At 37.2% G+C, this 144,179-nt stretch overlaps 2 protein-coding genes and 1 long non-coding RNA gene across 8 annotated transcripts; 2 read left to right on the top strand and 1 right to left on the bottom strand.

Annotated features, from left to right (window-relative positions):
• Positions 1 to 25,945: 25,945 nt before the first annotated feature.
• Positions 25,946 to 56,133, top strand: CFAP36 (cilia and flagella associated protein 36). Of its 2 annotated transcripts, none has more exons than XM_025932283.2 (10): positions 25,946 to 26,287; positions 29,360 to 29,424; positions 30,174 to 30,275; positions 43,553 to 43,667; positions 47,120 to 47,207; positions 48,937 to 48,988; positions 51,245 to 51,344; positions 54,937 to 55,076; positions 55,271 to 55,417; positions 55,967 to 56,133. In XM_025932283.2, exons 1-10 carry the CDS (start codon positions 26,173 to 26,175, stop codon positions 56,066 to 56,068), a joined length of 1,026 nt encoding a protein of 341 aa, XP_025788068.1. In that variant the 5' UTR covers positions 25,946 to 26,172; the 3' UTR covers positions 56,069 to 56,133. The 2 variants fall into 2 exon arrangements, with proteins under 2 accessions (XP_025788068.1, XP_086557201.1); XM_086701075.1 differs by having other exon boundaries at positions 25,947 to 26,287; positions 54,979 to 55,076.
• Positions 56,134 to 58,258: 2,125 nt separating this feature from the next.
• PPP4R3B (protein phosphatase 4 regulatory subunit 3B) lies at positions 58,259 to 122,391 on the bottom strand. 5 transcript variants are annotated; one of them, XM_086701071.1, is made up of 16 exons: positions 121,809 to 122,391; positions 120,407 to 120,462; positions 110,151 to 110,249; positions 101,395 to 102,018; positions 95,041 to 95,118; positions 93,638 to 93,754; positions 92,113 to 92,229; positions 81,217 to 81,348; positions 80,044 to 80,146; positions 76,593 to 76,634; positions 74,389 to 74,547; positions 71,040 to 71,209; positions 68,631 to 68,770; positions 68,046 to 68,209; positions 66,005 to 66,207; positions 58,259 to 59,917 (listed from the first exon to the last, which is right to left on the bottom strand). In XM_086701071.1, exons 1-16 carry the CDS (start codon positions 121,948 to 121,950, stop codon positions 59,822 to 59,824), a joined length of 2,442 nt encoding a protein of 813 aa, XP_086557197.1. In that variant the 5' UTR covers positions 121,951 to 122,391; the 3' UTR covers positions 58,259 to 59,821. The 5 variants fall into 5 exon arrangements, with proteins under 5 accessions (XP_086557197.1, XP_025787766.1, XP_086557198.1 ...); XM_025931981.2 differs by having other exon boundaries at positions 68,046 to 68,230; positions 121,809 to 122,387; XM_086701072.1 differs by lacking the exon at positions 92,113 to 92,229 and having other exon boundaries at positions 68,046 to 68,230; positions 121,809 to 122,390.
• On the top strand, positions 84,657 to 87,815 carry LOC147582519 (uncharacterized). The gene is made up of 2 exons (XR_015249222.1): positions 84,657 to 87,237; positions 87,508 to 87,815. It is a non-coding gene; the product is annotated as an uncharacterized LOC147582519 (long non-coding RNA).
• Positions 122,392 to 144,179: the final 21,788 nt, after the last annotated feature.

Here is a 144,179-nt window from a genome sequence, read left to right as displayed (position 1 = left end):
GTGATCCACAATCAAACCGTTTGACAGAAGAAAGCCAGGATGGCTTTTAAAATTAGTAACAACATGGAATTCCGTATGCAAATAATCCTTTCTTTGGTTCCCTTACAGATGAGAACAAGATAATCATACTCTGCTTTGGGACGAAGGTGTTTGGTGTTTAAGGATATAAACCTAGGTAAATGCATTCACCAGTTATTTGTTCCCAGTTTCCAGTAAGCATTTGGAAGGCCTTTTGATTGCATTTATCAAGTCTGTGTGTGGGTGTGTGTGGAAGGGGGTTGGAAGCTGGGGGGAGGAAGTGCAATCATAAATGATCTCTCTTGATCATGGGGAGCTTTGATTTTATCTCTTCTTAGCATCAGATAATCAGTATTTAAATTTCACAGGGTAGGATAAAAACGTAAAAAACAGTTTCAGAAGAGCGGGTGTAAACGGATGAAGGTGAATCTAATTAATTTAGTATAGTATAACTATCATACTAGTTATACTCTAATATAACTACCAGTTTGTAGAAAGCATCAGAAATAAAAATACACACAGGGACACAGTCAGCCAAATCCAGAATATGGAAAATTCTACAGAACAAACGGCTTTTTTAACAAACAAAAATTGTATAATTATGTTGTAAATGTCACAATTACTGGAAGATAGGACCACCTCTGTTGGAATATTGTTTTACAGTGAGTTCCCTACTTGTAAATTCCCAGGTGTCATGTTGCATGCAGAAGCTTATTGGAGAGATACCTCTGAGGAAGTGAGGGAGATAAGACTAGACAGTGGAGAAGCTGAGCCTAGTGAAGTTTCAGCTGGGGCCTCGGTCATCCTGTGGGGAGTTCTGGAGGGGGGTGACTCTTCAGAGTTGTCCCAAATTGAGACAAGGGGGCCAGGCTTTGTATTCCTGCCTCAGCCAGGCCAGTCATTTGATGGGCTGCCTCTTAATAGGGGCTACAACTTCCGGAGAGGTAGTTTCGTGCAGCCAAGAGAGTGTTCCTAGTGAGGGATGTGGCTGTGAGGTAACAGCAGCTGATATTCCCAGCAGCTGGTCCATGGGAGTGTTGGGCCTGAAGAAGCACTCTTGAGGGAGCACAACAGTATTCACTATAATAATGTAAAGTGGAGGCACTGGCTGGAAGAGACATGGAGTCAGTAGAGGATTTTTTTTCCAAGTGGGAGATGTTACAGAATGTTTGCTCCCAAAGGGAATTATTCAGTAGGGAGAAAACGTCATCGATGAGGCCAGAGAAGGAAAGAACAATTGCTGGAGAGAGAACCTTGAGTGGCTGGAAGGCAATGCACAACTGCAGGGGCTGACTTGAGAAGGGAGAACCCGTGTTATATTCGTAGTTACAAGAAAGAAAGTAGAATATGTGGGTGCCGATGCTGGTAGGCCAGTAGCTGTGGTTGGTAGCTGTGCAAATTCTCTTCTCAGTGAGGTAGAAAGCAAAATCATCAACAGAGGGATCAGGAGATGTTGGAGAGTTGAAGGGAGAGAAAAGAAATGAAACAGCCCTCTAGGAAAGATGGAGAGGTTAGAGAATGTACTGGGAGTTTATTAAAGGCCCATTTGAAGATGAGACCATGAATTTATAGTGAGCACCTTCTTGTGTGGTTGTTTTTCTCCAGTCACTTTTGGCTGCTGGGTGTGACACAGGAAGAGAGTTGCTTTTAACTGGGTAGGAGTTTGGCCATAAAGTACAGTAAATGTAGAGAGGAGTAAGGGAATGGAGAGAGTATGCAAAAGAGTAGTTATAGTGACGGGGCATGGAATATAAACTGGGGAAGGAGAAAAGAGAGGTGAAAAGGTGATTATGGTCTGTAGGTTTCAGGAGCAGAATTGTGGTACTCAAGGTATAGTGAGAGTGAGCTGGAAAAATAGGAGGTGGTGGCACATATAAAGCAAAAATATAGAGTCAAAAAATAAGGGAATTGGAAAAATAGGCAGTCTTATGCACTGATAGTGGGAATGTAGATGAGTATCCCTTCTCTGGGTGGCAGGGGGGTGGGTGGGTAACATTGCAATATCTGTCAAAATATTAAATACCTTTTTCCTAGCAATTTTTCTTCCTGGAATTCATCTAACAATTATAGTTGCACATTTGCATTAAGATACCAGGGTGTTCTTTGCAGCATTGTTTGTAAAAGCAAAATACTGCAAACAACCTAAATATTCATCAATAGGGGACCTAATAAATAAATGATGATACAACCCTAAAGACTTGGTATACTTTGCAGTCATTACAAAAAATACTATGGAAAATCATCATTTTAAAAACTTGGTGTAACTGATTCAGGCAAGGGTCGTCAGTGGATGCTAAAACTATTGAATCAAGGGTGACTGGGGAACAGGATATTTACCTGGTCTTGAAGAATCACCCCACAGACTATTTGTGAATTACAAAGATGAGGGGTATCTTTGCACTGGAGAAATCTAGCTGATTCCATCTGAAGAAGATGATCATTAGCATCATCACCAATGAGATAAACTGGTGTTATGTGTCTAGATCTGATGTGATGCAGTGGGAAGTGCATTCTTCTACTATGATATTCTTACAAAAAATGTTTAATCTTAAGAATCTAATCATGATAAAGCAATTAGATAAATCCAGAACATAGGGCATTCTTTTACAAAGCAATTGCCTGGACTCTGCAAAACTGTCAAATGTCCTAAAAAGACAAAAAAAAAAAAAAAAAAAAAGGCAAGGGACAACAAAGGAGACTAAAGAGATATTTCCCTTATATGTAACGAGTGAGCCTTGGTTAAATTCTGCATAGAAAAAAAGCTATAAAGGACATTTTGGAGGCTAAATGGGGAAATTTGGATATGGGTCATGCCACAGTATGTCAATACTAAATTCCTTGGGTCTGATAATGGAATTGTGGTTTTATAAGAAAGTGTCCTTGTTGTAGGAGAGACAGGCAAGTGGTGAATTGTCATGCTGTCTGCAATGTGCTTCCAAATGACTCAACAAAAACAAAAGAGAAATAAAGCAAATGTGGCAAAAATTTTAACCATTTATGAATCCAGATAAAAGATATGCAGACATTTATCATACTATTTTTTTTTCAGCTTTTTCTGTAGGTTTGACATTTTTGAAAATAAAACTTTTGGGGAAAAGAGAGTAACATAGAGCTCTAAGTACTGATTGTTATGTTATTATCATTGGAACGAAGATTTTCAGCATAAGTGAAAAGACATGGAAATATAAAATCAAACCAGCCAAGTAAAACTCAAATCTTAAATTTAAACAGTCTTTTACATGATCTGTAACGGCCCCTGTGGAGAGGAAAATGAAATCTTAGTATCTAATACTCCTGTCAACAATATTTACATAATTACAATATTTACATAGTTATGGTATGTTATTATTGTTAGGAGTTTTCAATTTTTAGAAGCAACCTATGAACTAAACATGGAAAATTTAAATATGGTACTAGAGAAAATATAAACGCCAACCTTTATAGGGAACTAATTTTTTCACCTAATGCTGTGATTTACCAGTAAATCAAGAAATAGCAGTAAAGGCCCCTTGTATATTAAAAAAAAAAAAAAAAAAAAGAACTAGGGAGGGGCTCCTGGGTGGCTCACTGAGTTAAGCATCTGGCTTGGGCTCAGGTCACGATCTCGCAGTGTTTGAGTTCGAGCCTCCTTTTGGGCTCTGTGCTAACAGCTCAGAGCCTGGAGTCTGCTTCAGATTCTGCATCTCCCTATCTCTCTACCCCTCCCCTGCTCACTCACCATCTCTCTCTCTATCTCAAAAATAAATAAACATGAAACATTAAAAAAAAAAAAAAGAACTAGGGAAGCAGCCACCAAAAAGTCTTGAAACAGAAACAATTAGAAGTGGTTCCTATTGGGAAATCGAATTAGGGGTGGGAGAGGATGGAGCAGTAGACAATGGTTTTCATTATAAGCCCTATTATATTATTGTTTTTTTTTTTCCCATGTGTGTGATTATTGAGATAAAATGTTTAAAATAAGAAAAATTTTAATAAACCATGGGGAATGGCTTACAATCCATAGTGTCTGTACAGGCATAATAAAAACATGATGTTTAAATTTTATCAGTTTCATAAATTCCAGGGTGGAGTTGGTTATTAGAGGCTATATAAGCCTCAACAGCAGAGGAGCATCCCTTAGAGGAGGAGGGGAGAGGGGCTGGGGGAGAAGGGAAAGAGACAGGGGAGGGAGAGGGAAAGGGAGGTGAGGGGGGAGGGAGAGAGAAGCTTATTGAAATATAAGATTTGACTCTCAGAGTAATTTTGAGTATGGTACAGTGTATTAATCATATTATTCTCTATCTAATGGTGTCCCAGCAACTGGAAACTTGAGCTAAAGCTCTGGGGAAAGATGGCTATTAATTAAAAATTTTTTCAATGTTTTTTTATTTTTGAGAGAGAGAGACAGAGAAAGAGAGAGAGAGAGCACAAGCGCATGCACATGAGTTGGGGGAGGGGTAAAAAGAGACACACAGAATCCTAAGTGGGCTCTGGGAGAACTGTCAGCACAGAGCCCAATGGGGGGCTGGAAGCCATGAACAGCAAGATCATGACCTGAGACAAAGTCGGACACTTAACTGACTGAGCCACCCAGGTGCCCCAAGATACCTATTAATTTAGAAAAGGGTGAAATCTCTGGAGTCTCTGATGGTGTGAGATGTGCAAAACAGTGCTGTTGTATAGACATGTGGAGGTAGCAGGGAACACTGTTCTCTTCTCAGCAGGGTAGAAGCCCAGGCTGCATGCGTACCAAGAAGGATCCTCCCGGGCACCCCTGGACTCCTTGCAGAAGCACGTGCAGTGCCTGTTGAGGTCTGAGAAAGAAATGAAGTCTTGCATTGCTGTGAGTGTAGGCCAAGCTAGAAAAACACTGTTTTCTTAATGTTGTCATAAGCCATGGTAGCCATGGCCATGTGTGGCCTATAAAAACATGTTCAGCACAACTGATTTTATGGCAAAAAGCATTAAGGGAGACAAACAGCATTATAGTGTGATTAAAGATACATTAAAAAAGGAAGCATAAATGTTATCATGGTAAATCTCAGATATAATCCAACAATAAAATAGAGTTTTGAATGGACAGAGAGGCAAGGAAAAGCCCTTCTGGTTGCAGCATTATGGGGGAGCACACAGGGGGTAGATTGTACCATTGTTCCCTATTATTTGTTGCTCTGCATATGAAAGGGTTATGTTCACCACTGCATTGCCGTCAAGTTTAGCCTTATGACTTGCTTTGGTCTATGGGACATATGCAGAAGTGATGTATGCCCCACATCTGAGCAGAAGCTTTAAGAAGCATCCTGTGGTTTAGCCAGGAGCCAGTATGTCTCACATAGAGGTTGCTCCTTCAGTCCAGATCCTGGAATGAAGATCGTGGAACAGAGCTGTAGGCAATATGTGCAGTGATTGAGTAATAAACCTTTATTGTCATAAGCTACTGGGAGTTGGGTGGTTGTTTGTTCATAACCTAGTGAAAGCTAACTAATATATAACAATCTCCAAACCCTTTTGCTACCAACACCTAGAAAAGCTAGTCGAATTGTAACAGACATAATTTTAAATGCATGTATAAACTCCTCCAGGACCTCTAAATAAAGGGATACTAAAACAAACTATAAGCATTTGAAATAATGCTGCAGCTATAAATAGCAATAAAAAAAAAAGGAGAGAAATGCAACAAATTAACCTAAAAAGTCTAGGAAAGGACATGGCTAATAAAGCAAGCAAGAAAAAGGGAAATATTAAAATTAAAAGCAGAAATGAACAAGTTGAGTGTAGAAAAGCAGAACACTAAATACATGTACCCAATGACTGTATTTATTCATTTAAAGCATTTTTAATTTCTTTTTTAATATTTATTTACTTTTGAGAGACAGAGACAGAGAGTGAGTGGGGGAGGGGCAGAGAGAGAGGGAGGCACAGAATCTGAAGCAGGCTCCAGGCTCTGAGCTGTCAGCACAGAGCCCAATGTGGAGCTCGAACTTGCAAACTATGAGATCATGACCTGAGCCGAAGTCAGACACTTAAGCAACTGAGCCACCCAGGCACCCTGTATTTATTTATTCATTAAAAAATTGTTTCTAGAATGTACCCCCTCCCTATTGTGGTCCTTCTCTCTTACTATTAGGCTTGATTACAAACTATCATGGGCTTAATGTTCACTTTGAGAAAACTAGTAAATTTTGGTACATTAATAAATAACATTTAATAACAATAAATTAAGGTTACATATAGAAACAATTTAAATTCTGAACAAATATTTATGCTTCTTTTAAAATTAAACAGAATGCATTCTCCAGCAAAAATTCTACATCTTGGCCATAGAATTGTTATGATCTAGGTCAGTGTTTTTCAGTTGAGGGTTGCAACCTAATGAATCGTGAAATTAGTTTAGTGGGTTGCAATTTACATTAAAAAATGGAAGGGAATAGAACTGAAAATATCAGAGTGCAATGCATGTAGTAAAGATAAGCACTGCTTCAGAAAACATTGGTTTGAGTTATATGTGCGTGTGGGAGTTGTGCATGTCCCAGGTTGAAATCAAAATTTCAGGCGGGTTGGAGTCAAAACAGTCAGCAAAGTTTGAAAGCCACTGATTTAGGCCCCAGGAATCAAAAGTCATGGTAAAAATATTTCACAAGTGATAAAGCTTGGGCACAGCCCAGTCAGAATTAAAAGCTGGCTGCAGTGTCCAAACAAGGCTCCAGGGAACACTAGTAAGTCAGGCTTTCCCCTTTTGTTCCTGGATTGAGAGTCGCAAGGGAAGGGTCAGAATGGCCAAGGCAGCAGTGGGCTTAGGGCAGTGGCTTTATGGGTAATTAGTTTTCTATTGCAATAACAAATAACCACAAACCTAGTGGCTTAAAATAACACAAATTTAGGGGCACCTGCGTGGTTCAGTCTGGTAAGCATCCAAATCTTGAATTCCACTTAGGCCATGATCTCCAGGTTTGCAAGATCGAGCCCTACGTCAGGCTCCATGCTGACAGCACAGAGCCTGCTTAAGATTCTCTCTCCTCTTGGGGTGCCTGGGTGGCTCAGCTGGTTGAGTGTCTGACTTCGGCTCAGGTCATGATCTCGTGGTCTGTGAGTTCAAGCCCCGCGTCGGGCTGGAGCCTGCTTTGGATTCTATGCCTCCCTCTCTCTCAGCCCCTCCCCCACTCATGCTCTGTCTCTCTCTCTCTCTCTGTCAAAAATAAATATACACTATGTGGCGCCTGGGTGGCTCAGTGGGTTGAGCGTCTGACTTCGGCTCAGGTCATGATCTCACAGCTTGTGAGTTCGAGCCCCGTAGGGCTCTGTGCTGACAGCTCAGAGTGGAGCCTGCTTCTGCTTCTGTGTCTCCCTCTCTCTCTGCCCCTAACCCACTCACATTCTGTCTCTGTCTCTCTCAAAAATAAATAAACATTAAAAAAAATTTTTTTTAAATAAACGCTACAAAAAAAAAAAAAAAAGATTTCTCTCTCCTTTCTCCCCCGACCCCAACCCCCCACTCTCTATCTCAAAATAAATGAATAAACACTTAAAAAACAAAACACAAATTTGCCTGTAGGTCAGCAATCAGGCTCAAGTCTCACTGACCTGAAATCAAGGCATCAATCAATAGAGCCATATCCCGTTCTAGAGGCTCTAAGGGAGATTGTTTCCTTGCCTTTTTCATCTTCTAGAGGCTGCCCACATTTCTTGACTTGTAGCCTTCTTCCTCTATCTCCAAAACCATCAACATTGCATCTCTCTCTCACCCTTCTTCCATAGTCTCATCTTTCTCTGATAACAACTGGGAAAAAGTCCGATTTTAAAGATCCATATTATTAGATTGAGCTCACTGGATAATCTAGAATAATCCCCTTATTTCAAGACTTTTAATCACATTTGCAAAGTCCTTCTTGCCGTGTTAGGTGACACTTTCACAGTTTCTGGAGGTGGAGGGAGTGGACATCTTTGGGGAGCAGTATTCTGCCTACCACAATGGGTATGGATATGCTTCATCATTTGAACAAACAGCAGAGCCACACCTGTGCAGTTTGCCTGAATGGAAGTGAGTACAGGTGGTCTGTGAAATGACCCCTTTGGATCTCTATGCAGTACTCCACGAGTGTGTTTTGAATGTTCACCCTACTACTTCAAAGAGGAGAGAGGAGGAAGTTTAAATTACACAAACCAATATAACTCAACTCACAGCTTTCACCTCTCCAGTACTTTCCTAGGAGGATTAACTGTCAAATGGGTTAACTCCTTCAGATCCATAAGAACTGAGAGAGAATTGTGCATAAACCTAAGAAAGATACCTGACCAAATACTCTTCCTTTGATCACATGTGGAAAATTTAAATGCACATATACATAAACTTACTTTATTATTTTTATAGTAATGCTCATTGGTTATATAGTATGTATTTCATATGACAGCAAGTGGCAGCTAAAAAAAATAAAGTAGTTCTAGAAATCCATTCCAATTTCTGTAATTCTAAAACATTGCATAATTCTGAAAGAAGTCTCTAGGACAACATTTCAGATTGGTTTTCCACAAAATATAGTCATTAGCTTAAGATGTCTATACTCATATTTATTTACCCTGGCAAGGAGTAAAGTTCATTTTAAAAGCTAATGTTTTAAGTTCCTAAGATTTTAAAAATTTAAATGCACTTTACTAAAAGTAGGATTTTCAAAACAATCTTTGAAATGATCTATACATAATTACTCATAGAATATCATCCTGCTCAGCATTGCTCATTGAATGTTTACGCCAACTAACAAAATAGGAATGAACTCACTTTTGAGTCAGATAAGCCACAATATTCCAATGAACTCTAACAAAGCATTTTGTGAATCAGAGTGAGGGTGAAGGAAATGTAAAGAAGTTTAAAAAATTCCACATCAGGTATCAACCGATGGCGATGGGAGCCTTTTACAAATGGACATGCCTGGGTGGAATATGAAAGGAAGTTAATTTTGGGACATAACTCTATTATGCTGTTTCACTTAGTTATCTAAAAACATGGAAGGATGCTAATTTATGTAGCTTTTATATTTTTGGTGACTCATTTTTCTTCTAGTATAAAGGAGACTTTACACATATTTAGTAAGTTAGATTTTTCTTCCTTCTTATGAAGCTCATTGGCTCTTGCTACTCAGACAAAAGAAAAGGTTTTCATTGTTCTTCTACCTCAACCCTCAACTTCAGAGGCAAAATGTTTTCTAACTGGAAAGATGGAGTCTTTTTCAAAATGCATGTTGGCCTCTCAAGTTAATAGCCAGACATCTGCCCTTGGACCTGTTCTGTCCTGTCCATTCTTTCCTTTCTCAACCATCCTTGGCTCCCTATCTGTCTTGTGCTACTGCCACCTTAATAAGCCTCAAGAGCAAGATTTCTCAGGAAACAATCAGAAAGTCATTAGTCCCATACACCTGTCCAATCCTTTCAGAAGTAATTTTCTACCAAATGTAAAAGATTACAAATGATTAGCATATACCTAACTGATGTTATTGTGCCAGTTATCTTTCTTTTTTTAATGGTTTTAAAATTTATTTTGAGAGAGTGTGGGCAAGTGGGGGAGGGGCAGAGAGTGAGGGAGAGAGAATCCCAAGCAGGCTCCACACTATCAGCGCAAAGCCTGCTCAATGCAGGGCTGGAACTCACAAACCGTGAGATCACAACCTGAGCCAAAATCAAGAGCCAGATGCTTACCCTACTGAGCCACCCAGGCACCCCATGTGCTATTATATTTCTGTTGGCACAATGCCACAATCTCCCTCCTGTAATCTATAATTGCAGGGGCTGGACGCCTATAACTCCATTCCCCAAATCCTTCACCAACTGGCTTCCAGTCAGGTTTGGACCATGGCAGTTACTGATGGGAGAAAAGAATAAGCCATTCTTGTCTGGTACTAGTGGTAGAAGTATCTCATTGGTCAAGTGGTGCCCCTTCCGTGAAGGGTGGAATTCTGCACTGGCCATATGGTAACCTTCCAACAGCAAATGCAGCTGGAGGACTCCAGCCTGAGTAGTAGTAGCAACTTTCTCGTCTCTGGCCTTCTTTTCTCTCCCTCTCTCCTCTAGCCCTTCCAGCACCTTTGTAACCATTTGCCAGAATTAAATTCCTTTTTGTTTGAACTATGTACAGTGGTTTCTGCTTTTCTGACTGGACTGATTATATACCAAACTATTACCTAAACTACCAGAGCTTTGGGAAATCAAGATGTTTGTTTCTAAGTGAAAATAGTGTAACATTTCCCTGGAAACCACTCCTGTCCACAAACTGTTATCAGGTAAGTTTCATGCACTTCTTAGTTCTAAGCACCATGAAGCTCTACCCAAAAGCAATGGCTCATGGAGTTTGATGGAGTCTTGTTTTAACGGTACAGGTGAGATACCCAGTGTGTGGTTTGGACACTCTGAATGGTGGCTATGGACAAGTGAAAGTCCTTGGCCAATGGGAATAGTTGATCTGCTGTTCAGAGATACTACAGACTGAGGTTTCAGGCTCTGGTAGTTCCTTGAAAATTCACTGAGAGTATTTCATGATTTGCAAATGGGGAGTGGAGAACAAAGTTGGTCAGGCAATAGAAAGGTTAGGTGTCTAACTGAAGTGGGAGTGGTGGTATAGGGGCTGTCCTACCTAGTTTTTCATCTGTTTGACAAATGTGTCCAGTAGGACCCTCTCAAAGTCTATTTCTAGACTTTGTTTCACAAATCAGGAATTTCGGATGAGAAACCCTAAAGGGATTAACCCTAAAAGTGTTAATAGGGTTAGATTTTTTCTGTGGTGGTTAAGGTCACATTGAAGGGGGTTCCTGTGGCTGCTCCAATTTCTGGACTCCCCAGATTCTCCACTTCAAGACCAGGTGATGCATTTATCTGGGTGAGTCTTTATTTAATTTTATTTAATGCCGCATCTTCCCATAAGATCTATTTTTGCTCATCACTATATCCTCAGGGCATAACAAAGTGCTACATACATTCATTCATTCAGTCCTTCATTCATTCAGTTAATATTAAATGCCTATTTTATTGCCAACACATCGACATAACAGTAACCTCTTCAAAAGCTTCAGAAGTTTATGGCAACAAATTTTGAACACTCTCAGGGTGATTTATTCTCTACAAAATCTCCCCTATGTATCCTTGAATGTCTAAACAGAAATTGCTGTTTCTATTTTTTTTAATGTTTATTTTTGAGAGAGAGTGAGAGAGAGAGCGAGAGAAAACGAGTGGGGGGAGGGACAGAGAGAGGGACACACAGAATCCAAAGCAGGCTCCAGGCTCTGAGCTGCCAGCATAGAGCCCACGAGGGGCTTGAACTCATGAACCGCAAGGTAGTGACCTGAGCCAAAATTGGACGATTAAGTGACTGAACCACCCAGGCACCCCCAGAAATTGCTGTTTCTAAATTGACTTATAGATATTCTGGAGTGTGATTTGCCTTTGTTATCCTAAATCTGCTGGCATGAGTCTTCTGTCTATATGCGATAGACCAGTGCTCCCAACCCCAATAAGTCTCAAACTTTAATAAACATGACATGTATGAAATGAGTAGGTGCTACTTTTGATAAGAAAATAGACAACAGGGACACCTGAGTGCCTCAGTCGGTTAAGTGACTGACTCTTGGTTTCAGCTCAGGTCATGATCTCATGATTTGTGAGTTTGAGCCCCGTGTGGGTCTCTACACTGACAGTGCGGAGCCTGCCTGGGGTTCTCCCTCTCTTCCTCTCTCTTTGCCCCTCCCCTATATGCTCTCTCTCTCTCTCTCTTAAAATAAATAAATAAACATTAAAAAAAAAAGAAAACAGACAACAAAAGAAGCTTCCATTTTGGTGAGAGGAATATAGAATACTTTATAAGTTTGGTAAAATGCTTGAAATAAGGTAAATATATAAAATTGAAATAACATTCATATGTACCAACAATACTCAGTTTAAAATATATAGTTAAAAAGGAATCCTGATTTACAATAGCAGCTGACATGAATTAATGAACTTTAATGAAAATTATATCACTGATATGAAAAAAACTAGAAGATTTTCCTGAAAGATATTAAATACAGGAAAAGTGTTACTATATTTTAGAAGACTAATATTTTAATACTGTCACTTTTCCTACCAGTTAAATAATATACTTTAAATTATTAGGCAAAATCCCAATAAAAATATTTCTGGAAGAAATTGACAAAATAATTCTGAAAAAATCTTTTTTAATTTTCTAATTTTTTTTTGGAGAGAGAGAGAGAGCACAAATGCATGAGCAGGGAGAGACCAGAGTGGGAGAGAGAGGGAATCTTAAGCTGAGCATGGAGCCCGATATGTGGCTCGATCCCATAACCCTGGGATTATGACCTGAGCTGAAATCAAGAGTCAGGCGCTCAACTGACTGAGTCACCCAGGCGCCCCAATATAATTCTGAAATTTACCTGAAAGAAGAAGCAGGCAAAATAGCTAGTATTGTTAGCCATAATAAAAAAATGATTTTATACTACATTCATCTTTAAAATCAAGTAAGCATGCAAAAACAGATAAAAAGAATTGTATCATGTTTTATATTATTTCCTGTGTTCACATTATTATTTCGTTAACAAAATTTTTCCTAAGAAACAATGCAAACTTAAATTTTATATCATAAATTGTGAGTTGGTGAGGATCAAGGAAGTAAGAGTATATTTTATCAAAATGTTAGTCTAAACTCAGTTATTGCTCTGAGTGAGGTGTAGCATCTCATTTCTGCTCCTTCCTGAAGAGTTTGTTACCTCTCTCATCTTTCTTAGAGGTAGCCTCCACCATCAGTCTCAACATCTTTATAGAAACTTGGGTCCTTAAGGAACCATGCAGTCCAATATTTCAATGCTTTCAATATCTGGATTCCAAGGGTGCCTGGGTGGCTCAGTCACTTAAGCGTCCAACTTTGGCTCAGGTCATGATCTCACCATTCGTTAGTTGCAGCCCTGGGTCGGGCTCTGTGTGAACAGCTCAGAGCCTGGAGCCTGCTTCAGATTCTGTGTCTCCCTCTCTCTGTCTGTGCCCTTCCCCTGCTCATGCTCTCTCTCTCTCTCAAAAATAAATAAACATTTAAACAAATTAAAAAATATATCTGGATTCCAGTTACAGATAATTTCATTTAAAATTAGCTTTTGGTTTTTTATATTTAGGCAGCTACCATTATTCTCAACTGCTGAAGATTATGACTTGAATGATGAATTAATTTATTAAATGATGAAGCTTTAGCTTCAAATGAATGGTTGTTCCAACCTCTCTAAAAATAGTACTTTGCAATCTGTTAATTAAAAGATAATTCACTGAAATAATCCCTTGATCCTATTAGGTCATTTGAAACCATAACACTTTTCAAATATACGTTCAAATTACTCCTACAGAAATACAAAAAGCAACACAAGGCAGTACTGCTACAATAACGAAATCACCAAATCTTAAAATTTTAATAACAATGGAGCTAGATGTGGAGACTGCCCGTAAAACTGGTGTATACCGGTGCACATTTTTAGCAAGTTTAAAGTGTAATTACGGTAATGGATTCAGTAAAATGGTTTCATCTTTGAAAAGGAATTCAATGATATGGCTGCAATTTCCATACTAAAGTGCCAATTCTATTCTTAAGTTCTCATTAAATTTTTTTTTTGCCAACTCTTCTTGATTATTTTTTTACCCATGTCCAGTTTATTGATATAATTATCCATCATTATATATGTCATATCCTTGTTCATGTCAGTATTTGAACCAAATCGCTTTATTTAAAGAAACTAACAAAAATTCACAAGGTTTGGATGTGAAATTACAAAGACACCTAATGGCAGAGCTAAAAGCATGTAGACAAAAGACAGCAACAATAGCAAAATGCGAGTGAAAGGAAAAACAGATACTTCTCAGAATGGCAAAGATGTCTCAGACAGGAGAAAAGTATTAAAGTAAGTTTTTAAAATGCAAGCATAAATGCAGAGACTGATATTGATTTTGAGTTGTCAAAATATTGGCAAGTGAAATTTATTTATGCGTAATAAGGAAATGTGGTGAAAACATTTTGGGTTCTTAATGTATCCATACTGATTACATTTCATATTTTGAAGCGGCATTGTCCATTATGGTAGCCACTAGCCACATGTGGCTACTTCAATTTAAATTAATTACAATTAAATAAAAATAAAAATTCAGTTTCTCATCAGCACTGGCCACATTTCAAGTCCTCAGAGCCACAGTGGACACATAGCTACATTGCACACACAGAAATAGAACACTTCCATCATGCCAGAAAGTTCTGTCAAACAATGTTGTGATCCATGATGAGAAGAGTCGTAATGAAGCTTTATCAATATTACTCATCTGGAAGTTTACCACAACTACTTTTTTATTATCCAAGCCGTGACTTACTTACAGAGACAGGTTATACAACCAGATAAAATTTGAGTCAAATTCTTTATTGCTTTCCACCCTCAACCAAGAAAGACTTCCTTGGAATATTATTATTACCTACCAGAACCTAAGAAATGCAATAGCTTCTTGTGAAAACTATATAGGCAGCAACTTTTGACTTGGTATAACATTTCAGATGCTGAATCACTAGGTATAATTTTATTCTTTCCATGACTGTGCAGAACAGCTGAGAAAAATAAAGGATTTTGTCTGCTTTATGTAATAGTGTAACCCATAGCACACTCAGACAGAGATAATCTTTTATAATGGGTTTGGCAGGCATTTCCTTAACATGCTGGGGTGGGAAAAATAACCTTTATTATAGCTCTTTCAGGTTCTCAGTTGTAAAAGTGTCTCTACTGTAATATAAGCATTTCTTTATTTTCATTTTTAAAATTTAAAAATAGCTTTGTTTCCAGAACTGCCTTAGGAAAATAGTAATAATAAAACAGATAAATATCATTATATATTTATTCTGTAACATAAAACACAGAAAATGATTGGATGTTATCCCATTCTTTTATGAGCTAAATATAGGTCTAACACTACAATCCAATAAAGGTATGACACACCAAACATTTACAGACAAAACCTACTTATGAATATTAGACGTAAAAAACTGACAATATAAGGAAACATTAATAAAATAACTACATAAATTGATTCAATAAAAGAAACCATATGATCCTCTCAGTAGATGCTGAAAAGCCACTGGATGAAATCAACACCCATTTATAGTCTTCTATTATTATTATTATTATTATTAATTCTATTTTTGAGAGAGAAAAAGCATGAGTGGGAGAAAGGGCAGAGGAAGAGGGAGAGAGAGGATCTTAAGTAGGCTTCACACCCAGTGTGGAGCCCAATGCGGGGCTCAATCTCACAAACGTGAGATCATAACTTGAGCCGAAATCAGGCACTCCAACACTCATTTATACTCTTAATAAAAATACATTATTGTATAAAATTAAAATAAACACAAGTATCTATTCCGAATAAAAACTCAATTACACATAGTAAAGCTATATTATCATTACTATTACATTTTTTATATTTTTATGTCATTTTCAGCCAATATAATAAGCATGAAATAGAAATAACAGAAATAAATGGTGGAAAGGAAAATACAAGAATTTTATGATATTTTTCAGGTTACATAATTGTATAGCAAGAAAATTAGGAATAACTAACTCATAGCTATTTTTAATAAAAAAATACAGAAATTAAATAATCTGCAAAAATCAGTATATTTCTGTAAAATCACCAAAATCCAGTTAGAATATATATAAAATATCTCCCCAAGTAAAATTCTGAATGAGTGATATGCATGATCTTTATAAGGAAAACTGCAATCCTTACTAAGATATATAAATGGAGACCTCAATAGTGACAAAAACACATTCTTTCATGAGAAAAATAAGTATCATAAAGATCTTGATTTTTTTTCCAAATTAACTTATAGGTTTGATGCAATTCCAATTATGACATTATTCTTGGAGGCCTTAAGAATGAGAATAACATTTACAGAGAAAAAAAGAAAACAAAAGATGTTTTGTCTGATAATAAAATGCATCACATAATAAACCATGTTACTATCAGATAATTAAGTACATTACTATAGTTTAAAACAATGCCTCTGAGTAATCTTCCCTGACCCCTGACCTCCTCAATACTAATAGGAAACCAAGTTTTCTAAGATCTCTGGGTCATCCTGGAGCTGGGTCTTGGTAGGTGACATTTCTTCCTCTCCTTTTTCCTTTTCCTGTGGTCTGCCATCTGGTGGTCTGAATCAGTAACTTAGTTTCCACTGCTGCAGGACATCTAGGGTTGGCTCTTGCTGCTCCTTTCGTTTACACATTTTCTGCTTAGCCACGGAATTAGAGGTGAGTGCCTGGGTCAAAGGGCACTAAATGACATCTTCCAGTGTTATTTAAAAGCATTCCTATGTGAAATGACATGGTGTCTGAGTTTGCTAAGAATGTTAATTACTATTGAAGCATGGTGCTCCTTTTGTGTGTATTCGCAAATTTGTACAATAAAAAGTTAAAACTAGAAACCAAACAAAGAACCACTGCTCTCACAAATATAAATGGCTGGTTAATATATAAAAGAATCCTCAATCTCATTAACAATAAAACGGGCAGGGGTGCCTGGGTGGCTCAGTTGCGGTTGAGCCTCTGGCTCGTGATTTTGGCTCAGTCGTGATCTCAAGGTTCATGGGATTGAGCCCCACGTCGAGCTCTGTGCTGACAGCATTGAGACTGCTTGGAATTTCTCTCTCTCCCTCTCTCTCTTCCCTTTCCCTGCTCATGCTCTCTATTTCTCTCTCAAAATAATAAAGAAACATTTTTTAAAATTAGGCAAATCAAAACAAGTAAATACTTTTTAGCTTTCAGATTAAAAACACTAAAACACTAATAGTTTTTAACGTGGAAAAATAAATACATAATCTTTTGGTGACAGTATCAGTTGATACTGTCTTTTGCAGGGCAATTTGGTAGTACTGATGGAAAATTTTAATGTTCCAAAAATGTTTCATACCATTACACCTGGAATTCCACTCCTCTTTTATGAAACTACTCTGGCATTCTTATGCAGAAATAATGTACACTAATGTTCATTGTAGCATTGTTTATAAGAGTAAAATATTGGACATGAGCATAAACAAGATACTCATTAAATAGAGGCATATCTATATAATGGAATACTATGCATCCACTTAAAAGAACAATCTATTGTACTAATATTGAAAGATATCCTTGGAAAATGAAGTAAAAGATGCTGTGTAAATGGGAATGGTCTCATTTTGGTTGAACAAGATAATAATATGTGTTAAAATGTGCATTTAAAAAATCTGGGGGTGCCTGGGTGGCTCAGTCGGTTAAGTGTCTGGCTTTGGCTCAGGTCATGATCTTGTGGTTCGTGGGTTCCATCCCCATGTTAGGCTCTGTGCTGACAGCTCAGAGCCCAGAGCCTGCTTTGGATTCTGTGTCTCCCTCTCTCTCTGACCCTTCTCCGTTTGCACTCTGTCTCTCTCTCTCTCTCAAAAACGAATGAACATTTAAAAAAAACCTTTTTTTAATCTGGAGACCAATGACCACACAATTACAGTGGTTTTCTTTAGGTGGTAGGAAAAATAGGAGACTTTCACTTTCTTCATTGTATAGTTCTATAATGTTTGAGCCTTTTTCAGGGCACATATATTACTTTTCCAACAGAAAAAGCAACAGACAAATTATTAAATAAGTAAAAGAGTGTTTACCTGCCAAACTTCAGGAATGTTCCATTATTATGCCCAATTCTCTACTGCCTCCCACATCAGCAAGGTTCCCAGATAGGATGGTTTTACTTATTCTGAAGATGGAAGAGGCTTTTATTACTCTTTTTTGTTTGAGAGTCTTGATCTCAATGTCCTTGGCTGCAAATAGGACTCTCAAAATTGTCTTTACTGTTCCTCCCAGAATATTCTAAAAGGTAATAGAGAGTAAACAGGATGCTCAGTGCCTTCCTTAAAGTGAGAAAAGACCAAACTATCAAGTTTATAAAACTCAAACTAGAGGTTTCCACAGTGAGTGCACAAGATGGTCCACTGGCACCCAGGAGAAAATATTAGAATTCATCCTATATATTTTTATCTCACCCTTTGTTTATTTCAATTTTTTTCAAGTTTTGTTTTTTAAATTATATATTATATAATTGTTCATACTCATATATGTATATGTACATGTATGTAGTTCATTAGTAAATATATATTTATATATTAAGGGGGCATATTTAGACATTTTTTACTGATGTACTATCTGGTCAAAAAAATTTAGAAGCCATTCACCTAGGCTGCAGCTGCTTTTAAGAGAATGAAAAACAGATATAAGTCACATAAAAACATGTTCTATGGAATTAGTCATCCTCCGCAAAGCCAGTAAAAGTTAGAAGAAACCAAAACAGAAAAATGGATGAGAAAACACATGGAAGACAAATGCAAGGGTCAGCTTAGTAGGTAATAAAAGGTAGAAGGAAAGAGAAGAAGGAAAAACACATAGGAAAATTATCTACACACATACAAATGAAACAGTGAAAAAAAAAACCCATAATGAATAAAGAAAGGGAGGTGAAATAAAAAGAAAAGCCACAAAAAGACCCTGAACATTTAGAGATAAAATGAAAAGAAGCGAACTATCATGCCCTTAGAATGTACCACATCCATAGTTCTTTATTCTCAGTGTCGAGCACAGGGGTTGGTACATAGTATGCACTCAATAAATAAATAAAGGATTTGAATCTATGCCATTTTATACCAAATGAACGTTTTTAGCCATGATTTGAAAACAAGTCCTTGTATTTTTGTTATTTATTTGCTGCTTTTTTAAAAGTAGGCTTCGTGCCCAGTGTAGAACCCAATGTGGGGCTGGAACTCATGACCATGAGATCAAGACCTGAGCTGAGATCAAGAGTTGGACACTCAACCAACTGAGACATCCAGGACTCCCTCTTTGCTATTTTAAATCAGGATGCTGAATATTTTATAGATTATAAGGAATAGAAAACAAATGACATTGGAAAGAGAATGAAAAATCTGTGATGCTACACCTGCAAATATAATAAAAATCTAAGGATTCATTGGAGAATTTGAAGATATGGTGGGTAATTATTTATTTGCCAAACCATGGAAACTTCCTCCATCCCTTTGCTGTTACATAGACCAAATAATCAAGAAAAGATTTTGCAAAGAACCTATAATTTAGAACTTCTAAAAAGTCTTTCTATAGCCAGGATAAAAGCAATTTGTAGGATTAAAGCAGTGACCTTTTTTCCCCCTCTCTTTACTTGAAAGCTGAAATAGTACCATTTGGAGTAGCAATTAGGTAGTTCATTAGTGATGTTTTAGATGTTCGATAAATTATATGTGAAGATGACACTTCTATTGCATCGATACTTTTATGCCTATTGCTAATAATAACTTAAAACTACTTGATCTGCATTGCAAACATGTTTTGTTAATATTTTTTTTAAAAACCTGCAAAACCCTGCTCTGCCAGTAGTCATACCTATACTCTTACTCTCAGGGGCAGAAAAAAAAACATGGATTACTCTTAGGCAAATATGAGGCACTATGTATGCAGATTATCATTCACATATTCATCTAATATTCACTGTGGGTCTTTTACTGCCAAGCATTGTGTTGGTGTGGGAGATGCATTTGTGAGATTAAAGAGTCTGCTTCCTCCAGAATTCACAATCATTTCTCTGGTCATAGTCTGATTGGATTAGCTATCACCAATGTATCTGAGATATATTTTTGCATGTGTGTGGATATGTGGACTCAAGGATGTAAAACAATAATAAAAAGGGTAAGAATTACTTAGCATTTAACCATGATTATTGCAGAATTCACAATACTTTCTCTTTAAAAAAAACCTTCATAGGTATAGATGTCTTTAAAAACTGCATACTGTGTGATTTAGCAATTCTTCTTGTAGAAATTCATCTTCACAAAATGATAAAGATTAGGTGCAAAGCCTTAGTTACAAGAATGCTCACTGGGGAATTAATTTTTAGTGTAAGAAACAGCCTAGATCAATATGGGATTGTTGAAATAAATTGTGTTATGTTTACACAGTGGGAAAGCAATAAATATCAACTGAATTGTTTGTGACTCATATGTTGATATCCTAACCCCTAAGGTGATGTATTAGGAGGTGGGACCTTTGGCAGGTGATTAGGTCATGTGGGTGGAGCCCTCATGAATGGGATTAGTTCTCTTATAAAAGGGATCCAAAGAGAGCTCCCTTTTTTCCACCTGTGAGGGCCCATCACGAAGACAAGTTATCTATATAAAACAAGAAGTGGGCTTTCACCAAACACACCAAATCTGCTGACTCTTTGATTTTGGATTTCCCAGCCTCAGGACCTGTGAAAAATAAATTTCTGTTGTTTATAAGCTACCTAATCTTTGGTGTTCTGTGATAGCCCAAGCTAAGACACTAGATAACATTAAAAAGAATCATGTAGAAATATTTTCATTGGTATGGGAAAATTTCTGTGATATATTATAATGTGAAAGTTGGAAGGTACCTTGTAGCTTAAGTATCAAGTACAGGGAAGTGTAAGCCCTGACTTTGCTCCAACTCTGGGCAAGAAATTTGACCTCCAAAAGTATCAGTTTTCCCACCTGTTTGTTGTGGGTCGAATTGTGTCTTTCCCAAATTCCTATCTCCTAACCCCCTACCTAAGAATTTGACTGTATTTGGAGACAGGACCTTTAAATGGGTTAATTTAAAATGAGGTCACTGGCAGGGGGCCCTAATCCAGTATGATTACAGAGGGAAAGAAAAACCTTTTCCTCTACCCTCTTTGGTTTAGTAGCTGAGCAAATTAAATTGACAAAATAACAGGAGAGGAGGCATCCAATTTTATCAATACTTAACTTTTAAGTATGTGCATTGTATGTGCATGGTGGCTTCACAAAAAAGAAGTGAAAAAAGCCAAAGAGGCAACAGACGTGGAGTCTTATATACCTTTTTAACAAAAGGTGATAAATTGTGGAGAAGTGACTAGACAAAGGAAAGAGGGTTGGGGCTTCTAGAATGCATTACTTGTGCAAAAGTGACTGGGAAATATGTGCGGGGGATGAAGATTTCTTAATGTAAGACAAGGGTTATTTTAGTAAAGTCTGTTTGTGCAAAGTCATCTCAGAGTTGACTCCTCATCTCTAGCGACAAGAATCCTCTCCTCACCTCTCTTACTGGTATGGGGAGAGTACCTTTCTCAGGGCAAATTTATGCCCTGCTTTGCAGATGGTGAGAGAGCAGAGAGTTCTCACTTGCCTTTAGCTCAAAATAATCAGTATCCTGAAAGTGCCATATTTTGGGATACTATATTCAGGCTCCCCTTCAACTGATGCCCTTATAAGAAAAGGAAAGTTTGGTACAGACAGTAAAGAGGGAAGACCATGTGGACACAACAAGAAGGTAGCATCTAGGACACAACGCGAGAGGACTTAGAAGAAAGCAACCCTGCTGACACCTTGATCTCAGACTTCCAGTCTCCAGAACTGCAAGAAAATAAAATTCTGTCATCTAAGCCACCTAGTCTGTGGCACTTTGTTGCAGCAATCCTAGCAGTCCTACAAGATGGGGAAAATCTTAGTAACATCTTTACTTACCTTTCAAGGTTGCACTGAGTCAAATAGATGTAAATCCCTTTGTAAACTACAAAGCACTACACAAATGTTACTAGTTGTTACATCGTCCCTGAAAAACCTGGGGGAACGCAGTCATGTTAAGACTGTACTTTTTAACTACTTTGTAAGGCAGAGGCTCAGTTCCCATAGAGGATGGAAAGAAGCAGATTTCAGCAGAACTGTAGCGAAGAACACAAATGACTTGGCAGTGAAAGGAGAAAGGCAAAATAAAGAGAATTGTTTCTCACCCGCCCCCCACCCCCGTTGCAACTGGTTAAAAAAAGAAAAAGACTATACATAACGAGAATAGCTAATATGTACAGAGAATTTACTAACTACCAAGCATCCCAAGGTCCCAAGGGCTTTTTATTGTTATTTTTTAGAGAAAGGGAGAGAGCACAAGCAGGGGAGAGGTGCAGAGGGAGAAGGAGATAGAATCCCAAGCAGGCTCCACACTCAGCATGGAGCACAATGCAGGGCTTGATCCCAACTCTGGGATCGTGACTTGAGCCAAAATCAAGAGTTGGACACTCAACCAACTGAGCCACCCAGGCGTCCCCCAAGTGCTTTTTATATGTGTTCCACAATTAAACCCCTATCACCCCTCGGGTACAAGTACTGTAGATGTATGTATATATGTGTATGTTTATTGTGGGGGAGGTTGTATACATATGTCTGTGTGTGTGTGAGGAGTGTACATATATATTTATGTGTGTATGTGTTATCTATTTTGGTCTCTTTTCCTACAAAACATGTCTTCAGTATGAAAATCTGTTCATATGTAGTAGATAAAAAATAATAAAACTGCCAAAATAAAAAGTTGTGATTTTTCAAGAGATGACTATGCTTTGCACTACTATGAAGCATGAAAAACACTACCTGACTGAACACAGTGACCTATGGTAAAATGCACAACACATAACAAATATCCACATTGTTTTCTTCTTTTTTAAAAGTGTTTTATTTATTTGTTTGTTTATTTAGAGAGTGAGTGAGCAGGGGAGGGGCAGAGCAATAGGGAGAGAGAGAATCCCAAGCAGGCTCTGCACTGTCAATGCAGAGTCCAATGCGGGGCTAAAACTCACAAATCGTGAATCATGGCCTGAGCCGAAATCAAGAGTTGGAGGCTTAACTGAGCCACCCAGGCTCCCCACCCTCCCTCCGCCCCGCCCCCACCACATCATCTTCTAATTCATGCTCCAGTGCATCCACATGGGTTGCCCTGAGTATGTGCACTGTTCTTTTGAGTTTGTGTTATTTCACGATGAACATATTGAACATATTTTGTTAAACTGTATAAGCATACTGGCTTTAAGAATCCCAACTAGTGAATGAAATGAAAAGCCTTACGTTATGAAGTGAAAGTTGAAATAATAAAATGTTTTGAAATAAATGAGAGAAACTGAAGGCCTGAAGAAATCCAGCCCACCCACCTTCAGGAATAATGCTAAGAAAATAAACGAAAGGAGAGCTTGTGCATCCCAGTTATTGTCTGCTTCTAGTGAAATGGGAGAGCACTGGGAAGAAACTGAAGATGAAGACTCTAATGCTAAGTAATGCCAAGTGCAATTGAATAGCACTCTGTGGCCTCTAGGCTCATTAGAAACCATACAAGCAGCTTCTTTATGAAAAGAGAGAATTGGCAGAACAAAAGTGGGATTTCTATTTTAAGCTGGTTTAGAAAACAGAAAAAGAGAATAATAAACACCACAGAAATCCTTGTCTGGTGTCACAATGGGTTAGCCTAAGAATGATGATATCCCCCTTTCCTTTTTCCTCTACTTAGTTAAAAAAACAACACTCTATCACACCCATTTTCAGCAAGTGGTGTTTGGAACATGGCTATCCACTTAGGAAAATAATTAACTTATAACCTCCCATTTAAAGTCTACAAGGAAAATACAAAACTTCTATACAGCAAAACACACAATGAACTAAATGAAAAGACAAATGACAAACATGTCATTGCAACATGTGTCAAAGGGTATAAAAAGCTCTTATAGATCAATAATAGATAAAAAAGAAATCCCAATAAGAAATGGTCAAAGGATATGGAAAGATAACCCAGGAACAAATGCAAAGGCTAATCAATGTCAAACAATGCTCAATTTCAAATTTAAAAATGGAAATTAAAATTATGTTTTGTTTTTAACCTAGTAGATTGGCAAAGACATTTTTCAAAAAGATTAAAAAAAATTTTTTTTTAAATGTTTATTTCTTTTTGAGAGAGAGCGAGAGTGCATGAGCAGGGGAGGGACAGAGAGAGAGGGAGACACAGAATCCAAAGCAGGCTCCAGGCTCTGAGCTGTCAGCACAGAGCCCGATGTGAGGCTCGAACTCACAAACAGTGAGATTGTGACCTGGGCCGAAGTCGGACGCTTAACCGACTGAGCCACCCAGGCGCCCCTTTCAAAAAGATTTTATTTTATTTATTTTTTTTTTCAACTTTTTTTTATTTATTTATTTTTGGGACAGAGAGAGACAGAGCATGAACGGGGGAGGGGCAGAGAGAGAGGGAGACACAGAATCGGAAACAGGCTCCAGGCTCCGAGCCATCAGCCCAGAGCCTGACGCGGGGCTCGAACTCACGGACCGCGAGATCGTGACCCGGCTGAAGTCGGACGCTTAACCGACTGCGCCACCCAGGCGCCCCTCAAAAAGATTTTAAAAAGAAGTTCAGTAATTTTCCATTTGGGAATTTACTCAAAGGAAATAAAGAGACTTGGGCTCAAAAATTGATGTTCATTACAGACTGTTTCTGAATTTAAAAAATTGAAGTAATTTAATCTAGCAATTGAAGATTAGTCAAATAAATCAAGACATATATACTTTCATTTAGCAATTCTTCTGGAATTTATTCCTTAGAATAGTCAATAAAATCAACCATTCTTAGTGACACAAATATATTTATTTCAGCAGTTTGTAAGGAAAAAATGGTAGAGTACACCCAATCAGGGAGGGAAAAAAAGAAAAAGACTGCAGAGTAATCATCATATCTCTCCATTCACTAAGATATTGTGTGTGTATATATACACAAGCTAAAAATAATGAAATGGTAGTTTATAGAATACTTTGCAGCTGCAAAGAAAGGAGTTCTGTATTTTTATATGAAAAGTGACCTCATAGTGAAAAAAAGTTCCATGACTGTACATATAATATAATCCCTTTTATGTAAATATATTGTTAAAAAGAAAGCCACAGGCCCCAAATGGTGTCACTTAGGTTAAGTCCCAAGTCAGTAAACCAAGACTTAAACTGTAGTTTCAGCTCCCTAGAAATGTAACCTCTAACTAGTTAACATGGGAATTTCTTGGTCAGCATTAGGAAATTTACTGATACATCTTTTCCGTTCCACTTAGGAGGGTGACCTTGCCTCAAACAATGGATTCTTTGCTAACAATTTCCATTTTTCCACTCTCTACCTTAAAAATCTTTAATTTCCTGTAGACCTTTGGAGCTCTCTTCTACTTGACATATAGGATGCTGCCTGATTCATGAACTGATATAGCTAATTAGATCTTGAAATTTTACTGCAACAATATATAAGGCTGTCTGAAGATATTTTGGGACGCCAAGCACTTTGGCAATGATCTTTTAAGACCCATTCCATAATGGAGCCCAATTTAAAATTTGAGTTGGTGTTATCTGACAAAAAATTTTGTTATGCAGGACACCTGGGTGGCTCAGTCATTAAGCGTGGGATTTCAGCTCAGCTCATGATCTCAGGGTTCCTGAATTCCGCCCCATCTCGCTCTCTGCTGGGAGCACAGAGCCACTTGAAATCCTCTGTCCCTCTCCCTCTGCCCCTCCCCTGCTCACACTCTCTCTCAATAATGAGAAAACATTTTTTAAAAAAATGGTTATGTAAACATTTATTTAAATATTAACTTCCATTTTGCCCTTGAAAATCTCCCAATTCTAGTGTTTTCTATGTACGCATGAAAGGTTAAAGACCCACTTGGAGCCCTGAGCTCCAGATAGAGCCAGAGCTACATTGCTTATCTTTGTATTTTCAAACCCTTTAATTACAAACACTTCTGGCCCAGTGGGTTTGAATATCGTTGGCACTGAGGTGCTAAGTATACAACGGCGAACCGAAGCCTTTGAAGGCCTTACCGAGAGAAGACTAGCCACTGCGCGTACGCCACTGCACCATTTCTAAGCGTGAGCCCCCACGCACTTCTAGGAAAAGAGAATGTAGAGATTCCTGCTATGGCCTCCAGCCAATGGCTACACTTTTGCTCTCAGCCCTAGCAACTCCGGGCCAATAGGCGGAAGGCTATCTTTTGATCCAGTACTGTCCTTTCCCAGCCAATCGAAAACGTTGTTCAAATGGCCCTTTCCGAGAGGAGCAGGCTACAGGGAAGCTGGCTTCACTTCCGGGAGGCAGTCTGGGGCGGCTGCGCGTGTTGCCATAGCGACCATTTTACGTTAACTGGTTTGTGGGTTTCGTCCAGGTAGCGGAGCGATTGCGGGAACAACTCTTTCTTCTCCCATTCTGTCTCGGCCCGCTGCGGCCCTAGGGCCTTAGCAGGCTCCGGCGGTCTGGCCTAGGGTTCCACGGCGTCCCACGAAGCGGGATGGCTGCGGAAGAAGAGGATGAGGTGGAATGGGTGGTGGAGAGCATCGCTGGGTTCCTGCGAGGCCCGGACTGGTCCATCCCCATCTTGGACTTTGTGGAGCAGAAATGTGAAGGTAAAACCCAGATCCCGAACCGACAGCCCTTTCTTGTGTCTCTCTCCTCAGCATCGGCCGGAAGGTGGTCACCACGAACCACCTCTCATCTCTTAGGTTTTTACCTTTGTCGGCGAGGTTTAGAGCTGGTTTGTAGGAGGTATTGCTGGCACCGCGCCAGTCTTCCTTCACGGAACTGAAGATGGGGACTCCCCCTTCCCTGAGCCCGAGCACATCCGAAAATCATCAGACTTTAATCCTGTGTTGTTGGGTCTTACACCCGATACTGCACGTTTCTTCTTTGGGCGGGTGGACTGTTTGGGTGGGCTTCAACAACTTCCCCAGTGACTTGGGAGGAGAGATGTCAGTTTGCCTATGTTCCTTATTATTTAAGCAGTTGATCGCAAAGGGAGGGCATGCTATTACTCCAGCAGGCCCAGAGCTGGCGACCCAGTGGCCTGTATTGCCTTTACTGAACACTCAGACTCTCTGCTGTACAAAAATTTGGGGTGGGGGCGGGGAGAGTATTTTCTAACAAATGAACTATATACATGTGGCATAATATTCCCTGTAAGGGAAAAGGACCTCCAGGTCCTTATCATTCACGCTTTGAGTTCTGCATTCAGTTTTCGGAGACAAATTGGAGCTCATTTACGGAGAAGGAAGTAGAAACCATGTCATATGAATGAATGTCTAACTGTTATGGTGGTTGTTTAGCTAGGCAGGACTTTTAAGGTAGTAATATCCATCAATCATTTGAATGTCTGCCTTATGTTGGATGAATTAGACTTGTTTTGTAAGGTTCAGTGGGATATAGCTAAGGTCAGTGGGTACTAGCTACAGACAAATTTCTATGAAGTGCTCCCTAACAGAATGTATTCCAGTTAAGTTAGCCTACCTTAGGAGGTAATGAGTTTCCCAGGAGCTAGCAGTGTTTAAGTGGATTTGACAGCAACTTAATGGAGATGTTATAGAGGGGAATTCAATTATAATTAGTTATCCTGAGTGACCTTTTAAAAGTCCTTTCAACCCTGAGATTCCATGATTCTGGTAAAGATAAAATTTAGTTTGACCATTGGATCTTTTCATTACTGTAATAGAAATTACACCATAATCAAAATTCAGATAATATTTAAGTCTTGTTTTTATGGGTCATTTCTAAAGAAGTTCAAAATTATTTTTATTTGTGATCTTTTTAAGAATTTAAAATTCTGAGACCGATGAAGCATGTGGAATTCTGACCTCTCCTTTAGGAGAATAAAGAATTATTTCACCTTTTGATTCTATTTATGCCTCTGAGACTAAATGCTGAAATGAAAAAAAAAAATTAAAGCATCGTTCTTTTTATCCCCAAACATCAAAAGTGGTGTATCTCGGTAATAATACATCTGATTGTGTAATTTTACAGGGAAGCAGTAATCCTCAGCCTTATACACATGTAAGGTAGTAATTTGGTTTACAATTAACTGGAAACAGTTTAAGTAGCTATTATATTGTGTGTATGCCCTGTGTTACGTAGAGCAGATGGCAGAAGTGGAAGTAACATCCCAGCGTCAGTTGCAATAACAGTGTTAATACTTGAGTGACTTTCAGTGTGCTGTTCTTCACCTTGATAATTTAATGTTTATTTATTTATTTTTTGAGAGAGAGAAGGACAGAACGTGAGTGGGGGAGGGGCAGAGAAAGAGGGAGACACTGAATCCAAAGCAGGCTCCAGGCTCTGAGCTGTCAGCACAGAGCCCGACATGGGCTCAAACTCACGGAGGGGGAGACCATGACCTGAGCCGATGTCCGAAGCTTAACCGACTGAGCCACCCAGGCGCCCCACTACCTCAGATAATTTAAAGATTAGTTTTGTACTGCCTGTGATATCAGCATTTATTTCAATTTATTGAGGTTACTTATTTAGTGTCTGTGGGCCAGAAGCTGGGGATAGAAAGATGAATGAAACAAAAGCCTTGTGCTTGAGAAGTTTATGATTTAGCGGGGAAGACAGGAAGGTCAATGGAAATTTAAATCTAAAGTGGCAGGTGTCATAATAAAGGAAGGCATGTAGTGCAGTTTTTAAGGGTTCAGAGGGAGGGATCTAACCAGCCTAGAATTTGGGATTGGGTGGCAGGTCTGGGAGAATGTGCCATTTGCAATGTCTTTAAGAACAGTTGGGAGAAGAGGACTGGGTAAAGGCCAAGAGATCTAGGAACACTTGGGCAAATATACAGGAGTTTGAAGCACCACTTGTTGTTGTTATGTTGGGTGGTATTCCAAGTAATTGTATATGTTGAGAGTGGAAAGTTTGGGTTTTGGAGTGGTGGGAGGTGAGACTTGGGATCTAATCTTGGACGTTTTGTCTGGCCTTCTAAGGATTTTGCATTTATTATCTAGGCAAAGAACAGTCATTGAAGACCTTCAGATAGAAAATTAAAGGAGTTAGTTTTGCATTTTAGATCGCTTAGGGGGAATTAAAAAAGTTTCTTGTTGACAATTCATGAATTTGTCCTGTTTCTCTAATTAGATTGTAGCTTCTTGGAATATATAACTTTCTAATACACATTGTTTCACATATATGATCATTGAGCAAACATTTGTTTTGGTTTTATTTATTTTAATTTCATTACTGATTTATATGTAGCAAAAGTGGCCTAGCTAGTCACTTTCAGTAAAATTTGCATTTGCAAAGTTTGAGTATGATAATATAATCTGGAGCCTGTTGTAAAAGGAATTAATATTTTAAAACTATTAACAATAATATTCCATTAAAAGTTTATAAAGAAACTGCTGCCTTTTATTATTCAAAGTAGAAAATTAGCATTTGTCTTATCCATGAAGTAGGTCTTAAGTTGGAAAAAACTTGTTTCCAATTATCACTGTTATATGTTATATATATACAACATATATTACTACTAATATACGTATATGTGTGTGTAAACACACACACACACACAGTTTCTTTTTAAATTCAAGAATTCAAAGCCTAAAAGCTAAGTTATAAGAACGAGAGTTCAATGTAAGATGTAAGGAGTGGAATTTTATATTTGCATTAATCAAATGATTTGTTCTTTTTTACACTATACAATATTTTTCTTTTAAATTTAGTTTTTGATGATGAAGAAGAAAGCAAATTGACCTATACAGAGATTCATCAGGAATACAAAGAACTAGTGAGTATTTTTTTCCACTGATTTTAAAAGGTAATTAGAATAATGTTAATTTTAGCTTTTCTAAATTAAACACATGGATTTTTCCATCTTAAAATTCTTTAATTAAAAAAAAATACCACCTTGAGGCACCTGGCTGGGTCAGTCATACGGCATGAGTTAATCTTGGGGTCATGAGTTCGAGCCCAACATTAGGCATAGAGCCTACCTAAAAATTTTTGTTTTTTAAAACATACAATCTATCCTAATAGTACTACCAGTTCCATCAGGCTGCAAGGCTTCTCTGAGTATTTCATCCTTTTGACTTCTTATCTCTTCTACTGTAGAATCTAAAGAATGGATTTAGGGTAGCTATTTTAAGAGATCTTGCCTCTAATCTTTAAATTTTATTCTTATTCTTCTGATTAATCCAGAGAAGTGTTAATTATTAATTTGACATGATTGTCTTGTGATTTTAAAAACTGGCTCTGAGTAGCAGAAGAGTTGTACCACATTGAACATCATAACCTTGACTTCCATTATTTCAAGCAGAGGAAATAAAATTTCATTTGATTTTCTGCAAAAATTTTAACTTTTTGTTGTTTGTTTTTTTGGTGAAAGACATTGTCATTGCCATATAATAAAATTTGCTATAAATTAATAATTGCAAGCAAGAATTTGATTATCCTTTTCTAAACTCAATACTTAACATGAAAACTGTCTTTTGGAATTTTTCTATGTAAATTATAAAAGTTAAACTTTCCCTTTTTTAGGTTGAAAAGCTGTTGGAAAGTTACCTCAAAGAGATGGGAATTAATGAAGATCAATTTCAAGAAGCATGCACTTCTCCTCTTGCAAAGACACGTACATCACAGGTTTTGCTTTTGTGTTATTCTACTGACATAGAATTTTAACAAAAATGTCTAGGGTTTCGCTTGCATTTGGCTATGTTTGATTGTCAAAGTATACTATTTTAGTGTAAGAGTGAAAAGCTAATTCATCATATATGGGTTCTTTTTTATAATTACCTCAAGAAATGATCAGTTGAGGTATTAATGAGTTAATGCAGTTAAAAAGGAACTTTCTGAATGCAGAACTATAATCACAGGGTTTGTCCAAACTACTGTTTTATTTATATAAATCTTGGATAGGTTTTCAGTTGCTCCTTTTTTTATCTCAGCAGTTTCATAGTAAACACTTCCTTGGAATTCCTTCCCTTGGAACTACTTTTATTGTCTCATTAGTTCTGCAGTACTGGTTTGAACTCAGTATTATGTGTTTTTATAATTAATATATACTGAGGGCTCATGCTAGCTGCTGTTTTAGGCACTTGACATATATTCTAGCATTTAATCTTCCTGATGCCTCTTAAGAATTTGGCACTATTGAGTGCCTGGGTTAGTTGGTAAAGTGTCCGACTCTTGATTTCAACTCAGGTCATGATCTCCTGGTTTGTGGGTTCAAGCCCCACATCAGGTTCTGCACTGACATTTCAGTGCCTGCTTGGGATTCTTTCTCTCCCTGTCTCTCTGGCCCTCCCCTGCTCTCTCTCAAAAATAAATAAATAAACTTAAAAAATTTTTTTTAATTAAAAAAAAATTGGCACTATTTTATTTCCACGTAGAAATGAAAGAACTAATGCACATATATATTAAGCAGTGCAAAGTCCACTGCTAAGTAAGTAGTGCTAGGATGCCTTTCCAGGCACTCCAACTGTGAGCTGTTGCTCAGAGGTTCAAGATGGGGATATGTTGCTACTGACCAAATAGCCTTCTTCACAAGTTGTTTTAGCTTCCCATTTTCCACCAAATAAACTATAATTCCTTAGCCAGATGATAGTGAGGATTGTCTATGATGTGACCCTAAATTATATGTTCATTCTTCTGCTATAGTTCTCTAATATATTATGTACTATAGTCATTACAGGCCACTTGTTCTTGTAAACATCCATGCGTCTGGCTTTGTTCATGCCATTCTGTAACCCTGGAAAGTTTGGCCCTCACCTTCCCACCGCTTTATCTTTCCCTTACCCAGAGAATCCCTCTTACATAAGGGCCTTGCTGAAATGTTACTTTTTGTAGCAGTGTTCCTGATCCCTCTTATGCTAGGGTAGACTAGCACTCATTCTACCTCACTGGACACTTGTACATTTTTGGTAGAATTACAGTTTCTTAAAAGTCTGTTTGCCTTTCTAGATTGTAAGTCCTTTGAGCTGTTTTGAGTATCTTTGCATTCCCAGTGTCTAGCACAGAGATGAGAACTTAGTTCCTAGCAGGAGGTTCTTAATAAATGTTTGTTAACTTAAATTATCTTCTTATCAGGGCCTAGAAGAGGTTGCTTTGACTACTGTTTAACCCAGCACTTCCTACTATAGTTCTCTTTTGCACAAGTTTTGCTTATTTAATGATCATCTCTAATTCTAGAGATAGAACATCTTTAATATAACATGACATTTTGAAAAATATATTTAACTATTATTGGTATGCTGCACTAATGTAAATAAACATTTGGTTTTAGTTAATAATGGTGTAAAGCAAAAGTTGTTCACCAATAGATTTTATTCTATATGTACCATAAGTTTAGTTTAAAGTGTAATAATAGGCAATATTTTCTTTTCCTTTTTAGTTGAACAGGAATAATTTGAAAATTATTAACTAGTATTTAGGTTTCTTTTCAGACATTGATATTTGTTTTAATTTTCCTTGTTTTTCAGGAATATTTTCTATTTTGGTTAATATTTGTCAACCTCTTAATTAAGCCATTGTAAATTAGCCTGAATTACTTTGTGAATAAAGATATTCATGCTAATGGCAGACTCATCCATCTTTTGTTTTCACTATTAGGATAACTTTAAATTATTTGTGAATGAAGATGTTCAGAATTTTAAGATACTGTTTTTAGTTCAAGAGTAATGCATCTTTCTCTTTTGTTCTGTCATATAAGACCTTTTGATTTATTTGGAGTTGATTAGTAATACAGTCTTGTTATGTAGTAGGAGACAAGCGTTTTGATACAGACAGACCTAGATTTGAGTCCTAGATGTTTCATTTGCTAGCTACAAGACCATGGAGACTGTTGTACTGTTTTCCTTTCTTATCCATTCTGATTCTCAGTTTCCATATCTGTAAAATATGGGTAGTATCTACTTTGGAAGGTTTTTGCAAAATTTAAGAGATAATATTCATAAAGCATTTAGCACAATACCTGACATTTATAAAGTGATCTATAAATGGAAGCACCTCCCAATTAATACTAGCTATTTTGGTGGTTGATTAGCAGTGTGCTAATTAGGCCAGGGTCACTGGTTCAATCCCCACGTGGACTAGTTAGCTGTATTCTCTTATGGAGCAAACACTTAGCATCAGATACTGAATAGCAGTAACCTGATTCAGTCAGCACAAGGCCATCACCATTACCAGAAGAACAGCTCAAAACTATGTTATTTACTGCTTTGCAGCAATAATCTAATCTTTACACAGAAAGATCAGAATGCTGATTACATATGCCAGTATAGGGTGCCTAAGAATTAACTCAAGAAACCAGTTGCTTGCCCTGGGTTACTTAGGAGGTAATTTTTATTTTGGTTTGGTTTGCTTGGTTTGGTTTCAGTTGTTTTAACCAGCTCCCACTGAATTTGACTGCTAAAGCCCACTTAACAAAATTCTTTTCATCGGGTTTTGTCATCGTTATGCCTAGACCACTGCTTCTGCCATACTCTATTTATTGATGTCAGCAGGAATAGCAAGGAATGCATCAGATGAAGAACTCTAGTTTAAAACAACAACAACAAAAAATCTGTGAGGACATGTTTTTCTGTTATATATGTGATTCTTAAAAAATTCTCATGAATTAACCTCAGAAAATATGATAATATAGTAACTACTGAGATACTTATTATCTCAGTCATCTTCAGTTGAATTTTGTAATTTTGTGGTATTTTACAACTGAAGGAGGCAAAAATGACTTCCTTCATTGTGACTTCCTTGTGATTTTTTGTTGAGGATAAAGTACATCATTGATTTCTATGTACCATATTGCAGAAGACTTCTATATGGCAAGAGACAACAGTATTTTTTACTTTTGTTTTTTACTTGATTTGCTTTGACTTTTATAATATAAACATTAATACTTTCGTATTATGATAGTAATTTGGCAAAATTATGCTGTTTTTCCAATAACTTGTATCATTGAAGAGATTACATATGTAGTGTAACTTTCATTTTCTAAAATACACACAGGATAATAAACAATATTTTGTATGAGTGCTAGTAAGATTTTTAAATATTAATACTTTATTTTTTAGAGCAGTTTTAGGTTTACAGAAAATTGAGCAGATAATACCATGTCCCTTGTTTAAAAATTTTTTTTTAATGTTTATTTATTTTTTGAGAGAGGGAGAGAGAGAGAGAGTGACAGAGTGCCAGTGGGAGAGGGGTAGAGAGAGAGGGAGACAGAATCTGAAGCAGGTTCCAGGCTCTGAGTTGTCAGCACAGAGCCCAACATGGGGCTTGAACTCACAGACTGTGAGATCATGACCTGAGCCAAAGTCAGATGCTTAACTCACTGAGCCACCCAGCTGCCTTATACAGTGTCCCTTATTAACATCTTTCATTAGTGTGGTATATTTGTTAAAATTGGTAAGTCAGCATTGATACATTATTATTGACTAATGTCCACAGTTTATATTAAGGTTTACTTTCTGTGTTGTCCAGTTCTATGGGTTTTGCCAAATACTTTATGTCATATATCCACCATTACAGTATGTTACAAAATAGTTTTATTGCCTTAAAATTCCCGCTGTGTCCTACATATTTATCTTTTCCATCCTTGCCCCTGGCAACCACTGCATTTTACTGTCTCTCTAGTTTTGCCTTTTCCAGAATGTCATATAATTGGGATTATATAGTATATACCTTTTCATACTGGCTTCTTTCATTACGCAATATGCATTTAAGGTTCTTTCATGTTTTTTTTTTGTTGTTGTTGTTTGATAGTTCATTTCTTTTTATTGTCATGTAATATTCCATTATGTAGATGTACCACAGTTTATCACTTTACCTTTTGAAGGACATTTTGGTAGCTTAAATACTAATATTCAGGGTTTTGTGTGGACATAAAAGTTTTCAACTTATTTGGGCAAATACCTAGAGCAAGACATTTGGGTCATATGGTAAGATTAAGTTTAGCTTTGTAAGAAATTGCCAAACTCTCTTCTAAAGTAGTTGTACCATTTTTAATTTTCACCAGCAATTAATGGGAGTTCCTGTTGCTCCACATCTCTGGCAGCACTTGGTATTGTCAGTTTTTTGCATTTTAGCCATTCTAATATGTGTGTAGTGGTTTATTTTTGCCCATTTTAAAATTGAGTTGTTTGTTTTCTAGTACTTGAATTATAAGGCTTTTTTATATACAATTTTGATACAAGTCTTTTTTATCAGATATGGGTTTTGCAAATATTTCACAAAATTTTCTTCTGTGGCTTATCTTTTCCTTCTCTAACAAAGTCTTTCACAGAGCAGAAATTTTTTTGTTTTGTTTTGTTTTGTTTTATTTCAGTGAAGTCCACGATTTAATCGATTTTCTTTCATGGATTATGCTTTTGGTGTTGTATCTTTGGAAGTCATTGCCAAACCCATGGTTATCCAGATTTTCTCTACACTATCTTCTAGAAGTGTTATGGTTTTGTTTTTTACATTTAAATCTGTGTTCCATTTTGGGTTAATTTTTGTAAAAGGTGTAAGTTTAATGTTTAGATTCATTTTTTTGCATGACCCATCATTGTAGCACCGTTTGCTGGAAAGATGATTTTTTCTCCATTGGATTTCCTTTGTTTCTTTGTCAAAGGTCAGTTGACTATGTTTGTGTCGGTCTGTTTTCGGTTTCTTTCTGTTCTATTAATCTATTTGTATGTTCTTTCACCAATACCATACGTCTTGATTATTGTAGTTTATTTTTTTAAGTTTATATATTTATTTTGAAAGAAAGAGAGTGAACGAACAGGGAAGGGGCAGAGAGAGAGAGAGAGAAAGAGAGAGAGAGAGCTGTGCTATTAGCTCAGAGCCTGACATGGGGCTCGATCTCATGAATCATGAGATCATAACCTGAGCCAATATCAAGAGTTGGACACTTAAGTGACTGAGCCACCCAGGTGCCCCTTGATTATTGTTGTTTGTAATAAGTCTTGAAGTTAGTGTCTGTGCTCTGACTTCCTTTTTTAATATTGTGTGGCTATTCGGAGTCTTTTGACTTTTCATGTATATTTAAAAACTGGTTTGTTGATATCTACAAAATAACTTGCTGGATTCTGTTTGGGGTTGCATAAATCTACAGAGCAAATTAGGAAGAATTGACATGTTAGCAATATTGAGTCTTTTTATCTATGAACGTGGAATATCTCTCCATTTATTTAGATTATCTTTGATTTCTTTCATCAGAGTTTTTTTAGTTTTCCTACTATAGATCTTCTGTGTATTTTGTTAGATTTATTCCTAAGTACTTATTTTATTGTAGAAATAATGTAAATGTGTCTTTTTGTTTCATATTCCCATTATTCATTGCTGGTATAAAGGAAAGCAATTGATTTTTGTACAGTAACCTATCCTGCAGCTTTGCTATAATTAATTGTTAGTTCCAGGAGGGTTTTTTTTTTTTAATACTTATTTATTTATTTTGAGAGAGAGAGAGAGCATGAGCAGGGGAGGGGTAGGGAGAGAGGGAGAGACAGAATCCCAAGCAAACTCCGCACCATTTGCACAGAGCCCGATGCAGGGCTTGAACTCAGAAACTGCAAGATCGTGACCTGAGCTGAAACCAAGAGTCGGATGCTTAACCAACTGAGCCACCCAGGCGCCCTCCAGAAGTTTCTCTAAATTGATTCTTTGGAATAATCTACAGTCAATCCTGTCATTTGTGAACAAAAACAGTTTTATTTCTTCCTTCCTAATCTTTGTACCTTTAATTTCCTTTTCTTAATGCATTAGCTAGGACTTCCACTATTATGGGAATGGGATGGGAGTGGGAAGAGGGGACTTGTTTCTGATCTTAACGGGAAAGCATCTAGTTTCTCACCATTAAGTATGGTGTTCACTGTCAGGTTTTTTTTTTTTAAATGTTTTTTGCTTTTTTTTAAAAAAATGTTTATGTTTGAGAGAGAGAGAGAGAGAGAAAGTGAGTGAGGGAGGGGCAGAGAGAGCGGGGGATAGAGGATCTGAATTGGGCTCTGTGCTGACAGCCCTGATGTGGGGCTCAAACTCATGAGATGTGAGATCATAACCTGAGCCAAAGTCAGTTGCCTAACCTAGTGAGTCACCCAGGCGCCCCAGCTGTCAATATTTTGTAGATGTTCTTTATCAGGTTAAGGAAAGTCCTCTCTATTCCTCATCTGCTGAGAGTTTTTATCATGAATGGATGTTGGATTTTGTCAAATGCTTTTTCTGCATCTGTTGATATTATCATATGATTTTTTTCTTTTTTAGTCTCTTGATGTGATGGATTACATTAATTAATTCCAGGCTGTTGAATCAGCCTTGCATAACTAGAATAAATCCCACTTGGTCATGGTATATAATTCTTTTTATGCACTGTTGGATTCAACTTGCTGATATTTTGTTGGATATTTTGGTATCTCTGTTCATGAGAGATACTGTTCTGTGCTTTTCTTTCTTGTAGTGTCGTTGTCTAGTTTTGGTATTAGTATAATGCTAGCTACATAAAATAGCTTAGGAAGTACTCCTTCTGCTTCTATTTTCTGGAAGAGATTGTAAAGAATTGGTATAATTCCTTTTTTTTCCCTGTTTTTGAAGATTCTTATCTGAGGGCAGCATATGCATGTTCAATTACATGTAAAATCCTAATCTGAATCATGCAAGGAGGGGTGGTAGGAAAATAGCATACACACTGAGTAAGTTTTATATGGAAGAGATAGGGAATTTCAAAGTCATACTTTTTTTTCTCAATAATTTGAATCAGTAGAACATCTTTTACATCATTTTATAGGCTATGCTATTTAACTTCTGCAAATATTTAATCATTATTTTTTTGAGAAATAATATGAATCTGTAACTTTTCTTCTATGTTATCTTTTTTTTGTAGAGAAATTTTATAATTTCTTCATTAAATTTTTGGTAGAAATTACCAGTGGACCCAGCTAGGCCTGGTGCTTTCTGTTTTGGAAGGTTATTAATTATTGATTCCTTCTCTTTAATAGATATAGACAAATTCCAATTGTCTGTTTATTCTTGTGTGAGTTTGACAGATTGTGTTTTTCAAGGAATTGGTCCACTTCATCTAGGTTATCAAATTTGTGGACATGGAATTGTCAGTAATATTTATTATCCTTTTAATGTCCCTGGGATCTGTAGTGATGTATCCTCTTTCATTCCTGATTTTAGTAATTTATGTCTTTTCTTTTTTTTTTTTCATAGTTAACCTGGCTAGAGGTTTATCACTTTTGTTGATAGTTTTGAAGAATCAACTTTTAGTTTTGTTGATTTTCTCTAGTGATTTTCTATTTTAAATTTAGTTGATTTCTTCTCTAATTTCTACTATTTTTTTCCTATGCTTATTTTGGATTTAATTTGCTCTTTGTAGTTCCTAAGGTAAAAGCTTAGATTATTGATGTTAGGGGGCGCCTGGGTGGCGCAGTCGGTTAAGCGTCCGACTTCAGCCAGGTCACAATCTCGCGGTCTGTGAGTTCGAGCCCCGCATCAGGCTCTGGGCTGATGGCTCAGAGCCTGGAGCCTGTTTCCGATTCTGTGTCTCCCTCTCTCTCTGCCCCTCCCCTGTTCATGCTCTGTGTCTCTCTGTCCCAAAAATAAATAAAAACGTTGAAAAAAAAATTATAAAAAAAAAAAGATTATTGATGTTAGGTAATTTTCTTTTTCAATATATGCATTTAATGCTATAAATTTCCCCTGAGCACTACTTTTACTGTACTCCCCAAATTTTGATAAGTTGTATATTCTTTTAGCTAGAAATATTTTAGGGGCACCTGGCTGGCTCAGTTGTTTGAGTGTCCAACTCTTGATTTTGGCTCAGGTTATAATCCCAGGGTCATGGGATCAAACCCCATGTTGGGCTCTGCACTAAGTGTGGAGTCTGCTTAAGGTTCTCTCTCTTTCTTTCTCTGCCCCTCCCCCCACTTTCTCCACCACTCGTGTGCTCTCTTTCTCTAAAAAAAAATTTTTTTTAAATTTCTTTTAACAAGAAATTTCCCTTAAGACTACAGTTAACCTTCGAACAACACAGGTTTGAACTGTGTGGGTCCTCTTCTACACAGATTTAAAAAAAAATTTTTTTTTATGTTTATTCATTTTTGAGAGCGCGAGAGAGAGACAGATCACAAGTGGAGCAGGGGCAGAGAGAGAGGGAGATACAGAATCTGAAGGCTCTGAGCTGTCAGCACAGAACTTGACTCAGGGCTTGAACCCACGAACTGCAAGATCATGACCTAAGCTGAAGTTGGATGCTTAACCAACTGAGCCACCCAAGTGCCCATTCTTTTTGTTTTTTTTAATTTTAATTTTAATTTTAATTCTAGTATAGTTAACATACAGTGTTATATTAGTTTCAGGTGTACAATATAGTGATTCAGCAAGTTTATACATTACTCAATGCTCATCATGATAAGTTTACTCTTAATCCCCTTCATCTATTTCACCTAAACCCCCACCCACCTCCCTTCTGGTAGCAATCACTTTATTGTCTATAGTTAAAGAGTGTGGTTTTGGTTTGTCTCTTTTTCTCTTTGTTCATCTGTTTTGCTTCTTAAATTCCACATATGAATGAGATTAAATGGTATTCGTCTTTCTCTCTAGATCCATCCATGTTGCTGCAGATGGCAAGATTTCATTATTTTTTGTGGCTGAATAATTAATATTCCAGCATGTGTGTGTGTGTGTGCGTGTGTGCATGTTTATACACACATACCAGCTCTTTTTTTTTTTTTAAGTTTATTTATTTGAGAGTGACAGAGCTAGGGAGAGGCAGAGAGAGAAGGAGAGAGAGAATCTCAAGCAGGCTCTGCACTGTCAGCATGGAGCCTAATGTGGGGCTCAAACCCACAAACTGCAAGATCATCTGAGCTGAAATTAAGAATTGGACACTTAACCAATGAACTACCGAGGCAACCCACACCTCTTCTTTATTCATCTATCACTGGATACTTGGGCTGCTTCTATAATTTGGCTATTGTAAATATTGTAAATAATGCTGCAGTAAACATAGGGGTACATATATCTTTTTCAATTAGTGTTTTCATTTCTTTGAATAAATAGTCAGTAGTGGAATTACTGGATCCTATCCTATTTTTAATTTTTTGAGGAAGCTCCATACTATTTTTCCACAGTGGCTACACCAGTTTACATTCCCACCAGTAGTGCATGAGGGTTCCTTTTTTTCTACATCCTTGTTGTTTCTTTTGTTTTTCGTGTTTTACTTTTTTTGTGTTAGCACTTCTTGTTTCTTGTGTTTGATTTTAGCCATTCTGACAAGTGTTAGGTGATACATCATTGTGGTTTCGCTTTGCATTTTCCTGATGATGAGTGAGGTTGAGCATCTATTCATGTCTTCTTTGGAGAAATGTCTGTTCATGTCTTCTGTCCATTTTTGATTGGATTATGTGGTTTTTTGGTGTTGAGTTGTGTAAATTTTTAATATATTTTGGATACTAACCTTTTATTGGATGTGTCCTTTGCAAATATCTTCCCCCATTCAGTAGGTTGCCTTTTAATTTCCTTATGATTTTCATAATAACATTTTCTCTTCTGTAGCTTATTGTGAGAATGCAGGATATAATACATATAGCATATACAATATGTGTTAATTGGTGCAATATATAATTGCTAAGGCTTCTGGTCATCAGTAGGCTATTAGTGGTTAAGCTCGGGGGAGTCAGGAGTCATATGCAGATTTCTGACTGCACAGGGGTCAGTGCCCCAAGCCTAATGTTGTTCAACTGTACTTCTTCTTTTTCTTTTTTTTAAATGTTTGTTTATTTTTGAGAGAGAGAGAGACAGAGTGTAAGCAGGGGAGGGGCAGAGAGAGAGGGAGACAGAATCTGAAGCAGGCTGCCGACTCTGAACTGTCAGCACAGAGACCGACGTGGTCATTGAACCCATATGGTGAGATCATGACCCGAGCCGAAGTCGGACTCTTAACCGACTGAGCCACCCAGAAGCCCCTGTACTTCTTGTATCCATGTGTTATTTAGAAGTGTATTGCTTAATCTACAAGAATTTTAGTTTTTTCCATCTATCATTCAGTTACTGATTTCTAGTTTAATTCTGTTGTGGTCTAAGAGGATATTTTGTATGATTCCTATTCTTTTAAATTTATTAAGATGTGTTTTATGCCCCAGAATGTTGTCTATTTGGGTGAATTTTTCATGTGTGCTTGAGAAAAATGTGTATTTTTCTGTTGGAGAAATATCAATTTGATCCAGTTGACTGAGGTACTGTTCAGTTCAACTATGTCCTTACTGATTTTCTGCCTGCTGGATCTATTGTTGATAGAGGGTATTGAAGTCTCCAAATGTAATCGTGAATTCATCTGTTTCTCCTTGTAGTTCTATTAATGGAGCAGTCTGAGAACATGAAATCACCTGTACCTTTCAAAATATGGCATGGTGAACTCTAAGCAGAGATAACCATAGGGTAATCTTAGGCTAAGTATGAATATATTTGAACGTCTTGTAAACTCATTTAAGTTAGATTCTCAAATACTCAGTGTTCATTTTTTTGTTAATGTGCTTTTCTCAAACAAATAACATCACATATACTTGATCTCACAGTCTTCTGTCAAAATACTTTGACATTTCAGATAATTTAGTGGCTACTTGGGGGATTGTTGTTTTTAAACTGGTTTTTTTGGAGTTAACTCTTGTATTTAGTTCCTCCAACTGCCTTTGTTGGAAGTTCACATCCATTTCCTTGAACCAGAAGAACCCCATTGCTGTAAAGTTGTTAGGTTTAGTGCACCATTTTGATACTTAACCAGCATCAATAGGACGAGGACAATTACTTTTATGGGTACTTTTCAGTTTAAAAAGTGCTTTCTCATTTTACTTAATTCCAACACCCAACCAGAAAGTTATTATTATTGTTTTTTTAATGTTTATTTATTTTTGAGAGAGAGACAACAGACAGAGCATGAGCAGGGGAGGGGCAGAGAGAGAGGGAGACACAGAATGAGAAGCAGGCTCCAGGCTCTGAGCTGTCAGCACAGAGCCTGATGTGGGGCGTGAGATCATGACCTGAGCCGAAGTTGGATGCTTAACTGACTGAGCCACCCAGTCACCCCAGAAAGTTATTATTAAATTTATTTCATGCTAAAGTGAAAATTTTTCCTGGTGTAATATCTCTGAAATGAGAATGCATTTTATAATGAATGACATAATGTAATTGGAAGGTTCTTTTTTCTTTTCTTGTTGGTACATGAAGTAATGATTTATTTTACTCATCTATGGAATCTTAGATTCAACAAAATACTGTATTACTATTATTACTAGAGTACTAATTTGCAGAGGAAGAAACTGAAGCTCAAAAGACTAAATGATATGTCCAGAGTCACACAGCTAGTACATGGTCAAGCAGGAAGTGGGCTTGTGATATTAAGGGCTCATTTTTTCCAATGTTTCAGTAGTTCTCAAGCTTTAATGTTGTAAGAATTATCTGTGGAGATACATGGACACCCATCCTCTAGAAATTTAGATTCATTATGTCTATGGTAGGGTTTAGGAATATGCATTTCTTAGATGCATCAAGGAACATACTTAAGTATCATCTCAAACTCTGACTTGCTGATAGAAGCCCCAGTTGATACATTGCTGTTCAGTAGCATTGCCCTTTAAGAGTTTATTAGTGATGAGGATAAGGTCCTTGATATCACTAATAAGAAGTCTAGGAAGCCCCAGAACAATGTTTTGTGGGGGCATAATCATAGAAAGATGTCTTGGCAAACATCACTAATCTATTTACAGAGACTGTCCACAAGTGTTTTCAATACTGAGCTTTCGGCTGAAACTTTCAGTCAAGCCTATCTGCTATGCCCTGCTGTGGGCCTTTTGAACAGTGTGTATGAATTTAATGGGAAAGAATTTCCATCATTTTTTTCTTCAGTTGACTCTATAAATGTCACAGAGAGCTGCTTTTGCATTTTGTTTTGTTTTCCTATATACTGTGGTTGTTTAGGGTGGGAGCTGGTTGCTGGGAGAAGGGCTCCTTCTCTGCTTAGAGCTCTTGGATGGAGGTTTTGTTGAGATGTCTGACATTATTGCTGCTGCCCACCTGGTAAACAATAGCACACCCTTGGTTGCCTCTGCATGATTTTGTGTGTTCAGTTTTTCCATCAATAGCGTGTAAAGCTTGAAATAAGATTTTAGTAAGTGCATAAAATTTGAGTGTTTTGGGTTTTCACACATTTCAAATCTTATTTTACTTATTGTTGATTAGCTTGGGAATTGGTTTGCTCTTTAATATAGCAATAGTTCCCTGTAGTTAAAAAAGTGTTAATTTGGGTACTCCAGGTAGACACCTTAGTTTTTCCCCTAATTTATCATATTTTTTTAATCCAGAAAATTATTTCACATTACAATTTCTAATTACCTCTTATATGAAGCCTTCTACATACAGGAGAACTATAATTGTGTTTTCATATTACTAATACCTCATTACACTTAATATCCAGACTCCATTTTTTTGCATTTACTTTTATTTAACTTGGTACTTTTATTAATTAAGGGATAATTTTGTAACTACTGATTTATTAACTATAAATTTCAAGTGACAGAATAAAAACCAAATAGGTATCTTTATTTCGGCTGAAAAACAAATCCAGATACTGAAGTTGTAACTTTAAAAAATTAAGTCCAATTTCTGTGCTGTTTTTCAGAGTTACTCAGCACTGGCTCATTTGGAAAATGTATCATCGCCATCAGCCTTAGCTTCTTGGAGGCATGGGGGTTGGGAGAGTTAGCCTCTTGAGAGCCTACATTAAAGGTTTTTAGAATCTTAAAATTTTCCTTTTGAGTCATCTGACCATAAATACTAATACAGCATTCCTGAGTTGATAGAAATGATTTGCCATAGAAATGATCTGTGTGGAAAATAGTTTTAAAACTTGAATCTTCATTTAACTTCCAGACTTCTTTCCATAGGCCATTTTGCAACCTGTGTTGGCAGCAGAAGATTTTACTATCTTTAAGGCAATGATGGTCCAGAAAAACATTGAAATGCAGCTGCAAGCCATTCGAATAATTCAAGAGAGAAATGGTAAAGTGTTGAATTTAGAAATTGAATTGCTAAATGCATTTTGTTTTTTCAGTTTTGATTATTCTGATTCTATTATGGTCTTTAAGTGTAGCTGCTTTGTATAAATTTATTTCAAGTTTGAAAATCTGTGGCTGACTTAAGAGACTCAAGATAATCTTCCTGATCCGTGTGTGTTTGCCATCTCAAAGAAAGCAGACTAGAATCTAATTTAATGATGATTTAGGTCTCAGAGAGCTTGATTTTTCCTCCTAGCCATTTTGTTTATGAAATTCAGTATTTTTGAGTGGTCACAGTTATAGTTACTGTTGAGAGAAGGGGACTTCTCTTTTCCTTCTGGCTTATGGACCTTTGTGAGAGATGGTGGCTCTCCAGAGTTAGTGAGCTTTGGAAGTATTTGGAGGGTTGTTGAAACCATATGGCTGTCTCCCATTTCTGATTCAGTAGGTCTGGGGTGGGATTGAATACTTTGCATTTTTAACAAGTTTCCAGGTGATGCTAAAACTTTTGGTCTTGGGACCAAACTGAGAACTGTTCCAGGGAAATGGGCAGGTATGATTGCACTACCATCAGGTGGAAAGGAATACAGAATTCAAAGCCCCAGTAACCCTCTTTTAGTTTTATCTGTTCTCTGACTCTCTTGCCTAATCTCAGTTTCTCTCTAGCTTTTCCTGCTTTTATTCCCTTTTTTGTGTATTTGAATTACATTTGACATTTTGACCTAAAACATCTGAATTTCTAACCATACTTATTATTGTACTATGTCCTTTTCAATCCAGACTCTTATCTCCTTTCAGATTTCTGGCTCTAATAACCTGACCTTGATACCTATATGTTCCTTTGTTCAATGGACCACACTGATATTCTTGACCATGCCTATATATTCTTCTTTGGCAGCAGGACCTTTTTGTAAAAATGGTTTCTTGAACATGTGAGAGCTATAGTTCTGTTGTACTATTTGCTTTTAAAGATCTGGAACATGCAACAAGAGGTTTCTGTTGTTGCAGGGCAAACATTGGAGTGTTGCAGGGCCCCTTGTGGATTGCCCTCTTGTTAGTCTGATGTGAGTAGAGACTATCTCTTAGAGTCAACCACCACCATAACTATTCTGTAAGATCCTAGGATGCTTTTCACAGCGGTGAAAGAGGTGATGTCTGTGGGTAGGAGATAACACCACCCTAACCCTGAACTACACATGACATTGTGCTGTGACTTTGATGTAAAGAAACTTGGAAAACAGTCTCTTTCTTTGTCTTTGTACCATGGTTTTCTTTATAAAATCCTTTTCTCTGAATGTTCCTGAAAGTATGCTTTATTCTGACCTATTGGATAGAGAATGTGAATAATTATTTTATGTTAGTTAAAATTGTTTTGGGGGGGCTCAATTTTGATAAAAGAGATAGTGAACTTGATATTGGCACTCTGTAGTTTCCAGTTTGAATTTAACTGGAAACTCATTTAGATTTAATACAAAGAAAGGGAACAAGTACATTGGCTGGATGCCTCAGGCTGCCATTAGCAGGAAGCCTCAGTGAAAATGTCTTAATCAATAAGAAATTATCATCTCACAGAACAAGAAGTCCAGAAAAAGGAGGAAAGGAAGATGGTCCATGTTGGCTAAGTTAAGGACTCAGTGATATTATCAAGAATGCTGACGCTTTCCATCTTTATACTCTGCTATTCTCAGGATCTTCTCTCATAATTGTACTCTGACTGCATTGAATAAGACTCAGCAACATCTCATGAAGAAAAGGGGTGTTTCTTCCTGTGCATCTCTTTTTGTTAGCAAGACAACACTTGCATAGAAGCCTCCTAGGAATTTTCCCCTCAGGTCCTATTGGTCAGGATTTGGGTCACATGCCTTTCTTAAACCGTCTAGCAGGGGAAATGAGACTGTTATGATTGGCTTAAGTCACTCATGAATCACTCTGCTGTGGTGGGGTAGGGCTCAGCCTCTAAGTACTTGGCTACCTGCTAATTAAGCAAATCTGGCTTATGTTAGCAAGAGAGGATGAGACAATGATGCAGACTAATGCTGGTGTCAAACTACAGAGTGGGACTGTTTGCTTACTTTTAGGTAAAAACTAAGACTTAGTTTCTGCCATAGTATTTTTAATACTTGGATTTAAGAATGTTGCTTAGCTTAGATCTGGTAGATAGTACCTTAGAGCAATGTTGATTGTACTAAAAACTGCAGATCATTTGAAAATTGTGGTAAGAAACATTCAAAGGCTCTTTGGATTCTTAGTTGTATTTTATCAAAGAATTTTTGGAGAAATGTAAATCAGAGCATTATTTTGATGGCTTTGAAGTATTGCATACTATTGCATTATTCTTTCCTTAGTTCTTTTAATTTTCCTTAGAAATATTATTAGAGAATACTAATTGTATATCTTTTGACTGAGCAAAAATGCATCGATGTGTTTTATCAACGTCAGCTTTCTGGTTGTGACACTATACCATATTTTGCAAGATGTTACCATTGGGGGAAAACTGAAAAAAGGTGCATGCATAGCATTTCTCTGTATTATTTCTTAAAACTGTATGTGAATCTGCAATTATCTCAAAATAAAAAGTTTAATTAAAAATGTATTTAAACACCAAGGGGATTAGAATCATATAGCTACTTTAATTTAGAGCGGATCCAAAATCCCATAGTCATTTGTGAATAGAGAAAATGGAAGGTAAAAATTAAGAGACATGCTGCTGATGTTGCGGGAATATACTAATCATAGATATGAACACAACACTGATTACCAGTCTACCTGCTTATCAGGAAGATAAAGGTAATAAAGCAAATTCAACCAATTCTTAAAATTACTTGCCATGAGTTATTATTTGCTTGGGCCAAAGTTGGTATTGCCCTAGTTTATAGTTATTGGCCCAATATCTAGATAGAGGCTCTGAGGGCAGAGATTGTTTTATTCATCTTTATATTGTCCCTGAGTGCTTAGCACTGTGCTTTTTCCCATGTAGTAAGCAGGGCTCTTTTCAGTAGCATTTGCTATAGTATGAATGAAGAGTATTAACATACTGTTTCAATTAAAGTATTTTATATTTTGTTTTGTAAACTCTTTTCACACTTAAGGGATACTTTTAAGAGCATAGTTTTATTATTAGGAGCTTAATGATTTCAGTGGTATATACTCAGTATGTGATTAGGGGTGGTGATAGTTTATATTTACTAATTTTAATTGCTATATTATGGTTATTTTTAATAGGTAATACAAATAATTACTAAGAGAATTCTAGGTAAAATTGTGGGTTTTTTGGTGGGGCTGATTTTCTAAAACAAGAAAAAGTTAAAAAGACCATAATTAGATAATAGCTGAGAACATTTTTAAAACGAAAGATATGAATAAACTGATTTGTACTTCTTGGTGAGTTAGAGTAGTGAGAAATAAATGTTTTCAGTTGAGTTTATATTCTTTTGTGTGGTCTTTGGTTTTGAACAGGTGTATTACCTGACTGCTTAACAGATGGTTCTGATGTGGTCAGTGATCTTGAACAGGAAGAGATGAAAATCCTGAGGGAAGTTCTTAGGTATCCTTCTTTAATTATTTTTTGAATGAATCATTAGTAATATTGTGATATGATCTGTGTATATGTTTTCTATCTCCAAAATATTATGAACTAGTAAAAAATATCTATATTCTCTACTGAAAACCATAAAAATGATTTATCATTGTACTTGTTTATAACTATGTATAACTTTTTTTTAATTGACAGAAAAAATGATTTTCACATGCCTCATACTATATCAGGCCAAATGGGAGGGTCTTTTTCTCCTCTCATCATGGGAACAGGAAACTAGCCACCAGTGGGAAAAGTTGCAGTAGACCCATCCTGATGCCTGGAAAGGGGCGTAGTGGCCTGAGCAAGCAAGACATTCCATGGCTTCTGGACCTTGGTATTTGAGATGGCTCGTTCTAGGTGTCTAACAGTAGGAAGCTGGACATTCAGACTCCACAGGCCGAATAGCTGACTGGGCAGGTACCCTGCAAGGGAAAAGTAGACAGTGGGAAGTGCTCATCCCAGATGACTGTCTTGTGGGTCTCTTCCTTGCTCCAGTTACATGATTCTCTGCCAAATGCCTGGCATGGAGTGGGCAGCACACTAAAAGAGTAGTTCTTTTTCTCTTGGGTCTATTGTCTCTTGACCCCTCTGGGAGATTTGGAAGGGAGTGGCAATTGAAGTACCTAATTTTTAAATCTCCTTTGAGAATGTATAGGCTTAGGGCAAAAGGATACTTGTGGCCAATGTGTCCCCTACAGAATGGGGCCTTGTCCTTTGGGGGCCCTTCCTTTCTCTTCAGCCCTAACCACACACATGACTGTCTTCTAACATCCTGTAGTTCCAGCCCTGCCCCCCTCGTTTCAACTTCAAAGCAGAAGGGAGGACAGGCAGGATGGTCAGTAGGAGGATGGGTCTAGTGAGGAACTATGGAAGGACCTCCATGACTTAGTGCTTATTTCCAGGGGATTTGAGTGGTTGTAGGGAGGGAGGCAGGCATGCAGGTGAACCCAACCTCTTCTGGCCAGGTCGTACTTCCCACAGCAGGGGCAGATGGGAGCCTGAGAAAATACAGGATGCTTTGAGTTTATAGGTTTGAAGAGCTAAGGATATTGGTAATAGGTTTAGAGGACTGGTAGTTTGACTTGTACTGGTTGCTTCTGTTGGTTGATTCGTGGTCTGAAAATTGATCATTGTACTTTTAGATTTTATTTTCTAAAAAGCCCTTAGGTTTTTGAGGGAGATGTACTACTGTAGAGTAGTAGAGCTTAGTTATGAACACGTACGAGAGTTGACTTGGTTATTTCTCTAAATCAGAGGGCCTCAGTGAGCATTTTACAAAAGCTGATAGGGCTTTGGCATAATGATATCAGGAGAGCTTTGTGGTAACTCCCATGCCACTGGAAAAACTAGAATGGGGGGAGAGATGGATCTCATAATTTTAAAGTGAGAGATCAGATTTGCCATTCAAATTTGGGTTTGGGATTTCAAATCTGTAGATCTTTGTTCAGTTTGGGGCATTCACATTTCCAGAAGAAATGAGTAAACCCATATTTTATGTTACCATTTTATGCTGTGTATATCTATATGTCTTTCTCAGTTGACTAAGCTGCTTTGAGAAAAGCCTGATTATTTCCACCTTGGTTTCCAAGATTCCTTAAACACATTGTGAGCTTAGTTTAGAATGTTGTTTGTTGAATATTTGTTCTTTGACCAAAAAAGAAAATTTACTTTTCTACCTTATTTTTGTGTATTTCAGAAAATCAAAAGAGGAATATGACCAGGAAGAAGAAAGGAAGAGAAAAAAGCAGGTGCCCACAGAGCATATTAGTATAGTAGAAGTATTTCATTGCTGTTATCTCTCTCTCTCTCTCTTTTTTTTTTTTTTTTTTAAAGTAAACTCACCCAACATGGGGCTTGAACACTTTACCTCATGCTCAAGAGTCTCATGTTCTACCTACTGAGCCAGCCAGGTTTCTCTCATTGCTGTTATCTCTTAGGTTTGTATGGCAAGGTTTTGCTGCTTATGTGGAACCACACAGTTCCTCAGAGTATCGTATTCTCTTGGCAATTCTAAGCATTTATATGTAACTTTATAACCATATTCACTTTATAACCCATCCAGCAACCTACCTTTTAAATACCCAGTAAACATTGAGATTATTAACTCCCCAAAACTGTAATATCATTCATATTTTGAGAGACTCCTTTAAAAATTTCCCTTAATTTTATGAATGGAGACAATTAAGAAAAATATTTTACTTTCCCACTCTCTTTGATTCCTTTACTGTTTTCAAACAGCAGCTATAGTTACTCCTGAGGGTCTCCTGAAGATTTTAACATTATCAGCCTGCCGCAGAATGGTTTCGTTATTATATTTCCTGGCATACTGTTCTTCCATTAAGAACTATTTCCGGGGCGCCTGGGTGGCGCAGTCGGTTAAGCCTCCGATTTCAGCCAGGTCACGATCTCGCGGTCCGTGAGTTCGAGCCCTGCGTCAGGCTCTGGGCTGATGGCTCAGAGCCTAGAGCCTGTTTCTGATTCTGTGTCTCCCTCTCTCTCTCTGCCCCTCCCCCGTTCATCCTCTGTCTCTCTCTGTCCCAAAAATAAATAAACTTAAAAAAAAAAAAAAAAGAACTATTTCCATAGGGGCGCCTGGGTGGCGCAGTAGGTTAAGCGACCGACTTCAGCCAGGTCATGATCTCGCGGTCCGTGAGTTCGAGCCCCGCGTCAGGCTCTGGGCTGATGGCTCAGAGCCTGGAGCCTGTTTCCGATTCTGTGTCTCCCTCTCTCTCTGCCCTTCCCCCATTCATGCTCTGTCTCTCTCTGTCCCAAAAATAAATAAATGTTGAAAAAAAAATTAAAAAAAAAAAAGAACTATTTCCATAAAGTACCTAATCTTTCCTAAGGATAAATTAAACATGTATCTGGCTAAGGTGAAGGAAGCTAATATTTATTCTTTCCTCTTCCTTCTTCTAGCTGCTTCTCTTTCTACACTTGCCCAAATCTCTCTGAAGGGAAGGGGAAACCGAATATAAACTCTCTCTCGATCATTCAAAAGTCATTTTCCTTTTTTTCCTTCAATCACTATGACACATGCTTATTTATCATGCATTGTCTTTGAAAAACCTTATTTCACTCCCAAGGTACCCAGTGAAGAGCAGGAGAAATAGAGATGTTTTAGGATTAAGAGGGATTTATTTATCTTTAAGTAAATCTCCGTTTAGTGAATGAACGTGCAATTCTTAGATATTAATATTTTTAATGTAAGAGTATAGAACAGAAATCAGTTCAAAACTGCTATTAGAAGACATTAGTATGAACACTTTGGTTTATAAGGAAACTATATTTGGCTTCTTGAATAATACTATGTTTTAGGTGTACATGTTTGGGTTTTTTAAAAACTTTTCTTACGTTTTTATATGGAAATTTGAAACACACAAAAGTGGAGCTGATAGTATGATAATGAATCTTCCTGTGTTCATTACCAGCATGTAGGGGCTTCTGTCATGAGCTTCCTAACAAGCTACATGTGATTAGATTTTACTGTTTTTAAGAAAAACAAATTATCAGTTTACTAAGTTCTTTCTAAGATTTAAATGATTTATTTGGTTTAAATATACTCTCCCATTTTAGAAATGGAAATAAACCAGTCTGTGGTTTCTTCAGGCATAACATGGTAGTGCTATATAGATTATTTTAAGTGGAAAAGCACCTTATAATTTAGTGAATTTATTTCTCTTAGAGTACTATTGGTGTCCTCATCAATGACATCAATGACTACTCAGGTCACATGAGTAGTAAGGGGTGAAGCCTGGATTTGAACCTAACTTCTTGCTAGGTCTGAAGTACAAAGCATACTGGTTGGTTACTCTTAGCACTTCATGATTTGAAATGAGAATGTTTACCTCAAAAAGTAAAAGATGTAAAGTGCTGAAAACTTTGGAAAATTTCTTGTTCATTATCGATTTAGTAGACAATATTTAATGACATCTTTGGATAACTTAAGTAGTGAATTAGTCAAAATTAATCTAAAAATTTTTCGATTGTGTTATGAATTCCTGAAGTTATCAGAGACTAAAACAGAAGAGCCTCCAGTGCATGCAAGTGAAACTGCAAAAATGAACTCCCAAGGGGATGGTGAACATTTTGCACACCCACCTGCAGGTAAGGTTGAAGTGTACTGAACTTTCTTTAATAATATGAATACAGAAACATTATAAAGAGTGTGTTACTTTCTCATGCATACTTAACCTTCAAAATGACTGAATGGCCATTGGTATTTACAATTCTCTTTTAATTTAGCTATAGAAGTTGCAGGTGGGAAACACTCAGCTGACAGAGTGTAGTCCCCAGATTTCTAAGTGAAGCCTGGCACCCAGGGGAGTGAGTCCAATTCCTTGAGGGAGACACCAGCCTTTGTGCCATGGCTACAGGATCCAACATGTGTTCACATCACATCTGTTGTTTTCCTTGACCACGGTTATATAGTGTCTGTGAATTAGAAGTTGAACTTGGAAAGGTAATACTATTTTACTAATGAATTCAAGCATAACTAGAAAACAAGAAGTAGCCAGTTGATGCAGATGTTTAGTCAGGAAATATCATTGAAACTAAAATTGATGAGAATCCTTGTGGGAAATGTTAGTGGATGAACTTGTTCACTGTACAGCAAATCTATTTTCACTATATTCTGATTTCTTTTATAAGAAAACAAGTAATTCTGAAACAGAATTGGAGCCAAGAGCATGAATTCAGTTCATTTTATCTTACATTTCTATGGTTTTAAATAAATGTCCTTTTCTTATTTAAAAAAACCCACACAACTGTCGGGTAGATATTGCAATCCTTATTTTTCTGTCTTATTATTACTGTGTTATAAGAAATTCAGGGAAATTGAGTGACTTGTCCAAAATCACTGAGCACTTAAATGGTAAAACCGTAACTTACTTTGGTCTTCTGCCTCCAAATCTTGTGTTTATAATTGGGGTGCCTGGGTGGCTCAGTTGGTTAAGCATCGACTCTGGATTTCGGTTCAGGTCATGATCTCACTGTTTGTGGGTTCGAGCCCCAGTCAGGCCACATGCTGTCAGCGCAGAGCCTGCTTGGGATTCTCTCTTTCTCTTTCTCTTCCCCTTCCCCTGCTTGCACCTGCATGCACTCTCTCGTGCTGTCTCTCTCTCTCTCAAAATAAATAAACTTAAAAAAAAAGAAGAACTTTTATAATTGAGATAGGATAGGTTTGATGTTTACTCATTGATTGATTTTACGGTACTCTTAGTTGATAAAACAATGAGGTATAGGAAACAGAAGCAAGTTTATGAAATTGCCTTGCTTCTTTATTCCTAGCAAATGGAATCATTTTTCTTTTTTCATATTCAGATTCTAGGTAGAAAAACTTCATTTGATTATATTTATGAAAGTACCTGCTTTAGATTTGTCTGAGTTCTTTTTTAATTTGTTGGCCTAAATTTAACTTTCTGTTTTATACAGACCTAAGTGCACACTGCTTCAGTCTTGTGTTTGACATAATTTGAATAAATTTGCTTTGTCTAGTTTTTTTGTTTTTAAAATTTTTTAATGTTTATTTTTGAGAGAGAGAGAGAGAGAGGGAGAGCGCGCACAAGCGGGGGAAGGGCAGAGAGAGAGAGAGGGAGACAGAATCTGAAGCAGATTCCAGGCTCTGAGCTGTCAGTACAGAGCCCAATGAGGGGCTCGAACTCACAAACTGTGAAATCACAACCTGAGCCAAGTTCCTATGCTTAACTGACTGAGCCACCCAGATGCCCCTCTAGTTCTTTATCTGTTAAAGTGAAGTTATAGAAAACTTAATCTCAAACTACATATAACTCAAGTATGCACATAAGTGCACAGAAAAAATGGCAGATAATTTCTAAAGTAATGATTTTAGTTTTGAAAAACTATTCTATTTTTAAAAAATGAGTATATCTGATATTCTGGGAAATCATTTTATGCAAAGTGATGGAAATCCATTTTGAAGACCTAATTTGGGAAGAATCAAAAAGCAGTTTGACTTCCTTTTTAATCCTTTTGTTCATGTGTTTCCTTGGTTCTTGCTAGAAATGGATAAGCATCTGTTCTCAGATAGATGCAAAGAGTTGCCAGAGATAAGATGATCTTTTAGCTTCTTGGTTTTCTGATAGTCTATTCCTAGAAATAGAGAAGCTAAGTATTTTGGTTTCAAGTACTTTCCTCTCTAGGTCTGAGTTAGAATATACAAGATGTTCATAACAAAGTCAAGGAAAGAACTATCCAGAGCAAGTACATGAGTTGAATATAAATGCTTATGTGCATGGGCGCTTGGATGGCTCAATCCATTAAGAGTCTGACTTTGGCTCGGGTCATTATCTTGTGGTTCCATGAGTTTGAGCCCCATATTGGGCTCTGTCAGCATGGAGCCCGCTTTGGATCTTCTGTCTCCCTCTCTCTGCCCTTCCCCTGCTCACGTGTGTGCGCTCTCTCAAAAATAAGTAAACATTAAAAAAATAAAAAATAGATACTTATGTGCCTGGGATTCCCCCCTCCTCAGAGTGAGTGGAATTGTCCTTCTTCAGCTCTCTGCTTCCATATCTGGGGGCCAAGCGTACCTCCGTGTAAAGTCACTATTAGTAAGAATGGCATGTTTAACTCCTGTGAGCAAATCACGACTAATTTGTTGAAGTTGGTCTTTATTTCTAAGTTAGTTTTGTAGCTCCTGGTCTAGGTTGGTTGGAATGTTAGCTCCAGGCTCATCTCTTCTTTGGAGGCTTCCCTTATGTCCAAGAGCCTGAAGAGCTTTTCTTCTTCCAGCCTCCCTGGCCCTGCCAGCATTCCACTCGCTCCATGCTAAAGCAGTGGTCCTTTGGCAAGTTTTTTGTTCATACAGAGACTTATTTCTGGTTTTACTGTGCTGCCATGATTTTCAAGCATTTTGAGACACATAGATCATGTTGTCCCATCTTGTTTTCAGTTCTTGGTATCATCTTTATCTGAGTCTTTTCTTCTCTCACTCTGCTGTCTTTCATGGTTCACATACTTACCCTGAAAATGTTTTATCTTAAAAATCACCTTATCTTATAGTAACAAATTGCTCAGAAAAGCAATTAGCATTTTAATCGTCTTACTCTTAGCAGTCACCAAATAATTGGAAAATATTGAGTGCTCTCTTATCTCTCTTCTGAGTTCTACCTTAACTCTAAAATCTTTACATTTTATTAAAGAATTGGCAGGTTTGTAGTTCTCTTCAGTATGTATTACAAACAAAAAATGATGTTACTGGCATGCATTCTGCCAATACAAAAAGTTATAGCTTTAAGTTCGTTGTTCTGAAAATAAAGGTTCACTTAACAGTTTTTACCTACAAGCAAAAGTTTGACAACCAATTACATTACCAGGAAGGGATTTTAGTGTACTATTTATTTAGCTTATGTGTCAGCCTTGTATTACATTATAGTGGTAATTCTAATCTTTAGACAAGAATTATACTTCTTGTAGCTGTAGTACCAAACAGCAGGAGCTTGGTATTTGTTGAAATGTCATCATTCATGAGAAAGAGTAGTTCTAGCTCCTTGAGGGCAGAAACCATGTTTATTACTGTCACCAGGTATATGACACAATATAGGCACTGAATCAGTGTGTGTTGATTGGAAAATAAGAAAAAAGTCAGTGAGAAAAAAACACTAGCTCATTTTGGTGAACCTAGTCTCATACTGAATATTTCTTACAGTATTCTAATTGGTCTCTATCTAATTACTGCCAGAAGTTAAAATGCATTTTGCTAATCAGTCAGTACAACCTTTAGCAAGAAAGCCGGAAATGCTGCCTGAAACTTCCTCCTTCCCACAAAAAGGCCTGAAGATTCCTGGCTTAGAACATGCAAGCATTGAAGGACCAATAGCAGTAAGTAAAAAGCACCACTTTTTAAGAACTATGAGCAAAATGGCAAAGTACTAAGAACAAACAATGTAAACAGCCATACACTTGGCTTTTGTTATGATCTTGAACTCAATTTTGAGTTCAATAAGCCAGTGGCTATCTGTGCCACTTATTGTGTGGATTTGAATTTAAATGGCTCCTTCTCTTTTTTGACCCAGAATTTATCAACACTTGGAACGGAAGAGCTCAGGCAACGAGAGCGCTATCTCAAGCAGAAGCGAGATCAGTTGATGTCCATGAGAAAGGATATGAAGACTAAGCAGATACAAAATTCTGAGAAGGGAAAACCTGCTGGGGAAGCAGAGGTATGGATGGCTTTACTGTGTCAAAATTTGCAAATCTAGAGGTGGAATTCTCAAAATCAGAGTGTGTGCAAGACAGTCCTGATAATGAATGTTGCTTGTAGTCCATCCATTCCTATTAACCTCCCTGCAAGTGTAGCACCTGCCAACTTTTTTTCTACAGTGAAATGGCCATGATACGAACATTTTGTGAGGTTGAGGTGACAGCAATTTCATTATAAACATTTTTTTGTGTTTCTTTACTTGCCCTGCTGAGTGCTTAAATTTCAGCAGTCTGTTTCACCTAAGCCTTTGGAAATACTTTAATCACAAAGCAACAATACAGTGGCCACAAACTCCAAGAGATTTTCTTTTCTAAGAAGAGATTTTTGCCAAGAAGAGATTTAGGGAACCCAGTCCACATGTGGCTTTTTAAATTTCTACTTACTGAAAGTGCTCTTTGAGGCAGTATGTTGGGAATTCTAGACTAATGAACCCATCTTATACTATAGCCAATTTTTTCCTTTTATTTTCTTTTGTTTTTTTTTTGTTTTTTGTTTTTTGTTTTTTAAGGAAATGACAGAGAAACCAGAAATGACAGCAGAGGAGAAGCAAACATTACTAAAGAGGAGATTGCTTGCAGAGAAACTTAAAGAAGAAGTTATTAATAAGTAATTTTAAAAGCAATTTAGCAAAAGTTCAAATTTTCTTAAAAATAAATTATTTAATCCTTAAACTGAGCCTGTTAGTTTCAAATATTTGTTTGTAAATGCAAATATAAGCTCATTATTACTACTTTATTAAACTTTTGAGGTACAGGGTGGTGGGGAGGGCAGCTACTTGAGCTGAGAGGGTATAGAAACTCAATTGCTAGCACATTTATTTACTCAAACTTGGCTACCTATTTGTGCTAAGCACTGTGCTGAGTGCCAGGGATACAGCAGTCAACTAGATTGTCAAGGCCCCTGCCTTCATGGGGCTAGCGAAGAAGGCCCAAAGAGCAAAGTGTTTAAAGGGAAAGGTGGTGTTCTAAGCAGGGCTGGCCAAGCCTCCTTGAGAAGGCAATGAATATTCAAGCTGATAGTAAGGCTGATTATGGGGAGAAATGCGAAGAAACAACTCAGGTCCTGCCACCGGGAAAAGAATAAAGCACCTTGTGAGGAGCGGGCAGTATGGTGAGTCTACAAAGAATGAAGGGAGAGGGTTAGTGTGTGAAATTGGAGGTAGGTGGGGTACTGACTTGCATGGCCTTGTAGGGAATGTGAGAATTTTCGATTTTGTAATGGCAGTGGGAAATCACTGAAAAGTTTTAAAGCAGGCAAGTTACATCATCAAACTGTTCAGTTTTAAAAAAAAAGTGTGGCTGCTGTACGGAGATTACTCGGTGAGTTAAGAGTAGTTGTGGGTATACCAGGTATAAGGAAATCCAATCAAAAGACTAATTATCATGGGCAGTGTTAAGATAGATTTTGGCATTTACATGTGAGGCAGGAGCAAATGGGACTTGGAAAATGGATGTGGGGGATGTTAAAAATACTCAATTACTCTTTCTAGGAAGCCTACCATTAAAAAAGATAAAGGGAATAATTGATTGAGCCTCCAGGGGGGAATGTGGCCCTGGGTATAGGTCTTTTGTGTGAAGTGGCCCTCGGTGGTCTTCTGTAGTTGTTCACAGATAACCAGAATAGCAGAAGACCTTTCTTTCAGAAACTTCCTGTATTGTGTCATCCAACAGGCACCCCCTTTTCTAGTTACTCCTGAGACTGAATTTATAATTCCAATTTATCTCTTTAAATCTACAATTATAAACTTTTAAAAAGGGATACCAAAATTCGCTTAGCTCCAGTCTTCAACCTGCAGAGAAAAACCAGCATTACTTTACATTTGTTACATTTTCATCACTTAGATGGACAAGAGGAAAAACTAGTGATTAAAACACAGAAATGTTTCATGTAACTTTTTATTAAAAATAGTTTTTATACTGGATACATGTTTACAGATATAATTTTAAGAGAACCTCAGGCATACAAATGTGGGCTCTGGCTTGCTTCAAGGAGTGAAGATAAAGATATAAAAATCCTGATCTGCCTGAGTGAGGGTAGTCATTAAGACAGTAGCTAACATGTGGAAACTTAATATTCTTTCAAAGGATACTTTAAGCCCTCTTTTCATATCATTGTGGGTGAGCCTAGGTACCATGAAGACTATTATCCTGTAAGTCAACAAAACATTCACATTTCTGCTATAAGAATGGTTCCTATCTATGATGATGAGGATTTAAATGTTTGACTCGTGGCAATTCTTCAGAAAGGAAAATTAAAGAAACTCTCCATAAGGTATGGAGATAATATTTCCTACTGGAACTTTAAAATTACTTAATCAGTAAGAGTCAAGAGTAAATAGGGAAATGCTTTAGACCTGGGCTTCTTAGATGACAAGAGGAAATTTATTAAGAGCTAAGAGGAGTGAAAGGGGCTTCACAGAACTTTCTTGAAAGAAAATGTATTCAGATGGTGATTTTACTGATATTAGTTTAAATTATCCTGAGTCACTTGCCTCTTAAAGTGGAAGGTCTCTTTCATTATATGAACCTTTAATCAAAGAGATAAGACTAGCCCCATGCTGTGATGTTTTGGTGCTGGGACTTTATTTGCCCAAGGCACACCTTCTGTAAGTAGAATCAGTAATACTTAAAGTGCAGTCAACCTTTGTTAGAATTATTTCATTCAGATTGGTGTATGACTTAGTGGTTTATAATAAATATCTATGGATAATTTATTGACTTTTAAAAGATACTATAAAATGGACATATCTCAAAATGGAGTTAACTTATATTTACAACAAACCAAACAAAAGCAACAATCATAGAATTACAGGGTCACATTTTAATTCCTGAATTTTACAGGTCAGCATTAATATCACCACATGTATACAAATGGTGTAAAACAAGTACAGTGGTATTTTTTAATACAAAATAAACATCTGTTTTATGGAAAAACTATACTTCATATCTACACAGACAGCCCATCTTTTCCAAACAATAGCCAAAATTAAAATTAACTACAAAATCTCCAAAACAGGGGAAACTGCTTCAGTTTAAGCTATTCCAGGAAAAATGGACCCATAACACATTACAAGGGTGATCTGAAGATTGTAGCTGGAATTACTATTTTTCACTTTTCTTCCCAATGCATTAAATTGTAGTTTGGGGGACGTTTTTCTCACTTCAGCATGATCTCAGATCATAGATGAGCAAAACTAACATTAAAATATTTACAGTTAACTTGCTGTTCTAAAAATAAAACTTCTTAACTGTTTGCCTCAACTTACTATTTTAAGTTCATTTACGTACATGGAATGTGCTTTTATTCTTTAAAAAAAAAAAGCAGCTTTCATATTACACCCCTGTTTATGGAAAAACTTCATGTGCTGCATACTGACTTTGATACTGAAGTAACTTCTTGGATCAAAATGGCCTCTAGATATGCCACTTAATTCAGCACTATTCTTGGTATGGAAGTCTTTATAAATTACACTTTAAAACTAGCTTGCAGCTCTGGACAGAGACAACTTAACCAACAAAACAGAAAGTGACTTCAAAGTATCCTCCACCAAAGAGTGACTGGGAGGGAGACAGTTGGAAACATTCTGTTCAACCCACTCCCAAGTTTCTAGAAAAAATCATTTCGAAATACTACTGTACTGATACTTGGCATCAGTTATCTCTAAAAGTGCTGATTTTAAAGTTCTACTGACAAAACTCTCCATTTTGAATCCAGCTTGTTTTCATCAAAATACATACTGAAAATTCATGGTGTAGAAAACTCAACATGTACTGTAACACAGAGTGTACTTCCCTCCAACTACCTATAAGGCTGAATTTGTTAAAACTTCAAAAAATGGTCCCAACAGCATAACTTCACTTTTATGATAGTTGAATTTGTTTTCCATAAAAAATTTTTTAAAAAGAGGCAACTGATTAAAAGAACAACATGGCCAGCACCATTATACAAGTAATGTTATTGGGTTTGTAACTAAAGTTCTGCAATTGTTTCTAGATCGGATACCCCCCCTGGAGCAACCCTGCATTTAATATTTTATCAACCTTGTCCCTCCCCAAGCCATTCCCAAACCTGAGAGTTTCCTCACTGAGAGGCTATCTCCCAGGTTCAGGTCACTAACCTTTTTTTGACAGCCTGAAAGGCAAACCCCTTAATTACTAGCAAGCAATCAAGTTCCTGGGAAGCCTTTTTTTTGTTTTTCTTTTTACAGAACTAAACTCTCCTAGCTGATATACTGAGTGTCTTTTGCTACTCCTTGTATATTTATAAGTTCAAGTGAGAAAGCTTTCTGATTCAGATTTTCAGCTCATTGAACAGATGCAGCATTTTAGTAAGACCACACATTTGAGGGTCCCCAGTAAGTATTTTAGGAGCCAAGACGAGGTCTTTTCCTGGGAGATGTTTCTTCTTCTTCATCTTCCTCTTCATCATCTGGATAATCCACTAAACCAACCAAACTGCCCTATTGAAGAATAAAAAAACTTTTTTTAAAATACATAACTTAAGGGAAAAAAAGCTTATTAGTGCAGTTGCTTTTAAAGACATCACAACTTTTCTAATCATATATATCTCAAACATAAATTTGATACAGTAACTGCTTGAAAATTATGAACACTTGGTACTAGTTGGTGGCACTCTTAAGTTATTACCCTCAACTTTTTTATTCAGCCCTTGGATTTTTAATGACACCTCACAATTCAATTCAGCAAAATTTCACTGTGGAAAAGTATTATCTCCAAAAAGTAGGACTCACAAATCATCAGGATACTGGAAGGAGTGAGCTGGAAGGACCTTGGAGATGAACTAGTTCATCTCTATGTTTAAACTATAAAATAGTGACAAGTAGCCTCCTTTTCGCCTCTGTTCTTCATGTATTTCATCACTATGTGCACACCACTGTTTTCATTCTGCTTTTGATGATAAAGAACACATGAAGTGGGTCATACAACTAATAACTAAAAAATTTAGGGCTACCTTTCTCTAACCAAAAGAAAAGATGAGGTAATTCAGGTGTTTGGTCTTTTATGCGTAATGGATCCCTTTGAAAATTGTATTAAAGCTCTACACATTCTACCCAGAAAATTACATGTTCTCAGGTCTGTGTTCATTTTGAACCGACACCATGAAGTTAGTATGTATGTCCCACAGGTTAAAAGGCTGCTGTAAACAATGAATTTAGTTTAAACCCTTCAGACCTCAAATACAATAGAAATAACTCCTACTTCACAGCTACGTAGCTTCATGTCTAAAGAACCCAGACATCTGGCAGTAACACTTTGCCAAAATATAACTGAACCACTGTAATGTTAATCAACAAAGGTCTCTGAGCAGCTAGAAAGAGTTATCAGAAAGTCTGGGAATTAAATCAAACTTCTTTGTAACATATATTTACGTGAGCATCTTTCTGCTGTCTTCTCAGCTTAATAACACACAAGTCTGAAGTTTGATAAGCAAGAGGTAATATGGCTAAATTGTTAAGAATGTATTTGATTGTAGTCTGCCTGACTTCAAATTCCAAGGCCACCATTTTTTAGGTACATGACTGTGGGCAAGTGATTTAGTATCTCTATGCCTCATTTTCATTATCTGTAAAATTGGTATTAATAGTACTTACACCTCACTGAACTATTTTGAAAATTAAATTGAAAATAAAACATAAAAAGCACTGGGCACAGTGGTTAGTATGTAGTTAGTGTTCAGTAACTGCTATTAGCTGCTATTACTAATATCATTCTTATTTATTTGGTTTCAAGCCAAACACGTTAGATGAGACAGAAGACATTATTACCTTATAAAAAGACACCAGTCTGATATTCACAAAGATAACAAGTTATCGAGGAAAGTTTTCATTATGCTTAGGGATTACAGATTATATATCATAATGTACAAACATTTCAGTTCCCAATGGGTAACATTTAAAATGACTTTTTAAGAAATAGTCTATCTGAAACACCTCCATAATTTCAATTTTATCTCTATATCTATACCATAAACAAACTCCTATATAGTAAAAAAAAATCATGTTTACTGAAAAGAATAAAAATATAAAATGTGAAATATTGGAAGTAAAAAGACCTGTAATCCAGAGGTGCACCCTGTAAACAATTTGACAGATTCTGGACTTAAACTATTAATATAATTCATCATGTTAAAAAATTCTAAGGGGAGAGAATTCAAGAATTATCCTCTATGCAAAAAACAAAGGACAGATCTTCCATAAACATGATTAATAAAATTTTTAAAAATCATCAGCAGGAGTGATAGCTTTTACATCTTTTAATTTTTATAGCTTCAATTTCTTTATCTCACCTAACTGGATTGGCTAATACCCAGGAACAATGGTTAAATTACAGCAATCATAGTGGTATCCTACCTTGTCCCCAACTCTGGTAGGAACACTGCTAATATTTTCTTAAGTATAAAGCTAGCTTTTGGTATCAGCCATACATACCATGTTAAGAACCTACCTACTTATTTGCATTTTACTGAGTAAATTTGATAAACTGTAAATGTACATTCTATACAGAAATACGTATAAGGGGGTGCCTGGGTGGCTTAGTCAGTTAAGTGTCTGACTTTGGCTCAAGTCATGATCTCCTGGTTCATGGTTTCGAGCCCTGCTTCAGGCTCTGTGCTGACAGCTCAGAGCCTGGAGCCTGCCTCAGATTCTATGTCTCCCTCTCTCTCTCTGCCCCTCTCCTACTTGCGCTTTCTCTCAAAACTAAATAAACTAAAAAAAAAAAAAAAAATACACATGTATATGAAATATTTTGTGTAGAAAGTCACATACAATTGTTTTAACTGCAAAAGGCTGGAAACAAGTTTAAAATGCATCAATGTGGGGCGGGGGGCGCCTGGGTGGCTCAGTCCATTAAGCCTCCGACTTCGGCTCAGGTCATGATCTTGTGGTTTGTGAGTTCAAGCCTCGTGTGGGGCTCTGTGCTGACAGCTGAGAGCCTGGAGCCTGCTTCGGATTCCCTCTTTCTCCCTCCCTCCCAAATTAATAAACATTAAAATTTTTTTAAATGCGTCAATAGGGTTAGTTATAAATTGAAGTGTATCATACGCTGGAATTCTATGGAGGAAGTTCTTTTATATCCTGATATGGAAAGCTCACCCAGATAAGTCTGTTATGTGTTATGTGAAAAAAGCAAGAGCAGTGTTCTCTTTTGTTAATCTGGGGCAAAAGAAATGTTTGTTTTGGCCGCCTACTAATAGTTTCCCATTCTGATTTCATTTTTTTTTTTTTTTTGTAACTGTTTTTCTTCAAGGAAAACGTGCATGTTTTATAGCTCTACAGCTAAAAAAAAACTTTGTAATTTCATTAGTAGCTAATGTCTTACCAACCTTGAAAACTATCAAGTTTTCAAAGAATGCAATTTTTTAAAAAATGTCTTTTATTTCTGAGAGAGGGAGAGAGAGAGAACATGAGAGGGGAGGGGCAGAGATAGGGAGACAAAGGATCCAAAGCAGGCTGTGTCCTGACTGCAGAAAGTCCAATGTGGGGCCCGAACTCATGGAACTGTGAGATCATGACTTGAGTTGAAGGTGGACGTTTAACCCACTGAGACTGAGTCACCCAGGCACCCCTCAAAGAATGCAATTTTAAAAAATATATTAGAACTTTAGGATGCCTTGCAAAGGAGAATTAGAAAAGTTCACATCTGATCTATTTAAGAACCAATCAATTTGATTACAGCAATAAACAGACAGTGAAAATGGTTAAACAGGGCACTGCTGATAAAGAACCTGCCACCACTTAGAAATGTGGCTACACTTTGTTGAAAAAGGCTGAGAGCCAATTTAACTAGTTTCACTTCCGTAAACTCCTATCTTGCTTAATTTCAAACTTTTGTCATAGTCTAGAGTGACTGAACAATTTATTTTCCAAGAACAATCACTGTTTTCTCCTTGTCCCCTCAAAAGATGTAGACAGATACGGCAATCTGCTGTTAGTGTCGAAAGGGTAAAAAATGTGTTAGTGCTTGCATTTCATTTTGCTCGGTCATAAGTAAAAAATTATCTGGAAGGATAATAAATTAAGAACTCTAAGAAATAACCCAGAAAGTAGAACAAGAAGATTTAAAAAATGAGTAATAAGTGAGGAAAATTATGAAAATTGTAAGCTAAACCTAGAAGGCCCAACATCCAAGTTAATAGTGAAATAGCACAAAATGTCCTCAAATTGAAGGACATGACTGTTTGGCTGCTTCCAAGAAGAAAATAAAATAGCACACACAAAGGATCATAAATAAGAATGTCTTCAGATTACTTGATAGCAGTAACTTCAAATTTTTAAAAGAAAATTATTTCCAACCTGGTTCTATATTCAGTTAAACTGTCAGTCAAGTATGAAGACAGAATCAACGTATCTTCATACATGAAGGTCTCAAATTTTACCTCTCATGGCATTTTTTTTTTTTTAGAAAACAATTATTAGAGGATATGTTCCACCAAAATGGGAGGGAAAATCAAGAAAGAGTCCAGAGACATGAGATGCAGGAAACAATCCAAGAAAAAGAGAGGCAAAAGAAGTACTAGGATGATGGCTGAGGCAGCCATAAGACAAAAGCTGTGCAGCAAATCTAGACAGCAACCGATCTAAGCTGGAACTGGAAGGGAGGCTTCAAGACAGAGGTCTCCACAGGGGATAGATACTATGTGGAAACTAACCTGAGAGGTAGTGAAAGAATTAGTGACAGGCACCTAACTACTGCAACAAATGAAAAAATGGTGGCCATTATTTACTCTAGAAAGAGAAAAGTTACCAAGAAAAATACAGTATAGGAAAAAAGACCAGGAAAAAATTCACAAAGAACATTTATATTGTCATCACAGCAATAAAATTATCAATTATTTAACCAAAAATTGTGAGAGAAGAAATAAGGGTGAGGGTGTGGTAAGGACTGTTCACATGCTAAATTCTTACCTACCATAACAAGAATAAATTAGGTCTAAACTTGGCAAAACAACACAGAAGTATTAACATATTACTTAGAAATAGAAGGTACAAGAGTTTTAAGCTATCTCTGTGGAAAGGAAAAAGGACTGATTTTTTCCCTCAACATTTTAATACTACTTTGACTTTTGACAGTAAGTGCATGTATTGCTTTGATTTAAAAAAAAAAAAAAAAGTCTATATTGAGAGGGTGCAAATAGTGTTCTAAGCTCTTTACACTTATTAAAAAATTTAATATTTACAACATGCCTTTAGAGTAGGTGCTCTTTTATCCTTGTTTATAATGAAAAAAACTAAGGTTGTGAGAGATTTAATAATTTACTCAAGGTCAAACAGCCTAGAAAGAGGCAAAGCCAAGATTTGAACCCAAACAATTGAACTCCACAGCAAATATTCTTACTATAGTATCACAAATATTACATTAAATTGTCCTATCAAGAAGGGAAAATTAATTTTAAAACTTCTAGTTAAAAAACATAAAATGTTTCAAAAGCAGTAGAATCTCACTGACAATGCTACTTCTGTGATCTTTAGTCAAGAGCCTACCTCAATGCAATACTGACTAGACTCCACATTTTTGTAAAACAATAAATTCAAATTGTATTTTGTGTTCAAAACTAGATGCATCACTTAAGATTAGGTTTTCTACTACTATAACATTTCCCTCCTCTTGTCCTTCTACTCTTCTCCTAACAGTTGTCTTATATTTATGCCTTTTTATTTTATGCCACTCCTTTTTGGGGAAAAGGATGGTTGCGTATAATAACAATATAAATGAAAGAAGAGAGTTTTATATAAAATTTAAACTTGTTTATATAAAACAGTAACCAATGGGAAATACATATGCTATGCAAGTAACAAAAAGGCTAATATCCTTATAACTGAAGATTCATTCATATTAAGAAAAACATAAGCCAATTTTAAAAAGACAAGACTATGAAAAGACAACTTGCAGAAGAGCAAATTCAAAAGGCTAATAATCAACGTTGCTACTAACACAAAACACACAATTGGGAAAGAGATCTATTCTGTTTATGCAACCTAATGGGCAAAGATTAAAAATAAATTTAACAACACTGGCAAAGCTGCAGTGAGCCAAGCACACTCATACAATGCTTATAGTAACATAAACTGGTATAGACATTCTGGATGTATCTGATAATATGTATGAAAACATTCCTTTATGCATCTATCCAAGAAAATAGCTTAAAATGCAACAATACCAGCAGTCCCATCAATGAAATAGCAGAATCAACTTATGTGCTCCAAAATATTACTGGATGTGTTGCTTACAAATATTATGATACAGATAAATAAAATGAAATTCTGTAGTCATCAACAGTATTTAAGTAACAAAGAAAAATTCTTTTAATAAATAAATAAAAGCAAGATACAAAACTGTTTAATTACATGTCTGATAAACCCATATACCTAAAGAAGAATCAAATATTAGCAGTCATGTTCTCTGATGACAGCGAGCAAAACTTTCTTCTTTGAAATTATTTTTATTATCCAAATTTCCTTCAGTAAACATGAAATAATTTTAAAGATGGAAAAAGCAAAGTTTGTGTATAGAATAGTTTCACATACCTTGGTGGCTGTTACTGATGTGGCCAAGTTTGTAGTTTTGGAAGAGGATCCATTAGAACTTGCTGGTGGTGTCTGAGCCACTACAGATTTACTGTTTGTACTGTTTGTTCCATTAGCAGCACTGGCAGAGTGGGAGAAAGTAAATTTGAAGCCACTAGATGATGTCCTTTTGGGAAGGTTTTCTTTGTCTTCACTTTCTTTTGCTAAAGCAAAATTTTAAATCTTTTTTAGTAAAGATTCCTAAGCAAAGCATCTGAAAAGCACAGTAACTTTAAAACTTATAAATCATTAATGTGGATGGAACTGGAGAGTGTATGCTAAGTGAAATAAGCCATACAGAGAAAGACAGATACCATATGTTTTCACTCTTATGTGGATCCTGAGAAACTTAACAGAAACCCATGGGGGAGGGGAAGGAAAAAAAAAAAAGAGGTTAGAGTGGGAGAGAGCCAAAGCATAAGAGACTCTTAAAAACTGAGAACAAACTGAGGGTTGATGTGGGGTGGGAGGGAGGGGAGGGTGGGTGATGGGTATTGAGGAGGGCACCTTTTGGGATGAGCACTGGGTGTTGTATGGAAACCAATTTGACAATAAATTTCATATATTGGGAAAAAAATATAAATTCAAAAAAAAATAAAACTTATAAATCATTGCCTCTGCTTTGTAAGAGTACAGCATGATGTGTACAGTGGTAAGTCTTTAATTAGCTGGAATCTTAGAAATCTCAGGATTAGAAAGGATCTTAAGAATTATATACCAGAATCTGTCATCCTATGCTAGAATTCTACACTACTGTATCTAGAACACATCAAGGATTCATTACCTGCCTGACTTCCTTTTAGTGTCTCTTTGCAGCTTCTACTCACTGCACTGATCCTATACTCCTATAGTCCTTGTGAAAACCTGACAATCCCTCCCACAAGTCAGTATTTTAAATGCTTAAAGACGATATGATCATATCTATCAGTCTCTTATTTCCTGAATATTCCAGGTTCCTTTATCTGTTTCTCTTATGACATAGGTATCTACTATCCTTTCATATCTGGTTGCTGTTTTTGTGTATGATTCTTGAGTGGATGTGGTGCTTCAAGCACGGCCTCACTGCCCCTTTCCACGGCAGTCAGGGTAGTGCCTGCAATGAGTAAAGGTAGAAGAATTAGGTCACCAAAATTACCACCTATTCCTTAGGACATTTTAATGGGCTATTTGCTCCCCCAGGCTGAAGTAAACAGAACTAAGAGCATTAACGAGTACATGATGAATGATGCTGGGAACAACGGTTTCAGGAAAAATGTAATAAATCAATAAAACACTATCTAAGGAGAATTGCCTTTAGAATACCTCACATTCAAAATCACAAACTTTATATGAAGTCCAGGAAATGCTTTGCTTTTCAAAATGTAAATTTGTATTAAACATTTATATGATATATGGAGGGCAGTACTCCAATAATGGTAATTTTTTAGGCCATAGAATTAAAGTGATTCGTTCTTTTGAAAGCTAAGTAAGATCTCAGTTTTCAAAACATGTTAAACTATTTGAAAGATGGGAAATTTTACTTTCATTTCTCTTCCCCTGATAGCGTATCTTTATTAAATTTTTATAATGATTTTAAAATTTCAAAGAGCAAAGTTACTTCTCCGAGCTTAGTTTCCTCAGCTGTAAAAGGCAGAGTGCTCTGGAAAGTTTCTATGGATCTATATGGTCTCTATTATTATTGAGGATTTCAGTACAGAAATAAATCCAAGATTATTCACAGAAGACAATGTATTAAGTAGAAAATATAATAATTTCAGAAAATATAATAATTTCTAAATAGTAAATGAAGGGCATCACAAAATGACAAGTTTCAAGAAAAACATTTTAAACATGAAAATAAGTCCCAGCTTTGGAAAAAGATGTGGAAATTTTAAAAGGTCACATTTCACTATAAAATTCTTATCTTTCATACTTTATATACTATGGCCAAATCTTCACAGACAACTCAATAATTTCTGTATTTAAAAATGATGCACTATTCAAAAACTTAAAATTTTAATACCTTTTTTGGTCTCCATAAATTTTTCATAAGTATCTGGAAAATCATCTTCTGGCTTAGATTTTTCTACTGGTGCCACAACTGCTTTTCCTTCCTCCTCTTCATCTTCATTAAACCACATTTCTTCATCCTCTTCCAAGGCTTTTGCATCTCTGCGAAATCTGTTACTACGCAATATAGATGGTACACTGTAAGAAACATACCACAAATACTAATGACTTAAAGTTTGTAACCAGATTAAATTTGAGAATAAATATGTATGACCAAGAGGAGCTAAAGTAATTTTAACTGAGTATAATTTATATCATAACCACCTCAACTGTGATACAAGATGTAACCAGAAAATATCCCAAAATATTTAAGGATATTGCAAACTAAACTAAAAATTTACCTTGAGTTATGATACAAAGCAGTCATTTTTCACATAAAAGATTCTGGTAAGGAGAATATCCTACCCTTCTATAAGACTCTGTACTATCTAATGATGGAAAGAATGCTCCTGGGTAAATTTATTATGTCAGATCCAAACAAAAGGTGATTTTGGATATAATTACATAAACTATAGATGCAATATACTTAAAACAATACCTGTTCAGTTTCTGATTTTGTCTGTCTTTTTCTTGCTCATATTTAGTCTTCAATCCTTTGAATGTCTGAACATATTCAATTGATTCAAGTGCTTTATAAAAGTTTTCAACTATATGTGCAGTAAGAGACTTGATATCTTCCTGTATAAGGACAAAATTTACAATTCAAATATAATTCAATGACTGTTAGGAGAAAAACTTAAAGAAACTTTTTTACAGTTCCAAAGCTGACCAAAAAAGATTTTTCAAAATCACATTCCAAAAATAAGTGTCCTAGTTTCTTTATACATGAGCCAGGCCTCCTCAGAAAACTTGGAATAAAAAAGAAGCCTTTTTGGGGGGCTACTAAACATCTGAAAGTAAACAGATTTAGTTTATATCTTGTTTATTTTTTCCATTTATGTAGCACTTCACAATTTAAAAAGCACTTTAACATATACTTTCACTTGATCCCCCTAACAATTCTATGAAATAGGATTCATTACTCCCATTTTACAGAGAAGGAAAATTGAAGTTCTCAGAGGTTAGATGGCCTGATCCAGAGCACACAGCCAGTTAGAAAATCATATTCTTTTTTTTTTAAATTATATTTTCAACAAAATGTTAGGTGTTACTTAATGACTCCTTCTTTAACTGGTAAGAAGCCTTACCTAAATAATAAACACAGACTCCTTTGACTATATTACATGTACAGATATGATCAACTGTTAACTTGAATTCCACCTATTTCCAGTCTTCCAATGGTATAATTTTTGTGAAATAAACTGAAAGCAATAACTTCTAAATTCTATATGAACCATTCTAAATAATCATTCCAAATACCTGAGTGTGAAGCAGGCTCATTAAAAAAAAAGTTTATTTATTTGTAATTTTGAGAAAGAGTGTGTGCCCAAGTGGGGAAAGGGCAGAAAGAGAGAGAAACAGAGACAGAATCTCAAGCAGGTGCCTGAATAATATTTTTATTATTAATAATAGAAGTCGTCATTCAGGAATTTAATATTAGTAAAAAATATACATGCCACTTCTTTAAAAGATACACCATAATAGGGACACCTGGGTGACTCAGTCAGTTAAGTGCCCAACTCTTGATTCTCATGGTTCCTGAGATCAAGCCCCAAGTCAGGATCCATCCTGACAGCACAGAGCCTGTTTGGGAGTCTCTCTCTCCTCCCCTCCCCCACTCAGGCGTGCACACGTGGGCACTCTCTCTCTCTCTCGCTTTCAAATAAGCTTTAAAAAAAAAAAAAGATATACCACAAACTGTTTCTTTTAAGGATTTTAAGTCTTTATATTCTCCTGTAAATCTCAATTAAGAAATATTAGAAACCCAGGTAAAATGGTTCTATACTATACCCTGAACAAAAAGATGAGTCAAGTTTTGGGATTCAATGTACATTTATCAACTACCCAAAATTATTTTCTGAAAAACAAATTCAATCATAGGAATAGGGATGGGGTTTTTACCCTACAACTCATTTTATCAGTATCTCACCAAAAATTTTAAGGAAAAAAATACAAAAGTCAATCTCTATTCATTAGAACAGTGCACTGTGAACTGGGGTTCAGATACTTGGTGAGCTAGTTAACTATGTTCCCTCTTTTCTAAGGCTAAAGAGTACTTCTATCCTCTTCATCCTTTTGAAAACCATACTCTTAGCAAGTGACTATTATTAGAAAAATAATCAAGTCAGCCAAATCATCTTTATCTGAGAATAGCATATCATGAGCAGAAATGTGATTTGTAACACACACAACTAGAGAATGAATTTCTAGCTCTGATTTTCTTTTTTTCAAATTCTTTCTAACCATGTGGCCATTTGCCCTGGTGGAATGATTTCATTGTGTGGGAGAGGGTAAATTTATTGTACTGGTTCTACAGTTACCTGTCTTATCCCTGTTGCTCACATACAGTTCTCTCCAGATCTTTTTATGACAAATCTTATGTTGCCCCAAAGCGAGCTGTGACCTATCTTCAAGTTCTGACTGTGCTCCTAACCAAATGGATGCTCTTGAATCAATCACTCAAATCAGTTTGGATGACTCAAGTACCTCATCTATAAAATAAGGCAGTTGGAGTGGTCTGCCTACTTCCTGGTCTCTTCAACTTAAAATTCCATGATAAAAGCCTACCTTTTATACATCTTCCATCAAAGTTTACCAAAGTAATTATTTTCAACCTTTCTATATTTATCACTACCCCTACAACAGATCAGAGAGATCACATCATTGAATGGCATGCTTGACTGAAAAGTCTACATACATATGCCAAATATAATCCTAAAACATTTGGACAATAAAAATAATACACAGTAAACATGGGTTAAAATACTATGCTCAATTTCACAATTTAGAATATTAACGTTGCTAAACATATAATTATTTTGTTAAGAAGCCTTTACTATAAACTTACCACTCTTATAAATTCAAATAACTCAATGACAGCTGAATTCAACAGATTGTACCGAGTTCCGTTATCCAGGAGAGCATTTATAACTGGCTCAAAAAGATTTCCCTTCGTGATGTAACGATTATAAAATTCATCTTTAAGGCCAATTATCCGCCTCATAAAACGAAGAGCACCTAATTAAAAATAATACAGGGAACAAATTGATAATTTATTAATAATTATTGGGAAGTATAAAGCATGTATACTTCTAAAATAAAAAGTAAACACTGTGAACTAAAAATAATTGGGTTTTGAAGGAAAAAATAAGTTAGGGAGAGACCACTTAAACTTGTATAAACTTCTCTGGTAGCTAGCAAAAAGTCCCATAATTGGTATTTAGGAGATAAATAAACTATTCAGGCAGGTAGCTCCAAGATATAGAGATTAAAAAAACATATACAAAGCACAGGCTGCCGATGCTGGCAGTACTGGGAGCAGTACTGGTGGACATGAAGACAGTACAGTGACAGCAGCTCAGGACCAGCGCAGGGCTGTCCGTCACGAAGGTGGGCGGAGCACCGGTGTAGCCTGTCAAGGCCTTGCCTCTCTGCAGGAGGGAGCTCTGAAGGTAGGTACTTCTTTGTGATTTCCTGAAAATGAAGCCAAAGGGGTTCTTGCTGCCAGCTTAAGAGGAGGGCTGAAGGTCTTTTACTTTTCTGATGAAAGCTACAGTTCCACTCCCACCATTTCAGTTCTCTTTGCCTTGGAAAAAGCATCTGTGAACTGACGCTACCTATACATTATAATGTCATTTCCTTGTTTACCAACTGCTTATGAGCTGTTTTGCCATAGCAGATCAGGCTGTACTTATAAAAGAACAACAGAGTAACAAATAAGCAGGATCATCTGGCTTTTCACATTTTAGAATACTGAAATGTTCAGTCTCTCATTTCAACCCACTGTTCACAGATGGAAGTCATTAAAAGAAGTTGTGTCTGTCAAAAGAGGTTCCTAATATCTGAGAATAAAACAGAAACAGGCCATGTAAGGTCTAAATGTAGGATGACTGTAACACTAAACAAGTGTGAAGAGAAGTGCTAGACTTCTAACAACACCTAGTCTTTGTAGCAGAACAAGAAGTACTTACTTAAGATTAAAAAGACTGAAGCACCGGTAAAGACGTGAGCACTCTCATATACTGCTGGTGAATAGTAGGATATAGTAACAACTACACTGCTAATTATAATGGAAATCTTGAAGCAATGTAAACATGTAAATACTGGAGATTTGTTCAATTATGGCACATCCACATAAAGAAATGACTCTGCAGTCATCCCTAAGCACTGGCTACAGAAAGCCACATAAGAACTCCTATCATGAGAACATCCATCTTCCGAAAATTAATATAAAAATTTAATGTAAATGTGATCAGGATGAAATAGATAAAATTATTTTTAAGTTACTGTGGAAGAACAAGTGTCCACGAACCAAGAAAATTATGAAAACGAAAAGTGAGGAGGGACTTAGCAGATAATTAACTTTACAACAAAGATGCCATAGTGGACTAAGAATAAACTTTCCCATTTATTTCGTCTAGTAAAGTAACAGATTTAAAAATATTAGTCCAGAAGTAAGACAAAAGATATATGTGGTAACTTACTGGATAACAAAAGAGAAACTTTCATTCAGTAAGAAAAATAGTTTATTTAATAAGAGGATGGGCACAATTGGCTATCCATCTAGAAGAAAACAAAGGAAGACCCTCCAAACCATATACAAAAACAAACCTCAAATGTATTACATATATAAGTAAAAAATGAAATAATAAAAATATCAGAAGTAAAATGAGGAGGATATTTTATTTGTATAATCTTAGGACACAGATGTTCCTAAGCAAGACAAAATCCTCAAAACTCATAAAAAGAAGACATATTTTTCATCAGGGAGAATTTTAAATTGTTATGTCAAAAAATAAAATAAAGGTAAATGTGAAAGACAAATGAGACTGGGACATTTTCCCCCCCAAACATGATATATTATTGGTATTTCTAATATAAAATGAGCTCTAAGAAAAAGGTAACAGACAATCCACAACAGATAAAATTCAAAAACACTAAAACATGAAAGTATGTTGCCAAAGAAAACATAAATTAAAACACAAGTGGAATACCACATTTCCCATCATCTGCCTCCTAACATTTTAGGAGCCAGTAAAACTGAATGCTGCCAGAGTGTCAAGTGCTTCAATCTTTTGGGAAAGTTATCTGGAGGCTGTATGTTAAACTCAAATTTAAAAGGATACATTAAAACTATATAAACATTCTTTACTGGCAATAGAATTATTGGGAATCTACACTATGGAAATAAACCAATACTTAAAAGATTCATATACTAGACTATTTACTACAATGTTGTTTGGAGTGGCAAAATACCAAAACAATCCCATAATCTGTACACTGCAGAATGGCAGAATAAATTGTGGAAGAGCCACTCCATCAAATGTTACTCAGCTACATTTAGGAAAACAACTTAGTTGAGACTATATTCAATCACCTAGAGTAAGACTAAGGGACTGAGAAGTATGTTAATATGATCCTTTTTTGGATAAAAATAAAAAATACCTATAACTGTGTAAATATGTTTATATAAATTTTTACGGATACAGAAAAAAATTGTGCAGGCTGTTAATGGTGGCTACTTTTAAGGTCTTAAAAATAATGGTTGGGGGATTAATATTTTCTCTATATATTAAATGTTTACATTTTATCTATGAGTTTTATGCTCAGAAAAAACACACAAAGCTCTTTTTATTTGGAGAGAGGAAGTTTTAGTTTATCTCTATTTGCAGGTAAAATTGTGAAGAGGAAAGGAAAGTTAAAAGTTTGGCAACAATCAACTGAAGCAAATACTGGCATTTAAGTTTGATTATTACCGGTTCAATTGGTCTACTGAGGGGGACTACTCCTAAATTATTTTTACAAGTTCAATAAATAACCCGAGTTACACAAAAATATTTCAAGGCTATATCTCAAAAGTATAAAAAAAAGTCACCAATGAATGACAGTGTAATGAAGCAGATGTAAAAGACAGTAGGACTTGTTCTATTAGTGAAACGCTGTTGTTGTACATACTATTGTGTCACGACTTAAGCCAATTCAATCCAAATGTGAGTAATATGTGGGTGGGAAGCACCATGACCTATTCCTCCTGTCCTTTAAATAAAAGATTAGTACTTCTCATAAAATCATCTTTTTAATAGCATATATACTGCTAAAAAAAATAAAGTCCAATGGGTAACTTCAGGGTTTATCTCTATTAAAAATGCTGTTCCTTAAGATATTTTACAAGAACATTCGTTTAAAGTGTTACTTACACAAGGCCAGGAAAGTGTGCTTTGAATTCATCAAGACCAAGACTCTTCTTAGCAAGTCCTTGTTCATAATATAGTTTTTTATGTGGTATGTGTGATGTTCCACGCAAAATGTGAGTAGTTCTAAAATTAAGGCAAGCAGCTGTGCTGTTTGATAATTATCTACAAAGAAAGTCATCATATGAAAATAAAATAAATATCGCAATTCATCTAAATAGAATAAAGCTTATGTCCTAGATTTTAGAGCAACAGTAAAATTCTATTTGCTCCTCATTTTTATATCAATTAAAGAAGCTACGGATTTTTACTTTTTCATTAGCAGACTCCCCAAAAGTATTATCAGTTTTACTGACTAAATGGATACTTTCTAAGGCTCTTGTATAAAATATTTATGAATATTAAGAGGAAAGAAAGTCTAAATAAAAATCTACAAACATGATAAGAAAACCGTCATTGCACTGAGATCTTCTTAGTAGTGTTTCCTTAATATGTGCTATTACTATTAATTAACCGATAAAGAGAGTCCACAGTAAATAGCTCAAACTTTTTGCCCATCACATGGTGCAATATAAATTTCCCCAGTAAAATAAGTATGTTTTAAAAATTCATTTTTGAGAGAAAGAGAGCGAGTGTGCGTTCATGAGTGGGGGAGGGGCACAGGGGGGACAGAGGATCGGAAGCAGACTCTGTGTTGACAGGAGCAAGCCAGACGCGGGGCTCAAACTCACGAACCATGAGATCATGACCTGAGCCGAAGTAGGGCACTCGACCAACTGAGCCACCCAGGCGCCCAATATGCTTTCTTTAAAGACACCTTTAAGGAAAGGACATTTTTGGCTATTTGAACATCAAGTGAAAAATATTACATCAATATTTATTTTTAACAATAATCATTTTAACATCAAATCATGATATCCATGAAATGCCTACTGAAATAAAGTACACTGTTTTTTTTTCCCTCAAGAGGCTTTGGTGTATACATTCATGAGATTTCAAATTGTTTCCTGAACATCAAAATTGAATGTATGTCAAAGGCTCATGTCAACCATTACCCACACCTATTACAAATGTTTTAGGCAAGAAATATTAAGCCGTGAGGAAATTTTGTAATTACAGCTTTACAGACTAAATCTAGTCCAACTATTGTATTTTTGAAGAAGATTACAATTATAAATAAATATTTTATGCAACTATGATCCTATCAGGAATAAATCAGCATTCGTTTGATAACAGAATAGCCATTAAAAACTGGGTCACCTGTTCAGTTTTTAAGTGGCTGGTTCAGTTGGTTAAGTGGCTGATTCTTGATTTTGGCTCAGGTCATGATCTCATGGTTTGTGTGATCAAGTCCTGTGTTGGATCTGTGCTGAGAGTGCAGAGCCTGCTTGGCATTCTCTCTTTCCCTTTCTCTGCCCCTCCCCCACCCTCAAAATAAATAAATAAACTAAAACAGAAATACAAAATACAGTTCTGGTATTTCAAAGATCCTTCCTACTTTAAATGCAAGTAAAGAGTTTTACTTGCTTCAGAGCAATCTGTGTAACCAGCACCACAACCAATATATGAACTAGTCCCTCACCATTAAAAAAACAAACTCTCTTAAACTCTCAATTCCCAAATTTTATTTACAAAGATTTTGTAACAATGATCTGCAGTGTTAATAAATGTCTTGTTTTCACATTCTCAAATTAGGACATGAAATTACTCATGATATCTTGAATCCAATCTCTCCTAGACCTTTGATGAGCCTGGCAGAAAAGATAGGATGCTAGGTGCACACAGCAGATTTTCCATACTCCCAGCCCCACACCTGCTATGCATGTTCCAAGCAGAAGCAACAGTGTTTACACTCACATTCATAAACAATACCTAAGCATAATGTTGTCATCAATACTAGTTCCTAACTGGCCTTAGGATTTCAAAGATAAGAATGAACTAAAATCCTCAATTTTCAGATATCTTCTCAAAAAAAATATCAGAAAATAAGCTCTAAATTTACAAAAACAAAAAATTCCAACTGGTTTTCTATCTTTTATATTGGAGAAAGTGGACCCTTTTCTTTATTATAAAGAAGAAAGGAAATATATTTTTTTAATTTCATTTGTTTGAGAATATGCCTTTCCTAGCCTTGTATAAATAAATGCATTATACTGAGGAAAAAAAGCTTTCACTTTGTATTAGTTCATAAAATAAGAATTTATACTTACCAGGGCAAATCGTGCTGTTCTTGTTAGATCCAACTATATTATCTAATAAAAAAAGTTAAAGTCAGTTCAGTAATAATTAGATCACATTTTCCTAGTACTTTACAACATACAAAGCATGTCTTTGATCATAATCTCATTTTACCTGGATAATAACCATTAAGAATTAGTTGTGAGGAAAGGGTAAGGGGGTGGGCAAAATGAGTAAAGGGAGATAAGGTTCCAGTTATGGAATGTATGTCACAGGGATAAAAGGTACAGCACAGGAAACATAGTTAATGGTACTGTAACAGCACTGTGTGGTGACAGATGGTAACTACAACTTGTGGGGAGCACAGCTTAATGTATAGACTCTTCAACGTAGCACTGTGTATCAATTATATTTCAATTTAAAAAATTTAGTTGCTTCAAATATACCTGTATCTGCAATTGTTTACAGAATTGGGTGCAGATGAGGAATTATTAAAAGACAATATCACAAATATTCTGATAAAAGAAGGTGAGGTTACAACCAGAGAAAAGAATGATACTTCTTTTACTTCTCTTAGCCATCCTCCAACAATTAGGACAGGTCTCTCTACGGAGGAGTTTCTTCAACTCCAGAATAACACATATGTTAACAATTAGTCATTTATGCTTTGAAATTTGAGAAAATAAGTAAGACATTATAAGTTCTGATTTCTAGGCACATGGCTTACAGTACATTTGTGTAGAAAAAAATAAGACTATCGCACAGCATTGTGTATGATAAAAAATCTGGAAACAAATGTACATTAGAGGCAGAAAGGTTAAATTACAACATACTCATATGAGAATATTATGTAGGGATTAAAAATAAGAACTCTAGCTATCAATATGGACAGATTTCTAAAAAGCACTGAGTAAAAGAAAAAAATTGCAGAATATGAAAAACAGAAATCAATTCTTATCAAGTTTGAAAACATGAAAAATAATACATTATACATGTCATAATAATATAAACAGACATGGGGTGATAAACTTCAAATTTAGCATTTCTTGAGGGATGGGGGAGAAATCAGAATGTGGGGAGAACAGGAAACTCCAACAAATCTGTAATTTATTTTCTTTTCGAAAATATTTGGAAAAATATGTCAAGTTAGTTTTGATAAAGCCAACAGGAAATATATGGGGGTCTGTTATACAATTATCTAATATTTTTGCATGGCTGGAAGTATTTTAAAATAAAGATTAAAAATTTATTTTAATTTATACATATGAAACCATTCTGCATGAAAATGTTCTGCAACATGTTTTAACCAACTATATATTTTTGGGAACTAGTCAGATGATAGATCAAAATTCAATTATTTTAATTGCTATATAGTATTCCATTATATGAATATACCATACATTCTTCATTTTCCTACCATGAGCAAGGCACCAACATGTACCTGTCATGCACATGCATAAATGTTCCCTAGGGAAATACAAATCAAAGCCACAATGAGATACTACCTCGCTCATGTCAGAATGGCTTACATTAACACCACAAGAAACAGGTGCTGGCAAGCATGAGAAAGGGGAACCTCCTGCACTGTTGGTGGGAGTGCAAATTGGTACAGCCATTCTGGAGAGCAGTATACAAGTTCCTCAAAAAACTAAATATAGAACTACCCTAGGATCCAGTAATTGCACTTCTAGGTATTTACCCAAAGGATACAGAACTATAGATTCAAAGGGGTACATGCACTCTAATGATTATAGCAGCATTATTAACATTACTAAATGTCCACGGACTGATGAATGGATAAAGAAGATGTGGTGTGTGTGTGTGCATGTGTGTATCTGTGTCTATATATCTGTATCAATTATCTACATGATAGAACATTACTCAGCCATCAAAAAGAATGAAATCTTACCATTTGTAATGACCTGGATGGAGCCAGAATTAGAATGTATTATGCTAAGTGAAATAAGTCAATCAGAGAAAAATACCATATGATTTCACTGATACGTGGAATTTAAGAGACAAAACAGATGGCTATATGAGAAGGGGGAAAAAAAGAGGAGGGGGGAAACAAACCACAAGAGATTCTTAACAATGAAGAATGGAGGGTTGATGGAGGGAGGAAGGTCGGGGATGGGCTAGATGGGTGATGGGCATTAAGGAGGGCACTTGTGATAAGCACTGGGTATTGTATATGATGAATCACTGAATTCTACTCCTGAAACCACAACTGCACTGTATATTATCTAACTCAAATTTAAATAAAAACAAATAAATAAGTGTTCCCTAGGATAGACACTCAGAAATTGAATTGATGGTATTATGTAAGGTGTGCCCAGTTCACAATTTTATTACTTAACACTCTCTTTCACTTACTTCTTAACTGACTCATTGAATGTGTCCCCCCTATTTCTCATTTCACCAGATGAGTTGTATGCTTATCAAAAAGTCCTTTGTTTATGCTAGTTATTTTTGGCAGTATGAATACATAATTTAAATACTGCAGACTGATGTAATAGCATAAAAATGTAGTATCTATGGCTAAGCTGAATACAGTAGAAGTAGAAAAACCAGAAGTTGTAGCTGATGAATCACAGGTGTAGTTTATGTGTGATAGAGGACATGGAAATATGTTAAAAAGTACATTAAAAAAAAGGCTTGCCCCTCTACAAAATATCAGCAAATGAGTCAGAATTTAGAATAAATATTTACAAGGGTGCATGGGTGGCTCAGCTGGTTAAGCCTCCAACTCTTAATTTTGGCTCGGGTCATGATCTTGTGGTTCATGAGATCAAGTCCCACGCTGGGCTCTGCGCTGACAATGCAGAGCCTGCTTGGGATTTTCCCCCTTGGTATTCCCGCTGTCTTTCTCTCTGTGTCTCAAAATAAAAATAAACATTAAAAAAGAATAAATGTTGACTGAGTTTTTTTTTTAACTTTATTTTTTTTTAATGTTAATTAATTATTTTGAGAGACAGAGAGTGAGAGAGAGAGAACCCCAAGCAGGCTCTGTTCTGTCTGCACGGAGCCCAATGCAGGGCTCGATCTCACAAAACATGAGATCATGACCTGAGCCAAAATCAAAAGTAGGACGCTTTCCAGACTGGGTCACCCTGGTGCCACATACATAGTTAATTTATTTAAACCGTTCTCTGCTTTAATCAACCTTGGATTTTCTAATATAGGTAATATACTGTCTACTCTTATTCTCGATACTAACTCTAACAACTCTGGGAACAATCTCCTTTTGCTAGGTGTTTATAAATCTCTTCCTCAAGGTGCAATGCTTTTTGCCACATTTTCTGTATCATTCTCTAACACAGACACTCTGAAACAAGGGAAATCATGATTTTATACTGCAGTTAAAATTTTTCAGTATTAATTTCCCTGACATATAAAACACTGAGGGGACATCTTGTTGTAGATTTAATACTTATTGTAGTCTTCAAAAACAGAAACCATAAGCAGGTAAGTAAGAGACCGTACCCTTTTCACACTTGTCTTCTGAAGTATTGGTCAAAAGTGGTGCTGTGAGAACATGCATACAATGGTTGTAGAAGAAATTTAGAAATTCACTTTTTTCAGTTTTCTGAAATATACAGAATTAAAAAAAATACTTTATTATCTTTTAATTAATAAAATGTCTCTAAGAATTAATGCAGGTCATACACAAATAACAGATACTTTAAGATACCCCAAAAGCAGCAAAAAACTAGTTTTATGTTCAACTTGATATTGTGCAGTACTAAAAAATCAAATCTATTTCATATTACTTATTAAATTAAAATGAAAGCCAAGAAAATGATGATAAAAAGTTTATCTGAGGAAAATTATTCAGAAGAATTTTTCTTCAAATACGCTTGTGATCTGCAATGCAATGAAGAATATCTATCAAGCAATGTGGGAGGAGCAACTTAACTGCTTAAACTTTGAAATTCCAGATTTCATAGCATATCCAAATATGAAAAAACACCAAATTGATTTATCAAGCCATCTGAAACAGGGCAGAATTTAGACCTATTTTTTTTAATTAAATTTATTATTTGGAAAATAATGCTTTTGATTTTGGCCACTATTTTTTACACAAATGGTCTCATAAATAAGTCATGATTTAAATACAACATACGTATTCTCTAAATATGAGGGAACTTTATAAAGAAAAAACATCCCAACATTTTGAGACAACTACTAGTATTTTGGAATATTTCTGTAAGTCTTTTTTTAATGACTTCTCTCTTACTACGCGGTTGAGACCATTCAGTACATATTAATTTTTAATATGATTAAATAACACATAACATAAAACTTATCATTTTCGCCAATTTTACTGTTTACAGTTCAGCAGTGCTACATATATACACACTGTTGTATGCTAACTTTGAAGAACTTAAGAGAGGCCAAGGGCCATAAATAGAAAGGCTAAAGTTTTACTAAGGTTTTAGCAGATTACAATCTTGTATTTTGCCAAAAATAAACTGCTACAGGACCGTCACTGCTACTTGAATGCCAAGTGTACAAATACTTGTTTTTCAAAATTGTACAAATTTTAAAATATTTTATATTTACATATAATTTATATGTTTATACATAATTTATTATACATAAAATCATTTAAAACTGACTAGACTAAAACATTTTTATCTCAGAATAATTTCTTACATTAGTTGTAGCCAGCATGTTCTCTGGATCAATTAGAGTACGAAGAAGTCCCATTAACTGAACAGCACCTCCTAGCTCAGGATCAGTATCACAGATCATTTGTTCAATTACTACATTAATGAGAAGGATATCCTGAAAGAAAACATATTTCCATTAGACCTGGTTTGGAGATAAGACAAATATACCAACTGAAAGAATAAAATCAGAATTATACAGAAAAAAACAAAGAATAAACAAACTTTTTAAAGCTTTTACATTCCTAATATTTTGCAAAACATATTTAAACTTTTAGGCACCTAGTATCTTTCAACATTCTATAAACACATGAGTGAAAAAACCTAGTAAAAAAAGCAGAGCACACTACAGCTTATGATAACCTCAGTATAGGGGAAGTGGGAAACAAAACAATTTACCAGTGATTCTTGTTCACTGGAAATTCTAACAGATGCTCATTTTAGGTTTCAGCCTCAGTTATGAGTTTAGAAGTTTAGTAAGACAACATATCTTGTGACCCTAAAACACAGATTGTCTCAGCTTTTTTTTTTTAATTCTTTAACGTTCATTTTTATTTTTGAGGCAGAGAGAGCATCAGTGGAAGAGGGGCAGAGAAAGGGAGACACAATTAGAAGCAAGCTCCAGGCTCTGAGCTGTCAGCACAGAGCCCAATGCAGAGCTTGAAGCCATTAACTGTGAGATCATGACCTGAGCTGAAGTCAGACGCTTAATTGACTGAGCCACCCAGGTGCCCTGATTGTCTCAGCTTCTAACGAGAAAATCCTTTCTGGCAAAAAAAGGGGAAAACAGTACAACTCTCCACAAGAAGCAAGTGGGTGTGCACTGTTACATAATAATCTAAAGCTACACAGATTTGTTGTTACATTAGTTGCATGCTTTGGCATCTAGATTATGAAACTACAAAGCAGCCTGCAGATACAAAATCTGCTTTTGGCATGTATTTTTAAGAAATCTTGGGAATTAAAATACAATACAAAGCGACTGTTCATGTCAAAGAAAAAAGTTTTCACATCAACTCAGTGGATCTGAGAATATGTTTATAACTGGGGGAAGAAAGGTAGTAACTAAAGGAGATGAACTAGGGAACTGCGTGGAATGAAGATGAACTTAAACTGGGAGAATTCTGTAAATAATAAAAAGAAATCTTCAGTATAAAGCACTTTTTGTTATTATTTTGTTTTGCTAGCCCCTCTCAAACTTAATATATTGTGATTTCCAAAAATATTTCCCTGTAAAGTTCCTTAAAATTCCTTAAATTCAGCGAAGAACCAACAAAACCATGTCACAGCAACTGAACTGCTAAAAATTAGAACCCTACCCCTACCATGTTTCAAAATTTGAACACCAATAAATCAATTGTCATGGCATTAGGAACAGAATAAAATCTCTTCAGAGAGTTATTATGAAATAAAATTCACACACCTACATTAATAAATTCAGATCCAAGCCTCATTTCAATTAGAAGGAAAGATTACACATTAATCTGCTGCTCTTATTCTGATATGATCGGCAAAGCATAACTCATGTAAAATATCAAGATACTACAAAAAGGTGTCAGCTAATAAACTTTCTTCAGAACAATGCTATGGTATTTACTTACTTTAAATCTGTCAATATGTACAAATTGGATTCTACCAGTTAATTAGGGCCTCAGATAATTTGCTCAATTATATACAATCTTCTTTCATAAATTCATTCATTTAAAACTTGACACACACAAAAATCATAAATGATGAATTTAAGTTACATCTAAATGAAACCACAGTGGCAAGAAAGACTTCTTATGGTATAGTTCATACACTGAAATGTCATTTTAAAATAGTCTTCAAACTTTCTGCTCTTCTCTCTTACATGCAATGTCTCACAAATCCTGCTTCCATCAATATCAATGCCAAACTCTGAGTCACATAATTTAGTGACTTGTGGAGGTGAAAAAAGCCAATTTATATATTTCATAGAGAAACAGATGGCTATAGAGAACTATAGCCCTTTTAGGAGATAAGAAAAGAACTGCCTTTCTCAAAGGCCTATAAGACCTCCCTGCTAGAGACAGGTATATGCACCACTGAATGCTATCTTCAGAATGTTTTAAGATACTGAAACTTCACCTAGGAAGGGCACAGAGGTCAGTAGATAAATTGCAATCTCTAGGTTTAAAGATTATGCTTGGTGTAAGATCTTCAGAATCCATAAGAAGCAAATAGTTTGGAAGCCTACTAAATAGTTGAGGAAGCTTAACTGTCAAGAAAGCTTTAAAATAAAGAACAGTCCATGACTGTTCAATCTCTTAAGACCACCACTGGGCCAGAGAATTCATACCAACAGAAAGTAAGCTATGAAGATTATACAGATGCTTGGAAGAAAGGCATCCTCTACTGCCCATCCCAGATGTAGCCACAGCTGATCATGTCCTGAGAGAAGAAAGGCTTTGGAAGAAAACAGGCAAGGGAGATTTTTCAGAGACAGCTGGTTTGGTTAAGAAGTCTGAGCTATTGCTATTCTTATTCAACAAATAACTGATGGACCAATGCATCACAGTTGTGAATGAACGACTGCTGTATGTATGTTCTCCCTTTTCCAAACAAAAGCAGTTTAGTTTTGATGTTGGGGGCGATAAATTATCTTTTTGTTTATAGGTCATTGAAACACTAGGAGCCTTATCTGGACCTGAAGGACTATGTAATACCCAAATACTCTGGATGTGGCACTGGACACAAAAGTGAATGGAAACTTGATTTGTCTCCCTTGAGGGAAGGGTGGATGAGGAAAGAAAAATGTATATAAATGTTAGGTAGGTATAGAGGTAGACTGCAGTTGATACTAGGAGATGCCAACTTAGTCTCTACTCTTTGTTTTGTTAGCAGAGCCCAAATTTTGTTCAGAGAGGCAATGTACTTAGCTAAATAAAACACTATTTCCCAGCATCCTTCATTGCCAAGGAAAATTCACTTTTGGCCAAAGAAATCCAAGTAGAATTGCTAACTGGAACCTCCAGGAAAGTGCTTTAAAATGAAACACAAAAGCTATCTAGCCTTCTCCATTACTCTGCCCTCTGCTTTCATATTCTTCTTGCCTGGAGGTGCAATAGTAATCTTACAACCTCAAAGTAACAGACATTAAAACCAGAAAATGAGAATGACCGGCTCAGAAGATGAAAGTGATTGGGCATAACGAGATGGGGATCTAAGGGCATCTTGGAGTTGCTTCTCAACTTATTGTGACATTAACAAAATAAAACCTTTATTAAGTAAAACTATTTTAAGTTGGGTTTTCTTTTTTTGTATGATGAAAACACAACATTTAACATAATATCTACTCTCTTGGCAAAATTTTAAGTATATAATATTCTTTTTTTTTTCAACGTTTTTTTTTTTTTAAATTTTTTATTTTTGGGACAGAGAGAGACAGAGCATGAACGGGGGAGGGGCAGAGAGAGAGGGAGACACAGAATCGGAAGCAGGCTCCAGGCTCTGAGCCATCAGCCCAGAGCCCGATGCGGGGCTCGAACTCACGGACCGCGAGATCGTGACCTGGCTGAAGTCGGAAGCTTAACCGACTGCGCCACCCAGGCGCCCCAAAGTATATAATATTCTTAATTATAGGTACTATGCTGTGCAGTAGGTCTCTGGGACTTACTCATCCTGTATAAATTCTATTCCCTTTGATTAATACCTTCCACATCCACTGGCAAGCACCATTTATAGTCTCTGATTCAAGTTTATTTTTTATTCCTCATACAAGGTGTATCATGTATTTTTCCTTCTGTGTCTGGCTTATTTCACTTGGCAAAGTGTTCACTGGGGTTCATCCAAGTTGTCAAAAATGGCAGGATTTCTTGTTTTTGTTAAAACTGAATAATGTTCAACTGTACATGTATAACAAGTTTTCTTTATCCATTCATCTGCAGATGGACACTTAGGTTGCTTACATATCTTGATTATTGTGAATAGTGCTGCACTGAACATGGGAGTGCAGGTATCTCTTCAAGATCTTTTGGATTTATATACAGAAGCAAGATTGCTCGATCATATAGTAGTCTACTTTGATTTTTAGAGGAACTTCCATACTGTTTTCTGATGGCAGCACCAATATATCCTCATCATCAGTATACAAGAGGGTCCTTTCTCCATATCCTTGTGAAGACTTTTTATCTTTTTATTTTTTGGTAACAGCCATTCTAAAAGATGTATGTGTACTTTGGAGAAATACCTATTCAGCTCTTTTGCCTGTTTTCAAACTGGGTTGATTTTTTCCCTACTGAATTGCTGGAATTCCTTATTCTGAATATTAACATCTCACCAGCAATTGCAAACAAATTCTACACTTTTACTCCCAATCCACATACTATGAAATTGACATCAGAATCTATTTTTTCCATATTGTGTAGCTATTAAAAATAGATATAAACTATAAACTATAAATACAGTTATTCTTAATATTTTGTCTTTTACCTTTTATACTAGGGTTAAAACTGATTTATAGAACACCAATAGAGTATTATTCTGTATTTATCTACATTATTTACCTTCACCAGTGATATTTACACTTTCATATGCTTTCTTGTAGTTGTTTAGTGTTCTTTCTTTCATTTCAACTCCTTTTAGGGGCATCTGGGTGGCTCAATCAGTTAACCATTCAACTCTTGATTTCGGCTCAGGTCACGATCTCACAGTTTGTGAGATCAAGACCCATGTCAAGCTTTGACCTGATAGCACGGACCCTGCTTGGGATTCTCTTCTCTCTCCATCTCTCCCCGCCCCCCACTGGTTGTGTGCATGTGCACTCTCTCTCTCAAATAAACAAAAACTGGGGGAAAAAAAAAGAACTCTCTGTAGCATGTCTTGTAAGGCAGGTCTAGTAATGCCAGGTAAAGTATTCTCAGCAGTTTTTTCTTTCAGCACTTTGAATATATCACCTTACTTTCTCCTGACTTCCATGGTTTTTGCTGAGAAATTTGCTGAGACTTAGGGAGTTTCCTCGAAGTATGTGATTAGAGGTGTTTTTTTGTCTTGCTGCTCCATCACTTTTGACAGTTCTATAGTAACGTGCCTTCGTGAAGACTTCTTTGGGTTGAATCTATTTGAGGACATATAAACTTCATGCACCTGGATGACCGTATCTCTCTCCTGACTTGATGGTATTAGCCATTATTTCTTTAAATATGCTTTCTGCCTTTCTTTTCTCCTTTGAGGTTCCCGTAATGTGTATGCTGTTTTTCTCTATAGTGTCCCACAATTGATACAAGTTTCCTCCACTATTTTTCATTCTTTTTTCTTTTGGTTCTGACTGGATAATTTAAAATGGCTTATCTTTGAGTTGTATGATTTTTGTTATCTGCTTGAGTTGGCTGCTGAAGCTGTTTATTACTTTTTTTCAGTTTAGTCAATGTATTATTCTTCAGCTGTACAATTTCTTTTGCTTTTTTTATAGTTTCTGTCTTTGCTAAACTCTCATTTTGTTCATGTACTGTCTTCCTGATTTCATTTAGTTTTCTGTGTACTCTTACAGCTCACCGAGCTTCTTTATGACAATTATTTTGAATTATTTGTCAGGCAGTTCACAGTTTTCCATTATTCATAACTTTTTTTTGTTTCTTTGGTGGTATCAAGTTTCCCTAATCGCTGTAATCTTGCACTAATGTCTGCCCATCTAAAGAAGTAGTTATTTCTTTCAGTCTTTGCAGACTGGCTTTGGCAGGGAAAGTTCTTCACTAGTCAGCCTAGCCAGAGATTTTGGCTGGGTCAGCTGATGGAGTTCATTACTCGGGTAATGGACCAGTTACTGACATCTGTATGGTAATGTTGAGAGCCCCTGCTCCTTTTCTTTGTTCTTAGCTATTGTGGGGTGATTCTTCAGTAATCTGGGTAGGACATGAAAGAAATGACCTTCATGGGTAATGTTCTGAAAGGCTGGGGATGTCAGACTCTCACTCACTTTGCTCTCCCTTTCCCCAGAGAGGCCCAGAGGATCTCTTCTGGTGCTGTGCTATGTTGAGAAGTGACAATGGTAAAGTGAAACAGTTCTTACTCTTTCCAATGCATCTTTTCTAATTTCCGTGCTCCACTAAAATGCTACAACCTTTAACTTGGACTCTGGAAGTCTCATGGAGGCATTCTTATCTGTTAATGGTTGTTAAACTGGTTTCTGTTGTGGGGATGAGACCTGGAACTTCCTATTCTGTCATCTTGCTGATGCCATTCCTGGTTTTTCTGATATATGAAGCCAAAGCCATTTTTAAGTAATACATTAACTCCTTATCCTCCTCTTCTGTCACAGGTCTCAACATTTCCATCATCACAGAAACTAGAGAGTACTCTTTAAAATGATTATTACAGTTTCATTGTTAAAGAAAAGGAAAAAAACAATCACACTTAGACAAAAAAACAAAAGATGCAGGGGAGAAAATGGCAAAATATGGGAATTTCTTACAATCAAGAATACTAACTGCCACATACAATGAAAAGTCTTAAAACAAGTTGGCTTCTGAATCCTTGTGTCAGATGTGTTTATTTTTTAATGCTACCATGTGTCACTTTAATGAAACAAAAATAATTTATTAAAGAAAACACAGAAGAGACATGAATCCACAAACTTTCCAATTCTGTGATAAGGGCCAGACTTTTGCACTAAAGTTTGCTCTGAAAATAAAAACAAAACCAGACTTCTGCTTTTGGTCAAGATGGAGTGATAGGAACTAAATTTTTGTCTTTTACCTGGAACAACAACAAAAAGCTGGACAAAATATATGAAGCTACAAGTGGTAATAGATCAGGCAGTGAAAGACACTGAGAGGCAGGGGAAAAAAAGCCTTATGATACAGGTTAGGTTCTATTATTATTATTTTATTATATTACGGGATTCTGCCAAACTAAGTAAAAATCAATTTCTATAGTATTAGAATTAACCACAGATTTAGAGATTCTGTCTCACAGAGCAGTATACAACAGCTAGACAGTCTTATTCCAGAGGTATACCCATCTCTGTAAACAATTAAAATTAGTCTACTGCAGTGCATGACTGTATCCACTCAAAAGTAACAGTATCTTTCAGAAACAATGAACAAATAGCTCCTAGGCAAAAGAATGAATGGTTGAACATTCATCAATTAACTAAAAGTATTACCAACATTGTAAGTTGTCTGTAAGGCATGTTTCATTTCTTAATACAATAGAGCAAGCCCTGGTGAACAGAAGGAATAGCTGAATCAAAGGACCCAGTCTCTCTAACTGGGGTATAGCCAATAAGTAGCTATCTAAGTGACCTTATTAACTCTCCCTTATTAACTTTCCCACCAAGGCCCATTATTTCTCCAAAGGCAGAACAAAGGGAACAGAAAATCACTGTAAGCTGGATGACTCTTTCAAAATTCAAGACAGCTAGAGTTGAATTGTCTAGTTTCTGTTTGCTAGAGTTCTTTACTGGCATTAAAATACTGTGAGTACAAATCCATTTTTCCTAAATCTGCTTCTCCAACAATGGCATTTATTAGGCTAGGAAAAAACAAAAAACAAAAAACTCATGCTCAAACAAGTGCAGCAAAATAATGAAGATGTAAAACAAAACAAAAACAAAAACAAAAACAAAAAAAACTACTGGAAAATTCCTTCTTCAAAATCTAAATGATGACCTGATGCACAAATAAACCATTATATAGTAACTCCAGTGAATATGTATCAATCTTGGAGCACCAAAATCTATTCAAGAGAACACCGTCTTAAATTTATAGATACACATTTTTTTTAAATCTGCTCCCCCTTAAACTTACAGTTTTAATTAAGAGGGCCCAGTGACTCCCTCCCATTAAAACCTGCTTATTCCTATGGTCTTTTTTCTTTTCTTTTCTTTTTTATTTTTACTTCTTTTTTTTTTTTTTTTTTTTTTAAATTTTTTTTTTTTTCAACATTTATTTATTTTTGGGACAGAGAGAGACAGAGCATGAACGGGGGAGGGGCAGAGAGAGAGGGAGACACAGAATCGGAAACAGGCTCCAGGCTCCGAGCCATCAGCCCAGAGCCTGACGCGGGGCTCAAACTCACGGACCGCGAGATCGTGACCTGGCTGAAGTCGGACGCTTAACCGACTGCGCCACCCAGGCGCCCCTATTTTTACTTCTTTTTACACTGCCATAGAAGCTTCTGCATTTGTAACCTTCAATTCAGAGTCAGCCTTTAAATGCCACCATCACTGACCTACAATATTCGAAGAAAGGGGTGTAAGTCAGGGGTTGGCAAACTACAAAACTACTTTGCTCGTTGCCTACTTTGAAAATAAATTTTTACAGTAAAACATTTACTAGAATACAGCTATACTATTCGTTTTCAAACCATCTACAGACAGTTCATACTACAACGGCAAGGCTGAGTCTGCAACAGAGCCCATAAGGCCCACCAAGTCATATTTATGTTTTGGCCTTTTAAGAAAATTTTGCTATCCTTCACCTAAAGACCAACATTGAAGTGAATTTAACCAAGGTTTCAGGGAGACTTTTTCAAGGTTTTAATAATTTCTAAATCAAAGTTTTAGAGAAATGATATCCTCATTGGTTTCATTACCACACTTCAACCTCACACTATTCTTAGAAGCACATACTGGTTTTTAAAGTATGATATTGAAATACATTTTATAATCCACGGTATTAGACAGTCACTATCAGCCAAGTAGCAACCATGACAAAGTCAAATAAATATTTTCCACTAGCACTCTCTGGTAAGATAAAAAAATATTAGCATCCATGTATCTTAGATTCCATGAATATAGTAAACAAGAAAAAAAGAATGACAGGAGTGGGAACATTATTCTGAAGTAGAATAAAAATAACTGATGGATATTGTGGAAACATTTTTTTTTTAATGTGAATGTAAGAATTATTAGAAAAAAATGCATGTGAAATTTGTTCTGCAACTTGAAGGCCTGCATGTATTAGAGAAATAATACTTCTTTTAATCCATTCTGACATGTTAGAAGAATGCAAAAATAGCTCTTCATTAAAAAAAAAATATATTGAACAGTTAATTCTAAGACATTAGCTTATGTATTTTTAACTTTATTAAGGCAAATTATATCTCCCAGAATTATTTTAAAGTAAATTCCTCATATATAATTAAGTATTTCAGTATAAATCTTTACAAGATAAGGACTCTTGAGAAGAAAAAAAAAAACTCAATGCTATTATCATACCTAAAAAAATTAACAATATGAATATACTCCTAAGTGAGAAATACAATGCAAATACCTGCCAAAATAAGTGGTTGAATAATAGCTGGATTACTTACCCAGTCATATCCTAAAATAAGTTTTACTAAATGTTTCGGAGGGCATTAACATAAAAATATGTGAAATCTGTGGCAGAATAAAAAGACAGCAATTATCACTAAATCTATCCTTCTAGCTTAGAAATAATGACTATGGTAAAAAATGTTAATTTTCCTGTGTCTCAACACATATTTTAATATGTAATCCAAGTTCTAAAACGAAATCTGCTCCATAATACTGGAAAGAAAAGTTTGAATGCTGTGCATTTATTTTAAAAGGCCATCAAAATATCAACTGCCCACCAAATACACAGTTTAAGTCTTCTCTTTTTAAAGGTTACCAGGAACCCAATGTAGAATTGTAGAATCCTCAATTTTGAAGGAAAAAAAAAAAAGAGAGAAATCTATTCTCTTTTGTGGGCTAACTAAACTATTTGAAGGCAACACATTTTTAAACTGTTAAACTGCTAGATCTCAGAAAATTTGGAGAAATGAAAGACCTTAAAGATTAGGATTCTATCAACATGAAAAACTGAGAAAGGGACTTTTCATAGTTAAAAATCAGTAAGTGCTTCTCTAAGTCTCATCCATCAATTAAATGTAAACAAGGAAGAATTTCTAAAGAAAACAAAAACTTTCAGGGTAAAGAATCCTAAAAATTAGTTTATTATTCTCTTCGTCTGAAGAGATTTTATGATGGATGTCCTTAATCAATGCATATCACTGAGGATGCAGCAATTAAGAGTGTTAATTTCAGAGTTACTTTCTGTAAAGCTGGCACTAAGATACACATACCAATAGTGAGATTATAAACTAATAAACTAGGTATCTGACTTTCTTTAAAGTCAGATTTAACACCTTTTGGGTTTAATAAAAAAAAACCTTAAAATATACTTAAAGATTTTTTCCTCTTTCTTCTACTGCCTAAAACTGTAGCATTAGCTCAAACTGATTCTAAAATAAAATGACTTTAAAAAGAAATACCCTGGAAATATCTAACAAAGAATGTAAAAATCTAAGGAGAAATTAAAAGATTAAACACAAAACAGCAACTGTATTTTAATTCAAAAGTAACTCATGCAATGAGAAATCATACAATGGGAATCAAAATCTTCTTTAAGAAGGAACATAATTATATTCATTTTCTTCTTAATACTAAAACATATTTGATATGAGAAAGACTACTTTAAATTATAGTTCTATGTTCATTTCGTTCTTAAACAGTTTAAAGGGAAAGTTTAAGTATTTCCATAGTGGGAAAACACATTGGTCTCATTAAACATTCATTCACATGGAAAAAAAAAAAGACACATTTAAACAAGGGAAAACAATTTGCTAGTTTTACCATGTAAGTGTCTGAGCTAAAGGTTTGAAATTATACCTCATTAGCACTTGAACTTTTTTAAATAATTCGATTCTGTTGTAATATATTTATCTCAATACGAGTTTGAATACAGTTTGTAAAATAAATCAAATGCCACATATTCTGGGCTTGCTAATGTCACAAATGATCAGAAATCTACTATTTTGCTTCACTGAAGATTAAGACTGTAGTTAAACCTTTTCTCTCAATAGTATGCCAACACTACTCTACAGGTAATTCACATATAATCACAGCATTATTACTTACATCATCACTCTGCTGGGCTTCTTGCATTACAAATTCTCGGACCATAGATGGACTAAACTCTACTAGATAAGAAAATATATCTGTAGCTGCTGATCTAACTTGCAAATCATCCATGCCCTAATAAAAGGAAAATTAGGTTACTTAGAGACTGTTAACAAAAACTGTGCTGTGTTCCTTTTCTTTCCCAAATCTATACACACCAACTTTTTGGAATTAGACATTGGACTGGATTCAAAATGTATAATCTCTCCATCCTATACTTCCTTTTATTTTACAAATATAAAAAACTTTTAAGCAGCTCAATGATTAGTTTGTGCCAGTTTTTACCACCACGAAGATAAATATTCAGGGAATTTAAATGTAAGAATCAACATGGGATTATAAAGAAATACTTTATAAATACTGTACAGACATTTTTTTTGATTTAAATATATGCAAAATGTGAATGATGTTACCTGGTTAAGACTCTATAACTTTCCAGAATCCATCTTTGGTCCTGGATTTATTTGCCAGTTACTCCTTAGTAACTGATTCTTTTATGACTCTCCTAATAGAGGATGCTTTTGAAAATACTGGGTATTTTCACTCTTTTTCCACAACTTAGTTTTCTAAGGTACTGATCCATAACATGAAGGATATATGACTCGTAAGTTACAAAATCTTCCAAGTGATTCTGAACATATTCCCTAACTCAGCAGTTCTCCAAGTGCTGTCCAGGGAATCCTGGTGAGGTGTCCAACACCCTTTTCAGGAACCACATGAAATTAAAAACTATTTTCATAATAAATAATCCTAGGGCATTATCAGCCCTTTTCACTCTCAGCATAACACAAGTATAGTGGGGTTTTCCAGAGGCTATAAGACATATGATATCACAACAAATTAAATGCAGAAGTTGCTATGAGAATCTCGCTGTCTTCTATTAAACCAAATGTTAAAGAGATTGCCAAAAAAAAAAAAAAAAAAAAAAAAAAAAAAAAATGAAATGCCACTCTTCCACTAAAATTTTTTGTTCTAAAAAATTATTTTTATAAGTTATATTATTTATGTTTATCATTTTAAAATGAAATAATAAATATTTTTAATTTTTCATACACTACCAATGGATAAAAATCATAAACAGATATATATGAGAACCACTGCCCTAACCCATATTGCAGAATGAGCTGCCTTGGTCCAGTCTGCCCTTACTCTACTCTCACTGGTCTAAAAAGGAAAGACATTTTAAAAATTTCTATAAAACATACTTAATATTGCTACAGAAGAGAATAGTCTTGAAAACACACGTGGGATTTTAATTCACTTGAAGCCATATTATATCCAAGTGCTTACATATTAATATTACAAATTCAAGTTAATAAAAATCTGAAGATGGAACACATTTGTAGTAATTCACTATCAAGTGAATCATAACCTAAACTATACAATTCAATATGCATTAGTATAATAAATACTTTCACATATGTAATATAAAGGTATGAGAAATTCACAACTTCAAAAACATGAAAAGAAGTTGGATAATTACCATTACAATTTCAAGAGCAGGCAGAATCCCCAATTTTGCCAAAGTTTTGAAAAATGCATCCCTGTTTTGAGGTTGTAATGTCTGAGAAAATGCACAAAATTCCTTGAAAAAATTAACCTGCAACGTTAGAAAGTATAGTGAGAAGTTGACACACATAACAGCAAACTTGGGCTCACTTTAATGTGATATACCATAGCATGATATGCCCTTCTGAAGGACCTTGCCTCTTCAGGGTATCTTGGCCCCTCAAAACCTGTAAAGAACATCTTAAAAACTAGCATCCCACTAAAACTAAACTTCGCATTATTTCCACAAAATGAACGATGAACTCTCCCAAGGCATACAGTGTACATGTTGTATGTGGAGTCTCAGAGTGAATATACATATAGTATTTTCAATTCATGATTCAGTTGTAAAAATGTCATGTAAGGTATGTATTTTGAATTAGAGCATGTATTTTTGTAGAAACATGCTATATAAAATAAATGGTAGCTGGGTTCTCAGACAGCTCTCAAAAGTACAATTTCATTTATAAGAACTGGAAAGGACATTAAAAGATTCCCGAGTTTAAAGGCCTAATTTTATAAATGAGAAAACTGAGTAGGCTATTACCTACACCAAGATGACTTGGCTAATTTAAACCTGTAATCTCTCATTACTTTTTAAAACCCAAGTACCTGATTATAATGTTTAAAGAAAATGACAAACTGCTGGTAAGTAGCAATCATTATTCTCTTCCTCCAAAGCATGGTTCGTATCTCAGAAAATACATACATTCAAAAGAAAAAAACATTTCCAAGAACCAAATTACTTATCATTCATGTATTCAAGAAGTACTGTCCTTACCTTTTGTTTTTTGAAAAGAGCCGTTCTATAATGTATCTACAACCATAAAAATGTATGAGTTTGTAGTTGTGTCCTAACATAAACCCCATATCTAATTTGGGGATTTTTAAGCACATGAATTCCCTCACTGGAGGAAAAAAACACACATCAAAATACTTTAGGAAACTGGCAAATATACAAAACAATAAGTTTGAGAAACTTTGAGAGTAATCATTTTATAGAATAAATGTGTACTTTTCATCTTAATTATAAAAAATTCTCTCTTAACAAATTCAATATTAAAAGTTGTATTAGCCAAGAGTAAGTGCACTTCAAAGGTTTGAATTTAGGGGCGCCTGGGTGGCTCAGTTGGTTTAAGTGTCCAACTTTGGCTCAGGTCATGATCTAATCGTTCACAAGTTGGAGCCCTGCATCAAGCTCTGTGTTGATAGCACAGTGCCTGCTTAGGATTCTTACTCTCTCCCTCTCTGCCCCTCCCCCACTCACACTTTCTCTCTCAAAATAAATAAACTTAAAAAAAAAAATAAAGGTTTGAATTTCAAGAATAAATAACTTACCAATTCACGCCGTTTATCATCATCTGTAGCCTCATCCGTTAATTGTGCAAAAACTTCCGACAGAAACTTCTCATCTTCCTACACAAGAAGAAATAATTACTATGAAAGTCTAACAAAAGTATAAAGTTATACTCACTTACATGATTTACACAAATTATAATAAAAGTAGCTGAAAACCTAATAGTTTCATCATAAACCTTAAAATTCCAGGGCATATTCATGTTATAGTTTTCAACCCTGATTATACCATTTATTATTAGTTATACATACACTAATACCTCATTTAACCAGAAACCTCAGCTATGAAGAATCCTTTGGAGACCAAAAATAACCAGTTGTTCTAGGTAATGCATGAAAACTCACTTTTTTAGTTTAGTTTAGTTTTTTAAAATATTTATTTATCTTTGAGAGACTGAGCATGAACGGGGGAGGGATAGAGAAAGAGGGGGGATAGAACCCCATGTGGAGCTCAAACTCATTAACCATTAGATCATGATGTGAGGCAAAGTTGGATACTTAACCGACTGAGCCACCCAGGTGCCCCAAAACTCATGCATTTTAACTGAGAGAAACTGTAGGTCCTTCTCAGGGTCTATCTATTTATTTATTCTTAATTTAAATGTAATTCAAACACGTTTGAAGAGTTCATTGTCGGTCCACTGCAGATTAGAAAAATGAATTACAAATACGGCACAGGGACAACAGTAAAGAGACAGAATTCTGGCAGCAGTAAGACTGGACTACAAAACCTTTTAAAACACAAGAACTCATGATATATAATTTAGGGTTATTTGGGGTACAGGCTTATATTTTCTTGTGGTCCCCAAGGACACAGTGAAATGATAAAGCACTACAATAATTGCTTTTCACACTGATGACTCTGAGGTATTAAAAGGCAGATATATGTTAATTTCTCTAAGCACTGTTTACAAGGACAAACAAAAATACAGTATAGTACATACTGTATAATCTTATTTTTAATATAAATTTGTGTCTAAAGTCTAAAAGGGAGAAACATTAAAATGTTAATTGTGATTATCTTTTGGTGATAGATTATGAGCAATTTTTTTGCTTATCTTTATTTTCTAGTTTTCCACAATAAGAGTGGACTATTAAATTACTAAGGAAAAAAATGACATGAATATTGAAATCCACTTTGTGGAGATCCATCAAGATCTGCTAAAAAATATTGTGCTTTTAAATTTCACTTATTTTTAAAATTCACTTTTATGAAATACAATTTGTATTAACTTTAATTAAAGTAGCATGTTCTTAGAATTTTTGACTTATTGGTTGACAAAAAATTCAAATTATAACATGTTAAGGATGTACCTTAAATACCCGCCTTTTTGCTTGGATTATCTGTGAAGCAGTTTCAATCTCTCAAATAAGTTTAAAAAAAATAAGATAAAGCATATATAAAAAAATGAATGAAGACTACTAGATACAATCACAGAAGATGTAACATACTCTCCCACTAACCATCCATCAGTGTTACTTAAAGAATACTGAGAGACAAACCCATTCATTAGTCTGACTCAGAATGGTGTTTGTTTTGTTCTCTATTTTGCTGACTTCTAGACCTTATATACTATGGCCTGACTCATCTATTTCTGAGAGAATTCAACTGCATATGCAATCTTATACTTATCCCTCAAATCACTTTTTCTAAATACTTTTTATCTCAACATTTTAGGTTTTGGTGAATACACATTTACCTCCACTTAAACCTTTTATAATTTTTTTTTCTTCTTGCATCTTTCTCAGATTAAATCCTCCTTTCTTCTCTAAGGATCTTTAACTTTTTAAAGAATATTTTCATAAGAAAATAGTTCCATTTCTTTGATAAATGCAATTTCTTACATGATTCATTATTTGTGTGCTGAAAGCTAGAATTGCATAATGTATTTTGGAGGGAATTTCAAGTATTAGCGTCTGCTAGGAGAATGTTTTCTAATTCCTGGTATATATATTTTTTCTGATTTCTAATCTTATTCTTGTAATACTCTACAAAAGCACTCTGTTCAGTGCACTAGTAAAAAAGCAATTAATTGACAGCTTAAAGTGCTTCATAAATATAACTGTAATGTCTCCCCCTAAATACCTGGTTCTCCAATTAAACTAGTCTCTTTAGATCACTTCAGTTCTTCTTTTTCACAAAGGCCTTTGTTTAAAAAAAAATTTTTTTAAGTTTATTTTTAGAGAGAGAGCAAGCAGGATAGGGGCAGAAAGAGAGGGAGAGAGAGAATCCCAAGCAGGCTCTGCAATGTGTGGAGCCCAAAGCAGGGCTCAAACCCACGAACCATGAGATCATGATCTGAGCAGAAACCAAGAGTCTGAAGTTTAACCGAATGATCTACCCAGGCACCCCGAAAAGCCTTTGTAACTATTTTCAGTCAAATTGTGTGTGGCTGTCTTTTTGAATTACACAACAAAACCTTATGGGGAAAAAGGGGGCCTTTTTTAAAAAAGTGAATCAAACTTTTCTTTGAATTAAACAGGCACGTGCTCAAAACTCCCAAATCCCGGGGGCACCTGGCTGGCTCAGCTGGTAGAGTATGCAACTCTTAATCCTGGGGTCGTGAGTTTGAGCCCACATTGGGTGTAGAGTTTACTTTAAAAAACAAAAAACCCAAACCCAGAACCCATCCACCATTACTAGACTCATGTAAAGACAGAAAGTTGGAATTAGATCAGACTTTAAGAGATTACAGAGATTGCCTAGTCCAATTTTAAATTTCAAAAGACTGATGCCCAAAGAGTGGACATTATCTAAAGGGCTAGTGACAGAGATGGATTTAGAATCCAGGTCACGGGGGCGCCCAGATGGCTCAGTCGGTTAAGCGGCCGACTTAGGCTCAGGTCATGATCTCACAGCCTGTGAGTTTGAGCCCGGTGTCGGGCTCTGTGCTGACAGCTCACAGCCTGGAGCCTGCTTCGGATTCTGTGTCCCCCGCTCTCTGCCCCTTGCCCACTAGTGCTGTTTCTCAAAAACAAATAAACATTTAAAAAAAATTATTAGAATCCAGGTCACCTGCACGATCTGGTTTTTGTTACTCTCACCATGTAAAATAGACTACAGGACAGATTTCTAACTAGTTCAAAGTAATGAAACAAACCAAAGTAAAACACACACACAAACTAGACTACGCCAAATCTAGTAAGATAAAATGTAATATGTTAAATTCTTACATGAATCCAAAAACTTCTGAAACAAAATGAAGAACCGAATTATTGTAAATTTTTCCTTAAAGGCATGAAGAGATTTTACCATATCTCCTTAGTAAGTGGGATGAAAGTTTAGAAATTTCTTTTTTAGTAAGCTGAAATCCACAAAATATGTTAAACAAGAAATAAAACCACTGATTTTACTGGGTTTGTGTTCAGCTCAATTCTTATTTATGGAATAGTGGAGATAACATGTAATGTATTAAAATGTCAACATTTGAGATACCTATCCTCAATCATTTCTAGTGAAGGAAGTTAAAACTTCTTGTTTTGAAAAGGACTTTAATCTGTAGCTGTGTGAAAATAACCTCACTTTATTGGTTTTAGGGATTTAATTCATAAAAAACATTTTTAAGTATAAATTTCAATTCTGGGCACACGGGATTTTGATATGCAATTAGCTAGAAAATTCAGGTTAACTAAACTCTTATGCCCTAATCAAGCTTTAGAGAATCTCAACATGTATTAAAGTACATACCAGGAGCCAGTGACCACAGTAAGTGCTTTCATGTAATTTCTCAGTTAATTACCCTAATTTAGGCTAGGAGTTATGTTATGTACCTTTGCACTAACTCATTTTGGTCCAGATAGATACAATCTTTACATTTGCACTTGCTTATGTAACTCATACAACAGTAGGCCAATACTCATTTAAGAAGCTATAGATACATATCCTAGTTAGCTAGAAGGGTATCTGGAAACATCTAATACTTAGCCAAAAAATTTCTACATGGAAACCTCAGAGTTGGGCTTTAGGAAATGAGCCTTTAGAGGTCACTCACCATAATCATAATTCTTTTCTTTTCACATACTGTTGAGAACAGAAAACAGAATTCAGCATCACTGCTGAAATGAAGAGATAACTAAGTGCTAAACCTTAGATATGCAACAGGTAGTTCACAGTATCTACTTCATAAATGTATCTCACAGACCAGAAATGAGTAAGACTTTCTTTTCTTAAAGCTATGCTTGATTTACATAATTATAGCCTTTACAAATAGATCTATGAGAAAATATATAAACTGACATAAAGAGTTCAAATACTTACAGATTAGTTTGCATAATTTTTAAGCATATAAGGCATTTATGATTTATTATTATGGATTTGGAACCCCTTCTGATGTCAAAGCAGTCATTTGAAAGCTTCTGCACTTAAGCTTCTGTCACTGGGTTCTTTTCTTTACATCAGCTATATTGACTGTAGGTCTATTTCCAAACTCCTGAGACTGTAACTGTTTTTCTGTCAGCAAGTGAAATGGCACCCTGAATTGTATAGTACAAATGGTTTTAAAAAGCAGGTCTCATGTATAACAAATGGAACCCGATGCATAAGTCTGTTTTCCCTTATACTTATTACTGTGGAATAAGGAAAACTGCTAGGTGAAAGCATGATCTAAAGAAGTAAACCCTATACAAAAAGTAAAGTAACAACAGAAAGATGAATGATGACTGTTAACATCATAAAACGGAATCTCACAACTAAGAGCTAAGTACTAAGTCAGAAACTCTCAACTGTTTGTCTCTGGATCTCTTAAACTCTTAAACCTTATGGAGTACCCCAGAGAGTTTTATTATGTGGATTATGTTTGGCAATACTGACAACAAAAACGGAGACATTTAAAAACATTTACTAATTTGTTTTAAAAATAAGATATAAGTTTATGTAAATATATTTATGAAAAATTTTATAAATTTAGAAAAAAGAGTGGCTCTGTTTTACATTTTTGCAAATCTCTGTAATGTTTGGCTTAATAGAAGAAAACTACATTCTCACATCTTCTTTGACATTCAATCTGTTGCAATACAATATTATGAAGTACAAGAAGAAAATACAGCCTCACACTGACAAGTTGGAAAGGGAAAAACCCCACAGAACTCTGAAAGGGCTTTAGGAGCCCCTAGAACACACTTGAGAACCACTACTACACTATGTATATAGAAGCTGCTCAAGGGGCGCCTGGGTGGCGCAGTCGGTTAAGCGTCCGACTTCAGCCAGGTCACGATCTCGCGGTCCGTGAGTTCGAGCCCCGCGTTGGGCTCTGGGCTGATGGCTCGGAGCCTGGAGCCTGTTTCCGATTCTGTGTCTCCCTCTCTCTGCCCCTCCCCCGTTCATGCTCTGTCTCTCTCTGTCCCAAAAACAATAAATAAACGTTAAAAAAAAAAAAAAAAAAAAAAGAAGCTGCTCAAGAAACTTATTCAGCGATATGGACATAACAAAGACAGTAATGTAGGAAACTGTGGGTATAGTATACTACCACAAGTAAAGGAAAATCTTCAAATTCCTCCTTATTACACTGTTAGCGTATAAAGGATTAACATACTAAACATGGTATAAACTATTTTACAACTCAAGGAGACAGATTAAAACCAACCTCACACAGCAAATAATCTAGTTATCATTTCCTGAAAATTAACAAATGTTAATTTAGATGTGCTGACTACACATTTGAATTATTTGGAAAACTTTAAGCACACACATTCATATGTACTATCCCTCCAATAATAACTAGATCTCACAAAATGGACTAAAAATAATCTTAGAAACAGCTGCTTTGGTTTGGGATGATAAAAAAGTTCTGGAAATGGACAATGGTGATGGTTGCATAACACTGAGAAGGTACTTAATGCTATGAACAGTATACATAAAAAAAGGTTAAAATGATGAATATTTTGTCATATATATTTTACAATTTTCTAAATGCATGCAAAGATGAAGTTAAAAAAATTTACATGATAGGACACTTAAAAATTTAAAAGGTCACATTATGAAAGGATTCTTTCCTTTGGGGCACCTAGGTGGCTCAGTTGGTTAAGCATCCAACTCTTGATTTTGGCTCAGGTTGTGATCACATGGTTTGTGAGACTGAGCCCCACGACAGGCTCTGTGATGACAGTGCAGAGCCTGCTTGGGATATTCTCTCTCTCTGCCCCTCTCTCCACTAGTAAACGCACTCCCTCTCAAAATAAAAAATACTTAAAAAAAAAAAAATGAGATAAAGCTCTATTTTCTATGCTCAATAGTACATTTAAAGTAAACTAAAGAAAACTTTCAAAAAGGAATGAACACCAGCTTTAACTATTAAGGAGAATACCTAAAATAATATAAGAACACTTTAGTTTACTTACCTGCAACATGCTGACTATCTCAACTTTGTTGAAGAAAATAAAAGATGTAAGAGTAGAAAGAAAATTCTCTTCAAAAACGGATGGTGTAGGCAAAATGATGTCCTGAATGTACTGTACCCTGTAAGTCTGATGTATTTTTTGCCTTAATTCAGAGTCTGTTATTGGTATAACTTCCTTAAACTTTGCAGTTTTGGTCAAGAATTCTCTATGCCTTTTTGGCTGAGCCAAAGCAGGGTCATATTCAAGGCATCCCACGACATCCATGATACACTCATCAGAAAACATTACTTCAAACAATGTTGCCTTATTTAGGAATAAGATTCCTCTAATAATTTCATACAAATGATGTAAGCCTTCAGTGTTTTCTAGATTCTCACAAGCTTGGAACAGCTGCAGTAGTTTTTTAATATAGCCTTCGTTTTCCAAGGCCAGAGCCAGCTTTTCCCTACGGATAGGTGAGGAGAGAACTGAGGTAACTAAGTCAGCAATCTCTTCAAGTTTATTGAGTTCACATGTGGGCAGGTCAATCAGATGACTGGTTTCAGGCATTTCTTCAAATCGTTCTTCTTCTGATTCATCAATGAGGTCCTGTGTGACTTCCACTGATGGATCCTTACCTTGAACCTAAAAACATCCAAGTACAGCTGGTTACCTTAAAATACAAAAGAATTCAAATTTTGGAAATCAAATCACTGACCACTGGATTTAAGTAAAAAATACCTTGCAAAGAAACATTATTAGCCACATAATCACTGTTAATTAAAAATTAAGTCCACGGGTACGTGGGTGGCTCAATTGGTTAAGTGTCCAACTTCGGCCCAGGTCATGATCTCATGGTCCATAAGTTTGAGTCTGCATCGAGTTCTAGCAGACAGCTGAGCCTGGAGCCTGCTTTGGATTCTGGTCTCCCTCTCTGCCCCTTCCCTGCTTGCCCACTCTCTCTCTCTCTCTTTCAAAAATAAACATTATAAAAAAAAAAAAAAAGAAAGAAAGAAAGTGAAGTCTAGAGGGGGAAAACACACCCAGTTTAGAGTCAATTATTGGAAGAGTCTCAATTTCACCTCTAAATTTCCCAACTTATAACTTGAGGTTAATTAACTCTGACCCCTGACAATATACTTATTTCAGCTAATATTACACTGATTTATTTGAGGTTATGTAATAACCATGTACAGTTTAATAACTTCCCTACATCTACTAATTTTGAATTCTGCTGAAGGTTAACTCTTCTGTGGGGCCCCCAAATTAGGGACGGCTCTTAATGCACCATCCCATTGGCCTGACAAAACACTATTAAGTTTAAACCAAACTAAAACCCAACTTCTTGGATATTCAAGAGTGAGAAGATTTCCTCAAATTACTTTTGAAATTCACTTTTGAAAAAATACTTGCTTTTGCTAAGAGCCTGAAATTGTTTTAAAAAACAAAGAATACTGGGGCACTTGAGTGGCTCAGTCGGTTAAGCGTCCTACTTCAGCTCAGGTCATGATCTCACAGCTTGTGGGTTCGAGCCACGCAACCGGCTCTGTGCTGACAGCTCAGAGCCTGGAGATTGCTTTGTATTCTGTGTCTCCCTCTCTCTCTGCTCCTTCCCTGCTTGCACTGTCTCTCTCAAAATTAAATAAACATAAAAAAAAATAATAAAAAATTTTTAAAAGTTAAAAACAGATTTTTTTTTTAATTGGCATTTATTTAACATCTGTGATAAAAGCCTCCAAGTTCTAGTATCTAGAAAACACAATGAATAAACAACTGTTTTATGATTCAGGTTGATAGCTCAAGAAAAGCATGGCAAACTTGGGACAAGTTTCCTATAATGACACCTTTAAAAAAAATTTTTTTTTAATGTTTTATTTTTGAGAGAGAGAGACAGAATGCAAGCAGGGGAGTGGCAAAGAGTGAGGGAAGAGGGAGGCAAAGCGTGAGGGAACTGCAAGATCATGACCTGAGCTGAAGTTAGATGCTCAACCTACTGAGACACCTAGGTGCCCCTATAATGATTTCTATAATGACTCTATTTAACATAAAAACTTTACTCTTCATAAATTTTTTCCTAATTCTTAACACAAGAGTGCAATTATCCTCTTTTCACCTCAAAACATCCAAATATCCTGAGATGAAAAAGCTCCACAAATTTCCAAGTCTACCAAAGCAACATATGAAAAAAGATCTAAGGACTTATTAGAGAAAGTAAATATACTGATGCATATAAGAGACTTTTTCTCCTAGAGCATGAGCGTACTTCTTTTATTTCTGAGTTCTCAACAGAGGAGCTGGGCTTAGGGAGACTGACACGCAAATGTAGGAGAAAGTTTAAGTAACAAGGTCATAAGAGCAGTTCAGATAAAATGCCATGGAAATTCAGAGGAAGGGAAATTCCTTCCCACTCCTGGGAGTAAAGGGGGTGGTGAAGACAGAATATAAGAAGAAATCATAAAAGTAGTGGCATTTGGACCTTCAAAGATGGGTAAGATTCAGATGGGGATAAAGGTATACAAAGTACAAAGGGAATAGAGTCGGAGAGAGAGAAATGTGTGGTATGCATATGGCCAACAGCAAAACTGGGAATGCAGACTAAAGCCAGATTATGGAAAGTCAAGGGAAGTGAATGTGCAGTACTGTCCTTTAGAAAGTAAGGCATCAGTTGTATGGAATAAATTTGAGAATAAAGACAAATTAGGGTGTTATTCTGAAGTCTACATGAAGAACTGAATTTAGATAGTGATGTTGAGACAGATGAGGGACAGGTGTAAGAGAGAGGAAGAACCACAAATAACTCTATAGTTTTAAATCTGTCATTAAGAAGATTAAGGCTCCTTTAACAAAAACTGGGAGCATGGAGAGGAATGGTTAATAAAAGGTCAGTTTTGTTAAGTTTGAGGTGTTTGAATACCCAGCTGGCAACTAAATCTGTGGGCCTACTACTCAGGAAAAATAGGACAGAAAACAGAAATTTGGTATTAGGGTAACTAAGGGTAACCATAGAAACAGAAGTAGAGCATGAGGTAGGGAGGGAAGAAGAATAATCAGATGTTACAAGGAAAGAATAAGAAGAAATCAGAGGAAGGGTGGCTGGCTGGCTCAGTCAGTGGAGTGTGCAACTCTTGATCTCAGGGTTGGGAGTTTGAGCCCCAAGTTGGGTGTAGAGATTACTTAAAAATAAAATCGTAGGAACAACAACAAAACAAAAACAAAAACAAAAAAAAAAAGAGGAAATAGGAGGATTCAACTTACACTGCAAATGAATAGTTTGCATATGTTTAAGAACAAAAGCAAAGCTACAGAAGCATTCACTATGTTATAGTATGTTTCTACATTATCTAGTATTATCCTTACAAGCTTCCTGGACTCTCTCCTAAATTTAACTCTCACTGACAGATTATATCAGACAGATCTGTCAATCCCACATACATCAAAGTATTTGTCTGGATATCAAGAGTGTTGCTCACTAAGCATTTCTGGTTTTCTCCTTTTTGTGGCACATGAGTTCTTTGCTTCCATGAAGTTGTATGTAGCTGTGTGATTTATTTTGGCCAATGAAATGTGAGCTAAGTGTCATGTGTAACTTCTGGGAAGACCTTCTAAAAGCCATTGTTCTGATTTGCCACCTGTCATTCTCACATTGCAATTAGCTTGAAAGTATCAAAATCAATTCTCTATCAGCCTGGGTCTCTGAGTGGCTCTGATAAGCACAGCCCCCTCTTGTCCAACTCTAACCCTCATTCATCAAATAGCAGTAAGGAAAAACAAACTACTGTTGTGATAAGCCACTATTTTAGGATTTTGTTACTATAACACAATCTGGGGTTGCCTGGGTGGCTCAGCTGGTTGGGTGTCTGACTTTTGATTTTGGCTCAGGTCATGAGCTCACAGTTCGTGAGATCAAGCCCTACATCGGGCTCTGTGCTGAGCATGGAGCCTGCTTGAAATTCTCTCTTTCCCTCTCTCTCTGCTCTTCCTTTGCTCTTGCTCCTCATTCTGAGTAAATATTAAAACAAAAAACGAAAAAAAAAGGAAAGAAAAGCTTTAAAAGAAAAACAAAACCCACAATCTAACCTTAACATTCTTAAAGTCAGTCAACTACTATGCTGAGTGGGTGCATAAAAAATTTACACTATCAGTAGGGTTCTCAACAAAAATGTTTTTTCCCACACTCCTATCCTACATCCTTACATTTGCTGCTTTAATTTTTTCCCCTTTTTAAGTGTCAAACACTATTACTTTCCCCTTTAAGTCTCAGAAGAGAGACTTTTCTCCTTTGAAAAAGAGATCACCAGTACTCAACATACTCCCAACATCCTTCTTCTCCATCTTACAACTTATCTTCACTCATTTCCATCATCTCTTTCAAAGAAAATGTCCCTATCCTACCATTTTCTGAGGTTAAAACTTCCATATGCACTTTTGATTTTATGTTTTCTGAAAGATATACACACACACACACACACACACACACACACACACACACACACAGAAATTATCTTTGCTCTTCTTATAATTTATTGCTCTCTGAGCCGTCAAACTTTTCAGAGAGGAGTTCTACTTTCTCATTATAAGGTGTTAAAAAAATAACTGTGTAATGTTTTTGTTGAAATTGTTTTTTCAAAGGTCAGCAATGACCTCAATGAAGAGTAAAATATATAGTTCTGTGGAATACCATGCAGTAATGAGGAGCAATAAACTAGCTGTATATTCAGCAACATGCACAGATTTAAAAAGTACAGTACAACTCAGTTGTTTAGCAAAAAATTAAACTTCTTGGACCAGGAGAGTGGCCAAATCTAATGCCCCTTCCAAAGGCGTTTGGCAGAAGTTTCCAAAGGCAGAAAAGCGTGAGTAAAAATCACTGGCAAATGGGTAGAAGAAAGAGTAACTAAGGGCAAAGGAATGAATAAATGGGTAAAGCAACAAGAAGCATCCAATATTAATACTACTACTACCTCAAGAAAGGATCAGAGCAAGAGATGACATTCTCTTAGCTCAATTTTATCAGATGCCTGGAAGGGTAAAAACCATATGTTTGCCAAGATCACCTATTCTTGGGACTTGACAAAGTTGAATGGAGGCCTGTAATTAAACCTGATGAGTTACACCACTCTGGGAGACATTTTGTCATATAATATAATGATACACTGAAACAATTGTTAGTGACCAAATTAATGATTCTAGTAATGTGCCGTACTTTTCAGATACATCTACTACCATACCACAATATGGTGTAATACTAGCATTGTTGATCCAACTACCCTATGTACATAAGCCTCATGGTAAAATTAGTATTGATGATTAAATGTATTAGGAGACTGAGTTAAAGGCTGCTCAACATGAATGCTGATAGAAAATGACTGGCAGGAGGAAGAAATGGATTTTGTAAACCACCAGTTAATTTCTATGTGAAACACTCCTGTACAAGTATATCATAAGGTACAAATTACAGATCAAGGAGGAAAATGAGTAATCAAATCAGTATAAAAATATAAAAGGTAAATCATGGCTTTATCAGACAAATTAGTTGTTTCTTAAATCCAGCTCTACTCCAGGACTGCTCCTCCAAATACTAGGCATATTCATACTGATAGTTGCTCTGTCATATAAATGCTATATTAAATACAGACATTTAGAGAAATATGATCATTTTGTTGTGAGAGTCTTGGCAATGGACCAAGGGGTGTCCTTTGCAATCAAGGATTAGTCTTGCCTAAAGGGATCTGGCCCTTGCCTAGCTCCTAAGAGGTAATCTCTAAGCACTCTGAATATCCTGTTTGATGTGTACCTGGGAGCCTTGGGCTATGCCAGATATGCTCTGTGTGGGTAACTAGGTGGTTTATAGTGGATGTCTTGGGCCACGTAGTATCAGCTGAACCTCTGGAGGTGCTGGAAACTGAAGTCTGCCACAGGGCAGTCAGCCTGCTTATAGGAATAACACCCAATAAAAATGCTGGACACAAAGGTTTAGGTAAGCTGTTCTGGTCAGCGATACTACGTGCAGGTTGCCACACATCAGTGCAGGGAGAAGAAAGTGCTGTCTGCCTAAGTATCCTAAAAAAGAAAACTGGAAGTTCATGCCTAGACCCCGCCCTATGTGCCTCTTCCTACTGGTAATTTTAATCTGTATCACTTTGTTGTAATAAACTGTAATGATGAATGTAACAGCTTTGTGGAGTTCTGTGAGTCTTTCTAGTGAATTAGTGAACCTGCCTGGTTGAGGGACCTCCTGAACTGCATGAGTGAAAACAGTAAGAAATAAATTTCAGCAAAAATTTCTAGGACAAATGTACAAAGTCTTTAAGAATACACGTATATCCAGAAACATATATTACACAGTACATTCTGAGGTGAGGGGAGGGGAGAAATGGAGTATGCATAACCTAATGTGATGATCACTGGAAAATATTATCTACCACACAAATTTATGTTCTAGAAGAAATGTATTCAACATTCTAGTTCTAAAGAAGATGTTTACCTTCTATTTTATTCACTTATTCTTTAAATATGTATGGAGTACACACATAACATGTGCCAGGTGCCATGCTGGTATACTGGAGGAGGGAGAATACAAAATACCACTTTTCAGGAATTTACAGTAAAAAGGTTAGTTTTTATATACTATTAATATTCTGAATGGTGTTATAAATGTTATAGAAAAGTAATCTTGTCCTTTTATTTTGAAAGTTTTATATCCTTTGTTATGCTTTCATTATTTTTATGGATCAGTTTTTTCCTCCATTTTGTGGATGAGTGCTTGCAGGATTCAAATTTATTGAATCTAGAACAGAGCAGCAAATATTAGTGGACTGCATATGTCTAAGTCTGCAATAGAGGTCATTTTTAGGTCTTACATTTCACTTCAAAGAAAACTTTGCAAACATAAAATTCAATCTCAATCTATGGAGCGCACACAAGAAAAAAAAGGTAAATATTAGGACCTTCTCATCATCACCATCTATAGGTTTAAAAATGGGAAAACATGACAGCAAAATAGGAGCAAACCAATCTGGATTATATTCTTATGTATATTTTACAAATTAAAGCAAAAATCATATTTAGCAGTGTTTTCCTCTATTCATCAATGGAAATTCTATTTAAAACCATATACTAATAATTCTCCCGTAATACATGATACACACATAGTAAAATATGAGGTGGAAAGAAACAAACCATCTACTTCCAGTTTAGCTTTGTGACCCAGAGCCATCCGTCAAATAAGCTTTATATGGAATGGGAAGATTCACATTATACTTTCTTGGGCTACCTTATTGCACTGTGTGGCACTGTTCCTAGGAGGACTAAGGAAAAAAATGACTGTGGTCAGATGCATAAACTAACTTAAGAACCTTCAGGGATCAGAATCACTAGAATGAAGAGCTGATAGAAGTGAAAATGACAATAGATAAAAAACACCGTAAGAGAGTATTATGCTAGGCAACCACTAAAACACAGTGATTCCATTTACAGAATAGTAGTTAAAATTAATGTTATGATTAACTTAAAATTCCAGTTACCAGATATTAGAGATAGTTTGCTTAAGGAGACATAATTACTAAATGTAATGTGGTATCTTGAATGGGATCCTGGAAGAGAAAACAGAAATCTGAATACAGTATGGCCTTTAGCTAATAAATGTATGACTAATAATAATGAATAATAATGTATGAATATTTGCTCATTAATTGTGACTACTGTATCCTAGTATAAGAGACTACTAATAGGAGAAAGTGCGAGAAGGTGTTAGGGAGGGGAGTACATAGAAACTCTGTATTTTCTACTCATATTTTCTGCAAATATGAAACTTCTAAAATAAAACCTTAATTAAAATAAGTTCCAGTTATCTGAGAGTTATCACCTCTTATATTCTGCTATACTGTAAGCTCTTTAAGAACTGAAGTCATGAACACTTTTGTTGCCTTCTTTAATTTTTAAAAAATACTTTTAATCTTTATTTATTTTTGAGAGAGAGAGAGTACGGGGGGGGGATGGGGGGGGTGAGGGAGGGCAGAAAGAAGGAGAAACAGAATCTGAAGCATGCTCCAGGCTCTGAAGTATCATCAGCACAGAGTCCAATGCAGGGCTCCAACCCACAGACCGGGAGATCATGACCTGAGCCACCTAGGCGCCCCTTTTTTTAAAAATTTTTAAAGTAAATTTCATGCCCAGCAGGAAGCCCAACTCAGGGCTTAACTCACAACCCTGAGATCAAGAGTTGAATGCTTAACCAACTGAACTATCCAGGCACCCCAGAAGTCATGAGCACTTTTGATGATTAGTGTCTGGCACACAGTATTCATAAACATTAGGCAAACAGGTGACCAAATATTAAGGAAAAACCTCAAGGATTTAGAACATAATTAATCTTTTTTTTGTTTTTTAAAATATCCTGACCTTTTATTATGAATATATACTATAAAAATCTAAAGTGGTAAAACATTCTCTCTCCACATTTTTTTAAAAGTTTATTTATTTATTTTGAGAAACAGAGAGAGAGGGATAGTGCGGAAAGGGGGAAGGCAGAGAGAGAGGCAGAGACAGAATCCCAAGTAGGCTTTGCTCTGTCAGCGCAGAGCTCAACATTGGGCTCAATCTCACAAACCATGAGATCATGACCCAAGCCTAAATCAAGAGTTGGAGGCTTACCAACTGAGCCACCCAGGCGCCTATCTCCACATCCTAATATATATCTTCAGGTAACAAGAAAAAAAAAATAAAAAATGCACACTTAAACATTATTAAAAAAAAAAAAAACAACAAAAAAACCTTACCTGACAAATTTTTTCCCAAATCTCGTCGCAGCCAGCTTTTTCCTGAAAACTTAGAGCCAGATCATAGTTCTCAGCCTCTGACCAAACAATTAATGTATCCTGTTTAAAAACAAAGATTTCTACATCACCATACTAGAAAAGCTAGAAAAGAAGTAACTACGAAGTATAAACAGAAATCAAGAGGACAGGAAACAGTACAGCGATGACAAATGCCCTCTGATAAGTGCAAATAATGCATACTCAATTGACATCATGTAACTGTATTTTGTTATCCATTGGAACTTTAGTAATATACTGGCAATGGAATAGCTTTGGTACTAAAATGATATTGAGCAATTTTCTAAAACAAAAAATATTAAAACGGGTTAGCGATCTGGTTCATGTACTAAGATCATGTTTAACAGAAAGTCTAGCCATTTTTGGCCAAACTGTAATGTAGACATTCTAATCATCTACATCTTTGGTTTCTAGAAAGTCAGCTATTTCACCCACTAACCACCTACCACCTACAACTTTATCTTTTCCTTTAACCTGGTTGTCAACTGGTTGCAAGCAGACTGACTAATAGCTGAGAACAATTTAGTTTAACCCTTTCTATTTTTGCCCCCCTCTCCTGAATCTGGAAAAGCCTTCAGGATATGAAGGAATTCAAAACAATGATGAAATGAAGATACCCTAAGTCCTACCAATAAGTTGTTTCTTATTGTTAATAAGTCTAGCACCTATTTCAGCAGCTTAGGTTGTAGAAAAATTAAGAACCCCAGGGTTACGTGTTTTTCTACAAATGTTCTTAATTGTATACCTACCAAAAAGTTAATTACACTTTTTGGAAAAAGCTGTCAACCCCTTTATTAAAACTAAAGTTTGGGTTTAAATTAAAACATGGACAAATTTAAACACAAAAATCATAATGCAACACTCAAATGAAATGCCAATTTTTAAAAGATATATAATAATTGAAGGTTAATATGGCTAAAACTTTGATTTTTAGAAAATACACACTTAAAAAAATACATGAGTTTATATCCCAATTGTCAAGTATATAATGTACAAAAATACCTTATAATTAAGAATTATTCACCTGACTAATACTTCTGATTATGATGTGATATGAAAAAAATGTAAAACTCAAAGTAAGCTGCAGATTTACAAAGTCTTCAGAATGAAAACACTTCAATACTTTGATAGCTCTAATCTGTAAGTGAAAATATCCTTCAACTAACCCAGGCCTTAGATTTTTTGTTGTGTGATCAGGTAAGAAGAACAGCTGGAAAGCTGTGTTCTCGCTTCTGCCTAGCTATGCTTCCTGGAAGTCAAATTTGCCACCAGGTATTCTAAAATTTCATCATGTGACTCCTTTCATTCAAAAACCTTCTGTGACTCCCACCATATACAAAAGAGGTTTTGAAATATTTTAAAAAATCCAGCAGAACTCTTTTTACAAACAAAATTTTACTAAGTATCTTTATGTAGAAAAAGATAAAGACAGAGCTCCTCTGGTTAAAGCACTAGGACACACATTCAGGCTCCATGTACTTTCCTCAACCCAAGTCAACTTCTTAGAGCTCTCCTCAAAACAGCTTCATGAATAATGATCTCCAAAACTTTTTTGTGTCTCTCAAATTACTTAAGCATTATATTCAGAAATACAATATCAGCAAACCAATACTTTACAAAATATACAGTAAAACAAATAAAAAGCCTTAAATAAAGATAAAATAAGCAGTATTTTTAAATGTTTGAACGGTTATGGTTCCATACCATTATTAGTTAACATTTTAAGACCCAGTATGTACCTAGAGCACAGTAAACCCACAAATGACAGTAGATACAAGCTCCTATTTAATGTCACCCTTTCAATAATTCTGAATTTTGGGGGAGGAGCAACTTCTTGTGAGATCTATTTACCACTGTTTCTGCATTGTCACCCGGCTCACAGATTAAACTAGGAGTATAAATGTTAGCTTTACCATTACCATGTTAATTTGCACTTTTATCACTGTTTTCAACCTTTTTTACGACATGTGTTCATTTTGTTAGGGTTACACGTCAGTTTAAATTCGTAAATAAAAACATCTGTGCATACCGGCTACTATAATTCACAGTAGTTACGGAACACTTTTCATGGAAGTGTTACCCTTAAAAGGTATCTCTACATATATTTTTTACTTCTGACCACTTATCAAATATTAGCAAAACTTAGTTTCTTTTTTTGATTAAAATATATAAGCAGGTTTCTTCTCAAATTTCCACACTTTATAATGTACATTCATTTTGGAGATCACTAGTACAACAGGATAAAATCCAAAATCCTTTATCCAGGTATCTAAGGCCCTTTCCAATTTGGTTTCAATCTATCTTCTGAAAGAAAGTCTAGGTAAGCAATGAAGTCTGATTTAAGGTAATTAATTGAGTCCCCTTCTTCACCATCATTTTCTTGTTTGTTTCTTCCCCAAGCCAGGCAAAACCCAGAAACTAAATGGGATTTATATTCAGAATCCTTTTTCAATGTAAAGAGGACTGACATTGAGAGATGGTTAAAAATTCAGACTCCCATGCTTCTCCCTCGGGAACAGGTCTGGGTGAATCCCAAGAATCCTTATTTTTTTTTTTTTTCAACGTTTATTTATTTTTGGGACAGAGAGAGACAGAGCATGAACGGGGGAGGGGCAGGGAGAGAGGGAGACACAGAATCGGAAAACAGGCTCCAGGCTCTGAGCCATCAGCCCACAGCCTGATGCGGGGCTCGAACTCACAGACCGTGAGATCATGACCTGGCTGAAGTCGGACGCTTAACCGACTGCGCCACCCAGGCGCCCCAAGAATCCTTATTTTTTTTTTTTTCAACGTTTATTTATTTTTGGGACAGAGAGAGACAGAGCATGAACGGGGGAGGGGCAGAGAGAGAGGGAGACACAGAATCGGAAACAGGCTCCAGGCTCTGAGCCATCAGCCCAGAGCCTGACGCGGGGCTCGAACTCACGGACCGTGAGATCGTGACCTGGCTGAAGTCGGATGCTTAACCGACTGCGCCACCCAGGCGCCCCAAGAATCCTTATTTTTAAGAAGGGCCTCAGGTTATTCTTTTGATAAGTCAAATATGAAAACATCACCTAAGCGCCTAAGTGTATCTCTGGTTGGCTGACAGAGGATGGGAAACTGCTATCACAGCAGGAACCTCCTAGCTGCATGAAATCTACTCAAAGTGAGTAGCAAATCCCATCCTTCCTTCTTCCCCTCCCAGAACCCTACTATCTCAGTCAAAAAATAACCGTAAGAAGTACTTCTTAGAATTGCTTGAGTATCATAGTAAAAGCTCTTAGGTGAGAGAGCACAAGGCTGGCACGAGACTAGTTAAAATAAAATACGTGTTAAATGGCAGAGTTTTCCACATATCCAAAAAGTCTCCCACATCCAAAAAGTCATGTTCAATTTTTGTAATAACGTCTGTTTTCAACCGCTGTGCTCTTTGTGTTCTAGGTTTTGCTCATTTGTGTGTAGCACACATATCTTTGGGACATTATTAATGCCTGTTTAAACCAAGAGAAGCTTAGAGTTTTCCTCTACCAACTAAACATTTAGTCACCACTATGTCCCTATGGAAATCAGATTTAAAATGAGCCTGCAGGGAGAACAGAAAAAGTCAGTTATACTTGGTTTGGTCCTTTAAAAAAATAAGAAAGGTGATTATGTCTAAGCCAAGATGGAAATAAGACATGAGCTAGAAAAGCTTGACAATTTAGCATTTACTGAATCAGATTTTCACAATGTTGTTTTATGAGAAATGCTCATTTTCAATCTTAAATATTAAAAACACATTCTTGAGGTGAATATTGTTTAAGCCAAAATTTCTTAATAATCCAAGGCCTAAATGACACTTTAGAATTCTATCTAAAACTTGGTGCTTAACATCTTTTCTAGGGAAAGGGTTATCAGTTTTTACATTATATTCACAAAGGCATTTGTGACACATTTAAAACAGTCTAACAAACCAATGGATTATTGGTTTGTTTTCCTCCCCAGTACATTAACATGAATAAACTCTGCTCATGAAATATTTGAGATCCTATTCCTTGTCAGACTAACCCTATCTTTGCCCCAACAGCTATGACAAAATTCAATACACACAGAGCTGAAGTTTTTCAAAAGGAATGGTATTTTTTAAGAAAAAGGAGAATAGAAATACCAGATTTGGAGAAATCAGTTTGCAGATTTAAAATCAATTTAGAAGTCTGAAAATGAGTGAGATTACCCAGACATATAGTGCAACATAACATCTAGCTCTCTAGTAGTTCCTAACAGTAGTTGACCCTAACTTGTTCTGAGATGGATTTTTAAACCATACTATCGTATATATAACATATAGTCCACGGTACACATGATGACGCTGCTAAAAAACAGTACTAAAATCTTCCTAAAATCTGTGATATATTTGGATATAATGGGAATAACCCCAGACTAGAATTAGGACCTGGGCATCACTCACAGTTTCACTGTCCGCTATTTCTGTGACTTTCAGCAAAATATTTAACCCCTTTGATTCTTCTTTCCTCATTGGAAAAGAGGATTATGATGAGATTATTATGACTATAGGTCTTTCATTGAGCTTATGTGTGAGGTACTATGCTAAAGCATTTTTTATACATTAATTCACAACTATTACATGATGTAGGTAGTACCTCCATTTAAAAGATAAGATTCAGAGAAAATCTGCTCAAAATTATAATAATGAAATAGATACCTTAAAAGTATTCATGTCCTTGATACTATGCCCCATAAAAAACGTGAACAATTCTAAAAGAACACAAAGTTCTTAACAACTTGCTTCCCAACCTTTTGCCCTGCAGCATTATATTTATGTAGGTTACCTGTCCGAACCTCTATATAAAATCCCTCACCATCTGATTTCCAAGGATTCCTTAGTCTCATTCCAAACCACCACCTAGAATATACCTGTACTCATGACTGCCCAATCTTTCCAACATAATAATTCATGTCCTCCACTTGTGCTCCTGATCTATAGCCAGAGTGGGCTCTATTCATTACACATTCATGCTATTATCTTAACTCAGCATTCAATATTATAGAAATATCCCTTACATTATATACTATACTCCTTACGTTAGTCTATTCCCCACAGTGCCTCTCAGGTAAAACCCCAAATCCCTAATTTTATTGGTTTATTCTGCCAACTAAGAGATACATTGTGACAGTTTTCACCTCTACATTTAAAAAAACCTTTTTTTAATGTTTTTTCATTTTTGAAAGAGACACAGTTCAAGCAGGGGTGCGGCAGAGAGAGGAGGACACAGAATCTGAAGCAGGCGCCAGGAGCTGAGCTGTCAGCACAGAGTCCAACACGGGGCTCAAACTCACGGACCGTGAGATCATGACCTGAGCCAAAGTTGGACGCTTAACTGAGTCACCCAGGCACCCCTCACCTCTAACTTTAAAAAAATTTTTTAATGTTTATTTTTGAGAGAGAGAGAAAGAGAGTGTGAGTGAAAGGGCAGAAAGAGAGGGAGATACAGGGTCTGAAGCAGGCTCCAGGCTCTTAGGAACTGTCAGCACAGAGCCTGATGTGGGGTTCAAACCCACTAACTGAGATCATGACCTGAGCCGAAGCTGGATGCTTAACCAACTGAGCCACCCAGGGACCTATCACCTCTACCTTTAGCACAGATGTTCTTCTAACTACAACCTAGAAATAGTCTCAATCTTTCACTTGCAGGATATGAACAGCCATTCATTGACCCTCCTCTTGTTAGCAAAATTCTATTCTCCCTTGGTTTCAAGACAACACATTTTTCTGATTTTCTACTCTTCCAATTGAGTATTCTTCCTCTTAACTAGACCTTCTTCCTAATTACCAAACACCTAACCCAGCAGCATACCCTGTCAATTCTATCTTCAATACGTATCTCAAACCCATCCACCTCTTTCTATCTCCACTGACCCATTCAACATTATCTCTTGCTTGAATTATATTGTAATCTCTCAGCTACTCTACCAGTTATTGCACCTCTTCAATTCCACACATTTTTGCTTTAGTTTGGATCATGTCACTGCTCTGCTGAAAATTTTCAAAAACTTTCAAATGCACTTTAAAAATCTAAACCAGTTAGTTACAAACCCGTAAGCAGCACTCAACCAAGTATTATTGGATGAATGAATAAATGTGGACAATTCAACAAGGATCGGTCTTATGCTTTATTCTTTTCTTGATTTCTATCTACTCCCTTGAAAGAGGTCCCCTCTTACAGCTAAAAGTAGCAATGATTCTCAAATTAGAATCTTTCATACCAACTCTTACTGTCTCTAGTTCAGTTGTTCATTTTAAGACATTTACAATTATCTTATCATTTCAAAGCCTAAGTCGGGGGAAGAGAAGGTATAAAACAGTATATAGTATGCTACCAATTATGCCAGTAAAAGGGAAAATATATATGTGATTGCATGCCTACTCATTCACACACGCATAAGACCTCTAGGAAGATATGCAAGAAACTGGTAACACTGGTGGCCTCTAGCAACGGAAAGCATATGGATGGAGTCCAGGGTGGGAGAGACTTCACCAAATACTTTCTGAATTTTTAACAATGTGACTGTATTATCTACCCAAAATAGTTTTTTGTTCTTTTTTTTTAAATAAACAAGCAAATAACCAAATCATTAATGTAAACCTTTCTTCTCAACTTCTCAGTTCCTGGAGAGAACCATCATTTTCCTGGCCCAAGACTCTATAAACACTTCTAGTGACCCTTGATTCCTTCTCTTTCATATTTAATCATTCACCAAATCTTCCAGCACTTTCTTGGAAATATACTAGAGCTCTTTTTCTTCTTTCTAATTCCATTTACTATACTGCAACAGACTTTAATTTTTTCTGCATCTGAATTATAGTAAATAGTCTTGCTACTCCAAAGCTGTTTCCCTTTCCACCCCCAATTCATTATCCACGACACTGCCACACTTGCTTCCCAAACACGGTATCACTTTCATCATGTTAAACCCCCTCCTCAAGAATCTATAATAGCTCCTGTTTGTTTAGCTAAACAAATGTAAAAATAAGAAACCTCTGCTGCAAAGAGGCTTAATAACTTTTGTGTCAGGTGTACCATTTCCTTCAGCAGACAGGACCAGGGAGAGTGAAATTTTTCTTAATGATTCTAGCTCAAATCTTCCTTCTTTAATTTTCTACTGCCCGAGTCTGTGGGATAAATTGTTTTTATAAATTTTGTGTTGGCACATACATGCTGTATAATCTCAGTCAAGAAACTTGACCTTTCTGGGCCTTAACTGCCTTATCTGTGGAATGCTTTCAATAAGGACTAGATTAAAACCATTTATCAGTTGTTTTATTATCATAAGGTAAATGTTTCACCTGTTATTATCTTGTCTCCCAAAAAACCCATGGGGACTTCCTTACACTTCTTTCTTAAACCCAATTAACACCCAATGGTATTACATATAAAAGGGTACACATCCCTATGACTCTGCTTTTGATTTAGTCAACATCAGTAGGGCTGATTCTAAATAACTTAAAGTTTTCATATGTATCATCAGGCACTTTATTTCATGTTCTACTGCCTACAGTAATCAAGAAAGTGTTGTGAATCAATGATGACCTATTGATATGGGGTCATTTCACATTCAACTCAACGCATTCTAACTTATTTTGAGCCCATAAATCAGAACCTGGCTCATTTTAGAACTGTGTAATGTTAAAAAAAGAATGTTAAATAATTTTCTTTGAATTTATCCAATGCATTCTGTAGCAATACGTCCTATAAACTATGACATGTCATTCACTCTAGTCTTTTTAAAATTAAAAACCCACTACTGATCAATATATTTCATATAAATTTTGGAAATGAATACTTTTCTGGGCCAATTTATTGAATAACTTAAATGATGACATTAAAAAATAAAATTCTAATGAACACAGAAAAACATCTATGTGTTTGGAAATCTCAATTTGTATAATCTGGCAAAAAGTACAAAATGAACAATGTTTTTGTGAAAAAATGAAAAACCATTATGTACAACAAACTAAGTTTAAAACAATCCCTAAATTGCTCATTGATTCTATTAGAAAAGTGTACTCAATTTAAACAAAAATAAAGAAAATAAAACAAGTGACCCTATTTACACATTTTTCAATTTTAGATACAGAGCTTTTCCATATTACTGTCAGTGCCAGTGTTCTCTTATACTTTAATGTTCTTTAGTAAAAGTAATTCACTTAGAAAAAGGTTCTTAAAAATCCTAACGTTATATATTTAAACGTGATGAATTATTTTCCCAACAGCATGAATTTTTTAAAATAAGTACTTTTTTCTCCAATACTTTAGCTTTCTAGGAGAGTAATATTACAAAGAAAGATATGTTTTAAAGTTTCTAATGAACCATCATGTATTTCTGGACTAATGTTGGAGGACTATTTTATACACAAACCACTATCACATGTGATCTTTTCAATAGCAACAACAGTTAAAGAATCTTATACACAATCTGAAAAGAATCCACATTATAATTAATTTGTAGGGAGTCACATTAAAAACATAGTTCCTGAATATTTTATATTCATACAGATAGGAGGGAAAAAGATTACAAATTGGAATTTCTTTGCCCACAAGCAAAGCAGCAAAAAAAAAAAAAAAAAAAAAAAAAAAAAAGTACAAAACAAAAAAGGTAACTATCTGGTAAAATTCAGTGCAAAGACAATCATCTGCTTGGCTGACTTAGAAATTAAATTTACTTAAGTATCCAAGTTGTAGGAAACATTTTCAAGTGTTCAATACAGGACAAATGTTTGGTTCTCCATCACAAAGACACATAATATTTTCTAAGCAATAAGAAAAAAACATTAATATTGAAAAATTAAGTATTTCAAAGAAGTGGTTAAGAATATATTGCACATGCAAAACAACAGTTTAACAGTAAGATTTTTACTAATAACGAGCTGTGCAACAGACATGTTGTCACTCCTCCAACTGTGAAGTATTTATTTCTGGGCTTCCAAATTTTCACTGACCTTGAAGAAAGTAGGTATTGATGGTGTGAATATAATCCTAAAGTAACTTATCTTTTCCTAGAAAACTCTCTGCCACATTCATTTTACACACCACACCATACCCACACCCACCTAGAAATAATCTAAATGTCTAATATAGAATACTACACAGTTAAAAAAAAAAAAAAAAAACAACCCGAAAAACTAGATCTGCATTGTTAATATCAACAAATCTTCAAATTAACTGTTGAATGAAAAATGAAAATCCAGAGTACATGTAAGAGTATGAGATCAACTGTATCAAGTTTAAAAACACATAAAAGACTACATATTATTTATGAGTACATACATATGCAGAAAAGGTATATAAGCATGTACAGAAATAATACATCAATTTCAGAACAGTGGTTACCTACAGTTAGGAAGGAGAATGGATAGAATGAGATGGGGGTACAAAGGGGACTTTAACTCTATCCACAATGTTGAACATTACAAAGATTTGAAACAAATATGGTATAATGTTAACACTTTAAATCTGGTGGTTATACGGACACACATCATATTTTCTGTACTTTTCAGTTTTGAAATATATAATAATAAAAATGCAAATATTCACAAAAGAAAAGGTTCAAGCACTGCTGCCAAACCAGATTAAATACCTGGGCACACTAAAAAAAAACACAGGTTTTTCTCTTCCCAATAAAACAATAAATATTAATAGAAAACGTTACATGACTGGCAATATACACTTTTATAAAGTATCACACCACTGCTTATATTAAAAATATAGAATTAAAGAACAGGATTTAAATGCTTCTACTTCAAAAACTCTACTTTTGCTGGAGTCAAACGATCAAATTTCACACCACAAACAGGTTTTCCTCGCTTTAAAGAGTGTCCCTTTGAATTTTCTTATATGCCATTTTCTTTAAATGTGATTGAGAATAAAAAGGCTTAGTGTACAGGGTATAAAAGATACCTGGCTATCTGTAGTTAAATAAGACTAATGAATACACTATATTCTAACATAAACTAACACTGGCTCAATGAAGGTAATAAATTACTGCCAGTACAAAAACTTTCACTTTTGTGTCAAACTTTTGACCTACCAGGGAAATACAGTGTGTAATTCTGTTTACCAAACATGTTTTATCTTATCAGGAAAATTTTCCCATCTTTGTAACATTAATACTTTCTTGATCACAGATGAAGTCTTTCAAATTAAAGATAAACTACTTGCCTGTTGTTTTTGATATGCAGTGTTTGGATTTATCTTTGATTCCAAGAGTAGTGATCCTGAAAGATAAAAAATAATATTTATAAGTTTCAATTTATAAAACCTGATTAAAGTATCAGAATATAAATTAATAAAAAAAACAAAACTTCTGTTCTCTTCCCTTATCTAGAAATGTGAAGTAATCAAATGTATTATGATTCACATTTTTCTCTCCAGATCTGGGCTTCATATTTAATTTAGAACACACCATCTTATCCCCATATGCCCTTAAAGGAAAAAAATTCTCTTAGGATCAACATTCAGACCCAAAATGTAAGGAGGCTAGATGTCCATTCAAGTTTTATTCAAATGAAAATTTTAAGATCTAAATGACTACTTGAAGCCAAACTCTTTTTAACAAAGTTATTTTATTGCTTTTCCATTTTAACAAATAAAACAAATTACAAAGGACAACAGGAATCTAGGTAGTACATAAATTACAGAACTGCATTTATCCTTTTCTCCTTAACAAAAGGAAGGACACTTCATGTAGAAATAAACGTCCACAACTATTTAAAATAATAGGGAAAGTGCGAGAGTTCAAAACACAGTAAATCTAAGATTGTTATTTTTCTACTATCTGGACACAGCTGGTCAAACCGAGGCGTTCAGATTACAACGAGAATGGTTTTAATTACGACTCTACATTTTATAATTTAAAAATACTTCACATGACTCCTACAAAAAAATCAACGGATAAACGTTTACAATCTGCTCTGGTGTCCTAACTTGTTTAGGTTGTAAAGTATCCACTTTTTCATGGCAACCTCTACAAAGGCAGCCTGGAGGGATCCCCGACATAGATATGCTTGTGCGTGCATGTATCGTGGCAACAGTCTGCAATAACTGCAGGAAAAGGTGCCTTTTGGTTTTCCCTAGCACCTGTCGACTGGGGCGAACGGGATTCGTTAGTAAAATGGGTTAAAAACAACAACAACAACAACAACACTGAGAAAGTAAAGTTTTACTAAGACTTTTGAAATAGACAAATAATTGGGTAAGAAAGCAAAAATTAAGTGCGGGGGGGGGGGGTGTCGTCAGCTCCCTAGGGCGAGTAAATAACTACTCTGTCTTCTCATTACTTCCTCTCTTCTCACTCGCCCCTTTTCAAAAGAGGCGAGACTGGAGAGGAAGGGGTCAAATCCTTAATAGGGATAGGAGGCGGGGGAACAGCATCAGCGTCTGACTGAGGGTAAATCCGGACAAAGTAGTTTGTTTTTACCGTACACAAGTGCAGGCACAAAACCAATGCGCTGTCCCAAGATGTGGCAGTAACTAACAGTACCCGGCCCAGGGCCTAAACACCAGGGCTTTGCCCAAACCGGAGGCACTGACTGTCCCCTATTCTATGTTCCAATAACCTTACCGTCGGACTCAGCCCGAACCAGCAGCGACATCCCCTTGAGCTCCTCTACGTAAGTAGAGGAGACGTGCCCGGTGCCTCGGTCGTCCCATTGACGGTCTTCGTTGAGGGTATAGACCTTCACTCGCCGCCGCGTATCCGACATGGTGGCTGCTGTCTCCACCGCTCCAGCCGCTGCCTCCTCGCTCACGTCGTCCGCGCCCCTCACTCTTGAGAGACGGTGGCGGCGGAGGCGGCAGCGGCGGCGGCGGCTCCAGAGAGGCCCGAGTTCACCATGGCTCCCAAGGTTCAGCCGCGGGAAGGGGCAACAAGAGTCACCGAGACCTCTCCGCCCGGAGACCCGGTAACCTCTCACTTCACCCCCGCACACACCCACCCTCCCTCCCTTTGCCCCCCAGAGCTCGCTCGCTCTCCCGCCGCCGCCGCCGCCGCGGTAACTACTACAGATCCGCCATCTTGTAACCCGATTCTCTAAGCCTTTCTCTTCCTCCTCCAGCAGACTCGCACGGGCTGTCCTAGCAGGGGCTACGGCGGCCGACGAGTCCAACACGCTGCACTTCTGCTTTCCGCACGCTCTTCCGAGCCCGCAGTGCTCGGTGTTCTCGCGAGGTGGTTTACTGGACCGAAGTGGGAGGGTCTACGTGCAACTTCCTCTTCTCTCGGCCTTGCCTGATGGCGCGGGATCTCGGCCGGGTGGTCGGCTCTCGCGAGTTCTCTGTCCCCTTTAGTGCCGCGAGACTGCTTTCTGAGCTAGCGGCGAGAGCCGAGTTTTGGGTTTTTCTTGAAGTGGTTGCGGGCTACCCTGAGGGTGTGACAAGCCGTGGGACCCAGCTCTGAGGAAAAAGTAGAGCAAACTTGGGAGGTACGCATCCTCGGGCGGGACTAACCCTAAGCAAGAGGGAAGGAAATGTGCTCGCACTCTTAATTGGAAGCTAACCCTGTCAGCCTATGGGAGAAAAACAGTTTAAATTTCTGTGAACATGTAGGAACAGTGGTCTCTTTAAGGAGACCCGAAACCCACCAAAACTTATTATGGAATCTGTTAAAGTTAAGCATCTCCTCAGGAAGTGTTCTGTGGATCTCCAGGCAATTATAACGTGCGTGGTACGGAGTGTGTTGACAAATTCCTATTTCCCGCCAAAGCGTTTCACTGTTAGGCTTTTGGTAGCTGGCCATTGAAAAGCATCCTTTCCCCCTCACGAAAATACAGTGGCCTTTCCGTGTTTCTAAGCTCGGAAAAGAAATCTTCAGAGAAGTTGAGGGAAGTGGCGCGGACCTACGTTCCTAACACATCTAAAATAATTGTTTTGATATTTTTGAGTTTTTCTTACGGGCATTTCTTGCGTTATCTATCGGGAGGTCTTCTGCGCTGAATAAGCGGAAGGTGAATTCTCTCGGCATTCACATTGATTGTCAAACCAGCCATTTGCTGGGCAGTCGTTTATTTCGGTCCACGTTCGTTCTCGATGGAATCCTTTTATTCGTTTTTAAAGCCTTTCTCAGCTTGTTCTGTCTTTAGTTCTTTCTAACCCATTAGTCTGAAAAGTGAAAAACAGACGAATTGCACACGTAGCCCCTTTGGCGCATCTTGGGAGTTGTCGTCAGTACTTACCTGTGGTTTTGACAAGATCTTCTACGTAGACACCCTTCGGAGGTGCACTAAAAACGTGAGAAGTCTTAGGAAGAACAGACGCCTGATACAAAATAAATTCTAATTGCAAAATCTGAATACATAGGATTTTTTTTTTTAATCTGAAGGAGACCTCAGAAAATGTACTTGAATTAAGTAGTTATATGTAATAATAGGACCCGTTAATTGCTGTGATTGATGTGGACAAAATGCATTTTGAGCCCAGAGGAAATAATATTTCTGTCATGGGTCAAAGAAAGCTTCACAGAAGTTTTGAACCAGATGTTAGAGGATCCCTGAATGGGAATTTGCATTTTGGCTTGGGAAGGTGTTCAAGGCTGAGAGGACAGGAGGAACAAAGTCATTATATGTTACTGGCCTAAAAGAACTTCTCTGTAAGTAATATATAAGTTAAAGGAATGACAACTATGAAGAAGTCTCTTTAATACTATATGTGTCAAGGTTAATGGCCCTACTAACTCTGGATAAAACGGCGAAATAATAGTTATTTCCTGTATTTACTCAATCATTCCTAGTATTTGTTGATCATATACTATGTGCTAGGACACTGTTCCATACAGTGAATAAATAGAAGTCCCTCTTGTCATGGAGCTTACATTCTAGTGTAGGAAGACAATGAACAAATATATGCCAGATACTGATAAATATGAGTACAAAAAAATAAGAGTAGCAAAAGGTCAGTGAGCTTGGGAAGGAAAATGGTGTTTATTGAGGAGGGCCTCTGAGGGAGGTAGTCAGCCATGCATTTCCTCAAGGGAAGAGAGCATGAGGGAGCCGGACAGCAAAGTACAAAGCCTTGTGGCTGTAGCATGCTGAGTGAGAGGGATAATAAGGAAACCAGTGTCTTTAAACCAAATTTTGTAATACTATACATATTGTTGTACAGATAGATGTACCCCAGTTTAAACCGTCTTCTATGTATGTGTCATTTCCAGTAGTTTCCATCCTTCAACAATAAGTGATTTACAGAAATTATTTCATGTGTTCAAAATATATTTGAAGTTAAATTCCTAGAGCAGGGATTTTCAGCATTGGCACTAACATTTTGGGCTAGATAATTCTTTGTTGTGAGAGGTTGTTCTGTGCATTACAAGGTGTTTTGCAGCATCCCTTATTTTCACCCATCTGATGCCAGTAGTATTGCACCCTCTCATCCAGCTGTGATCACCCAAATCATCTACCATCATTGCCATTGTCCTTGGGAGGCACATTACATTTTTTCATTCTTGAAGGTTTAAAAAATTACGTTGTTAATATATACAATTAGGTTGTCGTTTGATTGACTCATGTCCTTGAAATGTGAGGCTTTCTGTTTTCACCCTTCCCATTCTGTTAAATGTTTTAATAAACAAGAGTTTGCTATATTCACTCATTTTTTTCTTTAAGATGATTAAGTCTTTGCCATTTAAATAAACCATCAAACTAATAACCTATATCCTCTTCAGCCACATTCCTATTTCTTTTCCCCTTTACAGCCAAACTAAGTGTTGAAGTTGTTTATATTCCCTTCATTTCTTCACCTCTCACTTATTCCTCAATTGAACCTATTCTGATTTCTATCCCTTCCATCCTCCTGCCTTGCCTTCATCATAAAGTTCTTTATAAACTAACTGAAGATATCTATGTTAATAATGCCACTGGACATTTTTCAACCCATTTTACTTGAACTAAGCTAATTTGTTTTGAGGGAGAGAGAGAGAAAGAATCCAAAGCAGGCTCTGTGCTGTCAGCATGGCATCCCACTAACCGTGAGATCATATAACCTGACATGAAATCAACAATCAGACTCATAACTGATTGAGCCACCAGACGCCCATACTTGATCCAAGTTAAAATTGACACTTTTTTGTCTGAACTTTGTTCCCTACAGTCATCTCATGACAACTCTTGCTTTATCCTTCAGATGCTGCTAGTTGCCACTTTCATAGAGGAGCCTCTGACTCCCCTGACTAGATAATATCCTCTTGGAATGTTACACCAAAAAACCCAATTCAGAGTAGTTTAAATGATAAGAGAATTTATTGGCTCATGAATGGGAAGTCTGGAGATAAAGGGAAACCTCAGATAGACTCGATTGGTTCAACATGAACAGCGAGAACTTGTTTTCCTTCTCCCTCTGAATTCTATATTCTGCTTTGTCAAATTCATCTAAGGCTTAAGATCTTTTGTATCTTAAGACAGTGGCCAAGAGCTCCCAAGTTTCCACAGTTCTTCATTCACAGCAAAAGAGTTTCCTCACATATTCCCAGTTGCATTGTAATTAGACTAATATAGGTCACATGTCTACCCTTGAACCTAGAGATTTGAAGTCTAGGGAATGTCAAGCACTGATTGGTGGAGGCAAATCAAGGCCCATCCTGGGGCCTGGGGATGGGTTTAATCCCACCCAAATCCCGTGGATATACCATGTGATAATGGGTAAAACAGATGTGGGAAGACAACCAGAGTATCTGTTTTATTTTCTTATTACATATTCACAGGACCATGCACCCTTCCATTGTAGCATTTGTCATATGTGTAGCTTTATTTGTATGATTTCTGATTAATAATTGTCTCTTCATCTAGATGACAAATTTCTTTGAGTTCAGGGATCTATGTTTTTTTCTTACCATTTTATCTGTAGTGCCTAGCGGACAGTGTGGAATATAGCATGAACTCAATAACTGTTCAAAGATTGAAGTTTCCTTAGAAGTTTACTACTCAATTTGACATGCTCCCTAGAAGGTAATTTAATAACTCCCCTATCAAATCAACTGAGATTAAATTACATCTTTGAAAGCTACAGATTGGTATGTCTAATTTCTAAGTAGTCAGTTTTTGACGCACTACTGAAAGTTGTGAAACAAATCTGATATATTTTTTACATTTTTTAACAGTTTCTGATTCCTTGTAGGATAAAGTTCTGTAGGGTGGCATACAAAGCTCTTCATGGTTTAGCCTCTACCAAATCCTGGCTCTTTACTCTCAAGAGCAAGGCTATGGACTGTGTGATTTTCCCTGGGGTAATTTTTTCAATCATAGCTCTTCCCATACCATTTACCAAATATTCTTAGGAGCCTTTTCTCTGGGTGATTGTCGTTTCTCCAGGTGTTCCCTCATACCCTGACAGAATAGAGGCAGAGGAAGGTGGCAAGAGGTCCATTTGTTTGGTATTCAGGCTTTCATTTAATTACTCCTTTTTTTTTTTTTTTTAATTTTTTTTTTCAACGTTTATTTATTTTTGGGACAGAGAGAGACAGAGCATGAACAGGGGAGGGGCAGAGAGAGAGGGAGACACAGAATCGGAAACAGGCTCCAGGCTCTGAGCCATCAGCCCAGAGCCCGACGCGGGGCTCGAACTCCCGGACCGCGAGATCGTGACCTGGCTGAAGTCGGACGCTTAACCGACTGCGCCACCCAGGCGCCCCTAATTACTCCTTTTAACCCTGCTTTCACAGTGGCCCACTAATGTGACTAGTGTCTCCAAGTCAAAAGACTCTCCTAATTCAGAAAATAAATCTCAGTCTCCTGAGGTGGTGGTGGCAACAGTGTTCAAAGGGCTTATATGGGTATGAGTGTGTGTAGAGGGAGATGGTAGTCCTTTGGTTATGTGAGGTTGGGAAGGGAACCCTTTCTATATAGTTTGACCCTGTCCTCAAATTCTCAGCCCTGATCCTTTCTGATTTGTTGTGGAGATAATTAATTCTATTCTTCTCTGATCATCTCTGTGGTAAATTAGGTTGTAACTTCCTCTGTTCTCCTAAGGTCCACTACTGCTCCTACCATTTGCTTGCCATGCAAATGACATTTGTTAAAATATCTTATCTGCTATTGTCTCTTTTGTTATGTTTGCCCTTTGGATTCTATACTTAAAAACTTTTTTTATTTAACTGTATGTGGCTAATTTTCCATTTTTGACAAAGGTATTCTAACATATTTCATGTTTAATTCTGTATTCCACTTGGATTTTTTGTATATGTGAAGTAGGATGCTAATTTAAAATTTTTCCTCCAAATGGAGAGCCACTTGTCAATATCATTTATAGATTAAATAATTTGAAGTGCTATTTTAATCATACTCTTTACTAAGTTTACAGTCACATATACATAAATATATCTGGATTTTAAATTTGTAAAAAATTTTATTATTTTGAGAGAGAGAGAAAGCATGAGTGGGGGAGGGACAGAGAGAAAGGAGAGAGAGAGAATCCCAAGCAGGTTCCACACTGTCAGTGCAGAGCCCCACGCAGGGTTCAAACTCATGAACTGTGAGATCATGACCTGAGCCAAAGTCAGACACTCAGCCGACTGAGCCACCCAGATGCCTCTGTATCTGGGTTTGAGTCTGAACTCACTACATTGTTTTCATTGTTTTAGTTGGCTAACTGTAGTGTGACAGTTTTAATTGCCATAGTTTTTTATTACTTGTTTTGGTATTCAATTGATATGGTGGCCGTATCAGTGCACTATTCAGATCTCCTTCAAGAGGACCTACTTTGGGGAACATACTTGACTGACAGCCAGCTGCCACTGCTTTGGGTCCATTGCATCTGAGCTGAGGCCGTAAAAACCTTGAGCTGCTCCTAGCCAGTAACTGAGCACAGCAGGAGTACTACTATACTTGTCCTTTACTGTCCAGTGTAGAACTTCTCTGTGGGCAACTATGGCTTGGGGAACTTCTTAGCAGTCTGGAAGAGACTTTCTTGGAACTACACTATAATCTGAAGCTCTTTCCACTCAGTATTTCCTTCCCTTCCTTCTTTTACAGAGGTCAAACTTGTATTATGGTCTGTAGGCTCTCTCTGTCAATTCCTGTCTATTTTATTCTTCACAGATGTTTCCTCCAGTCATTATCTTACATGTTTAATCCCTTCTTGGCATCTGTGTCTCTGAGGGCTGGAACTGACATATGTGGTACAGGGAGTGGTGTAAGAAATCAGGCAGTAAGATGGGGTTTGGGGAATAGTTGACTCAGTCCTTGGCACAAGGTGGCCACTTGACTAATGATTTGACCAGTAGTGACCTAGGAAAACTTCCCGTAAGAGGGGAATGCTGTTGTCTAGACAGTGATTTAGGCGTTTGAAAAATATGGGGAAAACAATGCCTACAAGGATAGCAGAGCTGGCCACTTAAGTCGTACTACTGCCTTGCAGGGGGATATTGAGTTGACACTTAACACACAGTTAAAGCTAAGTTTGGGAGCCAGGAGGCCTCTTTGGGCTTCATAAAAAGGCCCTTATTTCCTTCAGTGTAAGAACAGATATGGGATTTGACAGAGTTACAGAGCTCTAAAGATATTTGAATGCTTAGCCCGTGGGCAGGGGGAGTGGGGGAGAGGTCTGCTGTGCAGTTAGGGCCCTGGTTGGGAAATCCTGAAGCTTGAAATATGGGATGGTGTGGTAGAGCCCCTCCCTAAGGAATGTGATGGAAACCTCAAGACAAGGGAAGGCAACCTGGCTATGTGTGCATGTGCAATATTCTTCACAACTTTGTAATATAGACTGCCCATTCAGACTGTATGCTACTATATATGGGAGACACGGGAGCAAAAATTGAAGAAAAGGCACCCCCCCCCCCCCCCCCCCCCCCACTGCACTCAGGGCTCAGCTTTTGGGTTTTAGCCCACTGAGCCAGTGCTGGCACAAATAAAGTTGCTTCCTGGAAAAAAAAGCCTCGGTGTCCAGACTCTCTGTGTGTGTGATTCACCACTACATCTCGTGGGGTGTACCTCTTGTCCAGGAGGTGGAGATGGTGTTTTACCTCTCTTATTGCAGGGGTATGAACCAGGAGAGGCAACCTCACCTGGTGCCAATGGACTGTTTGATCCATGTGTGCTGGGGTGGGGGTCCTGGATGCACAAAGGAACCTGGTGAGGCCCAGGAACCACCTCAGGGAGCACTGCCCATCAGACTGGTAAGAGCCAGCATTCATTTTGGTAGACCTGCCCCTGAGAGGCAGAAGGGGAGCCTGATCACCTCCCAGAGTTGCCTGAGTAGCTCCATGAAGAACGAAACCACAACTCCCAGGTGCTGCTGGGCAGTGGGTTGGAGTCACTGTGTGACTGTGTGTGAATGAGACGGAGAGTGGAAAGGTTCTGACCTGACCAATGGGCTGAAGCTAGTGTTTGGCCCTGATCTATGGTTCCGTTGTGACCTCATATGGCTTAGGGCAGCATCAGACTTGGGAGTCTGATCTGGGTCAGGGTTTGATACTGAACCCAACAGTGTCAAGAGGCACCTGAAATATCTCCGAGAGGAGAGCGGCTGGAAACGGACAAAGCGAGTGCGTCCTCTCCAAATTAGTCCCTCCCTTCCCCGCTTTTCCTCTCTCGTGCATGAAAGAAAGTTGTCCGATAGGGGAAGGAAATGAGTGGAAAGCAGAGTAAACCGACTCCCCTAGAGTGTATGTTGAGGAATTTCAAAGAGGGATATTCAATAGATTATGGTGTGAAATTAACTCCTGGAAAGCTCCAGACATTCTGTGAAATTGATTGGCCATCGTTCGGGGTGGGCTGGCCCTCTGAGGGCTCACTTGATAAGGAACTAGTTGGCTGAGTGTTCAGGGTCGTTGTGGGGGATCCAGGCCACTCTGACCAATTTCCTTACATTGACTGTTGGTAAGACCTGGTCCTATCTTGGCCGCCCTGGCTAAAAGTCTGTATTGAAGAGATCTGTAAAGTTATGATAGCTCATGTCATGGCTTCCTCCAAATGCCAGCCAAAAACTGAAAAATCCATACTGTTGGGAGAGCCTGAGAGAACCCCACCACCATATGCCCCACTGTACCCCTCACGGCCACCTGTGCCTCCAGCCACCCCAGCTACTGAAACCCCACTGAGCTTGCCCCTAGTCCTGAGGCCTTGCCATCTCTAGCACCACTGGCCTCTCTGGATGTGACTGGCTTGCCCGGACCACCATTCCTAACCCCATAACACCCCTCCTGGAAGGCAACTAGAAGATCAGGCGGCGGAGACAGTCCTTCCCTGGAGCAACACCAGGGAGCCCTACAGATGCCACTGAGGGAAACTAAGGACCTATTATGATCAGGAAGGCCAGATCCGAGAAGGCCAACATGTTTTTGTATACCAACCCTTTACCACCATGGACCTCCTCAGTTGGAAGCACTGTGTTCCTTCCTATACAGAGAAGCCCCAGTCTATGATTGAACTAATACAGTCCAAAATTGAAACCCACAAATCTCCCTGGAAGCACTGCTGCCAACTCCTCCTGACCCTCTTCAACATGGAGGAGTGTCGCCAAAATAATCAGGCAGCCCTAAAATGGTTAGAGGAGAATGCCCTGGCTGGGGCACTAGACACCCAGGCTTATGCTCAGGCTCACTTCCCTGGGAAGAACCCCCAATGGGACCCAAATGACTCAAGTGTAGATGTAGGGCTTGCAAGGACTGAACCGTATCAAGAAGCCCTTCTAAATGGCATGAAGGAATGAGGAAGAAGGGCCATAAATATGAATAAAACATAAGAAGTGCTCCAAGGACCTGAGGAGAGCTGGAGCCAATGCCATGAGAGACTATGTGAGGCATTTCGTTTCTACACCCCTTTTGATCCAGAGGCGCCCGTTAACCAGCAGATGGTCAATGCGACTTTCATAGGTCAGGCCCAAGGGACATCAGCACAACTGTAAAAGCTAGAGGATTTCGCCGGCATGAATGCCAGTCAGTTGCTGGAAGTAGCAACTAAGGTGTTTGTTGACCGTGACCAGGTGGCACGGAGGCAAGAATGCCAGAAGGTGCAGAAAAAGCCAGACTTGTTAGTTGCTGCCTTGGTGGAGTGGTCAGAATGCTCCTGGAAAGACGCCTGCCCTGCAGGGACAGGGCAGGGGCCAAAAAGGGGAATGGCAGGGAGGATCATCTAGCCCAGGACCACAGTTAGGATGGAACCAATGTGGTCACTGTCATCAGGAGGGCCGCTGGAAAAATGAGTGTCCCCTGTGGCTGGGTAATTTTCAACAAGGCCCCAAACAGAAAGAAAAAGGCCATGTGGTCCAGGACCAGTACCAACCAGCATCACTGCCTCATGGGGCCCCCGAAGATGATTTGTGGGGCTAAATGCCATGGAAGACTATGAGTAGGACTATGACAGACCGGGCTCTATTTTATTAGGCCCCCAAGAGCCTATGGTCCAAATGAATGTGGGGGACCGATCCATCGACTTCATAGTAGATACTGGGGCAGAACACTCAGTGGTGACCCAACCTGTGGGCCCCCTCTCACAGAGACAAGCCACCATTGTGGGGTCCATGGGCAATTGGACAAGTTGTCCCTTCCTGCTGCCCCAGCGGTGCAGTTTAGGCAGCCATGAAGTCATCCATGAATTCCTCTATCTCTCCAACTTCCCTGTGGCTTTAATGGGCCAGGACCTGTTGGGAAAGTAGCAGGCCCAGAGAACTTTCAACTCCCATGGACAAGCTGCTCTGACCCTACGAAAGCTGGAAGCAAAGATTATGACTGTCATGATTCCCCAAGGGGATGAATGGCATCTCTATAGTCTCGTGGAGGAGCTACCACAGAGACCTGAGCTGCCCTTCAGAGTACCGGGGGTGTGAGCTGAGGACAACCCACTAGTACTGGCCTCCAGTAATTGTAGAACTAAAGCCAGGGGCAGGGCCCATCTGCCAAAAACAGTATTGCATCCCTTGTAAGGCACAGATGGGGATACAGAAGCACCTGGAGAGACCTGTAAAATACGGGATCCTCCCACCCTTGTCAGTCATGTTGGAACATGCCTCTCCTACCAGTCCAGAAGCCAGGCACTGATGACTTATCGGTTGGTCCAAGACCTGTGTGCAATAAACCAGGCTGCTGTCACCCTGCAACCAGTTGTCCGAAACCCATACACTCTCTTGGGTCTTATTCCCACCGAAGCTGCCTTCTTCATATGCCTAGACCTCAATGATGCCTTCTGCATCTGCCTGGCCCCCCAGAGTCAACTGATCTTTGCCTTTAGTGGGAGAATCCTGAAAATGGTGACAAGGGTGAGTTAACCTGGACCAGCTTGCCCCAGGGGTTCAAAAACTCCCCAGCTATTTTCGGCACTGCATTAGCCTCAGACCTAAGAGCCTTCCCAGCAGATCAACATGGCTCTGTCTTGCTTCAGTACATAAATGACTTACTGCTAGCTGGAAGGTCTCAGGAGGATTGCATGGAAGGAACTTACCATCCTATAGGAAACTGGCGATAAGGTCTCAAGGAAAAAGGCCCAAATCAGTCAAAAGAAAGTCAAGTACCCTGACTTTCGTCTCTCACAGGGGCAGTGCCAACCCGGCCCAGAGAGAAAATAGACCGTTTGTTTGATCCTGGTCCCGTCGACCTGACGTCAGGTTCAGGAGTTTCTTGGGGCTGCAGGCTTCTGTAGAATCTGGATAACTAACTTCTCAGCCTTATGAGGCCACAAAAGGGGGAGAGTGGGAACCTCTGTTATGGGAGCAAGTACAGCAAAGGGCCTTTGAAGGGACCAAATGGGCCCTCACCAACGTGCCTGGTCTGGGGCTCCAAGACATGTCCAAGTCCTTGTATGTTCACGAACATACTGGCATCGTGGTGGGAGTCCTAACCCAGATGTTGGGGTCATGGCATTGCCCAGTAGCATATCTCTCCAAGCAGCTTGACTCTGTTGCCCAAGGCTGACCACCCTGCTTATAGGCACTTGCAGCCATGGCCTTCTTAGTCTCCATTGCTGACAAATTAACTGTGGGAAAAGAATTGACAGTCCAAGTGCCATATTCAGTATTGACATTAATGGAGTACAAGGGATAATACTGGCTAACCAACACCTGGATGATCAGATCTTGGGGAATGCTATGTCAGAACCTGTGCATTCACCTAGAAGTAGTATGGACCCTAAACCCTGCAACCCTACTGCCTGTCGGGCCAGGTCAACCAGATCATGACTGCATTGAAATCATGGATGAGGTGTTCTCTAGCTGACCAGACTTGAGGAACCAGTCCCTCAAGGACCCCAAGGACCCCAAGGATTTCACTGATGGTAGCAGTTTTGTGAAAGAGGGAGAATGCCTTGCAGGGTACTCCATGGTAACCCTGAATTCTATCATTGAGACCAAACCCCTGCCAAAGAGGTCTTTGGCACAGAAGGCAGAGCTCATCATGCTAACCTGAGCCCTTCAACTGGCGGCAGGGATAAGTGTTAATATATACACAGACTCTTAAGTATGCCTTCCCCACCCTCCATATACATGGGGCTTTATATAAAGAGAAGGGTCTAATAAACTCAGGAGGAAAAGACAAAGTATGGTAAGGAAATCCTTGAACTCTTAGACGCTGTGTGGGGCCCTGAAAGAGTGGCAGTCATGTATTGTCAGGTACATCAAAGGGGAGATACCATGGCTGCATGGGGAAACCAGGCAGACTGAGAAGCAAAGCTTGTGGCCTCCAAAGGAACAATGGAATCAGTGGCTTTAACTGCTGCACTGTTCCCTAGTCCACTGGTAGAATGGGAACCTAATTACTCACAACATGGGAGTACCTGGTTTAAGACTGAAAATGGAAGCTACCTTCAAGGTGGATGGTGGAAATTTGAAGGTGGCAGAATAGCAATTCCTGAGGCCCTGGCTCCAGCTTTTGTCAAGCAGTTCTATCAGGAAACCCATATTGGCCATACAGCTTTTGAGACTACGTTCAGCCAACATTTCTACATCCTTCAACTCTCCATAGCCTGAGCAGTATGCAAGCAATGTGGAACGTGTGCCCGGATTAACCCACGTCAGGGACCCAAGACCCCTGTGCAGAGTGTCGGGGGAGCCCCATTTGAAAATATGATGGTAGACTTCACGGAGCTTCCCTAGGTCCAAGGTTGTAAATATCTGTTGGTCTTTGTGTACACTTTCTCAGGCTGGGTGGAAGCCTTCCCTACTTGCACAGAAAAGGCACATGAAGTCCCTCGACTTCTAAAAGAAATTATTCCTCGATTTGTGATCCCTATCACTATGGGGTCAGATAATGGGCCAGCGTTCATGGTGGAGGTGGTGTGACTGGTGGCAAATGGGTTAAAGATCACCTGGAAGTTACACACGGCATACCGGCATACAGACCCCAGACCTCTGGGAAGGTGGAATGAATGAACTGAACCCTGAAGCTGCAATTAAGTAAACTATGTCAGGAACCCAACTACACTGGGATCAGGTGTTGCCAATTGGCTTGTTAAGAATCAGGTGTAGCCCCAGTAAGCAAATGGGGTTCTCCCCTTATGAAATCCTTTATGGGCACCCTTACCACATTATCAAGGGCATAAGAGGGGGATCTAAATGAGATAGGCAATCTGACCCTGAGGCAACAGATGCAGGCCCTTGGCTTTACCCTGACCACCTTACACCACTGGGTTAGGGAGCGATTACCTGTTAATCTGACCACAGACCCTCATCCCTTTAAACCAGGAGATGCTGTATGCATGAAGGAGTGAAGTGTCCAACCCCTAAAACCCCTCTGGAGGGGCCTGTTCACTGTCATTTTGTCCACCCCCTACTGCAGTAAAGGTAGCCAAGGTGGGTCCCTCACCACAGCAGAGGGAAGCTGGCATCTCAAAACTGAGAGTGCATTCCTGATCCTTCAACGCTGTGCAAGCTGACCACACAGAGGAAGCAGTCTGCAATGACAGAGGCTTTGGGAAACTGCAGCCCTGCTTTAGTCACTCTGGAACCTGATTAATCTACACATGGCAGAAGCTTGAGGAATTGACGGTCTGGTGGAACAGACTGTCCTTATTTTCTTTATCTGTTTCCTTACTGTGATGTACTGCCACCCCTTGTTTCTCACTGTTTCTGTGATTCTTGCTCTACTTTTCACCATAGGATTGGCAGAGGCTGTCCCGGCTGGCTGGAAGTGTGAGAGGTTTCTGTTAGCACTCACCTCTTTGTGGATAGGATGCTTCGTTGGTATTGGTTGCTTCTAATCTGGACTTCTTCTGTAGACCTAGATTCTTCATCATATGACCCATGTATTGACAAAACCAGGTCAGGGCAGGGAATCACTTGGACCTTACTATACCATACCCACTTCACATGCCAAGGAAAAGTCCTGGGGACCTGCAGACCACCTATTTTATCTGCCAGTGGGAGAGTCAATACACTTGCTTTGATCCACAATACTCTCCCAGTGAAGATTGGTTAGAAGTCCAATCCTACCAAGGCCCCCTCGAGGCGGGGTGGAGGGGGGTGGGTTGGTCAGCTGGACACAAATTACTAACTGCAAATGACTGGTGTCAATGCTGTTTGACGTATGTGCAGTTATAGGTATTGGCCCAGAGGCATCTGTCATACGAAAAAAGCAGGCACATGTCACAAAGGGCCCAACGACTCAATATACCATGTGGAGACTTAGATTGGGAGTGGGAATAACAACTCAATGACAAATATATGTGTGAGGAAAATGGTTTATGTGCCTATACACCTGAGTTTTTATGACCCAGCTGGAGGTGTGTTTCATGGGCTACTTGGAAACAAGAAAGCACAACAGTGCTCCTTCAGAAGGGGCTGCTACATCAGGTTGTCAATCAAAGGCCTATAACCCTGTTAATTTTACCATCATTAACCCAGGAGATTCCAAGTGGTGATGGGGCACCCGAAGTGGCATCCGGATCCATGGGCGAGGCAGACAACCAGGGAACTGTGCTATATTTCAATAGAGTCACTACTGCCCATCCAACCACGTCCCATCAAGTCTTCCACTCCTTCTATGAAGAAATAAGAAGTAGCCCCCTTCCCATTTCAGTCACAGCAAGGAACTAACTTGTTTCTAGCCCTAGCAGAGACTTTAGCCCAGACTCTAAAGATCTCTTCTTGCTATGTATGCAGGGGAATCAACCTGGGGGGTCAATGGCCATGGGAGGCTAGAGAATTAGATCCCCGGAAACCTTATAATGGAACAGAATAAGTCCTATTATCAGGGTTTGGCTCCTCAAAACCTGTTATTGAGAAAAACTGCCTTGCTTGATGGGGAAGAAAGTTTACCATCTCTGTTGGAAGGTTAACGTGCCTAGGCCAAAGATTTTATAACGCATCCACCTGGAAAACCCAATGGTGGGGTCCCCAGATCACCTTGAGCCAGATCCCTACCCCTTGTCCAACCTCTCTCATCTCCAAGAGGCCTGGGACAATGTTGACACAGCCATCAAATGGCAGGCCCCAGGTGGAAGGACAGCCTATACAGTACTTGCCCTAGTCTTGTCAGGGTCATGTGTGCTGGGAACTATTCATCCATCTTCCTGCTCCCACTTGCCAAAGGGGAACATTTGGGAGTCCAAATGTATGGGGACAGGGAGACTCAAAGGAAACGATGTGCCCTACAAATTGGCAATTGGAAAGATGATGAATGGCCTCCTGAGTTATAATCCAATATTACAGCCCTGGGCACAGGATGGGTCCTGGGGCTACCACACTCCCATTTATGCTAAACTGTGTGATCAGACTACAAGCAATTATAGAAATTGTAACCAATGAAACTGCCAGAGCTCTTAACTTACTAGCCAAGCAGCAAACTGAAAATGCACAATGCTGTCTATCAAAATCGCTTGGACTTAGATTACTTACTTGCTTCTGAGGGAGGAGTTTGTGGAAAGTTTAACCTAAGCCTACAGGTAGGTGATAAAGGAAAAGTCTAGAGGAGATCACAGATCGAATGAGAAAGATTGCTAAAGTTGGGACCCTGGGGGGTTATTTTCAACTCTTGGGGGATTCAAAACCCTCATAGGTATTATCCTCTTGATTTTGAGAGCTTGTGTAACTCCCCTGGTTATACGGTCTATCTCCAGCCTCATTGAGGTAATGGTTGAAAGGAAAACGGCCGCATGTGAAGATGTTACAGAAATACAAACCTCTAAACCAAGATGATGCTCTTTGACCCAAAATAGGGTATCTGAGCATCAGAGGCGGGGTGGGGGGGGGGAATTCGGTAGAGCCCCTCCTCTTAAGGAATGTGGGGAAAACCTCAAGACAAGTCAATCTATGTGTGCGTGCGTGATATTCCTCACAACTCTGTAACATAGACTGCCCATTCAGACTGTATATTACCATATATGGGAGACAAAGGGGGCAAAAATTGTACAAATTCGGCGCCCCCGCCCAGCTCCACTGTGCTGGGGGCTCAGCCTTTTGGGTCTTAGCCTGCTGAGCCTGTGCTGACATGAGTAAAGCTGCTTCCTGGAAAGAAAAGCCTCAGTGTTCTGACTCTGTGTGAGTCACAGCTACAATGGGAGTACCCCTGAAAAGTTTGTTCTGCAGACACCTCTGGGCCCTCAGGAATTGCAGAAGTGGCTCATACATCCTAGTAAGAAGTAACAATTCCCTCTGCTTACAGAAAGACCTCTTTCTATAGTTGGTCTCATTTTTTCTCCTAGCTGAGAGACTGTGGTAGCTAGGGTTAAATCTCAGCATCATCTGCCCAGGGACTGCTGGGACTGATAAGGGAGGAAGAGATTACACACTGAAGGAATTGAAATAATCATCTAGCATGTACTAGCAAAGAGCCAGAGGAGTACACTTGGGATTGGATTTTGAGGGTCCTTGATCAAGGGGGCTGGAGGTTAAGATTGGATAATTAAGATTTTGTTGGCTTGGGATACCTGTGAAACAGAAGACTTAACCCAGGTCAGGACCTGAGGGGACGGGGCATGCTTAACTGCTAACATAGCTCTTCAAAGCTTGGGAAATGGGAGAATAGAAATGAGCTTACACCATGGAAGCTTTTGACTTCTAGAGAAGATAACCTTTTTGTTTTGGCATACTTACCTGATTACTGCTTCCTTATTATTTGTAACTAGTTGTTTTGTAACAAATGGTTTTTAGATCCCCTGCAAATGTGTTTGTTCTTCTCAACCTCTTTTTAATCTTATGTGGATTATGACCTGAGAATACTAATGATAGTAATAGTGGTGATTCTTGTTTTCTTCCTGAAAACATTACTTAAATGGTAATGTCTCCAATGTTGTATACAAATTCTTAATTTCTGATAGATACCACTTAAGTTACGGACATTTCCTAATATTTTAAACTCTCTTGTGCAAATTTTATAAATTGCCTCTTCTGCATGTGATCATATAGTTCTTTTGTTATCTTTATAATGAATTACTGTATATTCTTATTCTTACCATCCTTATATTCCCACAGATCTACTTGGTCCCAATAGATCTTGTCAATATTTTATTACGATAATTTATAGGGCGGAGGTTCAAGATAGTAACAAAGATCTTAAACTTACCTCCTCCCATGAACACAACAAATTTATAGCTACATATGAAACAATTCTCTCTGAAAAGGACCTGAAAGCTAGCTGAACAGCATCTCTATAAGAAAGGATAAAAGGGCCACATTGAGATGGGTAGGAGAGGCAATACATGGTCTTGCAAGAACTGACCCCCCCCCCCACCCCCTGCAGGCACAGAGACCACCAACTGGAAAGGATCTCCTAATACAGAGCTTGTCCCTGAGGAGTGAGAAGTTTGTGCTCCTTATCAGGCGCCCCAGTATTTGGTAACTATATCAGAGAGATGAGCCCCCAAAGCACTTGAAAATCAACTTCAGGAAAACCAGAGGGCTTTAGGGAATGGAAAATCCATTCTTTTTTTTTTTTTTCTTTTGGTTTAATGTCTATTTATATTTGAGAGATAGAGACAGAGTATGAGCGGGGGAGGGGCAGGAGAGAGGGAGACACAGAATCTGAAGCAGGCTCCAGGCTCTGAGCTTTCAGCACACAGCCCAGTGCAGGGCTCGAACTCATGAACCACAAGATCATGACCTGAGCTGAAGTCGGACACTTAGCCAACTAAGCTACCCAGGTGCCCCGAAAATCCACTCTTAAAAGGCTCATGCACAGACCCACTCATCCTAGGACCCTGCACAAAAGTAAGTTTGCTAATCTTATAGCATCTGCTAGAGAGACAGGAACCTGTTGGGACTCTTGGGACAGAGGTGCTGGCAGACACCATTTTTGCATTCTCCTTCTGCCTTGGGACTGGTGCTGGCCGTGGCCATTTTTGCACACATACCCCCTCCTCTCAGCCAAGGCCTACCCTGCTCTAGCTAGTGCCCTGCCTCCATGGCCCACCCTGCCAGGCAGTGGGCATGTATAGCCCACATAAGGGACACTCCTTGAGCACCTGGCTCGGGTGGCCAGGGTGAGATGGTGTTTCTGGACCCCCTGGGACTGAAATAATCAGTCCTTGACAGGTTACCACCTCCAAGGCACTGCACAAACAGCAGACTGAAATATATCCCCAGTGTGCATGTGAAAAAGGCATATTTTCTTGTCCTAGAGCTTTAGCCTGAGGTGCAGGATTCAGGTTTGCCATATATTCAAAAGCTATAGAGATGCCCCCAGAAGATGGGCCGGGAGATAACCATATTAGTGCTCTCCCATGGCCACATAACAGCTCACTGATACCTCCCAGAAAGGAGCTTATGTGAGTCTATAGCCACGAGTTTTGCAGTTGTTACCCCAGGGTTACCTCCAGATTTCCTGGTCTGAAAGTCAGCATGGTTTATTGATTGCAGACCCACAAGACTATATATTTACATACCTTGAGAGCTGCTACCTGTAGATCTGGCTTATTCTATACCTAAAAGAAGTAGTAAAAGAACAAATGAAGCCCAAAGTTAGTAGAAGGAAGGAAATAATAAAGATCAGAGTTGAAATAAATGAAATGAATAATTGGTTCTTTGAAAAGATAAGCAACACTTATGAACCTTTAGGTAGGCTCACAAATTAAAAAAAAAGACAGGCCTCAAATAAAATAAAAAATGAAAGAAGTTACAACTGATCATCCAAGACTGAATCTTGAGGAAATAGAAAATTTGAATAAACCAATTGCTAGCAAAGGGATTGAGTCAATAATTAAACACCTCCCAACAAACAAAAGTCCAGGACCACATGGCTTCACTGGTGGATTTCTACCAAACATGCAAACAAGATGTAATACTAGCCTTCTCAAACAAGGATACCATAAGAGAAGAAAATTACAGGCCAGGCCAATAACCCTGATGAACATAAATACAAAAGTCCTCAACAAAATATTAGCAAACCACGTTCAACATCATTAAAAAGATACACAAGGGTCGTCTGGGTGGCTCAGTTGGTTAAGTCTCTGACTTTGGCTCAGGTTATTCTCGTGGTCTGTGAGTTTGCGCCCCATGTCGGGCTTGATGCTGACAGCTCAGAGCCTGGAGCCTGCTTCGGATTCTGTCTCCCTCTCTCTCTGCCCCTCCCCTGCTTGTGCTCTGTCTCTCTTGCTCTCAAAAATAAATAGACCAAAAAAAAAAAAAAAAGATCATACACCATGACTGAGGTTGATTTATCTAAGGGATGCAAGGATGGTCAATATCCACAAATCAATTAATGATAGATACATCACATTAACATTTGCATAGAAGAATAAGCTATTGTGTGTAAAGTACAAATAAGGCCAGGAGACTCCAAAACAACTGTAGAGAGAGAACTGCCTCAGTTCATAATGACTTAGCAGTCCTCGTGCCATTCTGCCACAGGGAGTGTGACTTGGCTTCTGTGAAACAAATTCATGTCCCTGGGATAAATTCCCTCTTTTGCTTTAGCTTATGTTGGTTTCTGTCCTTTGATACCAAGACATATTCTTAGTTTTTCATTTACATTGTCTACCTACCTGGTCTCAACTCTCATTAGCCTAGAATTTTGTAACAGCCTCTTGAACTTTAACATGATCTCATTGTCTACCTTCTTTTTGTAAGTAAACAAACATATTTTTGCCTGATTAGATGCTTTGAAATATCATTTTGCACTGGCCTCCTCTTGACTTGTTTTCTTTAATAAAATTTGCGAATTCTGGCGAAGAGAAGGCACAGATTAAGGAGTAAGACTATGTTAAATTGGTTTATAAAATGAAAAGGCTACTCTATAACATAAAATACCGAGTGAATATGAAGTTGTTAGTGCCTTTATCTGGAATTCTTTTTCCAGAATAGTGGCACATCTTCCTCTGCTTCATTCAGGTGTCTGCTTAAATGTTACCTACTCAGGCCATTCTGGTTAATTTTATCTAAAATGGTAGCTTTTTTCTTTTTTTTCATCTTTTTTTTTTTATTTTTTATTTAAAAAAATTTTTTTTTTTCAACGTTTATTTATTTTTGGGACAGAGAGAGACAGAGCACGAACGGGGGAGGGGCAGAGAGAGAGGGAGACACAGAATCGGAAACAGGCTCCAGGCTCCGAGCCATCAGCTCAGAGCCCGACGCGGGGCTCGAACTCACGGACCGCGAGATCGTGACCTGGCTGAAGTCGGACGCCCAACTGACTGCGCCACCCAGGCGCCCCTTTTTTTTCATCTTTTTAAAAAATTATTTATTTAATTTCAAGTTAGTCAACGTATAGTATTGGTTTCAGGAGTAGAACCCAGTGATTCATCACTTACATATAACATCCAGTACTCATCCCAACAAGTGCCCTCCTTAATGCCCATCACCCATTTAGTCCATCCCCTCCAGCAACCCTCAGTTTGTTCTCTGTATTTAATAGTCTCTTATGGTTTGCCTCCTTCTCTGTTCTTATTTTTTCCTTCCCTTTCCCTGTGTTCATCTGTTTTGCTGCTTAAATTCCGAATATGAATGAAATCATATATTTGTCCTTCTCTGACTTATTTCGGTTAGGATAATACACTCTAGTTCCATCCACATTGTTGCAAATAGCAGATTTCATTCTTTTTGATCTACGATTAATATTCCATTATATATATACACATAACACACACCACATCTTCTCTATCCATTCATTAGTTGATGAATATTTGGGCTCTTTCCATACTTTGGATATTGTTGATAGCGCTGCTATAAACATTGGGGTGTATGTGCCCCTTCAAATCAGCATTTTTGTATTCTTTGGATAAATACCTCGTAGTGCAATTGCTGGGTCATAGGGTAGTTCTATTTTTAGTTTTTTGAGAAACCCCATACTGTTTTCTAGAGTGGCTGTACCACTTTGCATTTCCACCAACAGTGCAAAAGTATTCCCCTTTCTCTGCATCCTCACCAACATCTTGTTTTTTTTCTGAGTTGTTAATTTTAGCCATTCTGACAGGTGTGAGGTGGTATCTCATTGTGGGTTTGATTGTATTTCCCTGATGATGAGTGATGTTGAGCATCTTTTCATGTGTCTATTAGCCATTTGGATGTAGTCTTTGGAAAAGTGTCTATTCATGTCTTTTGCCCATTTCTTCACTGGATTGGTTTTTGGATGTTGAGTTTGGTAAGTTCTTTACAGATTTTGGATACTATCCCTTTATCTATCATTTGGAAATACCTTCTCCATTCTGTTGGTTGCCTTTTAGTTTTGTTGATTATTTCCTTTGCTGTGCAGAAGGTTTTTATCTCAGTGAGGTCCCAATAGTTCATTTTTGCTTTTGTTTCCCTTGCCTCTGAAGACATGTCTAGTAAGAAGTTGCTGTGGCCTAGGTCGAAGAGGTTGCTGCTGCCTGTTTTCTCCTGTAGGATTTTGATGGTTTCCTGTCTCACATTTAGGTCTTTCATCCATTTTGAATGTATCTTTGTGTATAGTTTAAGAAAGTGGTTCAGTTTCATCCTTCAGCATGTCGCTGTCCAATTTTCCCAACACTATTTGCTAAAGAGCCTGTCTTCTTTCCATTGGATATTCTTTTCTGCTTTGTTGAAGATTGGTTGGCCATACATTTATGAGTCCATTTCTGGGTTCTCTATTCTGCTCCATTGATCTAGGTGTCTGTTTTTGTGCTATAAAATAGTACTTTTTCTTAATCACTTTATCCCTTTACCCAGTTCTTTTTCTTTAAAGAACCTACTAGCTGTTACGCTATATACTTCTTTACTGTTGGCTTCCATCCATTAGAACGAGCATTGGAACTTCATCTGTTTTGTTTACTGATACATCTGTAAATGTTTACTGATTCATCTGTTTTGATACTGATACATTAGTAGTGTTTGGAACAGAGTAAGTATTGAATAAATGAATGATTACTATGCTTGGCATAATGAGCTAAGAAAGATATATTTATACTACTATCTTAAATCTGGAAGTGTAAGATACTCTATGAGAAGAAAAAAATGATTGTATACAAACTGTAATTTATGGGCAAGGGGTTATCACAGTAACTAAGAATATGAAGGAAAAAGTCTTGTATGTACCTATAGTGCACGAACTACCAAAGATGGGCACTTCAATTTTAGTTCTTACAGCGTTTTTAGCATATAATTATATGCACTTTCATTTTTTAAAATATTTTTCAACCTTTCCATTTTTTTAATGTTTATTTTTATTTATTTTTGAGAGAGAGAGAGAATGAGAATGAGTGCCAAGTGGAGGAGGGGCAGAGAGGGAGGGAGACACAGAATGTGAAGCAGGCTCCAGGCTCCGAGCTGTCAGCAGAGAGCTGGATGCCAGGCTCAAACCCATAAACCATGAGATCATGACCTCAGCCAAAGTCGGATCCTCAACTGCAACCAACTAAATGCACTTTTAGAAGTACTTCATGGAAAATAGAGAAATATATCAATATTTGAAGACAAAAATAAAAGTTCAGACATAAAGTGTAAGCTCTTGGTTTAAGTGGAAATGAGATCTTTTTGGAGATTTGTTAGTGGGCTGTATTGTCACTTTATGGAACCAGAGTTTTAAGAACTAGCTTCATTTTTCTCCTAGTAGTAGTAGTTGGGAGTCCCTCTGAAAAATAGAAATTTAAGAAAAATATAAATTACTATTTTGAAATTCTACCATTAAAGTTTA

This window comes from Puma concolor, chromosome A3 (assembly GCF_028749965.1).
Source record: "Puma concolor isolate L17-30 chromosome A3, mPumCon1.1.hap2, whole genome shotgun sequence".
Lineage (NCBI taxonomy): Eukaryota > Metazoa > Chordata > Mammalia > Carnivora > Felidae > Puma > Puma concolor.
This window is presented reverse-complemented; position numbering and strand designations above follow the sequence as displayed.

Bases quoted from the DNA above. Each gene is read 5' to 3' on its own strand.
- CFAP36 (XM_025932283.2), top strand. From the start codon at position 26,173: ATGGCTGCGGAAGAAGAGGATGAGGTGGAATGGGTGGTGGAGAGCATC. The intron at 26,288-29,359 runs GTAAAACCCAGA...TTTTAAATTTAG, and splicing joins TGTGGAGCAGAAATGTGAAG to TTTTTGATGATGAAGAAGAA. The intron at 55,418-55,966 runs GTATGGATGGCT...TTGTTTTTTAAG, and splicing joins AACCTGCTGGGGAAGCAGAG to GAAATGACAGAGAAACCAGA.
- PPP4R3B (XM_025931981.2), bottom strand. From the start codon at position 121,950: ATGTCGGATACGCGGCGGCGAGTGAAGGTCTATACCCTCAACGAAGAC. The intron at 76,635-80,043 runs GTACGGTCTCTT...TTTTTTTATTAG, and splicing joins AGAAGACAAGTGTGAAAAGG to ATAATATAGTTGGATCTAAC. The intron at 71,210-74,388 runs GTAAGTAACACT...ATTTTTAATTAG, and splicing joins GCACACTTTCCTGGCCTTGT to GTGCTCTTCGTTTTATGAGG.